Source organism: Schistocerca serialis, chromosome 1, assembly GCF_023864345.2.
Source record: "Schistocerca serialis cubense isolate TAMUIC-IGC-003099 chromosome 1, iqSchSeri2.2, whole genome shotgun sequence".
NCBI lineage: Eukaryota > Metazoa > Arthropoda > Insecta > Orthoptera > Acrididae > Schistocerca > Schistocerca serialis.
This window is the reverse complement of record NC_064638.1, coordinates 716,889,501-717,033,679: the sequence shown is the minus strand read 5'-3', so window position 1 is coordinate 717,033,679 and position 144,179 is coordinate 716,889,501. Positions and strand designations below refer to the sequence as shown.

The 144,179-nt window shown below is 40.8% G+C and overlaps 2 protein-coding genes across 3 annotated transcripts; one reads left to right on the top strand and one right to left on the bottom strand.

The window, feature by feature from the left end:
- Positions 1–28,882: 28,882 nt before the first annotated feature.
- LOC126481179 (uncharacterized) lies at positions 28,883–81,292 on the bottom strand. 2 transcript variants are annotated; one of them, XM_050104754.1, is made up of 3 exons: positions 81,044–81,290; positions 79,855–80,020; positions 28,883–29,338 (listed from the first exon to the last, which is right to left on the bottom strand). In XM_050104754.1, the coding sequence occupies exons 1-3, from the start codon at positions 81,169–81,171 to the stop codon at positions 29,303–29,305; spliced, it is 330 nt and encodes a 109-aa protein (XP_049960711.1). In that variant the 5' UTR covers positions 81,172–81,290; the 3' UTR covers positions 28,883–29,302. The 2 variants fall into 2 exon arrangements, with proteins under 2 accessions (XP_049960711.1, XP_049960722.1); XM_050104765.1 differs by lacking the exon at positions 28,883–29,338 and adding an exon at positions 68,653–68,685 and having other exon boundaries at positions 81,044–81,292.
- A 26,525-nt stretch (positions 81,293–107,817) lies between these two features.
- Positions 107,818–108,345, top strand: LOC126427023 (uncharacterized). The gene has a single exon (XM_050089227.1). It carries the CDS (start codon positions 107,818–107,820, stop codon positions 108,343–108,345), a length of 528 nt encoding a protein of 175 aa, XP_049945184.1.
- The last annotated feature ends 35,834 nt before the right edge of the window (positions 108,346–144,179 follow it).

The following is a 144,179-nucleotide window of genomic DNA, read 5'->3' as shown; positions in this document are numbered from 1 at the left end:
GTATTTTGCCCCTTTTATTTAGTTGTTGCACTGTATCACAATGAGTTTCCTGTATAGCAACCAAGTCAATGTTGTCATTTTTTAATAGTTTTGATAGAAATTGGCACTTAGCATAGCTTATGCCTTCTATGTTTATGTGACAAATTCGAACCATGGTCCGAGTTTCCTAGTCAGATGGACCTGAGAAGGGCCGTTTGGTCTGTCTGGTGACATAACTATTACTGAAAGTTTCTTATAGTCAGGAGATCCTCAGATTATCTGACTGCCAGTATGTGCCAGTTCATTTAGCATTACCCAGGGTGCACGTGTAGTGTTACACTACGGACGCGAACTAGCTTTACACCCCCCTACTCATAAAGGATAAGGGGGATGTACCTGGCATTTGCTAAGGATATAGGCCAGGTGTACCTACATAGAGATAGGACGACCTGTGGCCTGATGAATAGGGATGTTTTTATAAAGGGGCGTACCTACCAGAATGGAAGGAGGAAGTGCACTCATAGGGTCAACCCATATGTAAGGTATAGGTACTGATCCTAGGGGAAAAAGATAGTATCGTGGCAGAAGCCACTCATTTAATAGGAATTATTCTGGTTAGTTTGAATTCTATATACCACCAGCTTTATTATGTTTTATGTGAGTTTACAAGGGTCGAAAAGAACTCTTTCATTTGCCCAGAGTTCCTCCAGACTACAAACTACTATAAATAATGATACTAGTACATACTAAGGAAAAAATAGCACAAGGAATTAGAATAAAGTACTCAAGTGTCATGAAACCTGGAATTTACGATTGGATAAAGAGCAGGGGGGGAAAAAATGGTCCTCACGATTTTTTAGATACTGAAAGAGCTAACTCCAACATTGATTGAAATATTTACGTTTTATAATTAAAGTAAAATGAAAAAAGTAAGGAATAGCTAAATAATAAGAAAAAGGGTATTCACAGTTATTAAAAGAACAAGGTATACTGTTGAAATATGAATTGTTGTTATATGTGGTATAAATGTACGCAATGATGGTGTATAGTGCTTCGAGAATTTCCGTATAAATTCTAGAACCACTTGTTGGCCTTCCTCCATCTCGAACCCACTATATTTTAAATAGAAGTGTGAGAGAGTCTAATGTTTGACGACTTGGTTGACTCGCACGAGTTCGAATATTTATATGAGAATTGTTGAATTTGTTTTTTGTGGTAGTTGAAATATACAATGACTAAACTAAAAGTATTCTTCCAGTACCAAGTTGTTTCAAGATTAGAGAGAGAGTCTGATAAATTCCCTTAACCAGCATTATTCTTCGGAGAAGAAATTGTTGGAGATCGACATGGCCAGCTATCCAGAGAAGAAGATCGGCTGTGCATACCAAGTAAGTCAACCTGTGGGAGAGAGGTGGGAAGTTTGCAAACCAGCTCCACATAGCTTCTTGTCATCTAAAGCGTTAGAATGGTACCTAAGAACTGCTTGTGCTATTGAGCTTTAAATGTAATCATTTCATATACTCAATGTGCACTGTTGCAGGAGTAAATCGTGAGTAAATTGGAAACCCTGTATTGACTTTTCCCGGTAGTGTATATGCTTGCTAATAGCATCTATTATGGTGTAGGTTCCAGAGTTTCACAGCAATGTGGAATCCAATTAATGTTCCAAAGGTGAAATATAAAGAGCATTGTATGCAATCGAAATCATCTAATTCTCACGAAGACTTACTGTGGAAACATAAGCAGAAATTGTAAATAACTCATGATTCCATGAATTATTGTATGAATGATGATCATTGTGCCAGTAAGAATCCAGAACAAGAATACCTTCCTCCCCAAAGAAAACCTTCCAGTGACAGATTTCAGTGACAAAGAAAAGGCTGTGAACTTTAGTCTTAACAAATGAGGGAGAAACACTTGAAGTTAGTGTGAAAAACAAGTTTTGTTTCTTAAAATCTGGATGTGAATTGTGTAAATGGAAATCAGGCTTATGCAAAGTATGAAATACCCACCTAAATGAAATTTGCAAAAGTGTGAAAGGAAAACTGATTGAAAGATTTAGATTTGCTAGAGAGAGAATGCACCATTACCAATGGAGATCTATAAGACTGGGCCCCCTGAACTGCAAGCAGGATGAATTCTGCTGATTTTCATGCACCTTTTTAAGGACATTCAAGGAATGGTACAATTATGAAGTCACAAAAATACGAAATTTATTGAAAGAAAACATGTAAAGGAGATGTCATTAACAGGCAATATTATAGAGGAATTCATATCTGACATGAAGACTTAAAATGCTGTTACACCAGCATCGGCTGTGTATAAAGCAGATAAGTCAGGTTTCATGAAAGATCTGCATTCAAACAGCACTACAATTTTGGAGTGTAAAAAAGACCTGAATCATTGTGCATTCGATGAATGCTGTACATATTCGTATACAATAATGCCAGTGACATGTATGAGTAGATTACTGTTTCCACAGCCTTTTATCTGCTCCCAGGAACCTCATGACCAATTAGGACCAAACATTTAAAAAAAATTACTGTTTCATTTCAGAAATCTGGAAAAAATGGGGAAGATTAATATTCAAAATGTCTTCTTAAAAACTCCAGAAAATAATTCATTGCTTTAGTTGTACTCTTTGCCCTGGACATAACAAGACCCCTGTCTTTCAGGACAATGGAAAGACTTGATATGACATGACACATTACATATTGACCTACTAACATGATTCACCCTCACAATAAAACTTTTCTCTTTCCTGACGATGGAGAACATTTTTTTGGGGAAACCACTGCACAATATAACTTCCGATAGATCTTTGCCATTTCAGGTTTATCAGCAGAACTTGCATTACAACATAATATGATTAGGGTCAAGTATGCCTTGTACCCAGCACAATAAGCAGAACAGCTGGGGTTATTTCTTACACCATCCAAATACTGCCCAAATAAAACTATAGTCAAGACGGTGTAAGAAAATCCCTGACAGCTTGCAGCACTGTTGCCAGCTTTCAACTGCAGGCATTAACAGTAGCCCTCTACAGGGCTGTGACTACACTGAGATGTTGCCAAGGAGACATTTACAAAATCACATTGCATTATTGGTAGAGGTAGGCCTGCTAGGCTGCCAAACACAGCCCACTGCAACTGTCAAGGATCAACTTATGCTGACTCAACTATAGTGATTACTGTGAAGTGCTTGACTGCAATCATTGTTCTTTTATCAGGTATGTCAGTGTAAGGAAAATCAATGTTTTCACCATTCGACGGAAAGTTTGCTTGTGATCACTACAGGAAATAAACAAGGATCTGTTATATTGTTAGTGAAATACACATTACTCAAAAATTATCATAAGCATTGGGGTACAAGAATTGTTATAAAATTTTGTGTGTATAACAAATATTTAATTTCAACAAATTAAACTCGTGATCAGTAGAAGTAGTTTGCAGTGTAACACCAAGCAAATTAAAAAAAAAAGAAAAATAATAATAATGCATGTGTGTACCCAAGTTTTTGTATTAAGTGGCATTACACTCTTTGCAACTGCATCTTCTGACCGACGGATTTATAAGTAGGCAATTGGTTATAAACACGTCTTTGTGCATATTGCATGCACCTTCACACCTTGACAGTTAAAATTTTGTTCATTCCTTTTTTTTTACCTCTGTATTCTTTGTGTATAAGAAATTTCAGAGTACATTTTGACATATTTGAATAGACCATTTCCTTGTTAAATGAGCACAGAATTTAAGTTTTGTGCCAGAAAGACAGAACTTTATTTCCTGTATAGAATCAAGACCAAAAATCATTAAAAATATAAAATGAAGTAAAGAAATTTGGAACATTATCAGACATGAAGCCAATGACCTTGTTCCAGTGATGACACAAGTTCCTGTCAGATCACAGATGTTAAGTACTGTTGGACTCGGGTCTGCTGGGTGCTGTTGGCAAGCAGGGTGCATTCAGCCCTTGTGAGGCCAATTGAGGAGCTACTTTGTTAAGAAGTAGTGGTTCTGGTCATGAAAATTGACAATGGCTAGGAGAGCAGTAGAGCTGTGCAACTGCATGGCCTATCCATGTGGCCTGCACTTGCCTATGGTGTGTGACAGAGAGCTAATACGCTTTGCAAACACTGGTGGAAGTTGCTGAAGATCACTGTTGCTAATGACAGCCATGTGAGCACAAGACTTGGGTGGTATTTATATGAAACATTATTCATTTGTACAAATAAAAACACTTATTCGCCATCTGTAATAAAAATGTTAAGAATAATAGATAAATCTGAAATCCAATTGTATTTATAGCTTCAATTCTTTGTCATTTATTAAATGAATATCCTCTTCATTTCTCTTAAATTAGTTTTCAGAACAATGTTTTCTGAAACCTCTCGTAACAAACTTTGATTTACAGAGATTTACCATTGTTTACACTAAATAAAATGCATTCTACACATGTAATGCACCCCTGAATTTGTCATTAGTTAAGACTTCAATGTGCGACTTTCAGCTCATAATATTCTTCAGCAAAAATTGAGAAGTCATCACTTCTGCTTTAGTTTTTGGCAAATAATTCATTGTAATTCCACTTTAACTTCACTTCGCACCTCACATTCCAAATAAAGTCATCTTTTTACGTCATAATGTCATTCAAAACTTAAGATCCAATTTAACTAACATTTCTTTGGCAATTATATGTCTGAAGTTTGTTGTAAGTCACCATTGGTCATGGACAGTAATGGATGGGAACTACTTGATTTTAAATCATGTGTAGAACTTTGCTACAATAATTGTAGTTGGTATAGAAAGACGACACTTTCACAATACACAAGTCGCACATGTGCTGCAATATTACGAACTCATTTATATATTTGAACTATCTCTCTCCCAAAATTTTTAAACCTCAAAGCTGTACGTAATTGCATAGACAAAAGTGGAATCAAAAAATTTTTCCATATTCTAATGGTAAGCTCAAGCATTCCATAAGCAATTTAGGAGTCTTTGGATTAAAAGTCCAGTGATGTGAATCATTAGAAACCACTGAGTTCTTTCTTCGTTCACTCATTCTGTAGCACTGCAAACACAATTTGTGCAATTATATGAAGGAGACACATCTGTCCTATAGTGTCAGCAATCAAAGAAAGGCATTTGAAGATGAAAGTTTTTATCAGCTGCATTCTTAACGTTGGCTACTTATGTAAAGTTATTGCACCATGTTAGCAGTAGGAAGGGAAAGTTTTGGCAAGTGCACAGACAGATGAAGGGGTTCGAGTCACTAGTATAGTGGTGCTGTAAGGCACTAGGCAGCCCATCTGCGGCACCCAATAAAAAAATTTCGTGCATTGCAACCCTTGTACTGGGCCACTGTGACAGCCAGCTGGCTCCGCGCTGCCAGTTGTGAGCAGGCTGTCTGGTGGAGAATGTATGTGCCTGTCTTCAGAATACGTGCACGTGCAAAGACAGCCAGACCTACCTTGCATCCTGAAACATATTTCATGAGTTTTGATAACTTGTCGGAGTTGGGGAATTACCAGTTGTGGAGTGACTTACAATATGTCTTCAAATTTATAGCCATCTTTTTCTTTGTCAGCTCCTCCTTCCATAAGGATTCATTAAATTTTCAGATATACCAAATGCATCTCCAGCAATGACGCATGACATCAGCACTCCCTTGTATGATATGGGGCTTTTCTCCGATGTTCATAAATTTCTACTAATGAGATTTTCATGCAAAATTAATTGCATAAAAACAGATGAGTCAGTATATTTTCCATATGCTCCAATATCTAGGTAAGTGAACTTATAATATGCAGCGCATACAGCAAGTAAAATGATGGAAAAATAATTTTTATAGTTATAACAAAATGTGTTTGTTATGATAAAAAAGCATATCGTATTCCATGTCCATCTCGCTCAGCTGATTGGTCACGACTGACCATCAGCTAGCTGCCTAAATTGGCGGCTGAACATTGTGGCTGCCTAGTGTGTTATAGCCCAAACTGCTGAGGTCATCTGCCTACAAGCATTTTTTACTTTTCATTTGCAATCCTGTAAATGAAGCAAAACTGTGTTCAACTTGAAGGACGGTTTCAGCACAGCAATAATTTACTGGGCATGGTGGTGTGCCCTTGATTTCTTCCCATCTCTGAACAGACTTATACAGCCAGTTATAGGGGGATTTACGTTTCAACACACACTCTGAAATACAGTGCAACTTGACTTGGCACTATTGTCATTGTTACAGGTGAAAGAAGTGACAAGATCAGAGAGAATCATAGGACCAATCGAGGATTGAACCCTAAGGCTAAGTTTTGTAGGCTGGAACAAGCAACTGAGCTACATTTCTGGACAAACCATGAATAAGTTCTTTATAAAAGAAAAACTGCATTGGGCCAAGGGAACAAATCTTAATTCTGTAAAAAGAAGTAAACAAAGAAAATACAGTGGCATTATATGTTTATTTTACAGCTAACTTATTGGCAAATAAATCTGTTTGAATGATCCACTTATTTGAATAATTATCCAGATTGAAATCTATTTGAATAATACACACCTCTTCTCACCACTACATCTTATGCTTCCTTTCTGTTCATATTATCAAATATAGGAAGTTCTACACTAGTTCATTTGTTCGATATACTTGTGAAAGCTTATGATGTAGTTTAATTTTTTTGTTAATTATAAACGAAGTTGACAATTATGGTCTGTAATCACACTCTCAACATAAATCTCTTTAATCTGTTCTGTTCATAATACATCTAAATGTTAGTGCGATTTTAGCAGCTGATGGAAAGTGAACCGTAATTCATCAGATTTATTTGACGAAAATGTACAGTTTCACAACTGAAATGATGACCTTCAGTAACATTCATTATTCAATCATCACTTTAATCTTTGTTATACTGTGGTAACACTTGGTGAAACTCAGGTATACAGCACACACTTTCACCATAGAAAACATGAAAAATCAATTGCTAAAAAGAAATTCCAAATGCATTTGAATTCTTGCCGGGCCCATTAGTGCCGCTACATTGTGTCCAAGTTGTGTGCATGCGGGTGTTGCCATGACACTGCAAGAGAGCGCCGTTTGATACTGAGTGAGTGGAATGCCAGCTGCATGTGCGTTCGTAGTGAATGATGTAGATGAGCACTACTGACACAGATACAGTGCTCTAGAGTGGTGTGCTGACCATATGCCCTTCTATATCCACATCCAGTAATGCCTGTTGCCTGAGGATGACACGGCAGTTGGCTAATACTGTTGGGCCTTCTGAGGCCTGTTTGGATATTAAACTCCCTGATGGCAATAACTGGGATAAGTGGTACTGTATTCAGATCACTGCTCACAAAATTTGATTTCTTCCCAATAGCAGGAAAGTCTGCTACGAAACATGGGCCATCAAAAATGATAGGTCATTGGCAAGCAGTAACTTTCTTCACTAGGATGGTGTTTCAATCACAGTATTAAAATCTTGTAACTTAACAGTGCTGTCTACTATTCCCAGCTTATAACTATTGAACTAGCTTTTGGACAGCCATTTACAAAAAAAAAAAAAAAAAAAAAAATCATCCCTACATACAGCCTCTTAAATTACCAGGTTATCTATATCTTGATTCCATAGAGCATACCTTATCAGCCTATCCCATTTTATAGTCAGGTTTTACTATTAAGTTCTTTCGCCCCAATTTGATTCAGTACCTTTCCATTAATTTCTCAATGTAGCCAGCTAATTTTCAGCATTCTTCTGGAACACTGCTTTCCTAATGCTAATACCCATTTCTGATCTGTACTGTTTATCATTTCAAAAGTTCATCATTCACACTTCAGTTTGGTATAAGGTCCAGACAAATACCTTCCTCCTTTATCCAACATTCTTTCAGTGTCATACTTTGCATCCCTCTTCGCCCTTCTGTCCTTGATGACTTTGATACTGGTCTAATTCTGTCCTGGAAATTTAAAGCTGTCTGAATGGGAATCATGGAAATGTCTACTGTTATTTGGTGTATGAATATCACATTGTAAGTGAAAAGGGGGCAACATACACAGCAATATTTAAGAGAAAGCTTGTGAGTGACTATTTTGAGGGGTCATGTAAACCAGACAACAATTAGGAGAAAAATTTCCTGTGCACAGCTTAAAGGTACAACATATTTCTGTTTGCAGGTGGATTTTTGTTATGTTATGATTAATAATTTTCTTGCCATTTCAAATGCAAGATGCTTCCATTCAGCTTGCCGTTGTACCTATTGCGGTGTAGAAAATATGGGTGTAAACCATAACTTTTTTTGGTTACATCCTATGTCATTACTAATGAATACTCCTTTGTTTTTGTCAGTCATAAGTTTGTAAAACAATTGCGTTTTTTAACTGGAATACATGTGAGGTTGTGATGGAGCATAGTTGTCATACCAGCATGCTGTCACTGTTGTGATTTGCGATAAGTGCCTAGTGACAGACTATGTCCTGTTGTTGCGAGTAGAGGGAAATAAAATGGGAAATTGCATGTGAATGCTTTATACTAAAGCAGCTTTCAACAAATGCTCAGATTTAATAATGACTGGTGTTTGTTCTGTTTATATTATTATGTATGTGTGTATATGTATATTTGTATTTATATGTTATGTTATGTTATGTAAATTTACGATGTCAATACTGCACTTGCACTGGTAAAGCCATACGATAAATAATAGTAAAAAAAATGAACTGTTATATCTGTTACTTAAGTTCGCAATGGTACATTACTGTAAGTTGCCATCCTTTGTTATGATTTCATCCATGTCTTAATTTTTTGTGTGTATACAAACATGTAGAAGTGGAACAATGTTTGGTTTTTATGTCCTTGTATTACTGAACAATCCAGCACAAAACGTAACAACTGGCAATGAGAAATTAAAGAACAACACTATGTACGCACCTTTGTTTATAAATTTTCACTGAAATAGTGTGTGTGGGGAAAATTATTTGAATTAACTGCCAGCTGTTGCATGTTGGACAACAACAGTGAACATGAAGACAAATAAGCACAAGAAGATCAAAAGTGTTGTGGGTAATCCCAATGGCATTGCAGTGCCCAAGTTCTCAAAACAAGTGCAATGCGGTGTGTGTATTTCTATTATGAAAAATAAGTTCATTGTGCACAAGACTTTCGACAACTTGCAAATGAACTACCTATTGAGTCTCACATTCGAGTATGCAGCTCTTATCATGGACCTAGAATATCCTTAAAAGCCATAGAACATGACTTTTGATGAAATAGTGAAAGACCATATAGAGCCCGCACCTTCAGTGACTTGGGAGTGCCATAAGTTTCACACGAGAAACCAACATCCGGAAGAATCCATTCCACATTACATAACAGTTGAAATCTGTGGCACAATAATGTGAGTTTAAAGATAATCTGCAAGGACCACTACGAGACAGATTAGTGTGTGGTTTAAGAAGTGAAACAAATAGGGGGGGGGGGGGGGGGGACAGGCGGGGGGGACTGGAGAATGCAAACTGACATTCAATAAATGTCAAGATATTGCAGTGACTATGGAGATGATGCAATGGTTGGTCCTGTATATAATCAGGCTTGTGGGGCAGAAGATGAGGAAGTAGTATCAAAAATATGCTTAGAAAACTGGGTGCCAAAAAAGGTGATCTAAATGAAGAAAATGTCAGTAAGTGTGAGGACTGTTACAGTGTTGTTGTGTGTTCCAATGTATAAAAGTTGTGTCATTGAACAAATAGTTAATAATGATGCATGTGTTGTAGAGCTAGTTGTGACTGGAAATAAAATTCCTTTTGAATTAGACACAGGTACACATGCCGCTTGTATGACATGTCGGAAGTGGTGCAAATATTTCCCAAAGACAAGTTGCCCAAAGAGATAATAAAAAAAATTATTCAGTATTATAACACATGCATAAGGGCTCTGTATATTTAGTTAATGTTGCTGTCGAAGTTGATGAAGAAAGCTTTTCATTGCCTCCAGAAGTTGGGAAGCCATCACCCACTTCTACTGAACTGGGGCAATATTGTCAAAATACATCAAGTTAAACAATTAGTTTTCCACCCAGTAATAGATTGTACAGAAAAACTTGTGAAGACATATCCTGAGGTTTTCACAAAAAGGCCAGGGACCTTAAAAGATGCCAATGGTACCCAAGTGCTAATAGAAATGGCTCAAACTGTGCCCTTCATGCCAAGTCAATTCTCCTACTTCTTGTAGAAAATAAAATACAGATCATAGTTGATGAAAAAACTCTTTGTCAATTTGGCAGATGATGTGTTAGGGCACAATAGGTGTACCACCATTGGCTTTGGCTATCATTCAGCAGGCTAAAGGCCAAACACTTAAAGTAAGAATTTGTGGGGATTTTGAGGTAACTGTAAACCCAAACCTTGTCATTCCTCAATACCCTTACCAAATTTAGATGAGATTTTTGCTGAACTAGGAGGTAGGAGGAGGTGAGAAATTCACCAAAATTTACTTAAATATTGCCTGTTTCCATCCCAAGACCTGCAAATCATTCTTACTCCTTGGGAATTGTATAAGTTTAACTAGACTTGCTTTTGGAATTGCTTCTGCCCTAGCTATATGGCAAGAAAAAATGGGTAATATTCACCCTGGTCTTAAGAAAACATATTGCTGTCTTGATGTTACTGTCATCACAGGCTTCTCCCTGGGAGAGCATTGGTTCCATTTAGCTGTGTTAAAGGAATGGTATAAGAATGCAGGACTAACAGTGAATGTTGAGAAAAGTAAGTTTTTTTCAAAATGAGATGAAATATTGTGGTCAAATTATTGTTAAGATTGGATTTAATACTACTGATGTAAAAGTAGAAGCATGTAGAAAATCCCAAAGCCAACAACTCGCACTCAGATCTCGTCATTTTGTGGTATGGAGAACTATTATGGAAATTTTTTACCAAACTGGCAAAGAATTCTAAGTCCTCTGCATTCATGTGCCAAAGCATCTGAAGAAGCTAAATGAATGTTGCTGTCGCACAGTTTTGTGTTGTCATGACCCATCATTGCCACTAGATCTAGCTTGTGATGCTGTTGAGTCAGGCATGGTTGCATGTATTTCCTGATGGACCTCAAAGACCTCTAATGTTTGCTAGTTACCCCTGAAGCAAAGCAGAAGAAAATTATTGTATCTTGGATAAAGAAGCTAGATACATTGTATGGAGTGTAAAACAGTATGATTTAAGAGAATGTCACTTTACACTGATAACAGACCATAAACCACTTATCTATAGTTTGTCCCAAAGCTTCGCTATCTTGTATTTGTGACTGGAGATAGCAAAGATGGGCTGAATCTATATCTCTATATGATTATGACATTAAATATCATAAAACCAATGAAAACTGTAATGCTGACTGTTTATCAAGATTGCCATTACCTGGGCAGATTGAACCTGATGACAGTGCTGGTATGTAAATTTCCTCATGCTTGATAGTGCCCTTCTTACAGCCAAAGAAATTTCCAAAGAGGTAGCCAAAGATAAAATACTATCTGTTGTGTTGAATTGTGTCAAAAATAACCAATGGTCAGATAAGGTGCCAGACGTTGTTACAGACTATTCAAGGCATTGCAGTGAATACTCTGTTGATCATAACTGTGTTGTCAGAGGGAGAGAGTTGTAATCCCAAGTAGCCTAAAACATTGGATTTTGAAAGAAACTCAGCCCGCTGGGAATCCCAGCTGTTTATGATGGTCTGGATTGAATAAAGAAATAGAACAAATCACAGTTGTTTGCAGTGGATGTTCTAGTGTCAATAGGGATCCAGCCAAGGCCCCTTACCACCCATGGGAATGTGCTAGTATGCCATGGGAGAGGCTTCATATTGGTTTTGCGTAGTTTTTGAAGACCTTGTACCTAGTCGTAGTGGATGCCCACAGCAAGTGGCCAGAAGTGCTCAAGATGCCCTCTACCAACCTGTCTGCTCTAGTTGATGCATTAATCCCTTTTGTTTGCTCAGTTTGGCCAGCTTAAAGTGGTTGTGTCAGACAATGGGTCACAATTAATAAAGACTTTGCATCATGTAAAAAGTGAACCTAGGCATTTAACCATTGCACCTTACCATCCTACTTCATATGGTTTAATCTTATGTTGTCCAAAGTTTTAAGCATGCACTGAAAGCCAGTATGTTCGATGAAACATCAAACCTTGATAAATTGTATACACAGTTACTTGTGTACTGGAATGCAGAACACACATTCAGAGGCCCACCCTTGATTACTTTTGGGAGGTACCTAAGCACTCAATTAAGACTAACCAAATCATTTAATATCCAGGCAAAGGAAGATCTGAGATAATACTATGCATGCATGCATGCATCCATGAGAAACGGTATTAACTCTGATGCATAAATGACGAGTGGACATTTGTACACGGTACAAGATCTTAATGGTAACACTCGTAGGAAATATGGACCAACTCTTCTCATCCATTTCTAGTGATAAGAGTGCAATTTCTGAAACTACTGTAATGCCAGTAAGTGATTATGATGTAGCTGATCAACTCTGATTCTGAAACCAACAGCCTTCCTGACAGTGAACCATTACCAACCTCTGTTGTAATGGAACCATGCAGAATAATGAACCTGCTGTGACACCAGTTGTTCAGCAAGAAGTCTACAATATTAACAGTGTAACAACATAACTCACAGATTATTAAAAATCAAAGAGACTTAATCTTATGTTGTCCCTGCCTTAGATTGGTAGTTAGTGAAATAAAATGTTTGGTTTGTATATATTACTGAACAATCCAGTAACCTAACATGAATGTATTGTAAATTTTAACAGTAAAGGAAAAAATTCTATTAACTTGAATAAAATTTGCAGGAAAGAATGATGAATGAAATAAAACCTACCTTAATTGCTTTTAATGCCAACTGAGAGCTCGTGTAACAGTTTTCAAGTTTGTGCACATCACCAAATTCCTCCAGATACTTGGGGATGCTGTCTAGAGCAGAGTGACACAACTGTAAAGTATTATTTACCTTAAATTCTTGTTATCCTTTGCTATCTTGTTTGTGGCAAACACACAGATAAAGTAAAATATCATTTATCTTGTAATTCTTGTTCTCCTTTGCTGCCCTCTTCTTGGCCATGGATTAAATAAGCTCAGTGACACTGAATTTGCAGTGCTACACAGGCAACCACAGAAGTTCAATTTTATCATCAACTGATTGCAATATATAATCCAAAAGGCGTTCTTGTAACCTGAAGTGCAGTCGCGCGTGTTCCAGTAGTCCTGTTTTTGTAAATTCCTCTATTGACGTTACTGATGGAAGCTCTACGTTATTACTTTCCTTCCATTCAATAATAGACTCCTTTGTCCATTTCACAAATTGATTTTGTGATACTGGATTTATTATCGTATGGTATGGAGCCTGATGTATAACAATTGCAATTGCAGATCTGTTGGTAATTTTTCAAGATCACTCCTGGACTAGATTCTGGCATTAATCTGAGTGTTAATCTGTATCTTTTTGCCCAATAAAACATAAGCCTGTGTTCTGCACGAACCTCTATTTGTTCCGAATGTGTCACATTGTAAGCCTTTTTCCACACCCAGACAAAGTTTGAATTCTTCTTTCCAGTCATTACACTCTTCAACACTTCCTCTGTGATAGTTGTATGTGTTTCCTGGTGCAAGGCATTTTAGTTCCTACTATCTACATTTTCTGGAATAATTTGCACCATACCAGATCTCATAAGTGCTGTTTAACTTTTCCAGTACGGCTACTAGTCTACTACTGTTGGAAATTCCTTTTACATGCTGACATCTTGGATTTTCCTTCCAATGACTCTTTGTAAACTCACCCAATGCAAACTTCTGTCATCTGCCAGTACTCGTTTTTCGTGATATACAACATGAAATTTCTCTTTATTCTCTGAAAATTCGATTCACTACACGTTCACATGCACAATTGCCCACACCCTGTTCTTTTCTGGGCCCCAAATTATGCACATGGTCTGATCACCATGGAATTTTCACAATTCTGTAAATGACGCAAAGTTTCACACATATAAAATGCAGTCCTATCTTAGAAGATGTGACAAACCTACTAAAGAGACAGCCTACATTACACGTGTCTGTCCTCTGCTGGAATACTGCTGTGCAGTATGGGATCCTTACCAGGTAGGGTTGACGGAGGACATCGAAAAAGTGCAAAGAAGGGGAGCTCATTTCGTGTTATTGCACAATAGGGGCGAGAGTGTCACTGATATGATACGCAAGTTGGGGTGGCAGTTACTGAAACAAAGGTGGTTTTCTTTGCGGCGAGATCTATTTACGAAATTTCAATCACCAACTTTCTCTTCCAAATGTGTAAATATTTTCCAGAATGAGATTTTCACTCTGCAGCGGAGTGTGCGCTGATATGCAAGGTTCGCAGGAGAGCTTCTGTAAAGTTTGGAAGGTAGGAGACGAGGTACTGGCAGAAGTAAAGCTGTGAGTACCGGGCGTGAGTCGTGCTTCGGTAGCTCAGTTGGTAGAGCACATGCCCGCGAAAGGCAAAGGTCCCGAGTTCGAGTCTCGGTCGGGCACACAGTTTTAATCTGCCAGGAAGTTTCGTGTAAATATTTTGTTGACACCCACCTACGTAGCGAGAAATGATCATCATAATTAAATAACAGAAATCAGAGCTTGAACGGAAAGATTTAAGTGTTCCTTTTTCCCACGTGCCATTCGAGAGTGGAATGGTAGAGAAGTAGTATGAAAATGGTTTGATGAACCCTCTGCCAGGAACTTAAGTGTTAATTGCAGAGTAACCATGTAGATGTAGATGTATGTGAACACTGCAACAATGAACAACAAAATAGAAGTACTGTTCAGAAGTCTGGCAACATTTTATATGCAAGCATGTGACGAACAATCAAATAAATTAAACACATGATGATGGTGCTTTATGCATAAGTACTATAAACATAACCTGTGAAATGCAACAACACAGCTATCAATTTACACTTTTGTTCTTTGTTCTATGTATCATCATTAGGCAAATTGCGGCAGTCTACAAAAACAACTGGGAAGCAGTACCCCCTTGCAGGTATGGGGGTTAGAATACGCCCGAGGTATTCCTGCCTGTCGTACGAGGTGACTAAACGGAGTCGCCCACTTTTTGGCCTTATACATTATGGTCCCCTTTGACAGTTTGATCTCCACAGTGTCCGAATTTTTCCACAGTGCGGGCTATTTGGAAGAGGACGGCTTATGTAATGCACCATATATCCCTCAGGCATTATGATATTGTGCATCTATTATTGTCATGACACTGCTGTTCCACCCATATTCCAGCTATCTGGGCAAGAGCACCTTGCAGGATGCATAATCTCCATCGATTGTCCGCTGTCCTGTTTTGCCCCCATGACAATAGAAGATTTCCATGCATGCAGTATCCAGCACGGTAGCCAGTCTGTCATGTGAGGCCATTTTGTACCCTCTTGGTCATAGCCCCGTAACAGCACAGCGATCGCACTGCCGATGCCTGAGCTGCAACCTCCCCACGTATGCCAAGGAATGGATGCCTGTCTTCTTGGAGCATTGGGACTTCTGGCAACAGCCATCATGCCAGGTGTCCTTTGCTGTGGCTAGATGGCACCCATGGGGAGAGCCCCTGATCGGAGTGAGTGGGATCAGGGTGGATGCCCTGCAATGAAGTAGACTAAGTCCTATTTTGCTGGGGACCAAATGGGAGGAACATAGGGCTACACAAAGAAGGCAGCCATATTCGTCTCATTAATTAGTGTGCAGCAGAACTGATGGAGACTCCTTTCTGGCTGCCAAGCCACTCTTTTTTGTAGAACACCAGGAGGATAAGTTTGATGAAGTGGCTGCACCATCCAAAATGCACAATGGGTCAATCCTGATTCAGGCAGCATCTCCAGCTCAGTCATGAGTGTTACTCACATGTGACAATCTGGGTAATATTCTTGTTTCAGTCAACCCCCATAAAAGCCTCAACATAGTCCAGGGGGATTATTTTTCATCATGACCTCCTGTTGCAGTCTGATGATGAGCTACGTGCCAATTTAGAATGTAGGGTGGCATGTCTATAGGGGACCTAAAGACAACGGGGTTGCTACCAGTGCCTTCATCCTAGCCTTTGAGTGTGTTTTGTTACCTGAAAAGGTCAATGTGATGGTCTACTGATGTGATGTCAAACCATATATCTCTCACCCAATGCGGTGCTGTAAGTGCTGGAAATTTGAGCACGTCTTCCCAGTACCACTCTAGCACCACATGTCGAGACTGCAGACGTCCACTGCATCCGAATACTCCATGTGCCCCTCCTCCCACCTATGTCAACTGTGGAGAGCACAGTACTCCCAAAGGAGAGGAAAATTATGGAATACAAGATCCTAGACAGATAACTTACAGAGCAGCTACACTGAAATATGAAAGGTTGCACCCCATTCAATTACTCTCATCTTGTGCTGCTGCCATGATGTCGTGCCCCTCATGGCCATCCAGTTCCATCCCATCCCCTGCCCCCCTCCAACCTTAGTGGTTGGGGGCACTTCTTCCATTACTCCCAAAACTTCTACTTTGGGGGCAATGCCTTCCCAAACACTCGGGACATTAGTCCCCACACCCTAACCAGAGAAGCAACAGCCTCCTCCAGCTCCTCTTGCATGGAAGTGGTCTCTCAGGACTCTCTCTTCCAAGGTTTCTACAAGTGTCAAAGAGGACGCAGCCAGTGGCTGAAGGAGCCACATGCTACTGGTCAAAGGGCTTCATGCTTTTACTCTGTCCATGATGCTACTTCAGGGAAGCCCTCCCAGCAACCCCTAAAGAGCAGCAAGGGCAAACCGATGAAGAAGAAATCAGTTAAGAAATATGAGACTCTGGTTCTGTCTGAGGACAAGGTGGACAGTCTATTGTCCCCCGAGGACCTAGATCTTGCCGACATTTCAGACACAATGGCTGTGGATAACTGCATTAAACCGGTGGTGGCAGGTGACCCTGATGTGTAAACTGCCTCCTTGGTCCCTTCATGCCTTCCCAGACAACCAACAGTGTCATTCTCCATTGGAACTGCTGCATTTTTTTTCTCCCATCTGGCTGAGTTATAACAAATTTTAAGCATTACAGTTGCTTTTTGTGTTGCCTTTCAGGAAACCTGGTTTTCCGCAATGTGGACCCCTGCCCATCGTGGCTATCGGGGGTACTACAAAAACCATACTGACTGTAACAGAATGTCAGGTGGAGTCTGTATCTGTATCATTACCTTGGTCTGTAGTGAACACCCCCCCCCCCCCCCCCCCCCCAAAAAATCACCTTTAGAAGCTGTGGCTTTCAGCGTGAGGAGAACGCAGGAAATTACTATCTGTAACATCTACCTTCCTCCATATGGTGAACTGCTGCACTATGTATTGGCTGCACTAATTTCCCAACTCTCCCCATCTTTTCTACTTCTGGGTGATTTTAATGCCCAATACCCTTTGTGGGGTGGAACCAAGATTACTGGCCATCGTAAAAATATCGAGGATCTACTAAATCAACTCGACCTTCACCTCCTAAATACAGATGCCCCCACTCATTTCAGTGTGGCACATGTCACATACTTGGCCATTGATTTCTTTGTTTAGAATCCTACCCTTCTCCTGTCTATCCACTGGAGAGCTCACGACAACTTCTGTGGTCGGGAATCTCCGTTGCATGGCAGCATTGATGAGGTGATCCACACCATCACTACCACCATTGTTGCCGCAGCTGTATTGGCAGTCCCTTGTTCCTCAGGTTGCCTCTGCAAAGCCTTGGTGTTTGCCAGAAATCACTGCAGTCATCAGAAACAGTAGGCGGGCCCTCCAACATTACGCTGATTGTCCTGACACATCCCCTGCACCAGACTGCATCCATTCCCAAATAATTAAACATCTGTCAGCAAATTACCAGCGCCACCTCCTTGCCATCTTCAACAGCATCTGGAGTGATGGCAAATTTCCTTCACATCGTTCCAGTGCTAAAACCTGATAAAAACCCACTAGATGTGAATAGCTGTCGTCCTATCAGTCTCACCAAAGTTCTGTGCAAGCTGGTCAAACAAATGGTAAGCTGGCAGTTTTCACTGAGGTCACTCCACTACTGACAACTTTGTCTACCTGTAGTCTGCCATCCAAACAACCTTTTCCTGGCGTCAAGAGTGTTAGTGCCATCTTTTTTGACCTGACGAAAGCCTACAATACCACTTGGTGACATATCTTCATTACATGCATGAGTGGGGTCTCGAGTCCCGCTCCTGACTTTTATATGGAATTTTTTGTCACTCCATACTTTCAGAGTTCGAGTCAGTGCTTCACACAGTTTGCCCCACATCCAAGAGAATGGGGTCCCACAGGGCTCTATACTCAGCGCCCCCACCCTTCCCCCCTTTTAATTGCCATTAATAGTCTTGCAGCTGCAGTGGGGTCATCTGTATCCCCTTCTTATATGCTGATGATTTTTGCAGTTCCTTCGGCTCCTCTTCTATTGGTGTGGCTGTATTCCGACTGCATGGAGCCATATGAAAGGTGCAGTCATAGACCCTCGCTCACGACTTCCAGTTTTCAGCCGTCAAAACTTGCCGTCATGCACTTCTGCCATCATCGTACTGTCCATCCACATCCACAACTTTACCTTGATGAACAACTACTTAATGTGGTGGAGACTTACCAGTTTTTGGGACTGGTCTTCAATGCCCACTGAATTTGGCTTCCCCATCTTCGTCAGCTTAAGGACAAGCGCTGGCGGCATCTTAATATTATTCGATGCCTGAGTCACACCAACAGGGGTGCTGATTACCCTACACTGCTACAGCTGTACAAAGCCCTTGTGCAGTCCCGTCTTGACTAAGGGAGCCTGGTGTATGGTTCAGCAACGCCCTCAGCGTTGCAGCTGATGGAACCTATACACCACTGTGGAGTTTGACTTGCGATGGGAGCTTTCCGAATGATCCCAGTGAAAGCCGCCTTGTGGAAGCTGGGGTTCCTTCCCTGCAGATCAGGTGACAAAACTGCATGTGAATTATACCGCCCACGTTCATAGTTCGCCTCACCATCCAATTGACTGTCTCCTTTTCCCTAAATGGTGATCCATCTACCACAATGACGGCCCAGATCGGGGATTCCAATTGCAGTCTGTGTCCAGTTGTGCTTACTGAAATCGAGACTTAACTTCTACCAACTTTCCTGAGGGTCCACTCCTGTATACCTCCATAGTCCATGCCTCGGCCACAGCTTTGTCTGGATCTACTGCAAGGCCCAAAAGGCTCAGTTCCACCTGAGGCCCTCTGCCAGCGATTTTTCTGTATTCTTGATGAGATCCAGGGCTCAGAAATAGTCCACACTGATGGCTCAATGGTCATACTGGTTTGGCTTACGCTTATGTTGGACATAATGAACAGCTCTCCTTGCTGGATGACTGCAGTGTTTTCACTGCAGAATTGGTAGCTAGCTCTCACACTCTTTAGCATATCCACTCCTGCGCAGGTCAGTCCTTCGCCATCTGTAGTGACTCTGCAAGCAGCCTGCAAGCTCTTAACCAGTGCTTCCTTCACCATCCTTTGGTAATGACCATCCAGGAGTCTCCTTGAGATTTAGTGTCCTTCATTTGGACCCCAGGACATGTCAGGATCCCAAGCAATTAACTTGCTGTCAGACTGGCCAAACAGGCTACCAGGTAAACCAACTCTTGAGATCGGTCCACCAGAGTATGATCTCCGATCGGTCTTGCACTGTAAAGTTTTCGGGATATGGGATACTGAATGGTGCACACTCTGGAGACAATCCATGCAAGCCTCTTGCGGGGACTCCGTTGCCCTTTGCTGTCTCCGCATTGGCCATACTTGATTAACTCGTGGTCATCTCCGCTGTCGCGAGGTGTTGCTATGGTTCCCACTTGACTGTCATCCACATATTGTTGGACTGCCCAATTTTAGCTGCCCGTCACACTGCCAATAGTGTTTGGAGACAATGCCTCAATGGCTGATATAGTTTTACATATTATTTGTGAGAGAGGTTTTTATCACACAATCTAATGGTAGGCGTTTGACCTTCTCCCCCAGGCTTCCACCTTTAACTCCTCCTCACTCTGTCTTTGCTGTTTGTTTACCTTGGTGTTCGTCTTTTCTCTATCTATATTCCTCTAGCCTTGTCTTTTAGACTGGAGATTTTAGTGTGTTTCAGAATGGCTGGCTCATCCTTGTTTCTTCTTGTGATCAGCCACCCCACTTTATCTACTATATTCTTTTAATACCTTCTACCACTTTTTTCCTTTCAGTGCATTTTCTCCCCTTTTGTCTTGCCTCTTTCATTTTCTCTTTCAGTATGTTTCCCAGTTAGTTTTGCGCCTTTTTTACTTCCCAGACTCTTTTGGGAGATGGTTTTCTCCGTTACCTGTTTGAATGTGGAAAGACCCTGCAGTTTGGGCCCTTTCTCTCCGAACCAACCAATCTGAAAGTAGTGAAAATCCTCTTGTAGTACAAAATGGTTATATGTACATACTGTGCAGAGGCTATTGTTAACATAAATAGGTTTCATTTCGGTGACTCTTTGAAGCTGAGACCCTACAAAAAATATTAAATATTATCACGTATGTCACCTCTCTTCAACTACAATATTCATACACCAAATAAAAGTAGACACTTCTAAGATTCCAGCAAGGGACAAAACATCGATGTTTGTCTTAAGATGTAACTACAATGTAACCTCAAATTTAGGTGTCAGTCATTATGAAATGGATAATGCAAGCTATCTTTTTGTGTCATATAATGTATCTTCTTGGCAGATACCTGTGACTCTGCATTAGCTGCTTGTCTCTTGTTTGATTACACAGCTCTAACGATTCCAAAAATGTGACAATTTTGTAATTGAAAGCCGGATGTTCTACCATATTCCTTTTTTCTTGCATCTGTCCTACTCCACTCACTCACTCACTCCTAATGATCCTCGCTGTCTTTCTCTGACCACCTTATCAGGGACACAGTTGAAGAACAAAGGGGAGAGTGCCTCCATGGACTCCAGTTTTGATCTTCAAGCACTATGAAAGCCTACCTTAGATGTTGTGTTGCTGAAGGTCTGTTTCCTCCAAAATTTGAAAATTTTTGGTGTCCACTGAATCTGAGACTTTCGTCAAGTCTACAAAGGTGATGTGAAATTTTTGATATGTGATTACATTTCAGATTTAAAATTTGTTCCTCATATGATCTGCCCTTTCCGAGTCCTCCTCGGCACTCAACAATTTCTGCTCATTTTATGCTAATATGAAAAAGTGCACCATGAAGGAATTATCGGATTGGGACGAAAATCAGTAGATGAGATGTACATTGAGGTGATAAAAGTCATAGGATACCTCCTAATATTGTGTCGGACCTACTTTCGCCTGACTTAGTGCAGCAACTTGATGTGGCATGGACTCAAGTCGTTGGAAGTCCCCTGCAGAAATGTTGAGTCATGTTTCCTCTACAGCCATCCATAACTGCGAAAGTGTTGCCAGTGTAGGAGTTTGTGCACAAACTAACCTCTCAATTATATCCCATAAATATTCAATGACCTTCATTTCGGGCGATCTTGTGGCCAGATTATTCACTCAATTTGACCGGAAACCAACGTGAACAATTGTGGCCAGCTGACATGGTGCTTTGTCATTTACAAAAATTCCATCATTTTTTGGAATCACGAATGGCTGCAAATGGTCTCCAAGTAGCACAACATAATCATTTTCAGTCAATAATCAGGCCTGAGGACCTAGTCAGTTCCATGTAAACACATCCATCACCTGCTTGCATAGTGCCTCGTTGACAATTTGGGCCTACGGCTTCATGGGGTCTGTGCCACATTCGAAATCTACCATCAGCTCTTACCAAATGAAATTGGGACTCATCTGACCAGGCATGGTTTTCCAGTTGTCTAGGGTCCAACTGATACCGTCACATGCTCATGAGAGGTACTTCAGATGATGTGCTATCAGCAGGGCACTCTTGTCAGTCGTCGCTGGCTACCATAGGCCATTAATGCCAGATTTTGCCACACTGTCCCAATGGATACATCCATCACACGTCCCTCATTGGTTTCCATGGTTATTTCACACAATGTTGCTTGTCTTTTAGCACTGACAACTCTACGCAAATGCCACTGGTCTTAATTATTAAATGAAGGCTGTCGTCCAGTGCATAGTCTGTGGTGTGAGGTAATGCCTAGAATTTGGTATTCTCAGCACTCTTGACATATGGATCTCGAAATATTGAATTCCCTAACAATTTCTGAAATGGAATATCCCTTGCATCTAGCTCCAACTATCATTCCGAGTCCAGAGTCTGTCAATTCCTGCCATTTTATACTTTGTGTCTGCAATACTACTGCCATCTGTATTTACATGTTGTTATCTCATGACTTGTCACCTCAATGTACATGTGCAGACAAAAAATGATTGCAACTGAAGAAAAATTGGATGATTTATGCAAGAGAATGACCTTCACAAATTGAGCAAGTCAATAACGTGCTGGTTCACCCCTGACCATCACGCAACCAGTTACTTGGCTTGGCATTAATTGATAGAGTTGTCAGATGTCCTCCTGAGGAATGTAATGCCAAATTATGTTCAACTGGCGCATTAGATCATTGAAATTCTGAGCTGCTTGGTTGTATCCCAGTTGGGGAGAGATCTGATGAGCTTGCTGGCCAAGCAAGGCCATTATGGGCAGAGTTCTCCAAGCAGCATGGAATTTTGAAGATCTAACATGTCAGTTGGACAGAATTTAATATGACATACCTCAGGGGGAAATCCAGCAACTCTACCAGCTGAGTAACTGCTTGCATAAGGGCCAGAAGTGGACAACTGCATTATTGACTTGCTCAATTTGTGAAATTCTCTCTCTTTCATGAAATACATTTGCAGTTGTGAATGTTGGCAGCCATCAGCCATATAATGGAATGACAACAATGAATATTTATGCCATAGCAGGACTCGAATCCAGATTTACAGCTTATTACACGCATGCATGTCGGAAGGAACATTGCATCATACTTCTGAACAACACAGGTACTGCTGTATCATGTCTCTCTTTCTCTTGAATAAATCATCCAATTTTTATAAAGTTGTAATCTTTTTTTTTCTGTAGTTGTACATAACATCCACCAATTTCTGTCCCATTTGGATAATTCCTTCATGGCGCATCATTTTTAAGAATCTGTCAGTTCAATGATAACTTTCTCTTTTAACATACTTCAGGAGTTCTACAATGATCCCACCATCCCAAGGAGATTTACTGTTCTTAAATATATTTATAATGTTCCTTATGTCTTCTGCAATTTGGTAGTTCTGAAATGTAATTTAATGTTGAACGTCTCAGTTTAGCAGATCTTCAGAGTACTTTGCGACAGCTGGTATTTTTCCATGTCACCATGTACTAACTTTCAACACCAACTGACTCTCACTTACTGACACTCTGTTTCTCCTCCTGCAGTTGACCACATGTATCTCCTTTCCCCCCAGGTAAACTGTTTCCTTTGCAGGATACACGTACACTATGTGATCAAAAGTATCTGGACACCTGGCTGAAAATGACTTTCAAGTTTGTGGCACCCTCTATCAGTAATGCTGCAATTCAATATTGTTGGCCCACCCTTAGCCTAGATGACAGTTTTCACTCTCACGGGCATACGTTCAATCAGGTTCTAGAAGGGTTTCTTGGGAAATGGCAGCCCATTATTCATGGAGTGCTGCACTGAGGTGGTGTGTCGATGTTGGTTGGTGAGGCCTGGCATGAAGTCAGTTTTCCAAAACATGCCAAAGGTGTCCTATAGGATTCAGGTTAGGACTCTTTGCATGCCAGTCCATTACAGGGGTGTTATTGTCATGTAACCATTCCACCACAGGCAGTGCATTATGAACAAGTGCTTGATCATGTTGAAAGATGCAGTCACCATTCCCGAATTGCTCTTCAACAGTGAGAAGCAAGAAGGTGCTTAAAATATCAATGTAGGCCTGTGATGTGATACTGCCATGCAAAACAACAAAGGGTGCAAGCCCCCTCCATGAAAAACACGACCACACCGTAATACTACCGCATCTGAATTTTACTGTTGGCATTTCACACTCTGGTAGAAGATGTTCACCTGGCATTTGCCATACCCACACCCTGCCATCGGATCGCCACATTATGTATTGTGATTTGTCGCTACACACAATGTTTTTCCACTGTTAAATCGTCTAATGTTTACACTACTTACATCAAGCAAGGTGGTGTTTGGCATAAACTGGCATGATGTGTGGTTTATGAGCAGCCACTTGCCCATGAAATCCAAGTTTTCTCACCTCCTACCTAACTGTCATAGTACTTGCAGTGGATCCTAATGCAGTTTGGAATTACTGTGTGATGGTCTGGATAGATATCTGCCTATTACACATTACGACCCTCTTCAACTACTGGCGATCTCTATCAGTCAACAGACGAGGTCGGCCTGTACGCTTTCGTGCAGTATGTGTCCCTTCACGTTTACACTTCACTATCACATCTGAAACAGTGGGCCTAGGGATGTTCAGGAGTGTGGAAATCTCACGTACAGACATATGACACTAGTGACACCCAATCACCTGACCATGTTTGAAGTCCGAGAGTTCCACAGAGCACCCCATTCCGCTCTCTCCCAATGTCTAATGACTACTGAGGTCGCTGATATGGAGTAACTGGCAGCACAATGCACCTAATATGAAAAACATATGTTTCTGGGGATGTCTGGATACTTTTGATCACTTAGTGTATCTCAGAGCTGTCATTTTGAATGCCCTTCTCGGCATGTCTCTATCACCACACGATTACCCAAACAAACAATCCTAGAAGAGCATTGGGTGATATCCATGTTTTTGTTAAAGATGTTTAAATTGATAAGATATTTGTTGTTTTCTGAAAAGCTTTCCTTGCCATTGGCAGTCCGCATTTTATATCTTTAATTTCGCTGTTCACGTAGGGTCTCATTTACTGCATTTAGTGCCTCATTTCCTAACCTGATTCCCTAACATCCTCTGATTTTATTTGTCTGCACAAAATTACCACTGTTTTAATTTGCTGATGTTCACCTTATAATCTCTTTTCAAGATACTATGAATTCCATTCAACCTGCATCTGACTGTTACACTGCCAATGGAAGACCTTTCTCCTCACAGAACTTTAATCAACTTTTTGAATTGCTCTTTGGTGTTATTTACATATTGTACATAACATTCAAAAGGTTTTTCCCCTAAGCATACAAATGGTATCAATGTGGATCAGGCTTAACCAAATTTTAACAAAACTTGTCAAGATCAATGGGTACACAGCAAATTGTGTAATTCCTTGGCTTATGAAAAGGTAATAAACTGACCTGGTAACAGCACATCAATTAATGGAAAGTACAGTGTCCCATTCAAAAGAGGTCCCCACAAACATAGTAATTCCTCCGAAATTGCACCGTGTAACTTTTGACGTGGCAACACTGCAACATCATTTGATGCAACAGGGTGTTTCTGTACATCACGGGGGCTGGAGCTCAGTGTTTAGTGACAGTGTATTGCTATTCTCTTGAAGGAGTTTCTTGTGAGACAATATTGGAGTAATGGTTCCATCAAGGCATGTCAGTGAATTTTTATCGAACCCTTTGGTGACTAGCAAATACCATCTAAGTGCTGCATACAAAAGTTAGTGAGCAAGAGTGGTGGAACAGTGTCGAATCTTCAGAGTGGGGGATTGCTGCTCTTATTGGGAAAAAAGTGACTGATGTGAAACAATTGCTGACCTCTCCTGCAATTCTGGTCAACGTTTTATCTCAGGAATGTGGGACGTCATTTTGCTGTTTATTTCTGAAGTTTATTGCTCAAGCCAGGAATATTGTGGTACAAATGGTTCAGTGACGAGGTGGGGTTCCACACCTTTGGCTATGTAAACTCTCAGAATACATGTTTGTTGTGTAACGAAAATCCACATGCATTTGTCGAGAAATCCCTACATTTACAAAAGATTGGCGTGTTCTGTGTAATGTCACATCGCCGGCTCAATTTTTTTCGAGTCTACTGTGACAAGTGAAGTTTGGATCAAAATGTTTCGGGAATTTGTGAACTAGTTGGACGATGAAAAACTTGCCCTCTGCTGATACCAACAGGATGGCACAATACACTACATGTCTCGAGTGACAATGGCTGAGGTCTAATCATTTTTTCCCCCGCAGAGTGATTCCAAAAAGACTGTGGCCCCCAAGGTCACCTAATTTAAGACTACATGACTTCATAATCTGGGGTGGCCTAAAAGGCAAGGTCTACACGAATAAACCACACAACTTGGAAGATTTATGAGCGATCATGATACTTTAAATCTAGGCAGTAACTCCAGAGGTTCTAGCAGCAATTTTTGAGAACCCGCAGTGTTGTGTTCAACTGTGTTTACAAGTCACTTCTAGCACCTTTTGTGATTCACCTTTACTTTCCCATGAACAAGGTATGGCAGTATGGCATGTCGATTTTTATGCAAAGCCTTTAACAGATAACGAAAACAAGGTGAAACTACGTACAGATGACATGAGGTTGGGCGGCCACCCCTCAGTAGTAGATGCCAGATGTAGGTCGGGCAGACTGGTAAAACAGGAGAGACAGGAACCTGGGTGGAACTAACATCAGACTTTAATGCTGGTCAGAGTAAAAATGTGTGTGAACACACAGTACACTGAACACTCCTAACGATAGGTCTCCGCAGCTGACGACCCATGCATGTGCCAATGTTAATACCACGACAGCGGCAACTATGACAAATGGGCATGTGACCGTTGGCACAGTGGCAGAGTGCTGCATGGTCTGATGAATCACAATATCTTCTTCATCATGCCAATGGTAGGGTGCGAACCCGATGTCTTCCAGGGGAAAAGCTCCTTGACACCTACACTGTGAGGCATACATGAGTCCAGTGGAGCTAGCGAAATGCATGATGATGGCCAAGGAGCATCATACACTGGTTGCAGACAAAGTACACCCCTTCATGATGGTCATGTGGCATTTTTCACAAGGCCAGAAGTGAGATGGAATGGTTCGAGGAACACAGTGACGAGTTCCAACTGATGTGCCAGCCCGCAACTCGCCAGATCTGAAACTGATCAAACACACCTAGGATGTGATTGAACATGGCATCAGAGCTCACTGGATCCCCTCCCCGGCATTTATGGGAATTAGGTAACTTTCGTGTGCAGATGTGGTGCCATCCAGTGAAGTACAAAGACCTCATTGCTCCCTTGCCACAATGCGTCGTCGCTGTTATCAATGCCAACGGTGAACACACTGGCTATTAGGTAGGTGGTCAAAGTTCTGGCTGATCAGTACATAAGAAAAAAAATGTTCACATAAACCATCGCTTCCTATCCAGAATTCAGAGTGGAATCTTATTATGGTGCACAAGTCTACCACTTTGCCAGTAAAGATCAGGCATGTATCATTAAACCTCCACTAATCAGAAACAAAACATTTACCAAACACTTGAACTCTGGATTGTAAACCTAGTTAAGATTAATTTTCATATTTAATATGTTTTTAAATTCTGTAGTATACAGATGGGTGTTTTGAATCTGTAAAGGTCCATAAACAATTAGTACGCAGCTGCAAATAGAAGAAGTAGCTCTTTTTTAATAAGTAACTGCTTTCCTCCTCTAAAGCTGTCTATAATCCAAAGGTTTGAACACATCACTTTACTAACCATGGTCCTACACATTTTCAACATTAAAGATTAAATGGCAAATTGTAGGACCAACTGGGAGTTCATAAACCATAAAAGGTTACTGAGAAACGTGAGATAGGAAATTTGAATCCACCAATATTTAAGAAGAAAGTAAGAGTACCTTATTAGCAATTCTAATAATTTTTCAAAATGTTTGGACTCTTGAATACAATTTCTATTTAACACTGATGTTCTCTCTCTCTCTCTCTCTCTCTCTCTCTCTCTCTCTCTGTGTGTGTGTGTTTTTTTTAAAGCCGTCAACTTCTTGTTAGCATACTTTACAGAAGTTGCTTGCAAAGGTGACTGCTTCTTTTGATTAATAACTTAACTCATTCCACATCCCACAAGGTATTTACAGAGTACAATGTGTGAAAAAAACACCATCCGGCCACCAAAGGTCCCAAACAATGGAAGAAAAACAGTTACATCAAAGAAAGACAAGGCCAAAATTTACAACTCCTCTGAGGATACATCAATCCAAGGTGTTCAGTCATTTATTCATAACAATGTGAGGTCAGATAGTGCTGGACACTTACTATGAATGCAATTGGTGTGTCCTCCAGTCTTGCAACATTACACTTTTAATATCTTAAATTCAGACAAAGGCACAGTTCAAGTGACATTTCAGAACAATGATATAGGTTTTAGAGAGAGAGAGAGAGAGAGAGAGAGAGAGAGAGAGAGAGAGAGAGAGAGAGAGAGAGAGAGAGAGAGAGAGAGCTGGTTATGGTTAGCCATCCTCCATTTTAATGCAAGTATCAAGTATGAAGGCCTGTTCACACATGCAAACGCTACGGATTAAGTTACGAGAAACACTCATATCTCCAGATCTGGCCTTTTACAAAACTTTTGTGCTGGATGCAGACAATTTCTGCTTTAACTGAGGAATCCCTAAGGCATGACCCCATCGTTAGTTAACAGAAACAATGTTGTGTTGTTGCAAAGGCATCGTGGTCTACTGCTGGGAAGTAATGGTATTAAAAGAAGATTTACAGATGATATATAAATACTCATTATCTAGTTTCAAACTGTTTGAGTAATGGATGCTATGCATTGTTGCAAAATATGCATTTGAAGTCCTTAGTTTCAATTTTAGACAAATTATGAGGGTTTTAGATTCACTAAAAGTTATCTTTTTTGTACTAATGCAAACAAAGAATCTTATTTTTTCTTATCTGGTAGCAATATGTCATCTTAATAACCAGAGAGGAAGCCTTTAATAAAACTAATATTACAATTATTTTGAAATACAATTCAAATATCTCAGAATAAAATTACCAGTTCCATATGACACATACAAATAGTAACTAAAACTTTGTTACTTTCTATACAGTTACAGCTGTATTACAGAATCTATCTCTAAATAGTGACTTACTTCCTAACAGTTTATAGCATTTTTACACACACACGTTGGTAGAATTAATGTTTTTAAAAGTTTGTATGCCACATTTGTGAGGAAAAAAAAAGAAGAAATTAAGGAACACTGATGAGCAGCCCAATATAAATGTTGTAAACAAGTATCACATTATCAATTTAACACAAGTATCACATCAATTTAAATTCATGATATAAAACATGAATTTTATCACTCCAGATGTCAAGGCACTTTGTTTCTCACGCAGGCTTCATGCATAAAGGACAGACCCGTTTCTGGAAGAAGGAAAAAAAGAAATGATAATATAGTATTAATTTCAAGGTGGAAAAAGAAACCTGCAGACAAAAACGTGACCCATGAACTGTTAAACTGTCACTGCATTTGAACAGAACATAAAAATAGTAAGGGTCAGTAAAGCTGAAACAGTAAGAAGTACTTATCCAAACAGAGAACAAACAGCGGTTAAACATTGCATACCTCTTTTTTGCAATTCTGAAATCACAAACTGTACTTAACATAACTGAATCTGAAACTTCTGACTTGTGCCATAAGATGCAATTTCTACTATCAAGTCTCAGACCATCTTGTTTTGCAGAAGTGAGTAACAGTCACAAAAACTGAGATTAAACATGTGAAATGGCAATGTATAGCTTACTAAAGAAATTTATGTACAGAGCCCTAAGGAGGATTTTGACTGTAATTTTAAACTTCAAAGGAAATTGTCATTTTCACAGAAAGGGATTTGGTGAAACTCTCACTCCAGTATCAATATAAAATCAATTTGGTGTTACTGTCTGGGTCACATTTCTTAACCTTTTGTCAGTCAGAAAATAGTTCAGCATCATCATCTTTTCAACTATTAAAAGGCCTAGTTAAAGTTTTAATTATCACCTCAATGGAAAAAAAAAATGATTTGGTATGTATTTAATTTGTATGTACATGCCTACAGTTCAGGTACACATCAAAATTTGTGCAAAAGTATCTTAGTATGTCATTAATGGAGCTGAAACAATATGATGCATCACATTGACAAAGTGGATAATGAGCTGTGCTGTTTTACTTGGACTCCTCTGCTGGCATACTATGTTACTGTGGGTTTCAATGTGTACCAGGCCAGCAGACATGTATCTGCAAACAAATGAAAAAATTACAGAATTTTTTTTTAAGATGATGCTTAAAACTTAATGAATACCCCAATATTTATCTGCAAACTCAAGTTTGGATTCTTATCCAGACATTTCCAATATGTCTTTGGAAGGAAGAAACATTTCTCTGCTCTTCTTACAACACAATGAGCAATTTTTTTCTCTCCACGCGCAAGAATTATGATAGATGTTTTAACCTGTACAATATTTAGTTTGTCTGGCATTTACACCAGTCTCAATAAATGAATATTACTAATGCCTTTAAGATGTCGTCCCCCCCCCCCCCCCCCCCCAATTGCTTTGTATGGAACCCTCTTTGCCTGCAAATGTACATAATTGCAAGTGTTAGTTCACTATTTAAAAGTTGGTCACTGAGACAGAAAGTGAAATTTAAATGGACATAAACTTAAAAACTATTTTGATGATATTCATTTACAGCTCCTAGCAACTGATCACTAAACTTTAGAAAAAGGGGATGGGTTCTGAGGAATCTGATGGCCAGTAATTTTGCAAGCCACATATCATGTCATCAATGAAAGTGTTTCATACAACCATAAGAGAATTTAAAAATCTATAAACTGAATTAGAAGCAGATTACAATGCAAAATGGTTGTACTAAACATTGTGAATGCCCTGCAGATTGATGTGGTTGGTATCCTGAGAGGATTGTATTACATTTACATGCTGAGAAAACAGACATCTGTCAACCACAAAAATGTATAGGAACCAATTGTTCAGGTAAATTGATAATTTTGAGAAATATGGATGTACAACATACTGCTCAATGTTAAAGAAAAGTAGCATCCAGTTTTACCATTTAGTCATGCAATATTTTGATTCCAAGACAGCAAACCTCTTTTCCAGCTTTAGACACACATTTATTTTAAATAAAAAAATAATAAAAAACTATTCTGTATCAGTTAACAACCTGTAGTCACCACAACAGGCTTTACAGAACATGAACCTTCTGAAGGTAGAATGCTAAAGGTTGATACACCACAACAATCAGTTTCTTATAACAGTACGTGTTCAGAAAATAAAGCCTCCTAATTCTTTCTAATAATGGAATCTAAATTATAAGACATTGTTACCTGTTATGCAATGTTAATATTAGTGCTTCCTCAACATTTCTTCACCTCCATTTGCAAGAACGTGAAGTAATTGGGGAATATCTCAAGTGGAGGACTTAAAGGAAGCATATGGTCAGAGCTGAGGATACGCAAGTCCATGCTTGCATACAGTATGAACAGGAAACATCAGCACAAACAATTCACACCCTGATCCATACCAATTAAATACTGAAATGAAATGAATAAATAACTTTGCTGGACTGCTATTAATTAGGGTGTGTAAGTTGCCTTATTTCATAAATATACCTGGAACAGGTAAGAAGAGCCAGCCAACAAAACTTTTTGAACATTATGATCAATGGTCACCAACAATGGCCCAGTTCTCACTGCAATTCTGTGACTTCTGCCAACAATGTTTGCACCTCACTTTTGTTTCATTCCATCTCAAGACCAATAGAAAGCTGGATGTATGGAGTGAGCTTTGAGCGAGTCATGCTGAAACAGTTGCACTTAAGAGGGACAAGCCTTACATTAGTCTATTCTGAAACACAACACAGATGCTAAGTACACAGTCAGTCCAGTGGCTTATTGGTTACCCTCTTGTCTGGGTTGTTGATTTTGTTTGATATCTAAGATGGCTTTTGCTAACTGCCCATGCCACACAATTGCTGGATGTAGACTGGTCACGGAGGATTACATACAGTTCACTGTATCACCATGGGCCCATGCAGCAATCTGTACTAATATCATTAGCATCCACTGTGAAATGGATTTTCCTCTAGCAAGATGCAGCTGACTCTGCTACCACTGAATTTTTATGTCATACCAGCCCTCCACATCAACATCAAAGGCATTGCCAGACAAAGAGCACAACATATTAGAGAAGTCCCACTGCTGAGACTCAGATTACAGCCATTGGTTTTGCCATGAGGATACTGCACCTACTCAGTAGAGAGGAATGTTCCACATTCTCATTACATGGATAAGCATAACCAGTTCAGTTCAGGCTTCCACCATCAAGTGACCAATATCCACAATGTGCACACTGGGAAATTCGAGAACAAAGGGAACAAACACTGGAAGTTAAGTGGGCAACTATTTTCTTTTAGCTTAAAAGCTACTCCAGGCGGATCTGTGAGCAGAGCACAAATCAAGAGGAGGGGAGGGGAGGTGTTCATGGATGTGTCCTAACAAAAGCCTTCAGTAGGGCATGATGAACTTCGCAAGAGACTGAACGTGGACTGCTGTTGCGACTCTGTATCCAGGACTCCACTGAGTGGAGTCAAAGAGGATCTTGGCCAGGGAGGGGAGTCGGGAATCTCCAAACACAGCTTACAGTGGGAGATACCCCAACCCTCACCGCCCCACCCCAACACCAGAGTGAGATTAAACACCGCAAAACTGAGAATAAAAACCAATTTCCCAGAGGAAACTTGAGAACCAGTTCGACTATCTGGGAATCGTCAGCCAACATTAAAGGTAAAGTGCGGGGAAATCTGTACTTAGAACACAGAGCCAAAAGGAGGGGGCATTCCACCAAAATGTGGGCTACTGACTGGAAGGCTCCACAACCACAAAGTGGGGGCAGCTCATTACACAAAAGAAAACCATGCGTCAGCCTCGTATGGCCGATGCGGAAACGACACAGTGTGGTCGAGTCTTTTCAGGAGAGGCAGACGGAAGAACGCCACGGGCCTGGTGTCACCTTAATCACACGAAGTTTATTAGACAGGGAGGTAGCCTCCCAAGAGTTGGCCCATGATTGTGCGAAGTGGGATTTGATGCGAAGCCTCAAATCCGCTGCAGGAGGGGCTACAGAGAACGGGGTAAGTGACTGCTCCCCCAGCCAAACGATCAGCAAGCTCATTACCTGAGATACCCACATGGCCAGGGACTCAAAGAAAGTCAATGAAACAAGCAGCACGGTGAAGATCAGCGAGATGGTCATGGATGGCCGAGACCAATGGATGGTTGGAAAAACAGCGGTCAATAGCCAGAAGGCCACTCATTGAGTCCATACATAACAAAACGCGGTTGTGTTGGGACTGTTTAATAAAGGTAAGGGGCCTGGGAAATTGCCATCAATTCTGCAGTAAACACCCCACATGTAGGTGGCAGGAGATGATTTTCCATGCCAACAGAGGACATGAAGGCATATCCCCCACGATCAGCAGATTTACAGCCATCGGTGTAAAAAACAACAGCATCCCGAAACTTCGATAAAATTCGGCGGAAAAAGCAACGGAACACCATCGGGGGGATGGAATCTTTCGGACCTCGGCGGAGATCCATCCGAATTCTGGGCCGAAGAACTAAGCGGGGGGGGGGGGGGCATGGAAGACAGGACTAAGAAGGAATCCGAAAATCACAGCGAAGAGACGCAAGGCGGAGCCCAACTGGTAAACCCGCCTGAGGGCGGGAATCAGGTGGGCGACGTCCATGGTCTGGGAACAGGATAGAATAGGAAGGATGAGTGGGAGAGGAATGGACAGCGATTGCATAAGAACCAGAAGCTGGGACTGCTGAACAAAAAGGGGGGTGGGGGGTGGGATCCCAGCTTCAACCACGAGACTATCAACAGGGCTAGTAGGGAAGGCACCGGTGGCCAAACGGATACCACGATGGTGGACTGGATCCAGCAGGTGCAGTGTGGAAGGAGCAGCTGAACCATAAACTTGACAACCAACTCCAAGCGAGACAGCAGTAAAGCACGATAAAGGCGAAGAAGGATGGAGCGGTCTGTACCCCAAGAGGTGTGGGCAAGGAAGTGAAGGACATTGAGTTTACAGAAACATCCTACCTTCAGAAGTCTGATATGAGGCAGCCAAGTGAGCTCGTTGTCGAAAAGACCCAGGAAACAAAACTGTGGGACCACAAGTAATCGTCGTGCATCGAGATGGAGCTCCGGATCATAGTATGGCGACGGAAGTGGACCACCCACGATTTTAAAGGAGATAATTGAAACCCATGTGAAAGGGCCCATGCAGAGGCACGCCGAATAGCTCCCTGGAGCTGCCGCTCTGCAGAGGCCATCGAAGACGAACTAACCCAAATGCAGAAATCATCTACATACAGAGCAGGGGCCACCGAAGGAACAACGGAGGCCACAAGTCCATCAATAGCAATGAGGAAAAGAAGTACACTCAATACAGAACCCTGTGGGATGCCAGTCTCCCGGGTCCATGGACAACTAAAACCAGTACCAACCTGAACCCTGAACGACCGATGGAACAAGAACTGGCAGATAAAAATTGGGAGTGGGCCCCGAAGACCCCACTGATGAAGTGTAAGTAAGATGTGATGGCACCAAGCCATGTCATAGGCCTTGCAAAGGTCAAAAAATAATGCAACCAAATGGTGGCTCTGGGAAAAAGTCTGCCGAACTGTGGATTCCAAGCGAAGTAAATGACTGATCGGAGACCGGCCCTCTCGGAAGCCACACTGGTAAGGGGACAATACATCCCGAGATTTGAGGACCCAATTGAGCCAATGGGCTACCATCCATTCAAGTAACTTGCAAACAACATTTGTCAGACTAATTGGCCGATAGATTTCAACAAACAGGGGGTTCCGATCAGGCTTAAGCACAGGAACCACGATGCTATCCCTCCACTGAGAAGGGAAGTCAACCTGGAGCCAAATATGGTTAAACACCCACAGAAGATGTTGCCGTTGTTGAGCACTGAGATGTTGAAGCAGTTGGTTATGAATGGAGTCTGGGCCAGGGGCTGTATCATGAGAAGAAAGTGCGGAAAGAAATTCCCATTCAGTAAAAGGTTTGTTGTAAGATTCTGACTCACAAGGGGTAAAACATAAGGCGGAAGCTTCGCCCCGCTGTTTCTGGTGAAGGAAAGCAGCCAGATAGGAGGCTGATGCTGATCCCATTGCAAAATGGTTCGCAAGATGTTCCGTGAGAATCAGTGGGTCCGTACAAAGGCCATCCAGGAGGTGAAGGCCTGGGAGGGTGGACTGCCGATGGCAACCTTGGAGAGAGCGAAGTGTAGCCCATACCTGTGACGTAGGGACAGTAGAACCAGGGCGAGAAACAAAGTGCTCCCAACACATCTGTTTGCTCTGTTTGATTAAGTAACAGGCTTTAGCACGAAGGTGTTTAAAGGTAATAAGATTGGCAATGGATGGGTGCCTCTTAAGGTGTTGCAGAGCTCGACGGTGATCACAGATGGCAATGGCAATGGCCGTGCTCCACCACAGACTTGCGGGCAGCAAAATGGTCCAGATGAGTGCGGTACAGCAAAGCTAGCAGCGCGAACAATCACATCAGACACGTCACATAGATATCATCAATACAAACTGACAAAGAGAGAGAAAACACTACCTGTGCAGTGTATAGAGGCCACTCGGCGCGTTGGAAAGACCAACGAGGTAACTTGTCCATTGGGGAGTGGGAAGGGAGCAGAGAATCAACGGGAAATGGTCACTATCACAAAGGTCGTCATGTGGTGACCAGTGTAATGAAGGGAGGAGGGAGGGAGGAGAAAGACAAAGATCAATGGCAGAAAAGGTACTATGACTGGCACTGAAGTGAGTAGAGGAGCCATCTTTAAGAAGGCACAAGTCGTGGTCGGCAAGAAACTGGTCTATGAGAAGACCTCGTCTAGATAGAAATGCACTTCCCGACAAGGGATGATGAGCATTAAAATCCCCCAGAAGGGGGAAGTTGCTGAAGAAGGGCAGTTAAGGCAGCAGGTGTAAGAGTCCTGTCAGGAGGGAGATAAAGATTGCAAACCGTGACCTCAGAGTCCAGGTGGACCCTAACAGCAACCACTGCCAATGTAGTTTGAAGAGGAATCCATGTGCTAGCAACGTCTGTACGAACCAACATACAAATGCCACCAGAGTCCCGCAGGGGGTCGACCCAATTTCGACAGAAAACACAGAACCCACAGAGGGTCAGTGAGTGATCATCAGTAAAACGAGATTCCTGTAGAACCACACAAGCTGCAGAGTAAGACAAAATACGGGATTTCAACTCCAAAAGGTGATAGTAATATCCATTACAATTCCATTGGATAACCACAGAACGATGATTCAAATGGGGGTTGAACAGGCTAAAGGCAGTTATGCCGCCGGGTCACCACCCGTCACCGACAAGGAGAGGGTGACATCCATGAACAACAGGTCAGAATCAGGTTGCGAAGCCGGGGATGGGACCTCTGGTGACACCAGAGGCTCCTTTTCCTGGGACTTATGTTTCTTCTTCTTTTCTGTTTGAGATTCATGAGGGCTGTGTGGCATAAAGGAGCCAGCTGCAGCAAGATCGGGAACAGAAAGAGATCGGGCGGCCTGAGGGCCCACAGACCGTGATTCTCACAGTCATCACATGGCAGCAGACCTTTGGCCTGGAAGGGGTAACCCAGGAGGGGCACCCTTGACTGGCAGACGCCGAAGAAGTGGGACACTTCTCTGGCTGGGGAGGGGGAGCAGCACCTGGAGGAGAAGGTGTCGGAGCAGGGAAGGGGGGGAGGAAGGGGTGAAGATGTAACTAAAGCATAACCAGACGTCATGGACACAGGGTGAAGACTTGCATACTTCTTACAAGCCTCAGTGTAGGTTAAACGATCAAGGGACTTATACTCCTGTATCTTCTTTTCTTTATATACTGGGCAATCTGGTGAACATGGAGAATTATTGCCATGACAATTAACACACACAGGAGGGGGAACATAGCAACTCCCCTCATGGATGGATGTCCACAATCACCACAGAGAGGGGCCTGCGAACAGCGGAAAGACATGTCCAAAACGCAAGCACTTAAAACACCTCATAGGAGGTGGGATGTACGGCTTCACGTCAAATCGATAAACCATAATCTTTACTTACTCAGGGAGGGTATCCGCTTCAAAGGCCAGGATAAAGACACCAGTATCAATGTGATTGTCCTTCGGACCCTTCTGAACACGCTGAACAAAGTGAACACCCCGCTGTCCGAGATTGTCCCGAAGTTCCTCATCAGTTTGAAGGATGAGGTTCTGTGAAAAATCACACCTTGAACCATATTTAGAGACTGGTGGGGGGGTAATGAACACAGGAACTGTGCCATGATGGTAACAGGCACGAAGCGCTGCAAACTGGGCAGCTGAAGCTGCTTTGATCAACAATGAACCCGACTGCATCTTGCTCAGAGTGTCCACTTCGCCAAACTTGTCTTCAACGTGTTCCACAAAAAATGAAGGTTTGGTATTGGTGAAAGTATCCCCATCAGTCCTAGTGCAAACCAGATAGCGGGGGAAAGGTTTCGCTCGTAGCCGACGGGCCTGACCCTCCTCCCAGGGGGTAGCCATGGAAGGGGAGCCCGAAGGGGCAGTAGAAGCAGCACTAAAAGAATCAGTTCCACACGGAGGGACAGTCACAGAAGAACGGCCCGAGTTCTGGACCCATATGCATTTCATTTGCATAGCGTCTGCCCCAATACCACCCACTCCAATAAGGGGCTCTCCTCATGGGATCCCCCCAGGCACAGCAAGGGCCGTCTGGCATGGCAGCCATTGCCGTTAGTTCCAATGCTCCAGGGCGACAAGCAACCACTCCTAGGCTTACACGAGGTGGTCACAGCTCACAAATCAGAAGTGTAATCCCTGTGTTTTCAGGGGGCTCAACCAAAAGGGTACATAGCGACCCCACCACACAGGCTGACTACCGTGCTGGCTATGCACCCTAGCATCAGACAACGATGTGAAAGAAAAGGTGGAATGAACTAGGAGGGTACACGTCAGAGACACTAGGTAAGGTGCTCTTCCCCAAATGGCTCACACTACGGAACAGAAATTTAGTAATGGAGGTCAAACCCCAGAGGGGGACCAGGGAATGCCAAAAGGATGAGGTGATTAGGCAACAAAACCAAATTGCAAAACCCGCATAACCAGGAGGATAGTGGGGCCAACATAAGCAAGGACACCAAGAGAGGAAGAGGAGAGGGCGAAGGGGAAGGACCAAGGAGAGGAAGGGCAAGGAAATGCAGCTCTAGAAAGAAGGAAGGCTGCAATAGCTCGGGGCCCGTGCTTGCCACGCACGTTCTCACGAAAGAACCGCGTGACCCCTGGGGCGTGTCTGTGAAGAACTGCAATAGATGGCAAAATTGTCAACAAAATAGGAGCCGGAGATGCCCGGTGGGAAACAAGCCATTATAGGGTTAATGACGATACAGAGGATGACGCTCAGGATGGAGGCCTGAGGCACGCCGTTTTCCTGGATAAAGGTGTCCGAGAAGGCAGAACCCACACGTACTTTGAAAACTCTGTCTTTTAAAAATTCCTCCAGGAAATGGAGCAGGTGGCCCCCAAAAGCCCCACGTGTAGAGAGTACAGAGGGTACCAGTCCCTCGAGTCCCTCGGCAGGTGTTGTACACTTTCTCCTAATCGAAAAACACAACCAAAATCTGGGATTTCTGCAGAAAACAATTCATGACCTGAGTGGACAAAGTGATGAGATGATTAACTGCAAGGCGGTGCACTGAAAATCCACACTGTGTAGTGCTTAATAAATTATGAGACTCAAGCCACCATACTAGCCAGGCATGAATCACATGTTCCATCACTTTGCAAACACAGCTAGTGAGAGAGCTGGTGCAGTGGCCACAAGGAAAGTGTTTGTCCTTATCGGACTTAGGTATGGATATGGCAGTGGCTTCACACCAGCGTCTGGGAAATGTGGCCACCTGCTACTGTCAGGCTGGACACTGGGCAATGGATCTTGGTTTCAGAGAGCTGTCAAAGAGGAAGAGGGGATGGAACTGTTAAAAGGACAAGTGAACGAAATCCAGCTAGCTTTTTTGTTATCCTGAATAACATGACAGCACCGTGCATGCGCCTATTTATAATGAATGCAGTTTGCCATGGTAGGATGACAGTTAAAAACACAGACAGCAAACCTCTGCACGTGAATTGCATTCAGGCACTCATCAGTCCACCAAAGGGCTGGGACATGGTGTGGTAAAGATGAAGTGCAAGGAATGGAACGTTCTGCGGTGGTAAGGATAATATTTGTACAGCATTCCACCTGGTCATCACAACTGGGGAAATAGTGTTTGTCAAAGGTCATTAGGGAGGAGTAACGCCTGCAATTGGCCTTAGTAAGCTGTGATTTGGGTGTGCACAGAGGTAGGGTAGGAATCAGCAAATGGACAGCACATGGGAAACGGTCACTCAAGTAGGTATCAGGAAGAACGGACCACTCTAGATGATGGACAAGATGTGCAGTGCAGAAGGATAGGTCCAAATGGGAATAGGAGTGTGAGGAGTCTGAAAGGAACGTGGGTGCTCCTATGTTAAGGCAGGAAACATTAAGTTGATTAAGAAAGTCAGCCAAGAGGGCACCTTTCGGACAGGTTCTGGGACAACCCCAAATGGGATGGTGAGTATTAAAGTCACTGAGCAGCAGAAATGGGTGAGGTAGCTGTCCAATAAGCTGGAGGAAGTTGGCCCTGGTGACATTGAATGGCAGAGGGATGTAAACAGTTCAAAGGGAAAAGGCCAAGTGAGGAAAGAAAAGGCAAACTGCAACAGCTTGAAGACAGGTAGTCAGGGAGACGGGTTGACTATGAATGTCATCCTGTATGAGCAGCATGACTCCCCCATGAGATGGAATGCCGACCTCAGGTGGAAGGTCAAAACGGACCAGGGAGAAATGTGAAAGCTCAAAGCGGCCATGAGAACGCTATGTTGATTTCTGAAGGCAGAATACAAGTCGATGCTGCGATTCTCAATGCAGCCTTAAATCCTCTTTGTTGGATTGAAGGCCACGAATGTTCCATTGGAGCAGAGTCCTCATGAGGAAAAAATGAAGAGGTGTAATCTCAGCAGCTGCAGGATGCCAGTCTGCAAAGACACGCTGCGACAGGACACAGAGGCAGGAAGATACTGCTCTACGAGGTCCACAGAAGTGTCTGCTTTCTTCTGCTGTCAGCATGTGAAGTCCAACACAGAAAAACGATTGGTGGTGCGCACCGGCGACACAGGGCTGACCAGGCAAAGGTATCATGTGGCGGCACCAAAGAGGATCTTCGTGTCGGTGAAGGAGAAGACTGTTTGCCTTTGTTGGACTTCTTCGAGCCTTTCCGATTAGCAGAGGAAGACACAGGTTTTGGTTGGCTGGAGGGACATAGGAAGTCTTCACGGGAGTATTCCTTCTGTCCTTTCTGGCCTGCCACTTGTGTAGTTAGTGACTTTGCCCCACGAGGCGAGAGTCTGATGGCTTGTTGCACAGCTGGATGAGGGCACTGTGATGCTACCATAACACTGGGCGATTTCACAATCTCAGAGGTGAATTTGAGGTCGCATGTCTGCGTGGCCATGACCTTCATGGAGCAAGATGTAACAAGAACAGTACTTTATAAGTGCCAGATGGTAGAAAGCAAGGTTTGCGACTAGCCAAGAACTTGCAACCGACCTGGGAAGGAACTTTTTCCTTTACTCGGATCTCTCAGACAGCCCGCTCATTGAGATACTTAGGCCAATCTCGAGAGGAGGTGTCATGGTTGCCATTGCAGTTGATACAGCAGGGATGAGGCAGCACGCAATTGCTCTCATGCGCATACCTACCACAGGTTAACACATTTGGCTGGGTGTCAACAACACACCTGAGTGTGGTTGAAACGATGACATTGGCAGCAGTGCATTTGCTTCAGAATGTACAGTCAGACTTTGAGAAGCTCATAACCTGCTTTGACCTTGGACAGAAGCACCTCTCTATCAAAGATGAAAAAAAAAGTGCGTGTGGGCACTAAGTAGGCATATTCCTTTTTCATCACTCGACAGATGGCAATGACACCCTGATCTGAGAGGTATATTTGGATTTCGGCCTCAGTCAAACTGTTGAGTCACCTAGTGTAAATAATACCAAGGGAAGAATTCAGAGATCTATGGGTCTCAACACAAACAGGACAGCCATGGAGAAGTGAAGCGGCAAGCACTTCTTGTGCTTGAGAACCACTAGTAGTCAACCAAAGTGCCATTTCATAAACGAGAGCAGGATTTCACAGGGCTGGCAACTACATCAACACCTCTCTCAACAATAAATGGATTTACCGTTGCGAAGGACTGACCGTCTTTAGTATGTGAAACCACGAGGAATTGTGGAGCTGGGAAGGTCCTTGAATTGTTAGCCTCATTCAGTTTATATATTTTAGACATTGACTGTGAAGATGATTGGCTCATTGTGAGAAAATCTCCACAATTGTCAGCAACTCCAATTGCGCGCCCCTTCCGAATGGGGGCGCACCAGCCTTAGGTGATTGTTCACTCCTCATGAGCACCTGACAGAGGGACCAAATCGTCAATTTAGGAAGGTAGCAGCTCACGCAATGGCCCCTCCCTGGGCCTGGTCTTTACCAGGGAGTGCATGCGAACCCCATCTGTCAACTCGAGGCTGGGAATTACGCGTTACCCTAATCACCTGTTACATGTCGGACGATCGGACTGGCCTTTAGGGGCGTTGAGGGAGGATGAAGAAAAAAAGAGGAGCCTCAAACACCGAAGTAGAGGAAGGATAGGAGAAGGCAAACAAAGAAAAGAAACAGTTGCAATTCCTGAAATCCATCGTCTGTGGCAGGAGCACCGCAGTCCCGAGTCCTTTGACAAACCACAAAAATCCGCTGCATTGTGCCACACACAAACAGACCCAGACTGCAGGCAGATCGATGAAACTAGATCCGATGGGCTGGGCTTGCACATTAGTGGGAAATGATGGGCTTCAGATTGGCAGGCCCGATCCGTTACACACACACACAGAAATGGCCTGTGGTTTCGGCCCATTGTGGAAGTCCACTTGTGTGGCCAATAGGCTATTCACGTGTCACAGACACCACATTGTTGAAATGAGACCATGCTGATCAATCCATGCAACAGATAACTTGCACAAATACTCTGAGAATCAGTACAAATGTGGACAGGTATCAACTCACCATAAAGATGATCACCAAGCCGCAGACAGGCACATAGAAAAGAATCACACTCTCGGAACTAAATTTTCAGCCATAGCCTTTGTCAGAAAACAAGAGCACACACACAATCACAGTGTCACTCAGACACAACTCACGCATGCAAGACCGCCAACTCTAGCCACTGTGTCAACAATCTGAGAATCAGATCCAAACAAACCACTCCTCCTGCCTACCTGCCTCTCGTCGGCAGCTGCTAGGCTAATGGCAAGAAGTGGTGGCAGCACTGACTGCAAGCTGAGGAGAGTGGTAGGATGGGGAGAAGCAGTAAGAATGAGGGTGTAGGGAAGTAGCGCACATACTCAGCTGCGCCCAGCCAGTAACAATGCATGGGACATCTCAGTAAACAAACCATTTCATCTACTGAGACAAAAACGAGCTTTTTCCTGTGTTTTTTTTTCCAAATTTCCCTGAAATGTTTGAAATTCACTGATATTCCTTGATTTCCAGAACTTGTGGCAACCCTGCAATTACAATGTCATTGGCTAACCTTGAAGATTTTATTTCTTCGAAATGGATTTTAATTCCTACTCCAAATTTTTCTTTTGTTTCCTTTACTGCTTGCTCAATATACAGATTGAATAACATCGGAGATAGGCTACAAACCCGTCTCACTTTCTTCTCAACCACTGCTTCCCTTTCATGCCCCTCGACTCGTAATGGCCATCTGGTTACTGTAAATAGCCTTTTGCTCCCTGTATTTTACCCCTGCCACCTTCAGAATTTGAAAGAGAGTATTCCAGTCAACATTGTCAAAAGCTTTTTTCAAGTCTACAAATGCTGGAAACTTAGGTTTGCCTTTCCTTAACCTGTCTTCTAAAGTAAGTCGTAGAGTCAGTATTCAGTATTGCCTCGGGTGTTCCAAAATTTTTATAAAATTCAAACTGATCTTCCCCAAGGTCGGCTTCTACCAATTTTTCCATTTGTTTGTAAAGAATTTGTGTTAGTATTTTGCAACCATGACTTGTTAAACTGATAGTTCGGTAATTTTCACACCTGTCAACACCTGCTTTCTTTGGGATTGGAATTATTATATTATTCTTGAAGTCTGAAGGTATTTCGCCTGTCTCACACATCTTGCTCGCCAGATGAAAAAGTTTTGTCACGGCTGGCTCTCCCAAGGCTATCAATGGAACGTTGTCTATTTCCGGGGCCTTGTTTGAATTTAGGCTGTCAGTGCTCTGTCAAATTCTTCACACAGTATCATATCTCCCATTTCGTCTTCATCCTCTTTCATTTCTATTATATTGCCCTTAAGTGCATCACCTGGTAGAGACCTTCTATGCACTCCTTCCACCTTTCTCTTCTTTTCTTAGGACAGGTTTCCCATCTGAGCTTTTGATACTCATACAGGTGGTTCTCTTTTCTCCAAAGGTCTCTCTAACTTTGCTGTAGCCAGTATCTATCTTACCCCTAGTGATATATGCTTCTACATCCTTACATTTGTCCTCTAGCCGTCCCTACTTAGCCATTTTGCATCTTCTGTTGATCTCATTTTTGAGACATTTGTATTCCTTTTCACCTGCTTCATTTACTGCATTTTCATGTTTTCTCCTTTCATCAATTAACTTCAGTATCTTCTGTTACCCAAGGGTTTCTACTAGTCATCTTTTTATCTCCTTGATCCTTTGCAGCCTTCACTATTTCATCTCTCAAAGCTACCTACTCTTCTCCTTCTATATTTCTTTCTCCTGTTCTTGTCAACTGTTCCCTAATGCTCTCAGTGAAACACTCTACAACTTCTGGTTCTTTCAGTTTATCCAGGTCCCATCTCCTTAAATTTGTACCTTTTTGCAGTTTCTTCAGTTTTAATCTGCAATTCCTAACCAATAAATTGTGGTCAAAGTCCACATCTGCCTCTGGAAATGTCTTACAATTTACAACCCGGTTCCTAAATCTCTGTCTTACCATAACATAATCTATGTGAACCTTCCAATGTCTCCAGGCCTCTTCCACATATACAACCTTCTTTTATGATTCTTAAACCAAGTAAGTTAGGCTCTGTGCAAAATTCTACCAGATGGCTTCCTCTTTCATATCTTACCCCCAGTCCATATTCACCTACTACTTTTCCTTCTCTTCCTTTTCCTACAATCTAATTCCAGTTGCCCATGACCATTAAATTTTCGTCTTCCTTAACTATCTGACTAACTTCTTTTATCACATCATACATTTCTTCAACTACTTCATCTGTGGAGCTAGTTGGCATATAAAGTTGTACTACTGTGGTAGGCGTGGGCTTCGTGTCTATCTTGGCTACAATAATCAGTAATAATCTTTTAGTAATAGCTTATTCTCATTCCTATTTTTTTATTCATTACTAAACCTACTCCTGCATTAACATTATTTGATTTTGTATTCATAAACCTGTATTCACCTGACCAGAAGTCTTGTTCCTCCTGCCACTAAACTTCACTAATTCCCACTATATCTAACTTTAACCTATCCATTTCGCCCTTTAAATTTTCTAACCTACCTGCCAAACTGTAATATAATTTGCATTTAGCAAGGTGATGTACAATTCTCATTTGATAAAAATTTCTTCCCAGCAAGAAAAAGTTTCAAGATAGGGAACAGGAAGAAGTCACTTGGGGCTAAGCCTGGTGAATAGGATGAACGAGGAATCAATTCTAAGCCCAGTTCATGCACTTTCATCAGTGAATTATCCTGGTGAAAGAGCAGTATTTTGCATGCTAAGCTTGGTCTTCTTTAGCCAATGCAAGTTTCAGACAATCCTACAATGAAGCATAATAGTGTCCAGTTATTGTTCTGCCTTTTTCCAAGTAATCTTTGAGCTTTTTTTCTTTAGGAATCCCAAAAACAGTAGCCATCACCTTACCAGCTCACAAAAAGTCTTTGCCTTCTTTGTTGAACTTTCACCAGCCTCTGTCCATTGTTTTTACTGTCATTTTGATTCTGGATTGTAATGATGGCTCCATGTTTCAGTAACAGGCACAAATTGGTGCAAAAGTCATGTTGACTACATTGCTGCACACTATATTGAAATTTTGTGCCAAATGTGCTTTTGGTCAACTTTGGGCAACTGCAGCACCCATCTCCCACACAGCTTCTTCATAGCCAATTCTCTGAGCAGGATATTATGCACTCAGCTGAGAGGCCTAGCCTCAGTACCCCACGAATTTTTATTCGGCAGTCTTTCATTTACATATCCCGGATTTACCAATTGTTTCTTTTGTGATGGCTTCAATTGGATGACCAGAGCATGCTTCATCTTCAGTGCTTGTCTAACAACGTTTAAATTCATTACTCCCAAAGTAAATTGTCTTCAATGATGGTGCGAAGTCCCTGTGAACAACATCCTATTGTTCCGATTTGTGCAGAAGTCCAGCCCTTCAAATGAAAATGTTTAATAACAGCACAAAACTCTGTTCTCTCCATTTTCAATTGCAGTCAACAAACTGACAAATTCATAACAGCCACCATTCTGCATTGTTTAAATGCTTTATACAATCCTTAGAATAATGAAGCTTGCCAACCATGAAGATGCAACAAAAATGTTCCATTCTTTTTCATGGGAATTTACCATACTTACCAAACCACCATCGTAACTGTCTCTCAGAAAAATGCAAACTACGTGTTTACATTTCATTAATAATATTGGTAGCTCAAGCAGCGTTATCTTCATAAAAAAAATTTTTGTTCATCAAGTATTTGCAAACAGAGCTCTTTATTTTCAAGCTTTCTTGCACGAATTTAAATACTTTGATTTCCAGATTATTACATAATTTAGAGTGCATTCAAGAGACTGTTGTACATTACATTTCAGTCCTTAAATTCTGAGAAAGTTATCTTGGCTCCAAGGGTATCTTAAGCCTGGTTAACACAAAGTAAATGAATATCAGCACAAACTGCATTCCTTTATGTGCAAACGGTAGGCAGTTGCGAGCAAACGACCTTCAGTCATGTTTGGTTCATGGTTCACTCACTATCCACAGAGCCTCTGATGTTTTTGAAAACGTTCAGGAATACTTAATTTCTAATCTCTTCTCTTATGTGACATTATTTGCTTCATAAGTTAAACAAATCCTGTCAATAATGTTGTTTTCCCTTTAGTGCTTAGGTTTTTCACACCAAGAAACAACTTACTAGCGAATGTATAATCTCAATGTTCGCAAGTATTTGTGCGATGAAATTCTCGTTCTGTCATGTTCTCTTCCATTCACTATCATGTAAATGCTTGAGAAACTGACATCAAGTAAAAGAATAGAATGGTAGAGAGCTTTAACAAATTGCTGACTTGAGCCTCGTTTCCATCAGTGAGGTGTAAACGGTGGTCAAGCATGGTAAAACATTTGGTCATGTTCATTATGCATTCACTGGTGTTTTCTCACATTCAGCTAGTTGTCAGTACTTCAGCAAAGCATTGAAGCAAATTCGCATATCCTCCACTTTAGTGCTAGCATCTTCCCGTTTTGTGTGCAATCAGCTTTGTCAGTGATCACTGGCAATTAATGCTTTGGTTTTAAATTTCCTCATAAGTATAATGAGAAACCAGAGAAATGAGAACTGACGTGGATGCAAAGTTCTGGAATAATGTTAAAGAAGGCTGGAACTGACATTCAGGTTTAAGTGTGTTACCTCAATGCAATTCATGACTGCAAAAATACTTGTTTTCCTACTCCTTTTTTGCTTCCTTTGTCAAAAGCAGCAGGCAAAACAATCTTATCTCAATATCAAAGATTTACATTATAGCTATATCTAGCATTGTTATTGTATGAAACCTGTGTGTTGTTGTTGTGGTCTTCAGTTCTGAGACTGGTTTGATGCAGCTCTCCATGCTACTCTATCCTGTGCAAGCTGCTTCATCTCCCAGTACCTACTGTAACCTACATCCTTCTGAATCTGTTTAGTGTATTCATCTCTTGGTCTCCCTCTACGATTATTAAAAATGTGGAATGCTTCACGATTTTGAGGTGAATGTTATTAAAAAAGAGAGACAAAAGTGTTTGCAGAGCTGGTAAGCTGTGCTTGTCCTCTCCTGTGCAACCGCTTGTTTACAGGTACAAACAAATGGTAGTGAATGCTGGCGAACTATCCAAATGCTCATTCACTTTTGTTAGCTTCCATTCGGTGCAGTGTAAATGAGGCTTCACACTATGTCACTTCCATTCGCTGTAGTATGCACCAGGCTTTAGAACACGGAAATGATATCATATGACAATTTTCCCTTGGCTGGGAACCAGTCATAACATACTTTTTACATGAAATCACTGCCACAATTAGACTAAGTTTCAATTGTTCATTTATTTCACTATCACGATTGCAGATGTGGAGCTATTTTCATGTGCAAGGACAAAAATAAGTACTGCTTCTTAAATTGTGTTGTATATCAACTGTTATTAAATTATGCTTTGCACTTTGTTATCCAAATTTTATAGGTTTCAATTTGAAAATAACTCTACAGCCAAAATCACGATAGCTAAATAAATACATAAATAAATGCCAAATGGCAGCAATGATTTCATTTGACAGCAATGATTTCATTTGAAAGTCCCATATGGCTTCTGTGCAGGAAGAGCAGTTGCTGCATTATATCATCATACAAGTTCGATAAAATTTTGGCAGTAGCGAGTGCTCAGGGTTCTTTATTAGTTCTTATCAATAACTAACATACAGAGGTTAGGCCAAATAATGTGAACAGTGGTAGTAATGGGATGTTGTGTTTGATAGTCAACAACAGAGGTAAGGTACACGTCACGCTGGACTGTGCGTGTTTTGTACAGACTAGGCATCAGTGCAGGTTGTTTATGAGTAGTGTACACTTCATATTTGCATTCAGAGGCCGAGGTAAACGTGCAATGAAAGACCTAACAAGGTCCAAAGAGGGCAGATTGTGGGGGCCCAATTAGCTGGAGCATCAGTAACCAAAACAGCCAACTTTTTGAATGTTTCAAGAGCAACTGTCATCAGTCATGACAGCCTACACAAAACATGGCAAGACAACATCGTGTAAACATAATAGTGGGCACAAATCAAAACTAAACGACAGATCATTGTACGCTAACACAAATGCCAAAAGAAGCCTACAATCCTGGTTGCTTCATTCCAACAGTTAAGCATGGTGTGGGCAGCCATATCATGGTATTCTGCTGGCCCCATCATTACTCTCTTAGGCTGTGTTACAGCCAATGATTATGTAAACATTTTAGGTGATCAAGTGCACCCTTTTAACACAGTCAGGACAGTACAATTGTGGTAGGAGCATGCAACTGAACTGTAGCTTCTTCTCTGGTCAGCAAAGTCCCCAGACTTTAACATTAATGAACCCTTGTGAACAGTATTGGATAGCAGACTCTGGAGCTTAACAAACCATTCCCCAGTAAGTACAGGTGTTCACATTATTTTGTTTATCCGCTGTATTCATTCATTTGGATTCAAAATCCACATCTGTAATCTTTCTTCATCTTTGATAAAATCTGAACATTTTTAGTTCAGGTCTTGTTCATCTGTTCCTTTCAAAACTCAGACATCAGGCAAGTTGACTTTGTGCCCTAGCAACAATACCACAGAAACAGCTGTCCTTCACAGCTGCCAGCCAGTGGAAATGATTTGGGGCTGTTTACAATTGGGTAACGTTGCTACAGATTTCACCAAATGGAGTGCCATCTAGTGGTTGATGATAAGTATGAGTGTGGTGATGTCGCTGCCTGGTGGCTGTTCCCTGACAAGGATTGCGTGCCAGAGAAAGTGCTTGTTCAATCTGTTTTTTATGTGATCTGGGGTGGCACTGTCATCAGTAGCATTGTCATCACTATCACGGCAAGAAGGTATTAACTCTTTCTTGCTGTGGGAATTCCAGAAAGCCATTTTTAATAACTCTGCTTTTGTAGCACCGTGATCTGTAACATTACCATGACAAGATTCCGAGCTTCTATGAAACTTTGCCAATTCTGTGGATATTGTGTTCTTTTAAATTTGCCATGCTTTTTTTTTTTTGTAGATTCTGCAACAGTATTCTGACCTGTTTTGTGTACTATGAAGTATCAGTTCCATCTCTTATTAATTATTTGGTATAAACCTCTCAATCACTGTCAATACTATTGCTTTGAATTTAAGCCACATATGGTCTACTTACATGGTTGGTTTGTAAGGAATGAAGATGGTCTTTTAGGAACATGTCAAACAATTTTTACTGCTTTTTTTTAAATAATGTATTTTGTGATTATTTTTGGTGGGTTTGGATGTTATGGTACTCAGTCTCACAATGAAGATCTTGTATGTCAGTAATCCCCATATGCATCATAATGCTCCCTATTTGCTCAGCATTATTTGTTGCTAAGAGGTCAAGTATGTTTTTTCAGCCATTTACACTTCAAATGGTCTTCTGGACTAAATGTTCAAAACAATTTTTGGAGAAAGCCTTTACTACAATTTTGGATGATGTTTTGCTCAGCTTTGAACATGTATTTTTGCCAATATATTGAAAGTAGATTGAAGTAACAACAAAGTATAATTGTATGAGTGGGGTACTTATATGAAAATGTGACTCAAGGCTTCTTTGAACTGTTCCACAGCTATATCGTCTTAAGAGATTGGTAAAAGAAACCAATTACCTTATTCCAGTTGTCAAGCATAAACCTGTACCTACACTAACTCATAGCAACTATCTATGCCAATTCCGCTACAAGATAAATTAATTCTAACAGCAGAAGACAGGCTGCCACCAACTTAATGTAGTCTACCCTTTTTATGTACCACTCAGTCACTTGCAAAAATTTTGGCTGTACTTATCTCTGTCTTTAGCCAGTTTCACTACTTTTTATTAGCTCTGGTATGGTCCTTTCCCAACACAGATATGAAGATTTATTACTATACTACCTATCGTTAAGTGCACAAATCAAAAATTGGGTTGCACTAGTCAAGTGTTGTTTCATTATTGCAACCCTATGCATATTCATTAATTATTGCATTGTCATATGTTCAAGTGAGCAGCAGTAACACAAAGTAAATAGCAAGCTACATGAGAAATTTTTTTTAATACTAACTGAAGAGTAACACACAAACAAAGTTTATGGAGAAAATATTTCAACACAAATTTGATTTCTGAAATTCCGAGGAAACAAACGTCCTTCACCACTGAAACCTGGCTGATCACCTTGTGTTTTACCATGATGAGCATGATTTCTGTTTATCACAATTTCTTTGGAAATTTTACACATTTTGCTAGTCCTGTTAATGCTTATTCTCCATTTCAAAGTTCTGAGAGATTAAGTTCTAAAACCTCCGAGCTATTTCTTCAATTAACCAGATTTACATTTGTACGCACTTTCAGGCATTTTCACACTGACTAGTCTTATGATCTCAATTGTATGATGCAACAAAGAAAACTTGCCTAATATGACAAATTCGTAAGTTAATGTATAGACAATGCCAACAATAACTTCTCACTCCACTAGCAGACTATTTTAGAAAATTATTTCTGTATCCACTGTCACAATGTTGCTGTGTTCATTAGCTCACATTTTTGCAGCATTCATGAATGTTTGTTCATAAAAGAACCACTCAAGGAAAGGTGGTCAAATTTGTGTACATTCTACCAAGAATTTGCAATGTTTTATTTATGTATCTACAAATAGGTAAATATACTAGATTGACTTTTGTCACTGCTTTAGTTGTCACTGTGAAGGGACAATGCACAACATACGGAAGACCAAGACAAGGTGTTTTATACCATTCACTTGAATAAAAGCTTTCGCTTACTAAAAGTTTAAAAAATCAGTACTCCAGAAAATGATTATTATCGAGATAGGTTAAGAACTTTTCAACATTAAATATAGTAACTAAAATAAGAGAATTTCCACCACTAATGAATAGGTCTTTACCATAATTTTTATTTTTTTTTTTGATTTTCAGACAATTTCACCCTATCTGACTTAATGTTCGTCTGTCCAACTTCTGTAATTGCCCTTTTCATTGTTATTCATTCCTCTTCAACTGAAAAGTCTGATGTAATCATTATTACTGTACATACAGCCTTAGAAAACTTCCAAGGCATTTCGTTACTCTTCAGTACTCCATTTCTTTCCTCACTGATTCTTCCAGATGATTCTCTTAAACTTATATTTACTCTTCATTACTAAATTGTGACCCGAGTCCATCTTCTTCTGGGTGCGCCTTAGAATCCAAGATCCGATTTTGGAATGTCTGTCCAACGATTATGTAACAGCTGGAACCTTCCCATGTCTCCGTGTATTTTCCTAGTATACTCTCCTTTTGTGATTTTTGAATAGTGTATTTGCTATTACCAACTGAAATTATTGCAGAGCTCAATCTTTCTTCCTTCTCATTCATACTACCATGCCAATATTCTCTTAACTATGTCTTCTGTTCCCTCCCTTACTACTGCATTCTTCATAGTTATCAGATGGTCGTATCCCTTTACATATTGATTTACCTGTTCAATATCCTCAATACTTTATCTCCATCAACTGCTTGTGACATCAGCATATATATCTGAACTACTGTGGTTGGCAGTGGTTTGCTGTTGATTCTGATGACAACACTATCACTGAGTTGTTCACAGTAACCCACTCTCTACCCTACCTTCCTATCCGTAACAGATCCTACTCCTGTTATGAAATTTTATGGTGCTGTTAATATTACCTTATATGTGCCCGACTGGAAATATTTCCATTTCACCTCACCTCACTGATCCCACCCACAATATCCATTTTGAACCTTTCCATCTTCCCTAACTCACTGAAACTTCTAACATTCCATGCTCACACTCTCGCAATGTTACCTTTTTGTTGGTTATTCAATTTTTCTCTCGTGGTTCCTCCCTTAGACAGTCTTCTTACGGGGATCCAAATGGGGCACTATTATGGAATCTTTTGCCAATGGGGAGATGATGAAGACACTTTTTCAATTTCAGGCCACAAGCTCTTTGGATACACATAGCATGTATTTAATGCAGTGGTTTCGATGCTTCTGCCTCTTAGGAGCAGTTTGCCACTCCAAGGGCAAGATTTTACCCTGAAATACTGTCTACAACTCTGCCTTCTTCGACAAGACCACTGACAGAATGAGGTGGACTCACTGTACTTTAAGCCCTCAGCTGCCATTGCTGTCGATTTTCATTCTAAATTTAAGCAGTGACGGGGTTCAAACCCAGATGTCAAGACATTTGTTTCCTAGTCCAAGACACTACACCTAGACAATGGTTGTGAGGTGCAGTTAAAAAGTGATAAAATTTGGTGTATGCCTTTCACTGCTAAATATTACAACATTTGATTAAGGCTTTATTAGAACCTGGGGCCAAGATGCAGCACAATTTCAAGTTGATTAGGTGGAGAAACAGTATGTTTCTAGTTGGTGTTTGGCAATGGTCAGGGTGATCATTCTCATCAGCCTCTGAAGTAGATGGAAGGCTACAGCAGGGATTCCCAAACTCTTCCTCTGACAGAACACTTTGTGAATCCTGGTACTTTGATGGAACACCTTGCTTATTTTGAAGGTTAGTAAAATTCTAAAAGAGAGAGAGAGAGAGTGAGAGAGAGAGAGAGAGAGAGAGAGAGACTTGTTTTATTTAGTGATTATGTCAATTTTAAATAATAACTAACACAGAGATTATAATAAAATTTTAAAGAAATAATTAGAAGCATCAAAACATTAAGGAAAATGCAATTTTGATTAATACCAGTACTTTTTCGTGGAGTACTTATCTGCTTCCCAAGGAACACCAATGTTCCATCAAACCCAGTTCTGGAAATGCTGGGATAGAGGACAGTCATCTGGCATCCAGTGATCTACATACCTTTGCCAGTACCTAGGAACAGGAAACTTAGGTCCGCTTGGTAACTACCTATTTTTCCACAAATTCTTTCTGACAATTAGTGAGTCTTGGCAGTCAGTATTCTAAAAGCAATTTTGTGATTTCTCCATGGAACTGGTTTTCGACATGTAAAAATCCTTAGGAAATCGTGATGTCTTTTTTGCTGTGAGTAAAACTGCAATAGTTGTACCCTGTACAGTGGTACCAGTATCTTTAGCAGGTACAGTATCAGAAGTTACGGCGAAGATTTTTTTCTTTTTTTTTTTTTGGTTTTTTTGGGCGCAAAACTGCTATGGTCATTAGCGCCCGGTCCGTGACTTAGGAAACAGTAAAAAACCGAAAATGGAAACCAGCAGCAATGGGAACGAAAGTCATAAAATTGGAGAAACTAAAAGCAGAGGGAAGGCTTAAAAATCCACTACGGAAAGGGGTTGGTTGTCCCCAAAAAAAGCTTCAAATGACCGACTTCATTTCACTGGCAATAATAAACTCGAGAACGCAATCGGCTGAGCACGTGTCATCTGGTAAAATCGACAATATATCAAGCGACAGCTGTAGACGGGAGCGTGACGGATTAAAATAGGGGCACTCAATTAAAAGGTGTCTTACCGTCCACAGCTGAGAGCAGTGGGGACAGAGTGGGGGAGGATCGCTGCTTAAAAGATGTCGATGGCTAAAAAGACATTGCCCTATCCAGAGTCTAGTTAAAATTACCTCCTCCCGACGACGCGTTCGGGAGGAAGAGGTCCAAGCACAAGCAAGAGTTTTCACGTCCAGCAATTTATTATGGGGAAGTGTCGACCAACGTGTGTGCCATAAAAGAACAACACGACGACATAAAACACTCCGTAGATCGGCGAAGGGAATCGATTGAATAGCTGGCTGAAGAAGAGAGACTGCAGTCTTGGCTGCTATATCGGCCGCCTCATTTCCACAGATACCAACGTGTCCCGGGAGCCAGAGGAACGCCACCGAGACGCCTCCCAGGTGGAGCAAGCGCAGACAGTCTTGAATCCGGTGGACCAGAGGGTGCACATGGTAAAGAGCTTTGAGACTGAGGAGAAAGCTGAGAGAATCTGAGCAGATAACGTACTGTATCCGCTGGCGGCAGAGGATGTAGTGCACACCCAGGAAAACAGCGTAAAGCTCCACAGTATAAACTGAACACTCGTCGGGAAGCCGAAAGTGATTTGGGGTGTTGCCAACAATATAGGCACTCCCTACACCTAATGATGTTTTCGAGCCATCAGTGTAAATAAATGTGGCTTCCTTCATTTGTGCACATAGAGCAGCAAATGCCCGACGATAAACAAGTGAAGGGGTACCATCCTTGGGAAATTGACAAAGGTCACGGAGCAGGCAGATCCGGGGACGGAGCCAAGGCGGTGCTGTACCCCAAGTTGCCAAGAAGGTTTTAGGAAAGCGGAAGGAAAGAGAATGGAGCAGTTAACAGAAGCAGACTCCCGGTGGTAGTAGGGAGGAGGGGTGGCCTGCATACCCTACATCAAAGGAGGCGTTGAAAAAAATGTCATGGGCTGGATTAGCAGGCATGGAAGACAGATGGCTAGCATAACGACTAAGAAGGACTGCTCGCCGATTGGACAGCAAAGGTTCAGCAGTCTCAGCATAAAGGCTTTCCACAGGGCTGGTGTAAAAAGCTCCAGACACTAAACGTAATCCACGGTGGTGGACAGAGTCGAGACGCCGAAGAATAGACGGGTGAGCAGAGGAGTAGACTATGCTTCCATAGTCCAATTTCGAGCGCACTAAGGCGCGATAGAGGCGGAGAAGGACCACTCGGTCCGCTCCCCAGGAGGTACCATTCAGGACACGGAGGGTGTTGAGGGATCGCAGACAGCGAGGCGAAAGATAGAAAACGTGTGAGGACCAGCACAGTTTTCTGTCAAATATAAGACCCAAGAATTTAGCGACGTCTGAAACCGGAAGGTTGACAGGTCCTAGATGTAAGGAGGGTGGAAGAAACTCCTTATGTCGCCAAAAATTAACACAAACGGTCTTACTGGGAGAAAAACTGAAGCCGGTTTCGATGCTCCAAGAGTGGAGGCGATCGAGACATCCTTGAAGACGTCGTTCAAGAAGGCTGGTCCGTTGAGAGCTGTAGTAGATCGCAAAATCGTTCACAAAGAGGAAGCCCAAGACATCAGGAAGGAGACAATCCACAATTGGATTTACGGCAATGGTAAACAGTACAACACTCAGCACGGAGCCCTGGGGTACCCCGTTTTCTTGGGAGAAAGTACGGGAGAGAGTAGTGTTCACCCGCACCCTAAACGTGCGCTCTGCCATAAATTCGCAAAGAAATAGGGGCAGCCGACCTTGAAAGCCCCAAGAGAACAGTGTGCAGAGGATGCCTGTCCTCCAACAGGTATCGTATGCTCTCTCCAGATCAAAAATATTGCTACTGTTTGGCGTTTCCGGAGAAAATTGTTCATGATATAAGTGGAGAGAGCTACAAGATGGTCAACTGCAGAACGATGCTTTCGGAATCCGCATTGGGCAGGTGTTAAAAGACTGCGGGATTCCGGCCACCAAGCTAAATGGTAATTCACCATACGCTCCAAAACCTTACAGACACTACTCGTGAGAGAAATGGGGCGATAGCTAGAGGGGAGGTGTTTGTCCTTTACAGATTTCGGAACAGGAACGATGATAGCTTCCTGCCATCGTCTGGGAAAAGTACTGCCGGTCCAAATTCGATTATAAAGGCGAAGGAGGTAATGCAGACAATGGGTTGATAAATACAGCAACATTTGGACGTGGATACCATCCGGTCCTGGGGTGGAGGAGCGAGAAGAAGAGAGTGCATGTTGGAGTTCCCACACGGAGAAAACAGTATTGTAGCTTTCGCAATTTTGAGAGGAGAAAGCAAAATGTCTCACTTCCGCTGCACGTTTCTTCGGGAGAAATGCTGGCGGGTAATTTGAAGAGCTCGAAATCTCAGCAAAGTGCTGACCCAATGAGTTAGAAATTGCGACGGGGTCCACTAATGTATCATGCCCGACAGTGAGCCCAGAGACCGGGGAGAAACTAGGCGCGCCTGAGAACCGTCGAAGCCGACTCCAAACTTCCGAGGAGGGAGTGAAGGTATTAAATGAGCTAATAAAGAATTTCCAGCTTGCCTTCTTGCTATCGCGGATGACATGATGGCATCGCGCACGGAACTGCTTATAGTGGATATAGTTGGCGAAAGTAGGATGGTGGCGGAAAACGCGAAGAGCACGTCGCCGCTCACGTATTGCGTCACGGCATGCCTCGTTCCACCAAGGAACTGGGGGGGGGCGCCAGGGCAATTCGGAGGTGCGTGGTATTGAACATTCCGCAGCTGTAAGAATAACGTCGGTAATATGTGTGACCTCATCGTCGATGCTGGGAAAGTGACGGTCATCGAATGTCGCTAGAGACGTAAAAAGTGTCCAATCGGCTTGGGCAAACTTCCAGCGTCGCGGGCGCATATATGGCAGTTGAGGCTGCAGTGTAAGGACACATGGAAAGTGGTGACTCGAGTGTGTATCATCAAGGGAGAACCATTCGAAGTGCCGAGCTAGCGGAACAGTACCGACCGCAAGGTCCAAATGAGATAAATTTGTCGTGGAGGCAGACAAAAATGTAGGGACCCCAGTGTTGAGGCAAACTAGATCCGCTTGGTGGAAGACGTCTAGCAATAGTGAGCCACGTGGACAAGGATGTGGAGATCCCCAAAGCGGGTGGTGGGCATTAAAGTCCCCAACCAGCAAATAGGGGGGTGGAAGCTGACCAAGAAGATGAAGGAGATCAGCTCGTGCCATTGGTGTGGACGATGGAATGTATACAGCACAAAGAGAACGTGTATCCAGAAAGGGAAAGACGGACGGCGACAGCTTGGAAGGAAGTGTTTAAGCGGATTGGGTGATAATGGAGAGTATCATGGAGAAGAATCATGAGTCATCCATGGGCTGGAGTGCCTTCAACAGAGGCGAGATCATATCGGATGGACTGAAAATGAGGGAGAACAAAGCGGTCATGGAGACGCAGCTTTGTTTCCTGAAGACAGAAGATGACCGGCGAGTAGGATCGTAAGAGGATCGACAATTCATCCCGATTGGCTCGAATGCCGCAGATATTACAGTGGATAATGGACATAGGGTGAACAGAAAATGGAGGAATGTGACCAAGGTTGCTGTCAACTCAACGACTGCTCAGAGCTTGCGACCGACAGCATGGAATGGCATTCAGCCGAAGGCAGAAGATCCTGATCAATAGGTTGTTCAGGAGCAGCTCCTGCCACCAGCGATCGGCCGGTTGATCGGCCGCCAGCAGTGCGCCTCGACGACACAGAAGACGGCCGAGGGCGATTTCCGCCAGGTGGTGCTGTAGATGGGACACGCCTTGGCGGAGAAGGAGATGAACTGGGTTTCTTTGTACTTCTTGGAAAAATGATGTTTAGATGAAGGAGGAACCGATGATTGTGAAGTTTGGGTACGTAAAAAATCTTCACGAGTATGCTCTTTTTTCGAAGTCTTGGTGTCTGACTTTTGGGCTCGAGATTTAGCAGAACCCAATGAAGGATGAGCCATACAGTGGGCAGGCGAAAGTGGTGAGGTTGAACAGGCGATCTTTGCGCTGGCCGATCTGACGAACGTGGCACTAAAGGTGAGGTCGCAAGTCTGCGTGGCCGCCTCCCTTGTTGGCCAAGGAGAAGCAAGGACAGTGCTGTATTTTCCTGTCTGAGGCACGGTGGGCTGTCGACTGGCGAATAATTTTCGAGCAGCAAAGGTCGACACCTTTTCCTTCACTCTGATTTCCTGGATGAAATTTTCGTCCTTAAAAATGGGGCAATCTCGAGAGGAAGCAGCGTGGTCACCCATACAGTTGATGCAGCGTGGGGATGGAGGTGGACAAGCACCCTCACCCTCATGGGCATCCTTGCCACACGTAACACATTTGGCCGGATTGGAACAGGACTGGCTGCTGTGATTGAACCGCTGACACCGATAGCAACGCGAAGGGTTTGGGACGTAAGGGGGAACGGAAATTATCTCATAGCCTGCTTTGATTTTCGATGGGAGTTGAACTTTGTCAGATGTCTAGAAGACAGTGCGGGTTGGAATGATGTTCGTGTCAACCCTTTTCATAACTCGATGAACAGCAGTTACGCCCTGGTCAGACAGGTAGTGCTGAATTTCTTCGTCAGACAATCCATCGAGGGAGCGTGTATAAATGACTCCACGCGAGGAATTTAAAGTGCGGTGCGCTTCAACCCGGACAGGGAAGGTGTGGAGCAGTGAAGTACGCAGCAATTTTTGTGCCTGGAGGGCACTGACTGTTTCTAACAACAAGGTGCCATTCCGTAATCTGGAACAAGACTTTACAGGACCTGCAATTGCGTTGACACCTTTCTGAATAATGAAAGGGTTGACCGTGGAGAATTCGTGACCTTCGTCAGACCGAGAAACAACAAGGAACTGTGGCAACGATGGAAGAACTGTCTGTGGCTGAGACTCAGTGAACTTACGCTTGTGAGCAGACATAGTGGAAGGTGAGGAAACCATTGCGGAAAAATCCCCCATGATTACCAGCGTCTCTGATGGCGCGCTCCTCCCTTGTGGGGGCCCTCTCTGAGGGCACTCCCGCCTTAGGTGATTGCTCACACCTCAGGTCACACCTCCCGACAAACGGACGGAGGGACCAATCGGAACTTTTGGAAGGTATCAGCTCGGGTAATCACCCCTCCCTGGGCCTGGCCGTTACCAGGGGGTATGTATGTGTCCTACCTGTCTACCTGGGGCGGGGAATTACTCATTACGCCGTCACCGGCTACGCACAAAAATGCGTGGGTCGGCCTTCAGACACGCACAGGGAGGAAGAAAGAGAAAGCGAAAAACAAAGAAAGGGAAAGGAAAGAGGAGAGGTCTCAAACGCCGCAGCGGAGAAAAGGGTAAAGAGAAGACGTAAGGTAAAGAGAAGGACAAAGGAAAGATGAAGACATACAAGCAGAGAAGGCGAAGAATGCGGTACATTTACGAGCGTCCGTCTCCGGACGTAGGCACAAACCATACTCCCAGAGGGGGAGAAAGGGAAGGAAAGAGCCAGAGGTGAGGGGAGGAGGGGCGAAGATGGGGGAGAGGGAAGGATGGGGGAGAGGGAAGGATGTGGAAAATGAAGGTATGCAGCCCGGAAAGGAAGGAGGGCCACATTAGCTCGGGGTCCCGTGCTCGCTACGCACGTATCCACAAAAGAGTTGTGGACCCCCTGGGGGTTCGGTGAAGATTTTCAGTCAGCTTTCTTAATGGTCCATATAGTTCGGCATCACGTTGGGTGGCAGAGAGGTACAGACAAGATGAGTGGCACATATGTTCACTATTGAACAAATTATCAAACTCCCCACTGGATGGAGGAAAGGGGGTCCGGTACACCAGACGAAAAGGCCTTTACCCAAGTGCGTTCCATATGATGCACTGAAATGTGTGGGAGAATTGTTATTAAAAATACATGTCATGGTCGGAGTTCTTCAACTAAAATGCCTCAACCTATTTTCGTTTCACCCAACAAGAGTCTATGTGTACTGAAATCAACAAAAAAAGTATAGGTTGGGGCAGTCAGTGATCGGAGAAGGTCTTTGTCTGTTACAGCCCTATATGGTAGTAGGTAAATGTTACAAATAGTAAGCTTTGTCACGTTTGTAATAGTACAGCTACACCTTCCTATGAAATACAAACATTTCCACTCCTGATGTACTTTCAGAGCCAGTTCATTTATTAAAATATGCTCTATACTTATGCAAGACCTGGGTGAAAGCTGCTGGAAAATGCATTTCCTGCGTTACAATATACAGCACTAAACAATTTCTGCTGCTTGGTGGCAGTCATTTCACTGGAAAATTTCTGGTGGTAGCATGAGTATATTGTATAGCCGAGGAAGGGAAGGGACAGCCAGCATGAGAATAGTAGGAAATGAAAACTTGCTCATGATCATGTGCTTGTCATGCACGTGAAAACAAAAGAGTTGTGAGCCCCCTGGAAGACTACTGTGATGATCATGATGATCGAAGAAAATTTACTTTTAGCAAATGTACACATTGCCTGCAAGGGACACAATAACTGTTTTAATTAATATACAGATAAACCACCATAGTGCATGTATATATAATTTATTTCTATTTTCACTCATTAGGTGCAAGCAACTTCAAATATTTATTAAAAAGTTTAAAGATCTGCTCAGCAGCATCTTCAATACGAAAGTGGTGAGAGTGGGATCTAAATTCCACATCCTCTGAGGCGTGACTGAGGCCGTGGTGAGTAATGAGCTTCAAACTGAACTTTTTAAGCTGTTGAATATGTGGCAACCACATCAAAAGGGCATAAAATCAAAGTTCCCAAAAGAGGGAAGTACTACTTTGGACAGTTCACTAAGAATGTATAGTTTTGGATGTAGATGAACAGGTCTACGTCAACAGAAGTGCATAACCAATGTTTCGGCAATGGAAAACTGAAATCCACGGGTGAGAGCACTTTCCTTACTGCACCCTGCAGCCGCTGTTCAGCAACACTAATGGTTGGAGGGTGCTCCATGAGTAGCTACCTGTGATCTTTGATTGCTTCAGCGATTTCCTGTGTATCTTGTTTCTGATGCAGTATTCTCACAGAAATGGGAATAATAAAGTGTGCTGCTATTACTGATGCAGTAGTTGTATCCTAGAGTTCACTGTCAATAATCCCCCGAGGAATAGCATCAGGTGACAGAGCAACATTGAAAACAATACAATCAACTTCCTTTACTGTCCACTGTGGTGGGTGGTCAGTCAGTAACTGTTTGGGAGGGACACGGGTACTGGGAATCTACCACTGTAACACAAATCGTCATGTACCTTCCACTGGATTGAAGTACAAGTCTAAGAGACTGATGGCTGAGTATGTTCAATGTGCTACAGAAACACAAATCTATGTTTACTTTTTCTAATACACTGCTTCAGCTGGATGGTGTACCACCACCCCACAACGGGTACTGAAATCACCAGAAGAAAGATGGAGCTAGCTGACAGGCCAGGTTAACTATGTAGGAACTTCAGAAAGAAAGTTACACATTGTCTCTCACTAAGGTCACTGAGCAACAAGGATGGTACACTGCTGGAGAGAGTACATGTTCCAGGCTCCTGCAAACAGAGTACTGTCACAGTACAGATAACAGCTGCGTGGAATCATGTGCCAACTAGAAACATACTCCAAAGCTGAAGTATGCAACAGCACAATTCATGTGGGCAAAACATCTACATTCCACAACGATTCCCTGTGAAATTTTCACAGTATATGGAATAAATGCGATGTCATGTCCAGTCTTAGGGAAATGGTGTAAACAACTTGACAAGACATCACACATGTGGGTGACACTTATCAGGAAGTCTAGCAAGCTGAAACAACATTTTGTAGGGTGGCAGGAAGAGGAGGAAGAGGAAGAGGAGGAGGGAGATAGATTTGTCAATATGAGGACTTTCACTCAAAGGTTCTTGAATGGCTCCATGATGAATGAGAGGATTTCCATATCTGAGTAATTAAATGACTGGTAGAACATTCTGCCCATTGCTTACAGAGATTTTGCAACTATGCTGAAAAAGTGTCATGGGTCTGTGTCACAGAAGTGTAGTGCGGCATTCAATAAAGTTACTTGACCTGCTATAATAATTTGTATCTCTAGATGTCTTAGTTCCCTTTCAGTTAGGGATCATGTACAGCTGAAGTTGCCTGATGGGCAATTTCATCTCAAATCGTACAGGTCAAGAGTGAATGTGTCACAAAATATATGTTGAAGTTCCACATGATACCTCTCCAAAACTACAATATTTTGATTTATGACTATTTGTTAAAATGTTACAGACCTCTCTAAACGAGAGAATTTGTGAAAATGTCATAACAAATGGGAAAATTGAAAAATTGTAATAAACAAACCAAATGTGATAAAGATCTGAATTTATTTTGAATAAATACTTTGTTCCCAATATTATGAGGCAGAATTCACACACACACACACACACACACACACACACACACACACACACACACACACTTCTGGCTTTTTTTTAAAAAAATAAAATACGAAAATTTATAACTTTTTGCGAATTTCAAAATTATGTTTTGAAAAGATGAATAGTCGTAGGATGTTAACTGTCTTGAGAAATGATGAAGTGGAAGGACTGCTAACTGTCAGCTATGACATCAATGCATGAAATTCCTAAACAGTCAAAATATTTATATGTAAAGAAAAGAAAAGAAAAGGAAAGAAAAGAAAAGGAAAGGAAAGGAAAAAAATATGAAATTTTTTGGTTATTTAGAAATTATTTTTGCAAATACCCCATCCAAATTGTTCTAAAAATTTCATGCTATGTTAGTTGGTCACTGTACTTAGGGAACGTGCAATCAGAGTGGGCAATACTTGTCTGTGCAAAGTGCGAGAAACTTTTTTTGGTGAACCCACGGACACTGACTAAGTAAATTTCATGCAAAACTGGAATTTCTGAATCACTTGGGAATAAGCTAATATTGTTAACAAGAAATGACAGTAAGGAATATATATATTGAGAGGCCAATGTCAAAATACCTAGACTCATGAACAGGGGTCGGTAAGAGGTTTGTGAACTTTCACCACTTATTGCCCGATCCACCCATTTCTGAGCCAAAAATATCCTTTTAGAATGGGGAGACTTACCCCAAAATATAATACCATATGACATAAGCGAATGAAAATAAGCAAAGTAGACTAATTTTCATGTCTAATGATAACTTACTTCAGATACTATTCGAATAGTTAAAATGGCAGCATTAAGTCTTTAAACAAGATCCTGAACATAGGCTTTCCATGACAATTCACTACCTATCTGGACACCTCGAAATATGAAGAGTTCAGTCTCACTAATCATATGCCTATTCTGTGAAATTAAAACCTCAGGCTTTATTGAATTATGTTAGAAATTGTAAAAAATGAGTCTTACTGTGATTTAGCATTAGTTTGTTTTCCACAAGCGATGAACTTGTGTCATGAACTGCACTATTTGAAACTGAGCCACTGTTGCACACAACATCCTTTACTACCAAGCTTACATCAGCAAACAGAAATACTGGAGGGTATATCATTTATATAAATAAAGAACAGGAGTGGCCCCAACACTGATCCCTGGGGCACCCCTACTCAACCGTACCCCACTCAGATCCTACATCACAGCTATTCTCAAGACTATGAATAATGACCTTTTGCTGTTTGTTGCAGAAGTAAGAGGTGAACCAATTGTGAGCTACTCCCCGGATTCCGTAATGGTCCAACTTCTGGAGCAATATTTTGTGATCAACACAATCAAACGACTTAGTTAAATCAAGAAATATGCCTACCGTTCAAAACGTTTAGTTTCACCTATCCAGTACCTCACAGAGGAAAAAGAATATAGCATTTTCAGTAGTTAGATGACTTCTAAAGCCGAACTGTACATTTGATAGCAAATTATATGATATAAAATGATCAATTATCCTTACATAGTCATTTCAATAACTTTAGCAAAAACTGATGGCATTGAAATAGGTCTGAAATTTTCTACATTATCCCTTTCTCCCTTTTTATAAAGTGTCTGTGCTACTGAGTGCTTTAATCATTCAGGAAACTAACCATTCTTAAAGGAAAAATTACAAATATGGCTAAGTACAGGGCTGACATGTGCAGCACCTGCATACCGTGGTCTCTGTGTTTCACACAAAGTAACAGGCCACATTTCATGGAGAACTGTTCTTGCAATGATTACTTGATTGAATTCCTACCACAGGCTTCACAGCAGACCACTATTCTCTGATTTTTAAATGGAATTCCCTAATGTACTTTCACTTAGAATTAAGAGTTTCATGTTTGTTAGTAATGGTAATATGGTGTGTACAAATCCAGTAGCATCTCTTATAGCATCAACATCTTCAGGTTGGAGATTAAATATTGTTGCAAGATGTTTACAGATACCTCCTACTCCATCACAAGCACTTTTTCCGTGATATGTTACTGAAAAAATCCATTATTTTGTCTTAAATCCTGTACTACAGTCTTGACAAAGCTCAAAGCTGAAAGGTTTTTAAAATGAGATGCTGCACCATCAGTAACATACACATGTTTAGGAAATGCATTGTTTTTACATGCTATGTTATCAATTATCATGCTGACAGCATAGCATGCATGTGCACCGTCATGAATGAGATCAGTGACAATAGCAAAACAATGTGATGTTCCAAGGAACTGAGCAACACATGTGAATATTGATACCTGTGATGTGTGCATTGATAACTTTGAATTTTGTTCTGCAAAGCAACAGACCAGTCCTTAGCAAAGTCGAAATGAAGAACTAATGTGTCAGTATTCTGGGATGTGGCTGATTTTACTTCTGCTATGTCCTGTCTCTGAATCCTCCGGATACGATGGTGGGCTATTCCTTTAATGACTCAATGCCTAACCTCTGTAACAAACTTCTCTGGCTCTACTGTCTTCATCAACTCTCCTCCCTCCCACAATGCATAGGTTATGTCATTGTCAGCATACTGAAGAAATAATGCTTCAACAGTCATCACTTCAGCACCAGGACACATTGTACACTCCTGCAACCAACATTTATCTTGTGGCTCTTGACACATACACAAAAACATTAGGTCCATCTCTGTGTACCGCCTTCCTATGACACTGCTTATGCGAAACAAACAAGATTCAAATTAGTGCAGTAGATACATGTGCATACTTACTTCACTGGCTGACATTTTATCCATTTTGGGAGTAGAATTTTATGAGACCAATAATTCGGGTTCCCCTTTTTCATTAGGAGATACACTTCTATTATTGATCTTGTCATATATCTTTTTACCTTTTTAACAATGTTCATTAACAGAGATAAATTCAGCCTGGTTAGGACGTTGCCTGCTGCAATCTTTGTCACACTTAGGAAATATTCCAAAGCAACAGTAAGTGTATCATCTTGCAACGGATGCCCACAATAAGAATCTGGGTGTGCCCAAATACCTCTCTCATTATTTTATGAACTTTTGAAATCAAATAATGTGAGGAAATGTGTATGCTACCTGCTGCTTAGAATACCTATCTGGTATAAGTGTCAGTAACTGTACCTTCTCAGTATAGGTGGCTGCTGAGATAGCAGTATTCAGGTTTTGAAACCACGTCAATTTATCTACATTATACACTTCACAGTTTTGTAGATGTTGCTTGTGTAAAACTTGTTTCAATTTCTTCCACTTTTCTTTTTACATGCTGTTTTCTTCTTGTGCTTCTCACCTTTCTTGGACATTAAAGGGGGGGATGTAGAAGGTCTACAACAGATATTCTAACACTCAACACATCAACTTCACAGTCAGGAATACAAACATCTGCACTATAAACATCTGCACTATCTTCTTTAGGTGACTGATTGTTCAGGTGGACTGTCGCTAAATTTCTTCTTGTAGCGAGTGTAGCAATACCTGCAAAATGGATGTCATGCTAATAACATTACTTGAGGACTAAGATATTTCTGCAATACCTCTGACAAATTTCCAATGGCTGTGAAGTGTCTTTCAGTTTTCTTAACCACCACCTTCTTGTGCTATTTTTCATAGTCCACATACCTCACTCTTTCACTATTGTATTTCCCCACTGACATTGTATCTAAAAAAAGTTCAAACCAAACACAAAACTCATTGCAAAATGGTTTATGTGGAAGTTCTCACTTGTTTGTTATAAACAGAAGAGCGCTGGAAACTATTGCCAACATGGATATTTTACACTAGAAATTCTGTGATGCAAAATGAGCAGAATGTTGAAAAATTTTTAACACTTTACACAGAAGAATACTGCCCACTGTGTTTGCACCGACTACTAACATATTAACCGAACAATATTTTGTGTAATTTTCAAAAGTTTTCAGGGGGGAAGGGGGTTTCAAGTAAATAATTCATAAAACTTGTAAAGATGCAATTTTTTACATTTTTAGTAACAAATATTTACATAATATAGATAGCTGAAGTAGAGAAGATAATGTTTGCAATTACATCTGTAGTATCTCGTAATACAACAGAAAAGATAGCGTTCTGTGACTTTCCAAATTGGGGAGGGGGAGGGGGTGGGGGGGTGGGGGGGGGGGAGGTGGAAAAATTAACCTAAATTTCGTATTTTCGTCCTACATTTATAAGTTAAAGGAAGCCCATAAGTGTGCGAGTGTCAACTATATAGGGGACAAAGAAAGAGCCTTCAAGAGGAGTGAGAAATATCCACTTGGGAGTCCCCTGGGCAACGGCACTTTACTAGCTAATCTTGCTACGTAGCGACTACAACCCTCATGAGAGTGCGGAAAATGAGAGATCACAAAAGGCTTCTTTCAGAGCCAACACTGACAATTATCTCATTCAACACAGAAGGACTGTCACATGCAAAACAAGATCTTATTTCAAACATGTGCAAGGATTATAGGTGCGATGTGCTGTGCCTCCAGGAGACGCACAGAGGGCCAGACTCCACAAGGCCAAGAATACCTGGCATGCAGCTAATCAAAGAGATTCCCCATAACCAATACGGAAGTGCAATTTTTGTCAAGAATGATCTCAAAATCACTGAAGGTAGAACTAATGATCAGAATAGTGTAGAAATAGTATCTCCAAGTCAGGGTAACAAACATCTGTAGATAAGCCACCCAACATAGGCCTACTGTATCAGTTCAGTACACCCCTGGGGAAAAAAAAGGATATACCAGATGTAATAATTGGAGACTTCAACAGTCACAATGTGATCTGGGGATATACACAAACTAACAAAGATGGGAAACTAGGGGACAGTGTGCTGAAAATAGCAAAACATCCTACATCATTCAACAGCGGCAGATGGAAAAGAGGCTATAATCCAGATCTATGTTTCACTAGCAATACTCTTGCAAACGTAAGTCAAAAGCTCGTATTGAATCCCATCCGAAAGTCCCAGCACCAGCCAATACTCTGCAAAATCAACCCAGTGATACAACCAACAGAGTTTCCCCGTTTGAAACAGATTTAATTTTCAAAAAGCTAACTGGGAAGCTTTCTCAAAAGGAGTGGACAACAAACTTTCATTTCTTCAACCCCTGCCAGAAAACTACAGTGAGTTTGTTAAAGCTTTAAAATACTGTGCACGGTAGAGTATACTGAAAGGATGTAGAAAATCGTACATTCCAGACTACAGCGAAGAGACAAAAGAGAAATATGAAACGTATTGTGATCACTATGACGCCAACCCATTCTCCCCAGAAACAATGGAAGTGGGCAAAGAAATAGAAGACAGAAGTAGCAACACACTGTAGAAAGCATTAAAATGACCCACAGTGGTCAGAAAGCATGGAGACTGCTCAAAAAGCTCAATGGTATATCTGCAGGTACACCAGGCTCTGTTGGTGTTACAGCAAACCAAATAGCCTCCCAGTTGCTAAAAAAATGGTAAAGCGGAACACAGACTGAAGAAAGGACATATGAGAAAACTAAATGCGTCCCCAAAACAAAGTAATGAAACACTATCACACATTTACATTAACAGAACTGAATGAAGCAATCCGAAGTTTAAAGATTGGGAAGGCCGCAGGCATAGATGATATTAAAAATGAACAGCTGATACATCTTGGTGTTTGCTCTGGTTGGAGTTTATGAACTGCTGTTGGACAACTGGATGAATCCCTAAAATCTGGAGGCAGGCAAAAATAATTGCAATTCTTAAGCCTGGTAAGGACCCAGAAGATCCTAAGAGTTATTGGCCGATCTCTGTTGTGTACAACTTACAAACTGTTTGTAAGATTGATATTAAACAGATTCAAAGGGCTGATTGAGGGCATCCTAAAAAAGGAGCAAGCAGGATTTCGGCCTGGCAAATCCTGTACTAGTCAAGCTCTCAGCCTAACCCAGTATGTGGAAGACGGGTTTGAGAAAAGACTAGCTACAAGGATGGTGTTTATAGATTTGACAGCAGCATATGATACCATCAACCTCAGAAATCTCAATGTGAAAGTGCAAAAAACAACAACTATATTTCAACACACTAGGAGGGATCTTTAATGCAAAAGATCAGTCAGATCTCCAGTACTTTTGGTTTATTAGTTATATTTTTTATTCTCTATTGTTTTAAAGAGTCATTTACACAGGGCCGTGCCATTTATAAAAATTCAGGTAAAACGAAAACACTTTATTCCTTAACACTTATGATACAGAGGTCCAACATATTTTTTTCTGAGAAATTCATTCAAGTTGACATGGCCTATATGATTTGAGATGAAATCACTCTGATCTACTTTCACTTTTCATTTCACCTCATCTTATTTCTACTTTTATCTTTATTCTACATAAGGAGTTTTATCTCTGGTTGGGGAATATGTAGTATCTTGAATGGGGGACAAATGAACTGTTGTGCAGCAGTCTATAAGACTGTGTTTCCATCAATCTGGCTGATATCGAGCTGCTACGCAGTGTTGTCTGCCAGGCCAGAAAAAGGTAACTGTCTTCTGGGTGCATGCTGGTTCAGGACACACTACTGGTTGGGTGTGGGTAGCCGAAGTCCCTAATGTGGATGTCGAGAGGGAACAGATGTATTTGAACAGCTACCAAGGCCACACTTGCTATAAACAGGGGCTTAGTCACCAGGATCGAGAGGCCTGAAACAAACATTTACAACACTACACAAGTGATGGAATGTACAGCTTTACAAGGTGCAATCCGAAATTCTCAGGACTGGTGTTGTCATCTGGAAAATAGGAGCAGTAGATCTTTGCACCGCTAGGTAGCAAGAGCTGCATATCTGATGAGTCAGTGTGTGGAGTGGCATTCAGCTAGGAGGCCATGTTGCATGTCCACAGTGATTTCCATAATACTCTGAGTTTGGTGTGTAGCGATTTTATGACGGATCCGCAAACAGAACAGCGGACATTCGTCAGACCGCAGCTGATGACCCAACCTTCTTGTCATGGCTTATCACTGGCGACGAGAGCTGGATTTACGGTCATGACCCAAAGACAAAGCAACAATCGTCGCAGTGGAAGAGCCTGGGCTCTCCAAGACTCAAAAAAATCGAGACAGGTGAAGAACGTGATCATCATTTTCTTTGATACCAAGGGAATTGTGCACAAAGAATTTGTCCCACCCAACCAAACAGTGAATTCCGCATACTATGACATTTTGCGACGGCTCCATGAAAACATGTGGTGATGATGGCCTGAACTTAGACATCAAGGAAACAGGCTGCTGCATCATGACAACGCGCCCTGTCACACGTTCTTGCTCATCAGAACCTTTTTGGCAAAAAACAACATGGCGGTTGTACCCCACCCACCGTACTCGCTAGATGTGGCACCTTGCGACATTCCCAAAACTGAAACTCAAGTTGAAAGGCCGTTGGTTCGACACACTAAAGAGGATTCAAGAAGCATCGCTGGCGGTGATAAACACCCTCAAAGAACAGGACTTCCAGAAAACATTTGACCAGTGGCAGAAGCTCTGGGACTGGTGTATATGTGTGGATGGGAACTACTTCAAGGGTGATTGTGACCATTAGTCCAATGGTAAGGTTTTCAACAGATGGCAGCACCAGTACCGAAAATTTTCGATAGCACCTCGTACATCACAATAGTAACCATTACATTCACGTTGTCAGGTAATCTGATCTTTTTGAAAGGTAAAATAAAAGTTATTTTCTCCTCTTATCTTATAGCCCCTTCCGAATACAGTGAAAGAGACACCTCATTGTTCCAAGTTTGCATGCAGTTCTCCATTTGTTTGCAATGTGCGGTTGTGATAGAAAATTACACCCTTGAGCATGTTGGGACACTTCTGAGGGGTTATGGTGATGGGAATATCACTGAACGTCTCAAAGGAGATAAATGCCTGTAAATGAGTAGAGATCGCAGTTTTAATCCAAATGGAGCCACTCTGCATTTTGCTGATCAGTTTAATTTCCTTGAATTTTTCCTCAATATATTCACCAAAGAAGAACAGTTTTGTGGCCAAAATGGACTTGCTATCCATTTGGGTACAAATTTGGTACTAAAGGAACATTTCTCAAATTTTGTTTTCAATCTGATTTCCTCCCATATTGTGGCAGGGAAAGTGGGTTCTAAGTCATACCTTTCTGCACTGATGCGGAGTCATTCCATGCCAAGTGGTCTAGCAGATCCCACATAACCTTAACGGATTTTGATGAAATTTTGTATGAACTTTCACATATGTTCCCAGTAAACACTGGCAAAGTTTCATAATCACTAATTCAATACTTTCAGAGATACAGTCACTTGTCTGACCATAGTGCAGTTACCAACAGTGCACATATGAATTTTCAACAAATTTGAGGTATAATATCTCAGGCAATATTTTCTTTAAAGAAATAAAACTTTGTAACTTTTATGATTTTTTGTCCCCTTTTAAGTGAAATAACAAGAAAAGAGTTCCTGAGCAGTTTCCATACGGATAATTTGAAGCAAAGTTAGCTGAAAACATTTACACTCGGAAAAAATGTGAAGTTCATTTTTTACATCTCCAGAAGTAATTGCAGGATAAGTATGAAACTTTGCACATAACAACCTACCCGTACGAGATCTTAAAATATAAAATTTCATTCTCCTGTTGCTTTGCAATACTTCACAAATTGAAGGCAAAGTTGACAATTTTTCCAAAAATTCTAAAAATGACCATTTTTTGCCCACTTTTACAAAAAGGCGTCTTCTGCAAACCCTTTCACCATTTCACTAGAATGACTATGTTCTAAGCCGCCTAAAAACTAGAGGGGGTTTGCAATGTGAGCATATAAGACCCTGGAAAGCAACGACCATGAGGATGCGCATTGAAAACTGGTCCATTTTCCACTGTTATACAAATCTGACATTTTTTATTACATTATAAAATTGTTTAGCACACTCTGGGGACGGCAGTATCAAGTCTTGATGACTAGGAAGTGAGAAAGTCCAAATAACTCTAAAAAATTCAAAAACAAAGTTTCTTGTCATGACTCATTGTGACATTTCAGTCTGTTTTTCTGATATAATTACAATATCACACTTGTGATGAACTTCACAATTTAACTGTGCATCACCAAGGTGTGAAGATCACAGTAATAAAACTGTCGCACAACAGGTGCAGTGCACATAATATAAATAGCCTTTACATTTTACATCACAGTCATATTGTGTATACTTTGGTGAAGTTCATAGCAGTCTGCCTGACATTTTCTTTTTTGGAATAAATTTACACTGTAGAAAATTATTAGTATGCCTTTTTATTCATGTGCTAGTTTAATTCTGGTTTTAGATATAGCATATCTTGTGTCAGCATAGTCTGGGGTTTATGTGAAACATTAGTTTACTGATGAAAAATTGTATGAAAGTGTTGCTACAGTCCATGGTGGTTTAACCACTGCTGGTTCCTTTGAAAATGAGAAAACCACTATAGGGGCCACACCCAATAGCTGTGCAACAGCAGCCATTGGTGGGTTCCTCTATCACAAGTTCCCAAACCTGATAAGGGTTTCTTTACACAGGATCCCAACTCTGATGATACCTTTCTGTAAGCTAGAAGAGGCCTCTTTTAGGATTCTAAGCTTATCTTTACTTCAAGCTATTTGAATTTCTTTTTACAGGTTTCATTAATTTACTGTAGAATATCATGAGGAAAACATATATGTCAGCTGCATGATGCCACTGATGGGATTGCTTAGAAAGGAATTTTGATAAGACAGGCTAAAAAAATTAAACAATTCAAATGTGATTGCCTCAAACTGTTAGGGGGAAAAAAAAAAAAAAAAACTTTAATTCTTTTTATCGGGTTCCTTGTTCCGTATCAGAGAAAAAAAGCTACTTCTTTGCAGTCTTTCGGACTCAGACAATATTAAACAATTGTAGATCATCATAAAAGATGATAGATTTAAGTTGCGTACCAGCAGAATATGGGCCTATTTTCAGTGCACCTACATTTTTTAAAATTTTTGTTTTTGTTTCTTTACGGCCTTACATGCTCGCACTGCAAAACTACAGCTAGCTTTTAGGTGATTCAAAACATGGTCTCTCTAATGAAAATGGTTTAAAAGAGTTTGTGAAAGACTTTTGCAAAACTGGGCCAAAAATTGAAATTTTTGAAGTTTTTAGAAAAATCAGCAACTTTCCCCTACTGGGAAGCAATAGGAGAATGAAATTTTATGAATATGAAGATGGTATCTGTTCCCAAAAGAACAGATACCATTGATGACCATCCAGCTTCTCTATAATGAAGTAATAATTAAATCTAAACCCTTAGCTGATGACAGGTGTTGTTGCTATATATCAATGAGAACAGCTAAAAATGTGTGCCCCAATTGGGACTCGAACTGGGGGATCTCCTCCTTACATGGCAGACGTTCTATCCATATGAGCCACCGAGAACACAGAGGATAGTGCGACTAAAGGGTCTTATCTCTTGCACGCTTCCTGTGAGTCCCACATGATACCATCTTCATCTAGTTAAAGGCTACCTGGCCACTGACCTCCTTCTGTGCGAATGTGCATGGCACGCTTTGCCTGAACTCTTACGGGACTTTTCAGCTTAGTCTGGCATGAGTAATGAGTGAACGGGCAAATATCTACTAGGAACACTATGAATGTAGGTTGTGGACAGTTGGGAATCTGGGTTTCACGGGAAGTCGTGCAAGGGACTAGTCCCTGCAGTCGCACTATCCTCTGTGCCCTTGGTGGCTCAGATGGATAGAGCGTATGCCATGTAAGCAGTAGATCCCAGGTTCGAGTCCTGGTTGGGGCATACATTCTCAGCTGTCCCCATTGATATATATCAACAACGCCTGTCAGCAGCTAAGGGTTTTGATTTAATTATCATTTCGTGAAATTTTATATTCTAAGACTTTGTATTGGTAAATTATTACACGCTAAGCTTCAGGTATATCCCGCCACTTCTTCTGGGCATATAAAAAGCTTAACTTCACATTTTTTCTGAGCATAAAATTTTTCGTCCGACTTTGCTTTAATCATCCATATTGAAATTGCTTATGAATTTTTTAAATTATTATTTTACTAAAGAGAGCACCAAATGTTGTGCAAGATGGCCGAGTTCTGTTTCTTTCAGGAAACTTTGCTGGGGGGGACGAAATAGCGAGGTCATTGGCCTCATAATATGGGATGGTAGAAATCAATGGAAGAACAACACAAGCACAGTTCGGCCAAGGTCAAGGGATTATGTGCAAAGCAAAGAGGGGAAAAGGGGCGTCAGGGCAGCAGAAAGTGGAAAAAACAGGAGGGGGATGGGTCGAAACGGGGAGAGCAGGGGTGCCCCAGAAACAATAGGCACAGTGGAGCACCGCCACCTGCGCCATACCACTATCCGAATACAACAGGGGCAACACCAGGAGAAGGAAGATACAAAAAAAAAAAATGGAGAAACAAAACAGCAAACAGGTCACATAAATGTGGGGAAACGGCAGGGAAAAACTGGCCGGTGTGGAGGCTAGGTCAAGGCCTCAACGATCGACACGTACGCTAACTGAGGGACTCAAATTCCAGAGGAAAATTCATGGATGTAACCTGAGAGCACCAACCACTTTTGTGACGAAAACCTAGGACAGATGTACGTAAACATGTGAGGTTCATCTGCTAACGCCCGCGACACAGCAGGTGGGTGGGCATACCTAGTGTGAAGGACCAAAAGGCAGGGGCAGTCCAGCAAAATATGGATCACTGTGAGCGGAGCCCTGCAACTCCAGATCAGGAGGGACCATAGTACGGCGACAGAAATGCACCACCCTCGACTTAATCGGAAAGAATTAAGAACCATGCGAGTGTGTCCAGTTGGAAACATGCCACATGGCACCCTACTGGTATCATTCTGCAAAGGTCACCGAGTGGGAACTAGCCTAAATAAAGAAATCATCCAATACAGAGCAGAGGCGACCAACGATCCAGCAGGTGCCCTAAGGCCATTACCAGCAATGAGAAAAAGATGGACACTTAACGTGGAGCCCTGGAGAGCACCATTCTCCTGGGTGTGCGGAGAGCTGAGAATAGTGACAACATGGACTGTCAATGACTGGTGGGACAAGAACTGGTGAATAACAGTCATGGGATCGTCCCCACTCACGAAGTGTGAGGAGGATGTGATAGCACCAAGCTGTGTAGTAGGGCTTACAAAGATCAAAGAAAAGTGCAACAAGATGACGGCACTGAGAAAAGGCATGCTGAACTCCAGTTTCCATTTGAAGAAAATGATCGGAGACCATCCGTCCTGAAAGCTGCACTAGTACAGAGATTGAAGGTGCGTAGATTCATGGACCAAATTGAGACAATCCATCATCCATTCTAGAAACTTGCAGGGATCACTGGTCATGTTGATTGGCTAGTAACTATCAATGGATGACAGATCCTTGCCAGGCTTAAGGACAGGAACCACAACACAATCTTTCCAATGGGAGGCAAAAAAGCCTTGTAGCCAAATACGGTTTAATACCTGGAGGAGATACTGTTGTGGAAGACTGAGGTGCTGAAGCAATTGGTTATGCGTAGAATACAGGACGAGGAACTGAATCATGGGAAGAAGACAGGACCACAAGAAACTTCCACAAAATATAAGATTCACTGCGTAGAATTCTGCTTGATAAGGGGTGAAATATAAGTGGGAAGCTTCAGCCTGCTGTTTCAGGAGGAGGAAGGCAGCTAGATAGGAGGCTGACACCACCGCTGTCGCAAAATGGATCATTAGGAGTTCCACGAGAACTGATGGATCTGTACAAAGGCCACCTGGAATGCCAAGGCCCAGAATGGAAGACTGCAGCTGACAACCTTGGAGGGTGTAGACTGCAGCCCACATGTGTAACAAGGGACAGAAGAACCTAGAGAGGAGACAGAGTTCAAAACACACCCATTCGCTCTGTCTGACTCGGTAATGGGCTTTGGCACAAAGATGTTTAAATGTAAGAAGACAAGTGGAGGACAGATGCCGCTTAAGACGTTGCAAGGCATGACATCAATCACGGATAGAGGTGGCAACAGCTGTGCTCCACCACGGCACTGCCCAGTGGTGAACTGGTCGTGTCAAGTGGGGAATGGCATTGGCAGCAGTGTGAATTATCTTATTGGACAAATCATGGGCGACTTCATCAATACAACGAGACAAAGAAGGTGAAAACAAGACCTGGGAGGTATATAGCGGCCAATCAGCATGATGAAAAACACAGTAGGGCAACCTTGTCATTGGGAGGCAGGAAGGGAAGAAGAGAATCAATGGGAAGTGGCCAGTGTAAGGAAGGAAGAGGAGGAGGGGAAGAGAGCGAAAGATCAATGGCAGAGAAAGTGCCATATGTGGCACTAAAATGAATAGGGGAACCATCAATTAGGCACAGGTCATGATCCGCAAGAAATGGGGCACTCAAATGTTTGTCCCATGGCCAAATTGTGGTAGCAGTCCTCTGGCCTGAGACACACCTGGGGGAGGGGTCGCGGGAGTGAGCCCCATCACTGGCAGATGCTCAAGGAAGGGGGCACTTCTTCAGTCAGGGAGAGGGAGTGGCACCCGGAGGGGAGCACGTGGGAATCACAGGGAAGAGGAGGAGAGAGGGGGACAGGACTGGATTTAGAAAGAGGGGGGAAGGGGAAAGGATGTAACAGAGACAAAAGTATAAGTCATTGACAAAGGATGAAGTTTGTCAAATTTCTGATGTGCCTCAGTGTAAGATAAACAATTCAGGGACTTATACTCTTGTATACCTTTTACTTTCTTATACGCTGGGCAATCTGGTGAGCATGGAGAGCGACAATCGTGATAATTAACACCTGTGGCAGAACACAGAGGCTCCCCTCATGGAGTGGGTGTCCACAGTCACCACACATCGGGAAGACACATGGCTGAAACGCAAGTATCATGGGTGGCGGGACGTATGGCTTCACGCCACATCAATAACGCACAAGCCTGACCACCTCTGGGAGGGTATCTCCGTCAAAAGCCAGAATAAAGGCGTCGGTATCAGTGCGATTGTCCTTATGACCTTTCTGCACACACTAAACAAAATAAACACTCTGGCATTCCAGATTGGCCCAGACTTTTAGTTTGAAGGGTGAGGCCCTATGAAAAATGACACTCTGTACCATATTCAACAACTGGTGATGTGTAATGCACATTGGAATGTCGCCAAGATGATCACAAGCAAAACGAGCTGCAGACTGGACAGCAGAAATCTTTTTGATCAACAGGGAACACAACCACATATTACTGAGAGATTCCACTTCACCGAACTTCAATATTTTCCGCAACAAATAACAGCCTGGTGATGGTGAATATACCCCATCTGTCCTAGTACAGATGAGGTAGTAGGGAAAGTTTTTAACCGCAGCCAGTGAGCCTGGTCACCCTCCTCCCAAAGTGTAGCCAGCAAAGGGAAGGCCATAGGTCATAAGAAGCAGCATTCAACCATTCACTATCGACAAAGGAAACGGCTGTATAAAAACAGCTCGATTTTTCTAGCTTGACCCGTTTCATACACAAATCATCTACCCTGATACCACCCACTCCGGTCAAAGGTTCTCCCTATGGACACCACCCAGCCAAAGCAAGGGTCATCTCAAATGGCTTCCATCACCGGGAGTTCTGATGCTCTGGAACGACAAGCAACCACTCCTAGACATACATGGGGAGGCAATAGCTCATGTACCAGAAATGTGAGCTCTGTCATTAGGGGCTCAGCCTGATGGGTACATACAGCCACACCACACAGACTGGCTACACGTGCTGGTGACCTATCAGGGCGGAAAGGGATTATGGCGGGGAAGGAAGGGAGGAAGGAATCCATGCCGTAGATCCTAGGGAGGGAGTTTTTCCCAAACTGCTCACACGACGGAGAGAAAATTTAGAGGCGGAGATCACAACTCATAGGGAGACCAAAAATGCCAAAAAGGAAGGACAAAAAAGGAAAGGCAAGGGGAACAAAATCAGAAGGAATACAGAAAAGGTGGCTAACCAGGTCATCATAAGTAAGAATACAGAGAGCGGAAGGAGGGGGCTAAGTGGGAGAGGCAAGGACAGGGGGGGGAGGGGCATGGGAAAAGAAATGCAGCCCAGGAAGGAAGATTGGTTGGTAGGTTTGTGGGACTGAAGGGGCCAGATTACTCAGGAAGGAAGAATGTCCCACAATAGCTCAGGGTCCCATGTGCACTGAGCAATCAAGCACACACTCACTGAAGAACTGTGAGTCCCCAGCGTAAAGAAGATTAGTGGAAACTAGATTTTTATTAGACAGCATTGTCATGAATTCTGGACTTTTTGTATTACTTAAAATTTGAAACCAGTTTATGATCACAATAGCCTCTTACTGAAGATGAATAATTCTTTATATCAAAATAATCTCTTTTTAAAGAGTATTTTACATTCAGATAATTTAATGTTTTGTGGACAAATCAGATTCACATAACAACATTCCAAGTAAAAAACCTATGCACCCTGACAACAATCTTGGGTCACTGTGCAACTACTACTTAATACTGATAAATCTTGCTGGCATCCAACCAAATAGTAATAAGAGGGTATATAGCGAGTCTTCTAATTTTTTGATAATGAATTAAGGATGGGTTAGTCTTTTTGCCAGTATACTATTGTTCTGTACTCTGAGTTTTTATGTTATTTTCCTCTTATCTTACATTGCCTATGTCTTATAGCTGTGATCCAAAATCAGTCACTGGTCTAAATTGACAACAATATAGGAAAAGATAGGTTGCTACATACCGTAAAGAGCACATGTCAAGTTGCCGTAAAGAAGACATGTAAAGTTGCAAACAGACACCATTAAAAAACACTCTCATACAGCTTTCAGCCACAGCCTACATCAGCACACACACACACACACACACACACACACACACACACAAGAAGAAGAAGAAGAAGAAGAAGAAGAAGAAGGCAAGCACGCTCCACGCATATACGACCTCTAACTCCAGTGTCTCGGGCCAAGACGCTGGAGTTGGCAGTCGTGTGGGTGAGGTGTGTGTGTGTGTGTGTGTGTGTGTGTGTGTGTGTGTGTGTGTGTGTGTGTGTGCGCGCGCCTGTTTTTGTTTCTTTACTTGCAAAGTCTGTGGCCGGAAGCTATATGTGAGTGTCTTAATTGTGCCTGTCTGCAACTTTATGTTTCTTCTTTATGGTAAGTAGCACTATCTTTTCCTACATTGTTGATATTCCTACTAAAAGTTTCCATTGTTTGATTTTTGCTGTGCAGGTCTAAATTAGCACATCACGTCATCATTGTGTTGTTTTTGGCTAATCCTGAGCTGTGACAATGTTTTTTTTTTTTCCATAGCATACATGTTTCTGTGTAGCTGAGCTGTAGGTTTTCTCCTGCTTGTTTGTAAATACGGCGTCTTGCTATGTTCCTGTAACTTGGACATGTTTCATAAAAACAAATATGTATATAACAACATTTTTTTGTTTCAACTCCCTCAGCAGGTAATGATAATCAACACAGTATCAGCATTGTTGTTAATCACTAATTTGCAGTATAATGTATCTGTCTTAAGCATATCAGATATTGTGATCTGACTACAAATTTTATTTTCTACTTGCCAAATCTTGCACTTTAAATTTCACAAGGCTAAATATTTTCAAACTGACATTTAGGAGGATGACAAACCTGAAATGACCATTACTGCAATTTCAATTTGTTCATCACCATCAGCATCTGTGACCTTTGAGAAAGGCGACAGTACAGAAAGTTTCTTGTGAAATCTCATTCTGGCATACTGGGCACACTTTCTGTGAGCTTTCAGCTATCAAGCCCCTTTCAAATGCATGATCTGTTTTTGCTAAAGGATTAGCGATCACAGCAGATTACAAAAACTGCTCCTAGGCATAACTGGAGTGTAGCTGCAGAAGTCTCGTTTGATAATGTTGGAATTCACTCAGACTACAGTCTTTCTTAAAATTACCAAAAAAGTCCTGATAGCATTCCCTTTAGTCAAACAACAAACTGAGCTATTTGGAATATAAGCACCAGCATTTATATCACCTATCCTAAACTAATCTTAATTAGCCACCCTTTTACAACAATGCTTTGAAGCTGTCTTGGGGAACAAAACAGTTTCATTTTTATTGAAGACTTTACTATAAAGGTGGCAATAAACTGCTATGACCCACACATACGTTTCCCAACACAGTGACTTAATATACTCATACACTAACAAGCGCATTCACTGCCTCAAAAATGGCTAATTACTTGGTTGTGATTCAAAAAGGAGCTCAAGCTATCACTTGTCTATACTAGATTTATACAAATTTACTGAAAAAAAGTACTACTTATCCAAGCAGTCATTCTCAGACACACTGTTTCTAGAATACTCAGAAACAACTGCTATATTTTGGTAGAATTGCTAACAAGTAACTTCTCACAAAGAACAATTAAAGGGTACTATTTATACCTTGTTTGTTTAAAAACTAAAGCAGTCACAAAGTTGTTACCAAATCTGGGCTCACATAGCACTAAAACAGTGAAAGATATGGCCTCAAACTGTTAAAAAATACAAAAAGTTGTGAGACCAACCCAAATATTTCACATTAACAGTACTACTACTTTCAATTTCAAGCCATCTTGAAGTTTGGCCAAAAATGTCATGTAACTCTTATGGCATTTTGCAGCCCTATACTAAAATCTACCTAAAATGTTGATTTAATTTTTTTACTTTATCTTCGTCTCGACATTCGTTTAAAATTTCATTTACATTAGATACGGTTGGATGGTAATGATTCCTAAAATTTATCTATTTGCTGTCAAATTTAAGCAAATACTGATTGAAACTGGACTGAATGCTCTCCATTTATGATCTCACCTCCTTGAACCATCTCATTGCACATTCATTATGGAGCCAATGATCACATTGTAAATCCTTTACTTTGGAGCCTGGTACAATTTCGTCTAAACATATTGGACAGAATGGATTTTTCTTCTTTTTCTTGCGCTGCTGTGCACAGCCAGTTGATTCCCTCTGGGTTGTCCTACATGAATATTGAAAGAACATAATGAAATATTTGTTCAACTGGTAGAATGAGCAGCGTAAGCATAGTAAAATATAGCACATTACCACCCCCCCCTCTCCACACACACACACACACACACACACACACACACACACAAGCGAGAGAGAGAGAGAGAGAGAGAGAGAGAGAGAGAGCGCAGGGTGAGTTGCACAGAAAAAAAGAACTACTTTCATTTAGTCACTGGGACAACAGTACTTAAGGCAGTATGTTTATTTCATCATTACTGAACAGGCAGCGTGTGAGAATAAATTTTAATTCGGTACGACACTTGTAATGGCTGTTAAGTCAAATATACGTTAAAGGTGGATGCATCTGATTAAGTTTTAATGTATTGACTGAGTAGGTAAAATCATATTACATAAAAAAAGTTAACAGTGAATGGATTGTCAGAGGCCAAACTAATAGAAAACTTAGAGCATACTTAAATTCCCGTAACCAAAGCGTAAATTTGAGGCAGCCATACTTTGACCTTTGGCAATTTTAATTCAGAAACTTCGCAGCTAACGATTTCTACGAATCAAATTACTCAATAAGCCGTCAACTGTAAAGCAAATAAATCAGGAACTAAATTTGCGTCAAGTCACAATCAATCATTCGCATACTACTCAACCTCTTAGATTACTTACCATCCTAGTTCGAAATTTCCAATAGTTTCAAAAAACCCAAACTTATGGACGTACTAATGAAGGAGATTACAATATCACTCGTTTCATTCAACAAAAGAAACAAAAAATAAGACTAAGTAAGGGAAACTGTCCTGTCTGAAATCTGGCAAAGCAACTGCTATACATACAACACAGATTCTAACGTTTTACAAAATTTATTTCTATGGTTGAAACCAGGCAAACGATACATTTCGCATGATTCACACCGCAGTCTAACTTGGTAATACAATTACAATGAAACTAAGCACACGAATGACAGTTGTTCACTCCAAAACACACAGTTGTAATTCATGACAACGAAAAAGGAATTACTAACCACGAATTTCTTGGTTCATAATCACTGGAGTCAGCTGGACCGTGAGTCAAAGGACGCTGTACTGATGCAAAATACGCAACTGCTGCTAGGCCAATGGCCACAATTACAGCAAACGCTATTCCCTGCATGTTAACTCTTAGTATTGTCCTATCACTCCTTTTCCCATTCGTGTCACATTGCTTCACATACCGGGGATTGTCAAATTTTCAAAGCATTCCAAAACATAAACTCTTCACTGAATGTATTCAAACAAAGTGCTCTGGAGATATCTCTACTCAACTGTACGGAACTTTTTTTTGACAGCCACAGAACTGTAAATTGTCAAATAGAAAATTCAAGAATTTGCTCAAACCACGAAAATGAAACTGAGCCTAGTATCAAAGCCTTTATCAAACAACGATGTGAGAAAATAAATAAAATAATTAAGGCCTATTCACACTTGACGCAACGGAAGGGGACGAAACGTCTAAACCTTCCACGACGCATTTCCAATGACAGATTCAAGGAGGTTATTTTTTATAGGACCTAAAGGGGTGCTCAAACGTTCCACAATACTATCAAACTGTAAATATATTGACCGTTTGATGGTGGGTATTGACGCATTGTCAATACTAGAAATACTGATGAGGTATATTGATGAACCACAAAATATTCTGTGTTGTCAGTATATACTGAATGTGTGAGGTGAAATATGGATGGTTTGACAATATTCTACAGTCAGATGTTGACAGCTCTTCAGGAACGTTAGTGTGAGCTGTTCATTTTTTAAAATTCGCCTTTGTGTATTTCATACGACAGATTCCACTTTTAAGGAGCCTTAACAGACAAGAATTGTAATAGGCTTATGCAAGGATAATCATTGCATATGCTAATATATGATGGTTAACGGAGGATTCTCTACCGCATTGTTTATTTCATTAACTGGAATGTACAGAATTTTGAAAAATGTTCGAAATTCGAAAAATACGTCGTATTCCTGTAATGATTAGTAAGAGGTCTGCGAAATGCATGTCAGTTTCACAAAATTAACGTAAAGCGTTAAAAAAAATGTACGCTAATTGCCTGAAAAGCTCCATGCCAAGTAGATATAATTGCTTCACAAGTTTCTATAAAATTTTACTAATTGTGCTTCCTGATATTACAGAACTAAACTGCGAGCATTAGTATGGCCAATCTGTCGCCAGACATCTCGAAGTTTTACTCCCACTTACTCCTGATCTCTTGTTAAGACCACCTACAATAAATCAGACCTTACGGCAGATATCGATAGTTGACAATATGGCGGCAATCGTGGGGGAAACAAACAAGCCGTGCATGTGTTTCCGGTGTGGTGTGTGTGTGTGTGTGTGTGTGTGTGTGTGTGTGTAACATGGTATACGTGACGTTCGAAAGATTATTAGCGAAAGCATTTATTACTACCAATTATTTATGCTATATGCTGTGAATGTCGTCACAAGTGCTACGCTAGTATTTATTTTCTAGATTCTCTGGTAAGATCGGAATAAATTAAAGTGTAAACTCGTCTTGCGATTGGTCGTAGCTGTTGTGTACCAGGATGTAAATCCAATTACGGCATAACATGCGATAATTCAACATTTAAGTTTCCAAAAGAAACAGCATTGAGGAAAAGTACACCACTGTCCATTAAAATTGCTAGACCAAGAAGAAATGCAGATGATAAACCGGTATTCATTGGACAAATATATTATACTAGAACTGACATGTGATTACATTTTCACGCAATGTGGGTGCATAGATCGTGAGGAATCAGTACCCAGTACAACCACCTCTGACCGTAATAACGGCCTTGATACGCCTGGGCATTGAGTCAAACAGAGCTTGGGAGGTGTGTACAGGTACAGCTACCATGCAGCTTCAACATGATACCACAGTTCATCAAGAGTAGTGACTGTCGTATTGTAACGAACCAGTTGCTTGGCCACCATTGACCAGACGTTTTGAGTTGGTAAGAGATGTGGAGAATGTGCTGGTCAGGGCAGCAGTCGAATATTTTCTGTATCCAGAAAGGCCCATACAGGACCTGCAATATGCGGTCATGCATGATCCTGCTGAAATGTAGGGTTTTACAGGGATCGAACGAAGGGTAGAGCCACGGGTCGTAACAAATCTGAAATGTAACGTCCACTGCTCAAAGTGCTGTCAATGCGAACAAGAGGTGACCGAGACGTGTAACCAATGGCACCCCTTACCATCACGCCGGGTGATACGCCAGTATGACGATGACGAATACACGCTTCCAATGTGCGTTCACCGCGATGTCGCCAAACATGGATGCGACCATCATGATGCTGTAAACAGAACACGGATTCATCCGAAAAAATGATGTTTTGCCATTCGTGCACCCAGGTTCGTTGTTGAGTACACCATCGCAGGCAATCCTGTCTGTGATGCAGCGTCAAGGGTAACCGCAGCCGTGGTCTCCGAGCTGACAGTCCATGCTGCTCCAAACGTCGTCGAACTGTTCGTGCAGATGGTTGTTGTCTTGCAAACGCCCCCATCTGTTGACTCAGGGATCGAGACGTGGCTGCACGATCCCTTACAGCCATGCAGATCAGAGGCATGTCATCTCGACTGCTAGTGATACAAGGATGTTGGTATCCAGCAATGCGTTCCGTATTACCCTCCTGAACCGACCGAATCCATATTCTGCTAACAGTCATTCATTGGATCTCGACCAACGCGAGCAGCAATGTCGCGATACGATAAACCGCAATCGCGAAAGGCTACAATCCAACCTTTATCAAAGTCGGAAACGTGATGGTACATATTTCACCTCCTTACACGAGGCACCACAACAACGTTTCACCAGGCATCGCCGGTCAACTGCTGTTTGTGTATGAGAAATCGGTTGGAAACTTCCCAGCACGTTGTAGGTGTCGCCACCGGCGCCAACCTTGTATGAATGCTCTGAAAAGCTAATCATTTGCATATCACTACATCTTCTTCCTGTTGGTTAAATTTCGTGTTTGTAGCACGTCATCTTCGTTGTGTAGCAATTTTAATGGCCAGTAGTATAGATTAAACTAATTCATAGAGATAATTTTGAAATGAATGATAAAACTGTGGTATGCATTACGTATTTTGAACCTAAGTTTGTGGTTAGGGAAGACATTTTTCCTGTGGAAAATAGTGAACCCATACATGTGCCACGAAAAATACCAAAAATAACAAATGATGCAATTTCAACTATATTTTCTAATCAACCTTCGGGTCTAGTGAAGCAGGGATATTACCCGTCAGCTTTGACCAATGACGTCAGTATTGGCCAGAGAGCATTTATTACTCAGATGAAAGATCTGAGAAGAATGTTCAGAAAAAAAGGAATGCGAGAGACGAAAACTATAGTTGACATTTATAAAGGCCAGTAGTATTTTCATGTTAACGATTTCGCGTGTTTGTATCTTATTATTTTTCTGGAAAATAAAATGAAAAAATTAATGAAACATATTAGTAGCAAAGAATACATCACGTCACCTATATATGAGCTGTATCTCGAAGCTCATTCAAACTCTATTGCTTAAGTGCAGTGCAGGATACAAGTTTAGCATTCATCGATTTATTCTTTTTCACTAGCATTACTGTCCTGTTGTCTATTTGAACGATGTATCCTCTGCTTCAGTAAACCCTAACTGGAACACATGATACAAATTGTAGATGTGTTGTTTATTTCATCTCCACTATAAAAAAAAGGCTCTAGGCACTATGGGACTAAACATCTGAGGTCAGCAGTCCCCTAGACTTAGAACTACTTAAACCTAACCTACCTAAGGACATCACACACATCCATGCCTGAAGTAGGATTCGAACCTGCGACTGTAGCAGCAGCACGGTTCTGGGCTGAAGCGCCTATAACCACTCGGTCACAGCGGCTGGCCTCTCGCTATCACTAACAGTCTATTCTTGCATACATATCAGTACTATTCATGACAGAAGGAGCTACATACGTAATATTTTTATACCATACTTCCGTTGATCTCTATATATGTACACTGCTAACAAAAAGGTGGAAACAGATGCACGTTACATTTGTAACCTGTACCTCAGTTGAACTACACGAAGAGGCAATAAGACGACACATATACAATTTGTATCCCGTACTTCACTATGGGGTAAATTTTTTTTGTCGCCTTAGACGCTAATAGTATCCCATCCTGAACTTAAGCTATATAGCTATGTGCAACATTTGTTTCTTGCTCTCCAACTGACATATATTTCGTCAGTGCAAAGGTGAAGTGAAGGATGGGATACAAATTTTAGTTGTGTGGGGGATTTCGCCTTTAATATAGCAAGTACAGATTCATAAATATTGTACTGATACTAGATATGGGAAACAAAAGAAGATCGTCAACTGAGAAATTTCTATAACGTACTTCACCACACAAAATACACATATTGGAGTAATAAAACAATGAAATACGTCAAAATAGTGAAATACAGTAAAAGAAGCAAATGGAAAAGTGAACTTACCAGACGGAAATATCGTGGAACAACCGAAGTTTGCCTAGAAAGACATTAACGAAAATCACGTACCTACATTCACAACAAACACAACATCACGAAAACTCTCTCTCTATCTCTCTCTCTCTCACACACACATTCATACCTCCCCCATGCTCTCCCCCCTCCCCCCAAATTGTGAAATTAGCTGAGATATTTGGGATGGTACATTTTGCCAACATGTTTAATAAAACATTTAAATGGGCAATATGTCCGCAGAATACTGTGTCTCCACAAATACTCGTTTAAGTGGCTTTGAAGTGTCGAAATCTGATGTTTCCCTTTCCCTACAAGAGATTTCACTGCTGACCAATAACCCTCTGTACTATTTGTGCAAGCCTCTGTGGATATTGATCTAAACTTAGTGTTGTGATTTACAACAAAATGTTGATAACCCCTATCCCCTAAATCACTATATGAAGAAAATCCATCTGAAATAACAATAGAAACCTCTTCAACGTGATCGTCAATTAAGCTAACCTAAACTTCCTTACTTCTATTCAGTACTACTTTGAACATTACATTGTCACAATGCTGACCTGAAACGACTGCCCCCCAAGCTCATAATCCCACCTGAGGTTCCCCCATGTTGTACTTACTTTTGCCAAAATGTGATTCGTCAGTTTCGACCATAACACCCGGCCCCCCAAACGGCCCCCTATATTTCATGTATTCCCCACAAACTTCCCTACAAAAAGAGTACCAGTCTACTACCATAGTCACACGACATTCATGCACCCAGAGTCACATAGGATACCTTAAACACTAACAGCAAGTGATTTTCATAATGTCTCTCAGGGTGAGCTTAGATTTCCCGAACCATATTCCCCTCCTAATGGATCGCCACAACCTATCTCTGCTGCACCTCTATACAAATAAGTCGTGAAGTATGGCGACGAGATACACTGGTGAGGCGCATATGTTCGCCGCACTCACGACATCGAACGTATTCATCAATAAGAAAATACATTTGCAAGAAACTAGTTGTGGTCAACATGTCTTCACCCACAGCTTGTCGTAAATCATCAAGGTTCATTGCAACAGACAAATCCATTCCTACAAACGAAAATAAGACACCAAAATTGCTCTACAATAAGAAACTAATAGTCCAAATTACCTCAATATCACTCCAAAAGAAATTAGGTACCGAACGAATAAGAAACAACCAATTAATTTAGTTCAATCACATGAAGAATATTTTCAGCAAATCGAAACGATCACTTTTAGAATCACATTCAATTATTTTAATGTACAATGATACCGCTTATCTGGAACACAGAACTGTTTTATTATCTATGCCTCGAACTGAAGACATTACTATCTATGACTAATGTATGACATCATTGGTCAAAACCGACGGTTTGTATCCCCTGCTTCACTAGACTCCAACCTTCTTAGCACACAGTACCAGTTCCTAAGGAAAGGAAGAATCCTGAAGATCGTGTTCAACAGCTACTGGAATGTGATGACTGTAGTTTCAGTAATTGGTGCGAAAATGACAACCTACCTGACTTCCAGCATTTTAAAAGAAAAGTGCAGAAAAGGAATGTTTATCCATTTACATTGTTAGTAAAGGATTACTATGTATGTAATATTAAATTAAAGGATGATTCAGTCAGTGATGTGCCATTAGTTTCTCTGTGTTTCAAGATATCAAGTTCCTTGGAAGTAAAAGAGTTTCACAAAAATCTGTGTTTGCCTACAGAAACCTTGACAGGATATTACAGTCTGGGGAGCAAGAGAACTTGAAATGTGACAAATGGACGAAATTTGACAATCTGGGGAGTCACCTAAATGGTTTCAGAATAGCTGTATTGGTACCATTGACAAGATTATAATTTTAGTCAATGTTCTCAAACAAGCAATAAAAGCTGGTAGTGATTTTGATGAAGAAATAGCCCCTAAAATAGAATTTTTTTGGAGCAATTACAACTTACAATAACAAAGCAAAGTAGATATTCTCCTGAGCTTTTGACATGGGCAGCGACCATTTGCTTTTCATTTCCTGGTGCCTACCATCACTTAAGAAAAATAAATGTGTTAACATTACCTCATCCTGTCTATTTAAGGCAGTTCCTATGCAAAATGGGTCCAAACAAACCTTGTATTGGTCCATCACAGATAGCTTTTTTGAGGGAAAAAAATAAATTTCTTCAAGAAAATGACATGGTAATTTCAGTGATGCTATATGAAGTTTATGCTAACTCAAAATTCTCTTATAAGGCAGGAAAGACACTTGGTGTTGCTGAGAATACTTCGGAAAGTACAACAGCAGATACAATGCAGGTTTTCATGGCATCATCTTTACATTCTAATTATAAAGAAGTAATAGCTCTCTTTCCTATAAAAAATGTGAATTCTGATACACTACTGAAAATGACAATTGACATATTAAAGATCATGTATGAGCTTGGAAATGAAGTAATATGCCTGGTAACAGATAACCATAGCAGTAATAGGAAAATGTATCAGCTTATGTGTGGTGGAACTTTACAGCCCTATATTAAAAATCCAATTACTCCATCCAAATTTCTCTTTCTTCTGTTTGGCAGTGTGCACTTGCATAAGTGTATCAGAAATAACTAGTTGAATGGAAAAAATGAATCATTCATAATGCCAAACATTGAGGATACATTTGCTTTCCTTAATGCCTTTCTACACAGTAAAGAAGGGAATGCTACATGTGAATATAATATCAATGAAGCAAAATTTTCAGATTTGAAGAACCTGTTTCATTCTGAGAAAAATAAACTGTTCAAACTTGCTCCAAAGTTAGTGAGAAGGGCAGTATATCCAACTTCTGTTTTTTATTCTAAAACCGTGGCAGCACTAGAAATTTTGAAAAGCCTGGGGATTGAGATTTCTGATGACACTACTCAGTTTTTAAAATTAATCGCTAAATGGTGGTTAGTTTCTAATGTGCAGCATCCCATGAAAGGCAAATACACATCAGATGATAATGCTAGCCCAATCACTGGACCTACTGACTCCAAACTTCAGTTTCTTAAATATTTGAAAACATATATTGACATCTGTCATGCATTGCCTACTCATGGAAAACTAACCAATGAAACATATACTGCTTTCTCCCACATACTTGCAATGACAGTTCAGTTATGCAGATATATTTTTAACACATACAACAGGTCCCACATTCTTACAGTAAAATTACACACTGATGCCTTAGAAACAAGATTTGGAGCTTATAGAAGGTTAAGTGGCTGCACATATAATGTTTCACTTGTGCAAATCTTAGAACCTGAGAGGAAACTCAAAGTAGCAAGTCTACTAAAGCTCAGATCTATTAAACATGGCGAATTTACTTTAAATGATTTTGCAGTAAAAGTAAATTAACACCAAATGCATGAAAATTTAGATAAATTAGAATTTTCTCTAGAGGAACTAGCAAAAATTCCCATGAAGGATGTAGATTTGAAAGTCAAGGTTGCATTGATAGCTACACTAGCAAAACAGTGCTTGAAAAGCTGCAAAAATGTGGAGACTGTTCAAATTGTGAAGAAATGTTACAGACAGAGGATGAAATTTTGTTGCAGTGTGAAACCAAAGAACTCCTTTCCTAATTTAACCAACTGAATCATGGGGGATTAAAGTATCCTTGTTCTATAATGATTTCCTTATATATAAACGTTTTCAAGTTCTGATTAGCAGCACATACGAATCAGAATTTGTCAAACTTGAAAATCAAAGAAATGCAATACTTGCCTTAGCAACTGAATTGTATGAAAATGCCATTAGTAACCTATTGATGTGTGCAAATGTGGCATTCCTTTAAACACAATAATCAAGAAAAGTATTAAAGTGATTTCAAATATTTTTGTTAATAATTATACAAAAATCTTGAATCAAAAGTGTGTTTCAAAGGAAATTGGTCGAACACTAGTAAAACGATAAAGAGGAACTCATGGTGACATTGCAGCAAAAATAACAAAATGCAAAGTGGCGAAACTGAGCAGCAAATAAATTCAACAGGTACTCAAAATCAAACCACTTCTAGCATATTACATAATGACAGTGACTAGAACTAACTGCATGTTGTTTAATACAAGTTTCAGCTTTAGCTGCACCCTTCACTTAATATTTCTATGTAGCTTCTATTTTGAAAATTATTATTAGTGTCCAAATATGTCATTTGCATATGTTGTGTAGTAGTCTGTTTGGATTTGATTTTGAGTTGCATATCGAAATTTTACTTTGTCATAGTGCTTATTACACAATTTGTGACTTTAGCACAGCTTTTTATTTCAGTTTCAATATAGAAAAATACAAAACAATATGACATTTATTACGCAATTTAGAATCTACTTTCCATTTATGAAGTTTGTAAGTAATTCGTATTAGGGTACCACTGAAATACACACATCAAAAAGAGTTTTGCATCACCTCAGTTCTCAGAAATCCTGAAGATAGACATTGACTATGGATATTATATCACAGACGCAGTCCATGTGACTGTTCAGAGATGTCACTAAACCCACCCAAATATGTAAACAACCATACATGAGCAGCGCTTATTAGATGGAGGGGGTCCGACAGCCAATCAGTTCCAATCATTCCCCCAGGAAGAAGGTACACGGCTCTTATTGTCTGTAGTTCAACCATGCCTAGACGGTCAATACCGCGGTTCGATCGCGTCCGCATTGTTACTTTGTGCCAGGAAGGGCTCTCAAGATAGGAAATGTCCAGGCGTCTTGGTGTGAACCAAAGCGATGTCGTTCGGACATGGAGGGAATACAGAGAGACAGGAACTGTCGATGACATGCTTCGCTCAAGCCGCCCAAGGGCTACTACTGCATTTGATGATCGCTGCCTATGGATTATGGTTGAGAGGAACCCTGAGAGCAACACCACCATGTTGAATAATGCTTTTCGTGCAGCCACAGGACGTCGTGTTACGACTCAAACTGTACACAATAGGCTGCATGATGCGCAACTTCACTCCAGACGTTCATGGCGAAGTCCATCTTTGCAAACAACACCATACAGCGCGGTACAGATGGGCCCAACATGCCAATGGACCGCTCAGGATTGGCAGCATGTTCTCTTCACTGGTGAGTCTCGAAAATGCCTTCAACCAGACAATCGTGGAAGACGTGTTTGGAGGCGACCCGGTCAGGCTGAACGTCTTAGATACATTGTCCAGCGAGTGCAGCAAGGTGGAGGTTCCCTGCTGTTTTGGGGTGGCATTATGTAGGGCCGACATACGCCGCTGGTGGTCATGGAAGGCGCCATAACGGCTGAACGATACGTGAATGCCATAATCCGACCGATAGTGCAACCATATCAGCAGCATATTGGCGAGGCATTCGTCTTCACGGACGACAATTCGCGCCCCCATGGTGCACATCTTGTGAATGACTTCCTTCAGGATAACGACATCGCTCGACTAGAGTGGCCAGCATGTTTTCCAGACATGCACCCTATCCAATAGTCCTGGGATAGGTTTAAAAGTGCTGTTTATGGACGATGTCACCCACCAACCACTATGAGGGATCTACACCAAATCGCTCTTGAGGTGTGGGGCAATCTGGACCAACAATGCCTTGATGAACTTGTGGACAGTATGCCATGACGAATACATGCATGCATCAATGCAAGAGGATGTGCTACTGGGTATTAGAGGTACCGGTCTGTACAGCAATCTGGACCACTACCTCTGAAGGTCTCGCAGTATGGTGGTACAACATGCAATGTGAGGTTTTCATGAGCAATAAAGAGGGCGTAAATAATGTTTGTTGATTTGTATTCCAATTTTCTATACAGGTTCTGGAACTCACGGAACCGAAGTGATGCAAAACTTTTTTTGATGTCTGTACTTGGCCTAAGACTCCCATCATCTTGGTGTCTGTGTTGTGGTCTGATATATTGTAGGTAGTCTTGTCTCTTGTCCAATGCGACTGCCTCTGTCATTAACGTATTTTGCTTCTGTGTTTTATCTCATGTCAACACAAATAACTTGTTGAATAATGCAGATCTCATTGGAATATAATTTCTGGAAATTTTTCGGATCGGTGGTTCCGATTTCAGTCAGTAAATCAGCATGTGGCCAGTCACTCCTTTTTTCAACCAATCTCGGACCCATTTCGTCATTTTCGTTGTTCTTCGTTGCTTGCTAATATGACTGCAGCACACAATTTCTTTTGAGTCTTCGATATCTTAACCTTGTAAAATCGCATTGTCAACTGACAGCTGTTTTCAGTGTTATTGATAGTGTGAGGTCTCATTAATATCTTGAAGATCTGACAAACTAATAATGTCAACAAACACTGAACGTGTACAGGCCTCTTAAAAGTGACTTGCATACGTTCAATGTTTAGTGACAATATTAGTTTCTCAAAGCTTAAATATGATGAAGCAACTCACACACCACCAAGATTATTGTCAGTTGGCAACCAGATTTTAACAATTAGAAAGAGGAAATTGGTTAGAAAATGCCTGAAAAAGGGGAGTGAATTGTCACATATTAATTTACTGACTGAATTCAGAACCACATGACCGAAAGTTTTCATAAACCATTTTTAAATTAGTCCTGCATCATAGCAAATTATTAACATCGCTATGTAATAACAGTTTCTTACAGTTTTGTTATAATTTGGTGAAATTGACATGCTTTCTGTAGACCTGTTACATTTCATTGCAGATACATTATGCATTAAAAGAATTCCAACCTGCTATGTTAAGGAAGTTTGAGTAAAAGCGCTTTCAGTCACAAATTTTTTCGTGTTTTATTAAATACATGATGCATTTCGGACCCTGTGAGTACATCTTCAGATGTAAATAGTCTAATGTACAATTTACATTTGCACTTGAGTGACATGAAATGCATTTTATGAATGCACAAGGAATAACATTTTTGGCCTTTTGTGATCGGTATGTGTTGGTTTATTAATTCTGTTGTCGCACACCATGTCACTCAAGGCACACATTTATTTCCAAATGTGTAACTCTCTCTTCCTTTCCTTTTACTCTCTGTGATTGTGTAGCAGCAGGCACAGTCCCCTAATGTGGACAGCGGAAGATCCTGGGAAAGCATAGTAGTCACGATGAAGATAAGCTATCTAAGGGGTAGGGCCCTGAAATGCAATTGGTGTAAACAAATGTGCGCCTTGAGTGACTTGATGTGCGATGTCAGAATGAATAAACCGACATATACTGATATTAAAAGATAAAAAAATGTTCGTCCTTGTCTGTTTGGAAAATGCATTTCACGACACTCAAGAACATATATAAATTATGCATTAGACGTTTTGCACCTGAGGATAGACCTACTAATTCTGAGATGCATCATGTAATTTTATAAAACATAAAAATTTTTGTGACTGAAGGCTTATTTTTAGATTAGATTAGATTAGATTTACTTTCATTCCAATTGATCCATAGTGAGGAGGACCTCCAGGATGTGGAACATGTCAGAAAAACAACAATACATGACAAGTATTTACAACTAAAACAAGTAAGCTAATGTACCATTTCACAGGTCCCAGGTGGAATGATCGTCATTTTTTAATGAACACTAAGAGTCATTTTACAAATACTAATGCACTGAATTTAAAATAAAAAGTTTTTTGTTTATTTATAGGGTAATAAACATGTTATACAACTACTGTAATACATATTTACAATGAACACATTACTGCACTGAAATGGTGCAGAAGTTAGATTATACTTACATACACACACACACACACACACACACACACACACACACACACACTCACACACAAATTTTCAAAGAACACATTACTGCACTGAAATTGTGCAGAAGTTATGTTGTACTTATATACAAATCAGTTGGTATTACTAAGAAATTCATCAATGGAGTAGAAGGAGCTGGCCACCAATAAATCCTTTAGGCTTCTCTTAAACTGAATTTCATTGGTTGTTAAGTTTTTTATGGCTGCTGGCAAGTTATTGAAAATGTGTGTTCCTGAATAATGCGCACCTTTTTGTACAAGACTAAGTGATTTTAAATCCTTGTGAAGATTATTCTTATTTCTAGTATAGATTCCATGAATTGAGCTGTTGGTTTGAAAAAGTGATATATTTTTAATGACAAATTTCATTAAGGAATAAATATATTGGGAAGCAGTAGTTAGTATCCCTAGTTCCCTAAAGAGGCTTCTGCAGGATGTTCTTGAGTTCACAACACATATAACTCTTATTGCACATATAACTCTTATTGCACTTTAGCTTGGCTTGATGAATTACCCCAAAAAATAATCCCATATGACATTATGGAATGAAAGTAAGCATAGTATGCCAGCTTTTTCATTTTTATATCCCCTATATCTGACAAAATTCGCATTGCAAACAGAGATTTGTTAAGACGCTTCAGCAGTTCTGTGGTGTGCTCCTCCCAGTTGAATTTATTATCAAGCTGTAATCCCAAGAATTTAACACTGTCCACTTCTTCTATCTTCTTGTCATCATATGTTAGACATATACTCTTGGGACACTCCTTACAAGTTCTGAACTGCATGTAGTGTGTTTTTTCAAAGTTTAGGGACAAAGAATTGGCTAGGAACCAGTGATTAATGTCCACAAATATTTTATTGGCTGATCTTTCTAAGACTACACTTGATTTGCTATTTATTGCAATGTTTGTATCATCGGCAAACAAAACAAACTTGGCATCTGGTAATGTTACTGATGAAAGGTCATTGATATACACAAGAAAAAGTAAGGGCCCCAAAATGGAGCCTTGTGGGACCCCACATGTAATTAGTTCCCAGTTGGGTGATGCCTGATAGCTTGATACATGTCTCTTTCCTAATAACACCATTTGTTTCATGCCAGAGATATAAGATTTGAACCATTTTGCAGCATTTCCCGTTACACTATAATATTCTAGTTTACTTAAAAGGATATTGTGATTTACACAGTCAAATGCCTTTGACAGATCACAAAATATACCAGTTGCCTGCAATTTTTTGTCTAATGAATTAAGCACATTTTCACTGTAAGTGTAGATAGCCTTCTCAATATCAGAACCTTTTAGAAATCCAAACTGTGACTTTGACAGTATGTTATTTGAGATAAGATGGTTATAAAGACGACTGTACATTACTTTTTTGAAAATTTTTGAGAATGCTGGCAACAGTGAAATTGGACGGAAATTTGATGCTATTTCTTTATCTCCCTTCTTAAACAGTGGCTTAACTTCAGCATATATCAGCCACTCAGGAAATATTCCACTGATAAACGGCTGGTTACATAGATAGCTTAATATGTTACTTAGCTCAGAATCACATTCTTTAATTAACTTTGTTGATATTTCAGCATACCCACTAGATGTTTTTGAATTTAAAGATTTTATTATGGACATTATTTCTGTTGGGGTAGTGAGGGTCAAATTCATATTATGGAAGTTACTTGAAATGTCTGGTCTAAGGTAATCCATAGCAGCATCTACCGAACCTGACAATCCCATCTTTTCAGTAACAGTTATAAAACGTTTGTTAAAAAGTTCTGCAACACTATACACATCTGTCACCAATGTATCATTTACTCTTAATGCTATTTGTTCCTCTTCATGTCTGGTTCTACTGGTCTCCTCCTTCACTATATCCTATATTATTTTGTTATCTGATATGACTATCTTTTCCTTGTAATATATTTGCTTTGACATCCGTATTACAGTCTTAAATAATTTGCAGTATTTCTTATAATGTGCTGTAGCATCAACATTGGAAATGTTTCGGATTGACAGATACAGTTTTCTTTTAGTTTTAGAAGACACCCCTATTCCTCGAGTAATCCATGGCTTCTTTGTAGACTTTGCTCTAACCTTGGTAAGTTTTGGGGGAAAGCAGTGTTCGAATAAGGTAAGCACTTTATCAGCAAAAATATTATATTTTTCATTCATGCCATGAGCACTGTAAACATCAGTCCAGTGAATGTCTCTGAGGAGTGTCCGAAAATAATCAATTTTTGGCTTACTGATTACCCTCTTGAGCTCAGATTTAACAGATTTTATATCCTGTTTAGTATTAACATTTAACAGAAGGAACTGCATGTCATGGTCTGAGAGGCCATTGACTATTGGTTTTGTAATATAATTTTGTTCATTGGACTTTTCTATAAAGATATTATCAATGGCTGTTTGTGAGCAAGTGGCTATCCTAGTGGGGAACTTTACAGTGGGAATTAAGTTGGATGATAGTGTTACTAACTCAAATAAGTTCTTATTGGGAGAGTCTTTAAGGAAATCTACATTGAAATCACCAGCAACCACTATTTCTTTGTTTTTGGTTGTTAAATGGGCCAGTACAGTTTCAAGGTGGTTTACAAACAGATTAAAGTTACCTGCAGGTGCTCGATATACACTTAACATTATGAAGGATTTTTTGTGAAATTCTAATTCTGTTGCACATGCTTCCATATGCTGTTCTAGGCAAAATTTATGAATGTCTATGTTCTTAAATTTATGACAGTTCCTGATGAATGTGGCAACTCCTCCTTTCTCCGTTTCTGATCTACAAAAGTGAGATGCTAACCTAAACCCTGTAACACTTAAAAGTTCTATACTAGTGGTCACATGATGTTCAGAGAGGCAGATTATGTCACCTGGGTTTGAAGACTCTAATTCATCTATGCAGATAGTTGATTCATTAATTTTATTTTTCAGTCCGCGAATATTTTGATGCAATAAAGATAGTTGACATTTCACATTGACTGAGTTAAAATTGGGTGGAGTTAAAATATCTTCTGACAGTTGAAAATTCTTAACCAATGGCTGTTTATGCTGATGTAATAAACTGGAATTATGTTTTTTGATTTCTTTCTCAAACTGAAGGTTTGTCTCAGTTCTAACCTCTCTTAAAATTTGCTTTCTTTCTGTCCTCCCTACCCTAAAAAAGGGTCTTTTCTGAATCCTATAACCACTGGTATTTTACCACTCGTGACAGTGCCTCCCCCTTTAACTTTCCTGCTATTTCCCCAGCCAATTTACCCTTCCCTTCCTGTTGAGGTGAAGGCCATGCCTAGTATAATCCCACCTACTGAGAGAATCAACATGAACCACACCAATGTGTGACCCCGCACCCGACATGAGCAGCCGTTCCAGCTCCGAATTAACTCTCTTGACAGAAGAGTTCAAATGAGGTCGGTCATGGCGCCCAAGAACAGATACAAACTCAACACTAGTATGCTTCGATGCTGATGCAATCTTCGCCAGGTCACGCTCTATACTGTACCCAGGATCTCTGGCAATACTGTTACCTGCCCCACCCACTATAACCACGGTGTCTTCCTTAGTGAAATCTTTACAAAGTGATCCTAAATCCTCCGTCACCTGCTCCAGACCAGCACTAGGTTTAAAAAAATTGGTGACCTGGTATTCTGATCCTAGTTCATCCTGCAAAAGTTGGCCAACACCCCTTCCATGGGAACTATCTAACAACAACACTTTCTTTCTCTTCACTGATTTCCCTACATTCTTACTTTTCAATTTGCTGCTGAAAGTTTGTTGTGCCCTGTCTACACGTGTAACTGCTTGAGGCTCACCAGGTTCTAACTGAAGCAACAGATCAAATCTATTTTCCACATTCACCATAAAGCTGTCAGACAAAGTTCTAGGCCTGTTCCTCCTGTTGCCTGTTGCCACTTCCCACCTCTCTTTACCCTTCTCCCTCCTTAACCTGTCAAGATCTCCCCTGCCCTTGTCTAACTCAGCCTGAAGGGCGGCAATTTTCCCCTCCTGTTCTAGTATCTTCCTATCTCTACTACAAATCCTACAAAACCATTGATGAGTCTCATTTACTTCCCCTATTCCCACGCCACTAAAGTCACCCACATGGAAAGAACTACAGCACCCATCACACCAAAGCCCCGACCTAACAATTCTACGGCAAGTCAAGCACTTTTCACTCATGATAAACGTAATAGTTTATTAAGAATAAGTCAGTTCAATTACAGATAGACACGAAAATATGGTTACACAAATTTGGCCTATACGCAACTGTGTGTAAACAAAAACAAAAGTGCAAAGTTTCTGAAACAACAACTTAAACTTTACGCTACTTTCTGGAAATGCTAGTTAAATAATGAAGAGGTACGCTAAGTTAAATTACTGGAGAGAGCAAGGAACAACTAAACGAAATTCTATAGATTTGCTGCAGCAGAACGTAAACAGAAAATACGACTGTATGGTCTTTTCGCGTTTTCTGCTATATTACGTATAGAAAAATGAAACCCTTAATGGTACACTTTACTTTTTATTACTGACAGTATTACTAAATTTGCATTATTGCTAGGATTGTATCACCATAAATGGACAGATTGTACTAAGATTGCATCCATAAATATGAATTATGGATATAAAAGATTATAGCCAAGATAGACACAAATCCCATTCCTACCATGGTAGTACAATTTTATATGCCAACTAGCTCCGCAGATGACGACGAGATTGAAGAAATGTATGATGAGATAAAATAAATTATTCAGATAGTGAAGGGAGACGAAAACTTAATAATCATGGGGGACTGGAATTCGACTGTAGGAAAAGGAAGAGAAGGAAAAGTAGTAGGTGAATATGAAATGGGGGTAAGGTATGAAAGAGGAAGCCAGGAAGCCACCTGGTAGAATTTTGTACAGAGCCTAACTTAAAGATTTGGTTTAAGAATCATAAAAGAAGGTTATATATGTGGAAGAGGCCTGGAGACACTGGAAGTTTCAGATAGATTATATTATGGTAAGACAGAGATTTAGGAACCTTGTTGTAAATTGTAAGACATTTCCAGAGGCAGAAGTGGACTCTGACCACAGCCTATCCGTTATGAATTGTAGATTAAAACTGAAGAAGCTGCAAAAAGATGGGAATTTAATGAGATGGGACCTGGATAAACTGAAAGAACCAGAAGTTGTAGAGAGTTTCAGAGAGAGCATTAGGGAACGATTGACAAGAATGGGGGAAAGAAATACAGTAGAAGAAGAATGGATCTATTTGAGAGATGAAATAGTGAAGGGAGCAGAGGAGCAAGGAGGTAAAAATACGAGGGCTAGTAGAAATCCTTGGACAACAGAAGAGTTATTGAATTTAATTGATGAAAGGAGAAAATATAAAAATGCAGTACATGAAGCAGGCAGAAAGGAATACAAACATCTCAAAGATGAGATTGACAGGAAGTGCAAAATGGTTAAGCAAGGATGGCTAGAAGACAAATGTAAGGATGTAGAGGCATATATCATTAGAGTTAAGATAGATACTGCCTACAGGAAAATTAAAGAAAAGAGAGCCGCTTGTATGAATGAGGGCTCAGATGGACAACCAGTTCTAAGAAAGAAGGGAAGGCAGAAAGGTGGAAGGAGTATGTAGAGGGTCTATACGAGAGCGATGTACTTGATGGCAATATTATGGAGATGAAAGAGGACGTAAATGAAGATGAAATGGGAGAATGGTACTGTGTGAAGTATTTGACAGAGCACTGAAAGACCTAAGTCGAAACAAGGCCCCAGAGTATACAACATTCCATTACAACTACTGATAGCCTTGGGAGAGCCAGCCCTGACAAAACTCTACCATCTGGTGAGCAAGATATATGAGACAGACGAAATACCCTCAGCCTTCAAGTAGAATATAATGATTCAAATCCAAAAGCAATCGGGTGTTGACAGCTGTGAAAATTACCGAACTATCAGTTTAATAATTCATGGCTGCAAAATACTAACGCGAATTCTTTACAGGTGAATGGAAAAACTAGAAGAGGTTGACCTCAGGGAAGAGCAGTTTGGATTTGGTAAAAATGTTATAACACGTGAGGCAGTACTGACCCTATGACTTATCTTCAAAGATAGATTAAGGAAAGGCAAATCTACATTGCTAGCGTTTGTAGACTTACAGAAAGTTTTGGACCATATTGACTGGAATACCCTCTTTCAAATTCTGAAGGTGGCAGGGGTCAAATGCAGGGAGCAAAAGGCTATTTACGATTTGTACAGAAACCATATGGTAGTTACAAGAGTCGAGGGTTATGAAAGGGAAGCAGTGGTTAGGAAGGGAATGAGGCAGGGTTGTAGACTATCCCAGATGTTATTCAATCTATATATTGAGTAATCTGTAAAGGTAACAAAAGAAAAAAATAGTAGGAATTAAAATCCATGGAGAAGAAATAAAAACTTTGAGGTTCGCCGATGACATTGTCATTCTGTCAGAGACAGCAAAGGACCTGGAAGAGCAGCTGAACGGAATGGAAAGTGTCTAGAAAGGAGTATGTAAGATGAACATCAACAAAAGCAAAACGAGGATAATGGAATGTAGTAGAATTAAATCAAGTGACGCTGAGGGAATTAGATTAGGAAATGAAACACTTAAAGTAGTAAATGAGTTTTGCTATTTGGGGACAAAATAACTGATGATGGTCGAAGTAGAGAGGATATAAAATGTAGACTGGCCATGGCAAGGAAAGCATTTCTGAGGAAGAGAAGTTTGTTAACATTGAGCATAGATTTAAGTGTCAGGAAGTCTTTTATAGAAGTATTTCTATGGAGTGTAGCCATGTATGGAAGTTAAACATGGACAATAAATAGTTTAGACAAGAAGAGAGGAGAAGCTTTCGAAATGTGGTGCTACAGAAGAATGCTAAAGATTAGAAGGGTACATCACATAACTAATGAGGAGGTACTCAATAGAACTGGGGAGAAAAGGAATTTGTGCCACAACTTGACTGGAAGAAGTGATTGGTTGGTAGAACATGTTCTGATGCATCAAGGGATCACCAGTTTATTATTGGAGGGCAGAATGGAGGGTATAAATTGTAGAGGGAGACTAAGAGATGAATACACTAAGCAGATTCAGAAGGCTGTAGGTTACAGTAGGTACTTGGAGATGAAGAAACTTGTACAGGATAGAGTGGCATGGAGAGGTGTATCAAACCAGTCTCTGGACTGAAGACCATAACAGCAATATAAAAGATGAAATACTATTATTTTTCCCATTCACTTTGGCCACTACTGTAGAATTATCCAATAGAGATTCTTTCAGGACCTGTGCAGTTTTCCTTTTGAAAAGTCCTGATACCAGGGATTACACATCTCAGGGCAATGAGCTGACAACCTTTGGAAAACTAACACGTGTTCCTGATAGCCAACAGCTGAGTATATCAGTGTTCCTCTTATTGTGGGTGTCATGATTAAGTATGCCTTGTCTCATGCTGAGAACCCCTTGAATTTTTTTTACGCTGGGGAAGCATAATACTGACTGACGATTGCCATTATCACATACTGGGTGAATAGGGGTTTGCAGTGCTACAGTCTTTTGCTTGATGCAGTAATTATAACTGCTTTCTTTTGTAACATTAGTACATCCTTGAAACCTGCAGAGTGTCCAATAATAGTAGACCATAATTTATGTGGCTATTAAGTAGTGCATAACACACTGTTATAAGGTATGGGTCAGTTAATACATCTTTTAGTCTCCTCAGGTGGTGTATTACATGGGAAAACATGGAGCACACATATACTGTGTGCTCATTCATTGATAGTTTGCTTTCAATCAAGAATCCCAACATTTTGACAGCCTCCATATTATTGTGGTATCCAACATTGCTAAGGCTGCATGTCAGACTTTCTGCTTCCAGTTATTCAATCTTCGTTTCCAATATGCATTTGAATTACACAATGTCACTTGCTGTTCTTCAGGATGGACCATCCAGACCTTTTCTAAAAATCAAAGACATTTCAGGATATCATGAAACAGCATGTGAATAATGATGAAACCTCTATTATTTTTCTTGCTATTACAACTAACAGGTTCCCCAAAGTTTCTTTCAGAACCACTGTGATCTCTAAATAATTCCCTCACCAGTAACAAAGTTATGAGTTAATATCTGTGTTGAAAACCATTTCTTACCAAAAGTCAACACAATATTAAAACAAAACAAATATAAACCACAATAGAATGACGAGAGTGTGATACAACATGATTAAAAGAAACTTTTTACAGTGTCCATTGTGACAGTTCATTAATTCTCCACAGAGGCAACTTACTTCAAGAAACGATGCAGAAACCTTATAGGCCTTCCTGACTTTGATACTCTGATATTTGGAGGCGATTTCTCTTGGGAATGTTGTGGTTGAATGTCCATGGAAAAATTTGAAAAATCCTTTCCTGATTCCTTTTTCCCTGCAAGATACAGGCTGCTTTAAGTCTGTTTGCTGACACTTTTATGTGTTTGCATTTCCTGTCGATGGTGAAATACTTTTCACACCTTGCTATGACAGGGAGAGAACTGTCCTATGTAGATTCTAATGGTTTTCTATCACTATCACATCTCAGGAAGACATGGGAATATGTCTGCAAGTCTGTTGGGACAAATACTGATCTTGATGCGGTATATGTAGGTCGACTAGGTTTCAGACATAAAATTTGCTTTTGCAAATGAATCAGAGTCAATCTTTGTTGTTCGTTCTTCAAAAACGTAGCAGGAAGTCTTCTAGTCTTTCCATATACTGGCTGTTCAATGGAGTGGTTTCATGTTTTGTATTTTGGCATATAACCCCAGTAGAACAGTAGGTGGAGTTTCTGTCTCTTAGAAAATTTATAGGCTGTAAAGGCAACAGTGATGAATCTAAATGGAATTTTTGTATTTTATGAAGATGCCAAGACCGTTAATAGTTATAGTTTATTACTGATAACATGATGTATTATCTTTAAAATTTTGTTTGTTTGTTTATTCTTTGGTAGCAAAGATGTGATGATTCTGAGATGGCTGCTAAGCAGAAGTCAATAAAGAAGTCTTAAGCAGGCAAAGTGGCGTGTGTTCTTGGTGATTTAAAATGAGACTAAATATCGCCAAGTAACATCTTTTGGGAACTGCCGCAAATATTACGTTACGGCAGTTATATTTGGTGACCTCGACGTGATAATAAGAAGATATGACGACAAACGGGAGCGTTTACGAAGATCGCCTGGAAGCAAACAAGGTTAGCATCAAAATTCCGCCTTTTTGGAGTGAGAAACCCGAAATTTTTTTCCATCAAGTCGAAGCACGGTTCAGCATTTGCAAAATTGTCACAGAGGAAACTAAATTTAACCACCTACTGTCACAATTAGAACCAAAATACATCGAGAATATTTGGGACATTATTTGCGGCACAGATGCGAATAAATATTCGTTGGCTAAGGAAAGTCTACTGTATATTTTCAAAGAAAGTAAAGATAAGCGTATTAAGAGATTAGTTATTGGAATTGATTTGGGAGACCAAAAATCTAGTCAGTTACTACGCAAAATGCAAGCTTTGGCAGGTGTAGATGTGTCAGAAAAAGTCCTAAAGACACTTTGGCTAGAAAAACTTCCGGATTCTATGAGGAACGTTCTAATTGTCAGTGACGAGGGACTCGAAAAAGTGGCTATACTGGCTGATAGAATAACCGAAATAAATTCCCGTAACGAATTGTTCGTCACAAAAAGTGGTGCTTGTAGCAACAGGATGTTTCGATAAAAACGAGTGACTCGATGACAAGAATTTCGGGGCTATAGCAACAAATGGCCGCGCTGTCAACTGGTTATCGATGTAGGTCTCGTAACAGAAGCTGTGAACGTCAGTGTAAAAGAAGTCGTATTAAGTCTCGAAATAAATACAACCCCAAGGGCAAGTACTGTTATTACCACTTTCGCTTTGATGAGAACTGCAAGCCTGAAAAATGCACACCTCCATGTAGCTGGACTGAAAAGGGAAACGCGACCCAGCAGCTGAATTAGCGGCGAGTTCTGCTGCCGAATTCCATTGCCGCAAAACCCGCTAATTTGTAACCGACAAAAAAAAACGGGATTGCAATTTTTAGTCGACAGTGGCGCGGATGATTCTTTAATTCCCGCTCACGCAAATGTTAATGGTGATTCACCATATAAATTGTGTGCTGCAAATAGTACCGAAATTCCTACATACGGAATCGAACTTCGTACTATTGATCTGGGACTGCGACGTCAATTTCAATGGCCATTTATAGTTGCGAAGATCAATAAAGCTATATTGGGTGCCGATTTTTGAATAAACTGCAGTTATTAGTAGATGTCCATAATAAAAGATTAATACGTGATGTAATCAAGCTTAATGCTGAGGGTAAAGTTATGTCAATCTCAGAGGAAAACGTCCTGAGCACCATGAGCCAAAACACAAAATTTACAGATCTACTGTTACAGTATCCAAACATAGCTAAACCTAATTTGGTACCTAGCGAAATTAAACATGATGTCAAACACTATATTACCCCTGAAGGCCCGCCTGTGTTTTCTAGGGCAAGACAATTAGATCCAAAGCGCATGGCGATGGCAAAACAAGAATTTAAATTCATGTTAGACGATGGCATCATTAGACCATCTAAATCTGCATGGGCAAGTCCTCTCCATATTGTACCTAAGAAGGATGGCTCAATACGTCCGTGTGGAGATTATAGACAGTTAAATGAAAGAACAATTCCAGACCGCTATCCTGTGCCTAGAATAGAAGATTTCCATTGTATCCTTCAAGGCAAAAACATATTTTCTAAAATCGATCTCTTGAAGGCCTATTATCAAATACCTATTGCTGAAGAAGATAAGCACAAAACAGCTGTAATCACACCATTTGGACTGTATGAATTTATTGTCATGAGCTTTGGCCTGCGGAATGCACCTTCAACATTGGCTCTGAGCACTATGGGACCCAACATCTGTGGTCACCAGTCCCCTAGACTTGGAACTACTTAAACCTAAGGACATCACACACATCCACGCCCGAGGCAGGACTCGAACCTACGACCGCAGCGGTCGCGCGGCTCCGGACCGCTCGGCCACCACGGCCGGCGCACCTTCAACATTCCAGCGATTCATTAATGAAGTTATGTTTGGGCTAGATTTTGTGTTTCCTTACCTCGATGACATTTTAATCGCCTCAGCCAGTATTGAAGAACACCGAACACACCTCAAACTAGTCCTGGAGCGATTGTCTAATTATGGACTTCGAATCAACTTATCAAAATCAACCTTTGGAGTAAATGAAATTGAATTCCTGGGGTACTGAATAACATCAGAGGGATCCCGTCCACTACCTGAGAAAGTGCAAGCAATTTTAGAGTATAAATTACCTGACAAACTGCATGAGTTCTGCAGATTTCTTGCCATTGTCAACTACTACCGTCGCTACCTTAAAGATGCGGCACAGACTCAAGCTGTCTTGCATGACTATCTTAAGGGAGCAAGAAAGAAGGATAAAAGACAAATTCAGTGGACTGAAAAAGCAAAGAAAATTTTTGAGAAATCTAAACAAGATATAGCAAATGCTGCATTATTGGTTCTTCCTAACTCAGAGTTACCCCAAGCATTATGTACAGATGCATCAGATATTGCTGTTGGTTCTGTGCTCCAGCAGCCGGCAGCCGGCGACCGCTACGGTCGCAGGTTCGAATCCTGCCTCGGGCATGGATGTGTGTGATGTCCTTAGGTTAGTTAGGTTTAAGTAGTTCCAAGTTCTAGGGGACTGATGACCTCAGAAGTTAAGTCCCATAGCGCTCAGAGCCATTTGAACCATTTTTCGTGCTCCAGCCACTGTAAAATGGAATTGGAGACCTGTTGCATTCTTTTCACAGAAACTGAGTAAATCACAGAAGGGTTACAGTACCTATGACCGAGAATTATTGGGAATTTACCTTTCTGTAAAAAAGTTTAAGCATTTACTGGAAGGAAGAGACTTCATAATCTTCACTGATCCTAAGCCACTCACATTTGCTTTCAAGCAAAACAATGATAAGGCATCTTCTCGACAGATGAGACAGTTGCACTACATTTCACAATTTTCGACCGATATTCGTCATGTCAGTGGCCATGACAATATTGTTGCAGATTCCCTATCCAGAGTTGATGAAGTAGTAATACTGGACTATGATGAAATTGCCAAAAACCAGCAACAAGATCAAGAACTACAGCAACTCCGAACAGGGAACAACTCCTTAAGCTTCAAGTCGTATCAACATCCATCAGGGAAATCATTGTGATGTGACACATCCACTGCAAATATCAGACCTTATATTCCTCAACCTTTTCGTTATCAAATGAGCTGCTCGCGGGAACACAATGGTAAGCGCCATCTCTGTGTATTTTGCGGTAGATGTCTAATGACACCACCCATGGGATGCACAATGCAGCAAACTTACTAGTAGTTCCAAATTCACTCAACAGACGTCAGAGCCGAGCTTAATGGTAAGCGCCACTGTCCGTATGTTGCGGAAACATAATGGCAAGTGACAGAGAGAATGGCGTTAAGTAAAAACATCTCCGAGATTATGGCAACAGTGAACATGGCAGAAGACGAGAAATATACTTCCAATGATAATAATATCTTCGAGAGGGATCCAGAATACATTCCTAACGATTCAGATGACTCAGAGGTATGTTATTTTGTAAATATACTGTCTTTAGCACATTTCACGAACATAATGGTAAGTGCATGTACATACCATTATGTTCCTGAACTACGTTAATTTTGAGGTTATTTTAGAATGGCTACATTTTTTTGGCTAAGTGGTGTGTGAAAGCTCATTTTTCATTTATATTGTTACATGTAATAATAATAATGGTAGCAGTAATAGTAGTTTTCCTTGTTATACAGGTTAATAGCGAATCAGATCATATTGCCCAAAACAACAAACAGTGTATTGCTCCTGCAGAAACCATTCAGGAACAGACAAAGACGTCGTCTCGGTAAAGGTGCTGCTGTGGCCAAAATAAGAACTCGAACATGGTACTGTTTTGGAAATATCTAATTTCAACTGGTAGATTTCGTGTGATTGAACACCACTTCCCCGTGAGCGGGCACAAAATTTTGCCGTCCAATAGACATTTCGCGACAATTGAAATTACATTCGCCAACAAGTACAAGATGTGTACAGTCCAGATCAGTGGTGCGAGATCATCAAGAAGTTGGCTAAGAAGAATCCATTGCTTGTATATAATATGAAAAGAGAGGATTTCTATCAAATACAATACTCTAAAGAAGCGTTTGTCTTCAGAATGAAGATAGTTGATAGTCGAGATATCAACCTAAGGAAAGTATGTAGGTGGAAGGTGACCTCCGAATATCCATCATCTTTATTCATCAGCGAGACAGTTTGTCATGACATTTGGCATGAAATAAGCTTCAAGAAACGTGGAAGACAAGGACCAGTTCCTATGCTTCGACTTAAATACAATGGGCAAAGGCTTATTGAAAGAAGAAAGTCGCTGACGTCCTGTCGCTCCTAAATTACATACCTCCTGTCCACCATGGATTTATCCTGTCACTAAAGCCAACAGTTTTGGATGAAAAAGACATTAGTAATGAGAGTGATGAATGATTTTGCAGTTTCAGTAAAGTGTTGAAGACTTACTGTAAAATTTAATATGTAGTGTTCTATCACTATGTGTTGTTAATGGTGTATGGTTATGTAATAATTTTTGTATGTTTCATTTGTTTTGATCAGTTCTGAGTTTCATTTATGTCTGTATAGTAGAATATAGATGTTAGAATCACTACAGAATAAAAGTACTGTTCAAAAAAATTATTCAGATTTGCAGATCAACTGAAACTTTAGATGCGCTGTATCCCGAAACTGTGATTTTGGCGCTTACCATTTTGTTCCCCTGAGCAGCTCAAATATTTCTTCATTTTCATGGTGTAGCTCATCCTGGCATAAAGACAACAGTGAAACTGTTGATTAGCAGAGCCATTTGGTCAAACATGAAAAGTGATATGCGACAGTGGACTAAATCCTGTGTCAGTTGTCAGAAAACCAAGGTCACTCGCCACACAAAATCATCACTAGAGAAGTTTGAAAAATCTGATGAACGTTTCAGTGTTGTACACATTGACCTAATCGGACCTTTTCCTCCTTCTAATGGCATGACGTATTGTTTAACTTGTATTGACCGTTTCACATCCTGGATGGAAGTCATACCACTTCAAGATATTTCAGCTGAAAAAGTGGCAACAGCCTTCTACCAGCACTGGATTGCAAGATTTGATGTACCATTACAGGTAATCACTGACCAAAGAACACAGTTTAGATCGCAGTTCTTTAATAATTTGGGCATAGTATGTGGAATGAAAATTCAGTACACAATGCCATGTCATCCTCAATGCAATGGTAAAATGAGCGACTACATAGAACTCTGAAGTCTGCAATCAAGGCCCATAACAGTTGTAATTGGACAGAAACTCTGCCTACTGTTCTATTAGTGTTGCGCACTGCAGTGCGAGAAACATCAAACCATTCCATTGCAAAGATGGTATATGGAAAAACTATAAGACTTCCTGGTGAATTTGTTGAAGAGCCCACTACAGAGATTGACCTTGATTCATTTGCATCTAATTTGCTAAAGCAAATGCTTCATCTGAAACCTAGTAGGCCTGCACAAAGCAAAGCAAGATTAGTATTTGTTCCAAAAGATCTGCAAACCTGTTCCCATGTCTTCCTGAGATGTGACGGGGTTAGAAAACCATTAGAACCTACATATGATGGTCCCTTTCCTGTCATTTCAAGACATGAAAAATATTTCACTATTAAAAGGAAGTGCAAACACATAAAAGTGTCAGTGGACAGACTTAAACCAGCTTCTCTTCTGCAAGAAAAATGGGAATCAGAGAAGGAACTTCCAAACTTCTCCAAGGACACTGGACCACAACATCCCACAGAGGAACCATCTCCAAATATCAGACTGTCTAAGTCAGGACGGATTATAAGGTTCCCACTTCGATTCTTAGAGCAGTTGTCTCTATGGAAAATTAATCAAATATCATACCAGACAATGTAAAAAGTTTTTGTAATTATTTTACATCATATCTTTTTTCATTCCAATATGTTTTTTTATTGTTTTATGTTAAGGATGTGCTGATTATTTTTAAGAAAATTCCTTCATCACCATGTATTAATTCGTAACCATGTTACTGGTGGGGGAGTAGAGTAAAGGCAACAGTGATGAATCTAAGTGGAATTTTTATATTTTATGAAGTTGCCAAGACCGTTAATAGTTATAGTTCATTGCTGATAACATGATGTAATATCTTTAAAATTTTATATTTTTTGTTTATTCTGTGGTAGCAAAGATGTGATGATTTTGAGGTGGCTGCTAAGCAGAAGTCAATAAAGAAGTCTTAAGCAGGCAAAGTGGCGTGTGTTCTTGGTGATTTAAAATTAGACTAAATATCGACAAGCATCTTTTGGGAACTGCCGCAAATATTACGTTATGGCAGTTATAAGGCCATGATTATAAACTTCAAAGTTGTCTATAGTCATTCAGCCTTGCCATTTCACTGAGACTGTGTTGAATTTTCATTCTACATACTGCTCCCATATTATCAAACAATAGCGATCTAAACTGTGTGCCTTGGTCAGTGATAATCCATGACGGAATGCTGAATCTCACAGTGTAGTGCTGGTAGAAGGCCTTTGCTACTTTTTCAGCTGTTATATCTTTGAGTGGTATGACTTCCATCCAGGATATAAAATGGTCAGTACAAGTCAAGCAACACAGCATACCATTAGAAGGAGGCAAAGATCTCATGAGGTCAATGTGTACAACACTGAAATGGTTGTAAGATTCTACAAATTTTTCGAACTGCAATTTTGTGTGACGAATACACAGGGTTTAGACCAATGTCACACATTATTTTTTATGTTTGTTCAAATAACTGTACTAATTAGCAGTTTCACTGTAATCCTCATGCCAGGGCGAGCTAAAAAATGAAAATGGAGAAATATTTGACAACGAAAAGCTTGAGCAATATAAAGTCTGATATTTGCAGTTGACATGTCACAGGACAATGTTTTTCCTAATGGAAGTTGGTATGACTTGAAGTTTAAGGAGTTGTTCCCTGTTTAGGGTTGCTACGATTTTTGATCATGCAGCTAGCTCTTGGTGATTTCATCATAGTCCATTATTGTTACTTTATAAGCTGACGTGAGGAAAATCAGAAGAAAACTCTGAAATGCATTGCAGTTATCTCACTGCTTTTCTTAATAGAATATGTGAGATGCTGTTCCAGTATAGTTGGAGAGCCTTTGCAAGTTTTTCATGTCCAGGAAGAATGCCAAGTGAACCGAAGCACGAATGGGAATTTGGATTGAAGAGAGAGGTATGCTAGGGTAGTTCCTGCAGTTGTGCACAGCCGCTGTACCAAGGTGATTTAGTGGTTGGCGCATCTGCCTAATGAGCAGGAGACCTGGGATCCCCAGGGGGCCCACAGTCCCTTTTGTGGACACGTGTGTGGCGCGCACAGGGCCCCAAGCTATTGCAGTATCCTTCCTTTTACCAGACTGCATTACCGTTCCTGTTCATCTCCTTCCCTGTCCTTGCTCCTTTCTCTCTGCCCCCCCCCCTTCCCTCTTGGTGGACTTCTTTATATCGACCTGGCTATCCTCCCAGCTTTGTTTTTGGTATGTGCTATTGTTTAGTTTGCTGTTTCCATCTCATTTTCTGCGTTTTTGGTCCCCTTGATGTTTGACTTCCATTTCCAACGTTTTCCGTTCAGTGTGAGCCATTTGGAGACGAACTCCCACTCTAGTTTCCATTTTGGAGGCTACTCTTCCCCTCCCCTCCCTTTTCCCCATGCACCCTGGACCCCTTCCTGCTACATCACCAGCACATTAGCCAGTCCGTGTGGTGGGGCTGTTAAGTACCCACTTGGCTGAGTCCCATGAAAACACAAGGATCACACTGCTAGTACCTGAGCTGTTAACGTCTCGTGTATGCCTAGGAGTCGATGCTCATCACTTTGGGGCATCAGATCTCCAAGCAATGGCCGCCGTGCTGAACCACTCTTGCTGTGGCTGGTTGGAGCCCACAGAGCGAGCCCATCATGGGTGGTACTAGGGTGGACACCTTGCACATGAAGCGACAACAGGTCAACATCCTGGCCATTCTGTGGCCATCTCGAAGAGTGATAGAAGTCTTGACACTCCTTCTTCTGATCCTTCGGCCTTCCCCTCCCTTGCCACCCACTGGGAAGAGGTTCAAATGGCTCTGAGCACTATGGGACTTAACATCTGAGGTTATCAGTCCCCTAGAACTTAGCACGACTTAAACCTAACTAACCTAAGGACATCACACACATCCATGCCCGAGGCAAGATTCGAACCTGCGACTGGAGCGGTCGCGCGGTTCCAAACTGAAGCGCCTAGAAACGCTTGGCCACACACTGGGAAGAGGGTCAAGCTCGCCGGGTAAGGGGAAACCTTTCCCTTGGTTCCTGGTTTGTACCAGGACAGATGGCGAAAGTTTTACCATGACCAAGCCTTTGTTTTTCGTGGAGACGATTGAAGATAAGTATGTCGAAGTGGAATCCTTGAGTAAAATGTGGTCCGGTTCTTTGCTCATAAAGACATCTTCCGCTGCCCAATCTGAAGTCCTGCATGCTTGTGACTATCTCGGTGACATCCCAGTCTACATCGCACCCCACAAATCTTTGAAGTCTGTACAGGGCATCATTCTCCACCGGGATCTTCATTTCCAAACTGACAAGGAGCTCCGTGCAAACCTCAAGCGGCGAGCATTTCTATTTATCCACTGTGTGCAACGAGGCCCTAAAAACAATCGCACCAATACAGGCGCCTTTATCCTGGCCTTCTAGGGGGATACCCTCCCAGAGAAGGTCAAGGTGATGGTGTATCAGTGTGATGAAAAATCTTACATTCCATCACCAATGAGATGCTTTAAATGCTTACGGTTTGGACCCATGTCTTCCCACTGTATCAATGATCCCCTCTGCGGTGACTCTGGGCGCCCCCTCTATGAGGGGAGTGCCTGTACTCCCCTGCCAGTGTGCATAAATTGTAATATGCAGCATCCTTCACGCTTGTCAGCATGCCTGATGCATGTAAAAGAGTGACAGATTCAAGTGTACAACACCTTAGATCGACTTACCTATACCGAGGCTTGTTGAAAGTATGACTGGCTCCATCCCATGCTTATAACTTTTACTTTTGCTTCAGTTACATCCATTCCCCCTTCTACCCCCTCCCCTTCCCAGCCCCACCCCACACCTTCCTCCTTACCCTCGCTCTCTCACTTCCCGTCCTACCCCCCAACAGTACCCATACCCCCACCCCCCTCGGCTTCTACTCCCCCTCCCGCTCCAGAGAAACGCTCCCCTTCTTTGGCAGCTGCCAGTGCTGCAGCTCCCTCCTGGGACTCCTCTTCCCAGCACCCCTCTGAAAGAAGATCTTCAGCTCCACATTGGCCACGTGATCTGTGGCTGGTGGGCACCACGATTGCCAGATGTAATTCTGTGTTTGACCTCGCTGCAGTCTTCCCTTCTCTTCTTTTACAAGAGAAGAAGCAGAAACACAAGAACAAGTGCAAGGACCCTCCGGTACCCCCTGGGATGCCGCCTTCCCCTCCTCAAGCCACTAAACCAACATAGTCTGAACCCCACATACACTGCTGGCCATTAAAATTGCTACAACACGAAGACGAAGTGCTGCAGACGCGAATTTTAACCGACAGGAAGAAGGTGCTGTGATATGTAAATGATTAGCTTTTCAGAGCATTCGCACAAGTTTGGCGCCTGTGGCGACACCTACAACGTGCTGACACGAGGAAAGTTCCCAACTGATTTCTCATACACAAACAGCAGTTGACCGGCGTTGCCTGGTTAAACGTTGTTGTGATGCCTCGTGTGAGGAGGAGCAATGCATACCATCACGTTTCCGACTTTGATAAAGGTCGGATTGTAGCCTATCGCGATTGCGGATTATCGTATCGCGTCATTGCTGCTCGCGTTTGTCAAGATCCAATGATTGTTAGCAGAATATGGAACTGGTGAGTTCAGGAGGGTAATACAGAACGCCGTGCTGGATTCCAACGGCCTCATATCACTAGCACTCGAGATGACAGGCATCTTATCCGCATGGCTGTGACAGATAGTGCAGCCACGTCTCGATCCCTGAGTCAAGAGACGTGGGCGTTTGCAAGACAACAACCATCTGTACGAACAGTTCGACGACGTTTGCAGCAGCATGGACTATCAGCTCGGAGACCATGGCTGCAGTTACCCTTGACACTGCATCATAGACAGGAGTGCCTGAGATGGTGTACTCAATGACGAATCTGGGTGCACGAATGGAAAAACACCATTTTTTTGGATGAATCCAGGTTATGTTTACAGCATCATGATGGTCGCATCCGTGTTTGGCGACATCGCGGTGAACGCACATTGGAAGCGTGTATTTGTCACCGAGATACTGGCGTGTCACTTGGCATGATAGTATGGGGTGCCATTGGTTACACGTCTTGGTCACCTCTTGTTTGCATTGACAGCACTTTGAACAGTGGACGTTACATTTCAGATGTGTTACGACCCGTGGCTCTACTCTTCATTCGATCCCTGCGAAACCCTACATTTCAGCAGGATAATGCACGACCGCATTTTGCAGGTCCTGTACGGGCCTTTCTGGATACAGAAAATATTCGACTGCTGCCCTGGCCAGCACATTCTCCAGATCTCTCACCAACTGAAAACGTATGGTCAATGGTGGCCGAGCAACTGGCTCGTCACAATATGCCAGTCACTACTCTTGATGAACTGTAGTATCGTGTTGAAGCTGGACGGGCAGCTGTACCTGTACACGCCATCCAATCTCTGTTTGACTCAATGCCCAGGCGCATCAACGTCATTATTACAGCCAGATGTGGTTGTTCTGGGTACTGATTTCTCAGGATCTATGCACCCAAATTGAGTGAAAATGTAATCACTTGTCAGTTCTAGTATCATATATTTGTCCAATGAATACCCGTTTATCATCTGCATTTCTGCTTGGTGTAGCAATTTTAATGGCCAGTAGTGTATATGGACATTACCCCATCCTTATCGGTGTCAGATGGCGACTCAGTCCGTTCACTTCCCATTTGGACTCCAGCTTGAGAATACTCCAGTGGAATTGTAATTGATATTTGTGTCACCTCCCGGAGTTTCAGCCCCTTCTTTCCTCCTACTCTACTGCTTGCATTGCTCTCCAGGAGACCCATTTTGTCAATTCTTACTCACCCACCCTTTGTGGGTTCCACACTTTCTGTCATAACCGACTTGGCCCCTTGTGGGCTTCTGGTGGTGCCTGCATCATGGTCTGCAAGGACATTGTTAGTAAATGGGTTCCCCTCCATACCACTTTGGAAGCAATTGCTGTCAGGGTCCATCTGGCCACTCCAATCACAATTTGTAATGTCTACCTCCCGCTTGACAGGCCGCCAACATCCCTTGCCCTAACCACCTTTCTTGAACAACTCCCTTCTCCCTTCCAGCTTCTAGGGGACTTTAATGCCCACAACCCTCTTTAGGATAGTTACACGACTACTGCCCTGGGCAGGACAGTTGAAGTTGTTCTGCAGTGCTTGACCTCTGTCTACTAAACACCATTATTCCCACACAATTTAGTGTGGCACATGGCACTTTCTCTGCCATTGACCTCTCGATCTGCAGTCCCAGCCTTCTTCCCTCCATTCAGTGGGGTGTCTATGATGACGTATGTGACAGCGATCATTACCCAATTGTTTTGACCTTCCTTCAGTGTATCTCACTCTGTCATCTTCCCAGGTGGGCCTTCTCTAAAGCTGATTGGGGTGCTTAAGTTTAGAGTTGGTGTGGCTGCGCTGGGGCCTCTCGGTGGGCCGCGGCTCGTCGGCAGCCACAAGGTGCCAGACATTAGCGGGGTCCAGTGACAGCGTGGCTGGGTTTTCCATGGTGATGCTGTGTTGATGAAGGAGACATGCCGGGAGTGCTAAAGATGGCGGACTTTGTGAAAACATCATGGCAGACATTTCACAGTTCGTATAGAAATTAATAGTAGCCAGATGAACGATTCTACCTCAAAAAGGAATATGTACATTACCATTATTTGCATTATTTGCATTATTAGTTTAAAGTTTAGTAAGTGACTAAATTATACAAATAACACCCAGCAACGAATTTCCAAAATCTAAATGGTTCATCATATTTCGTCAGTCTAGGTGTCTTTAGAAAGCTATTAGTGTAAAGCTGAATTGGTATGAATTACAGGCATGTAACTTGAATAGTACATGAGTTATTGGAGGTCAAAGTGGCTGATTACTACTAATCGCGTCAGGCCATAAGTACTTCACAGTGACACGAAAAAACGGTAGCAGCATGCTTATAAATATATTTATTCATCTATGTCTTTGTTTATATCCGATATATCTATTGATTCTATTCATGAAGAAATTGGTTAAATATTTACTGTGTTTTAGAAATCACAGACATTAGGCTACTGGCCTACCTTTTATTCTATTCCTTTGATATATTTTTATTTAATTTGTTTATTCATCTAATAATGTGTGTTAGTGCGTGATTATGGTCCAGCCATAAGAATATTTATTTAATTTCAAGTTATTTAAATATAAATCCAGTATTTAGAATGTGTTTCAAAATGTTTGGGAGTGTGCGTTGGCTTGGAGACATGACAGGAGCGCTATCGCCAATCACAGCGCTCGTTACTAAAGGAGGCGACTACCAAAGTGAATGGAGGTAAGTTCTGGGCAGTGTGGTATGAGGTATGGCACAGCATATAGGGAGTAAGGCAAAAGACATGGAGGTTGTGGGACAGGACGCGATGGACACACAGTCGTGGACGAGGGACTTGGATAGTGTGGAGCGGTTTGCGCGTGGCTGTGGCGGATAGAAATATTTCGTGGTGCTGATTTGTGTACTAGTGAGATTTCCGTGGCTTCTACAGTGAAGATGTAGTGTGCGTTTAGAAGTGAATATCTCACGAGCTATGTTGTTGTTCATAACTAATTATGTGTAGTAGGAATCTATTGTTTCCCTGTTATTCAACTTATATTTTATTGAATTGCTGGACCATCGACATCAATAAGTGTTTTGCAGAAATATACCACATTGTCAAGAGTACTATCGTACTCATCATTTAAAGTCATTAAGATAGTACCTGCAGATTTTATTTAATTGCAATCTTTCATTTATAAATTTCTACGTTACATTCGCAATTGCCAGGTGATGGGAATCTTTGACCATTCGATCCATGTGTATACGAGGGCTATCCACAAAGTACATTACGTTTTCGTTTGTGTCCGTTAGGGGCGGGGCTAGCGCGGCCATCTTGATGTCATGGCATTCCGCCACTCAGTCGGCATCCTGCCGTGCTGGTGAGAGGTTCGTGCTGTGCTCCGTTGAGTTACTGTGACAGTTTGAAATGTCAGCGTTAATTGGAAATGCCGCGAAGTGTGAAGTGCGTGCTGTAATAAGGTTTCTGATTGCAAAAAACTGTACACCGATAGAAATCTATCGGCAGCTTTGTGAAGTGTATGGGGACAACATAATCACTGAAGGTGGAGTGCGTCAATGGGTCATAAAATTTAAAAATGGCCGAACTAACGTTCACGACGAAGAGCGAAGTGGAAGACCCAGCATAGTGACTGCCGAACTTGTCGAAAAAGTCGATGCCGCAGTCCGTGAAAACCGTAATTTCACAATAACGGAACTCTCTATGAGTTTTCCACAAATTTCACGAAGTTTGTTGCACGAAATCATTACCGAAAAGCTTGGTTACCACAAGTTTTGTGCAAGATGGATACCAAAAATCTTGACAGAGATTCACAAAAATAAGCGAATGGCTGCAGCATTAACGTTTTTGTACGCTTACGAGAAAGATGGCGAGTCATTACTCGATCGCATCGTTAATGGTGACGAAACATGGGTTAAGCATGTGAACAGCGAAACAAAATTGCAGTCAATGCAGTGGGGGCACACAAATTCCCCCCAAAAACCCAAGAAATGCATGCAGACAATGTCGGCAAGGAAGGTCATGGCGACTGTCTTTTGGGACAAAAAAGGTGTGATTTTTGTGGATTTACGGGAAAGAGGCACTACAATAAACTCTCAAAGGTATTGCCAAACTCTGCACAACCTCAGAAGAGCAATACAAAAGAAGCGCAGGGGAAAGTCGGGCTCAAAAATCTTGCTGATTCATGACAACGCCCGGGCACACACGGCAAATGCCACTCGTGAAGTTCTCGAATCTTTTAAGGGGAGTTGTTTCCCCATCCGCCGTACAGTCCCGACCTGGCACCGAGTGACTTCCACTTATTCCCAGCAATGAAGAAGTGGTTGGCTATGCAGCATTTTGATGACGACGCACAGCTTCAAGAAGAGGTAACCAAGTGGTTGAAGGCGCAGGCGGCCGAGTTTTACGACGAAAGAATTTCCAAGCTCGTCCATCGCTACGATAAGTGCCTTAATTTAAATGGCCACTATGTAGAAAAGTAGTATTTAGGTGTGGCTTTCATCTGTATATAATAAAAAAATTCCAATACTTTATTTATTTTTAGTTCCAAAATGTAATGAACTTTGTGGATAGCCCTCGTATTAATATTGTAAACTGAGGTCTCAGCAGTATTTGGCTTGTAGTGCAGCAACTACGTATCCCAGCCCCTAGACAACGAAACCCGCAAAAACTTTTAAAATTTCAACTCTCAGTCTGAGGGTACATGGTTGAGGGCCACCTCACCAACATCATTTCACATATTATATTTGAAATCCTGTATACCACACAGCAGTATTTATGAGTATACACAGACTTTGACTGCCACCATTTTTTCCACAGCTGTTTCAGCCGTCCCTTCTTCCTCGAGTCCCCAGAAATTGCTGAGCCCATAAAAGACCGCCGCCGTGCTTCAAGCTGCACCCTTCTAATGCTTTCCTGGAATTTAAACGATTCCGCGCCCAGTCCCATTACCTAATCAAATTTCAGAAATGGATTTGCTGGGAACGATATGTGGCTGCCATAGGACTGCACACCCCCTCTTCACAAATTTGGGCGAAACTCAGGTGAATTTTTGGCCATCGTCCTCCCACTGGCGCTGCAGGAATTTCTGTGCGTGGTGTTGTCCTTACCCATCCGGACATTGTTGCAGAGCATTTCGCTCAACATTTTGCCCAAGCTTCTTCATCGTCTCAGTATCTTCCCACATTCTTCCTCGTGAAAGAGCGCTCGGAACTGCTGCCTTTGTCTTTCGTTTCTTGCTGCTTGGAGCTTTATAATTCTCCATTTAGCGAGTAGGAATTCGCCAGCGCCCTCGTCCTTTGTCCCGACACGGCTCCTGGACCAGATCGGATACATAACCAAACACTCCAACAGTTATCGGTGGCTGGCCACTATTGTATACTGCCCCTTTTCAACTGTCTGTGGAGTGAGGGGTTATTTCCTACCCAGTGGCAGGAAAGCATTGTTATTCTGGTGTTGAAGCCTGGGAATGAACCTCTTCAGTTGGATAGCTACCGTCCAATTAGCCTTACCAACACTCTCTGCAAGTTCCTTGAATGCCTGATGAGTCGGCAGCTGGTTTGGATCCTTGAATCACGCGACCTTTCATCATCAACTCAAGGTGGTTTTTGCTGTGACCACTCTATGGTGGATAACTTGGCCCACCTGGAGTCTGCTATTCTGTCGGCTTTTGCCCACCAACAATACCTCATTGCAGTCTTCTTTGACCTGCATAAAGCCTACTACAGCACCTGGCGCCACCACACCCTCACCATACTTCACAAATGGGGCCTTCGTGGCCCTCTGCCCGTTTCGTTCTTGTCGCTTTTTCTGGGTCCAAGTTGGCTCCTCCTACAGCACTTCCCATCGGTAAGAAAATGGGGTTCCACAGGGTTCCGTGCTGAGCGTCCCTCTCTTTCTAGTAGCCATTAATGGACTGGTGGCGGCAGCTGGGGTCCCTCTCTTTGCATGCTGACGATTTTTTTATCTAAATTGATTCCTCTGTCATGGGCGCTTCAGAACGCCGTCTACAGGGGACAATCTACCAGGCGCAATCTTGGGCTCTCTCCCATGGTCTTCAGTTTTCAGTGGCCAAGTCGTGTATCATCCATTTCTGCCGTCACCCTACGGTCCATCCCCATCTTTACCTGTTCCTCGATGGCCAATCCCTCGAGATGGTGGACATCCTATCGCTTCTTGGGTCTGGTCTTCGATGTTCAGTTGACATGGCTCCCTCATCTTCGCCAGCTGTAGAAGATATGGTGGTTACATCTCAATGTTCTTAGATGTCTGTGCAGTACCACCTGGGATGCAGATCGCTCTGTTCTACCGAAATTGTACAAAGTGCTGATCCAGTCTCGTTTAGACTACATGACTTCTGTCTATGGTTCGGCGTCACCTTCGACATTGCAGATACTAGACCCCATCCACCATTGTGGGGTACAACCTGCGACTGGTGCCTTCCAGAGTAGCCCCATGATTAGCCTTCTTGGTTCGTCTCTTGGCCACAGCTCTATCTTAATCTCTCCAACAATTCAAAGGATTCTGTCCCTCTGGAGGCCCTTCACCACCAATTCTAATGTCTCCTCGGTACATTCCAGGGTTCAGAAGTGATTTATACTGATGGCTCCATGGTTGCTGGTCACACTTGTTATGCTTACACCTAAGCAAGATGCATGGAACTTCATTCCCTGCCAGATGACTGTAGTGTTTTTACTGCAGAATTTGTGCCCTCTTGTGCACACTGGAACATGTCTGCTTCTGCTCAGGACTGTCCTTCACTATCTGTAGTGACTCCTTGATCAGTTTGCAAGCTATCAGCCAGTCCTTCCCTCAGTGTGGATGCTCAGTGGTTTTCATTTGGATCCCACGCCCTGTTGGGATCCCTGGCAATGAACTTGCCAATCGACTGGCTAAACTGGCTACTAACAGGCCATCTCTTGTTATAGGCATTCCGGAAATAGACCTTCGCTCGGCATTATGTCGTCAGGTTTTGGGAATTTGGAATGCAGAATGGCATACTCTTTCTTCGCTGAATAAGCTCAGGGCGATAAAGGATTCTACAACTATGTGGAGGTCCTCCCTATGGGCCTCCTGTAAGGCCTCTGTCGTACTTTGCCAGCTCCGCATCGGCCGTACTTGGCTGACTCACAGTTATCTCCTCTGTCGTGAGGACCCCCCCCCCCCCCACCCGCTATCATTGTGGATCAATGTTGACTGTGGTTCACCTCTAACTGGACTGTGCCAACTTAACCACCCTGTGATAAACTCTTAGATTTCCTGATTTGCTACCCCTGGTGTTAGCTGACAATGCCTCTGTGGCTGATCTCGTTTTAAGGTTTTTTCATGATGGGGGTTTTTATCGCTTTATTTAAGGGTGGGACCTTCAACCTTATCGGTGGACAGAGGGGATGGCAGGCTGTCTTGCTCCCACCTTCGCCCCAATTGGACTGACTTCAACTGGGCTTGGTGGTTCACCCCCCACCCTCTGACTTCTCACTCCTTTCCTTATAGGTTTTATTTTATCTTCAGTGTCTATCTTGTCTACCTGTGGTTCTTCCTTCATGCTCCTGTTATTCATCACTTTCTTTCCCTCCTCTCTTCTTCTATCTTCTTCCTTCCTTCTCTGTCAATCGTTTGTAATTTTATGGTAATTATAGTTCCCTCTTATAGTGTGAGGTTTTATTGGTTTTAGTTATTCCAAGGTCAGAGGGACAGATGACCTTGTATTTTGGCCCCTTCTCCAATCCAACCAACCAAGGAGACCTGGGTTCGAATTGTGGCTTTGGAACAAACTTTCATTCGTCATTTCAGTCTGCCTATATACATCATAGATATTTGAGACTTGAAAATGTCTCTGGAATCATATAGTTTCATTTGGTGAATGGCTTATAGTCAATGAAAATTATGAAGTCCCTCCCTTACAGTAAATATTTAAACATTTTTAATCGAAAGGTATATTCCGAACAGTTCTAGGTGGTAGATATTGTAAACCTTCTGCGAATGACTCAGTTTCTGTCAAAAGAATGCAGCTAATTTCCAGTTTTCCTTTTCTAGTTGTTGCAATACAGAACCAATAACAACATCTGATGCATCTGTGCATAGCAATATGTGTAACTCCGAGTTCGGAAAAGCCAATAATGCAACATTTTTCAATATCATGTTTACATTTCTCTGATTTTTCCTCAGTTCCTCAATGCACTGAATTTGTATGTTATCATTCCTTTTTGATCCATTAAGGTAGTCATGCAGTAAAGTTTGAGTTTATGCTGCATCTTTAAGATACTGATGATAGTAGTTGACAATACCAAGAAACTTATAGGGCTCATGAAGTCTGTCAGGTAACTTGTACTCCAAAATTGCTTGCACTTTCTCGGTATCTGACATGGCCTTCTGCTGTTACACAGTAACCCAGGAATTCTGTTTCATTTACTCCCAATGTTGAGTTTGAGAAGTTGATTCCAAGTCTGTAATTACACAACCACTCTAGGATTAGTTTGTGGTATGCTCAGTGTTCTTCATTACTGGACGAGGCATTTAAAATGTCGTCAGGATAAGGAAACACAAAATCCAATCCAAACAGAACCTTATTAATGACTCGCTGGAATATTGAAAGTGTATTCTGCAGGTCAAAACCCATTACATTAAATTCATACAGTCCAAATGGGGTGATTATACCTGGCTTATTCTCACCTTTTTCAGCAATGGGTATTTGATAATAGGTCTTACACAGGTCAGTTTTAGAAAATACGTTTTTGTCTTGCAGAATACAGCAGAAATCTTCTATTAGAGTTACAGGATAATGGTGAGGAACTGTTCTTTCATTTCACTATCTGTAATTTCCACACAGAAATTTGAAGATGACTAGCTCATAGTGATTTAGGTGGCATAATAATGTCATTGTCTAATGTGAATTCTGATTCTTGTTTGGCCATTCCCTTGTGCTGTGGGTCTAAGTGTCTTGTCGTAGAAAACAGGTGTGGCTTCTGTGGTAACATAGCATTTGACATCAGGTTAAATTTTGGCCAGTGCCAAATTAGGTTTAGCTATATCTTGATACTACAGCAATAGGTCTGAAAATTTTGTGTTTTTGACTCATGGTACTTACAACATTTTTCTCTAAGACTGACATAACTTTGCCATCAGAACTGAGCTTGGTTAATCTCTTATTATGCACATCTACTAATAATTCCACTTTATTCAAACGATCTGCTCCCATTATAGCTTTACTGATTTTTGCAACAATACATGGCCACTGAAGCTGACATTGCAGTCCCAGATCGATGTTATGATGCTCAATTCTGAATGTAGGAATTCTGGTACCATTATCAGCATACAATATATGTGGTGATTTTACACTAACCTTTGAGTTAGATGGAATTACAGAAACATCAGCCCCCTGTCAACTAAAAATTGCAGTCCTGTTTTTTATCAATTACAAGTAGAAGGGTTTTGAATCAGTTGCCTTGGGCAGCAGAACTTTCCGCTAATTCAGCTGCTAGGTCGCGTTTCTCTGGAGAAACTTCTTGGAGGAGTGGATTTTTCACGTTTACAGTGCCGTCCAAAGCAAAAGTCGTAATAACAGTGCTTACTCTTGTATTTGTTTCAAGACTATCTGTGGCTATTATTCCATGGGTGGTCGAAGCTTGTATGACGAGAACTATCTTGATAACAAGTTGACAGTGCAGCAATTTCTTGCTCTAGCCACAGAGTTCGTGTTATTACGTAACTCACTGTTACTAGACCATCTTTTGTAACAATTCTGCAAATGCTGAATGGTGCCTCTATGTGATAGAACCAAATTTCGGGTTTTAAGGATAAATAGGTTCTAAATATATCTTATAAATACTTTTGATATGTTTGTATACATATACCATAGTTAACACATAAACGTTGATGTTCTGAAACGTTTGGACTAAACATTTCCCACTGCTTCGATTCTTAGTAGTTTACTAAACAAACATTGTCAAGAACATCAATTATGGATATTGCTTTGGCCATTGATAAACTGTATCAATACTAGTTTCTTAATTCTGATACTGCTATCCAATTGTTTGTATCATGAATGGTGTCTCATTACCTTAAGTGTCCTCAGACATTAAGTATTTATTGCACAATAATATTGTGTTAAAATACTGTGCAAAAATGTGAACTCAGAAGTGGCACAATATTACTGCGCAATATTTATGCCTAGAGCACATCAGTTAGAACTTTGTCTTTGTAGCGAACATATTAGCAATTACATGCATTATGACTGTAATTGCTACATGCTACAAAAAGAAAAACAACAGGAAGCAGTGAGAATAGAATGGTGGCTTGGAAAGCATTCCACACAATGCCATACTAACATGCTAAAAGAAACTTATGGTAGAGCCAGATAACTGTCAGAATTTCTTAAAGATGAACGAGGCATCTTTCAACAAACTGAACATTGTTACACTTCAAATAAACAGAAAGGATACTATTCATATACTCGTCAGAGTTCACTTTCCACAGTGCTGGAAGAGAGTAATATATATGATTGTAAAGGATAGATAGGTAGTGCTATCACGTATTTCTGCAATAAATATTTCAAGCTTCTGAAATGCACAAATAAGCAGTTGCAGCGTTATTTCCCTGCACTTAAACAGTTTTGTTGAATGTTTCTGTATCTAATTACTGAACAAGTATGAATATGTAATCAAGTTACCCACCTGAATATGCTTCAATGGCATGATTCCTTTCATCTCTTTTTTTCCTGATGTATTCATATGGTATAACTGCATGAGTTGTTTGCACCTCCAAAAATCACTAAATCTTGGCAGGAACTGCGGTTTATTGCGTAATATCACCCTTACATGGAAGAATATGTTGCACAAAATATTGAGTGAGTGTCTATATTTTTGAAGCTCTGCAGTCTCCTTCAGTATATTGCACAAATCCTCAATAGCACTCTCAAATGGTAAATATTATTGCGGGATTCTCAATATTGCCCCTTTTTACTTTAACTGTTGGCCATATAACTTAGCAAAGTGATGTACATACTTCCTTCTGATGTAAACACACTATTTGATAGTGATGTCACCAGACGTTTTGTTCTGTTTCGTGGAACTCTAAAGTAAATTGGCCTTCATGCATGACAGAAAAGAATGTTAAAATATTTTACAATGTATTTCTAATGGTAGCTTTCATACAGGCCACCAATGTAACAGAATAGAATGGAATGGTATGATAAGATCAAAGTTTCTTGGGAAGAAAGTTTTGATGTTATTGCTGGTCATGGAAATGGTGCTGTTATCTGCTAACATTGGAAGTTAATCAGTTTTCTGTGCACTAATTCATCTTGTGCTAACGGATTTTATGCTTTTGTATGTTCTTAGTCTTTATTTTATTATTCCGTTTTGTTTTCTCGATAAAGTACAAGTGTTCCACAGAGACTTTGATTTTTGCTCCCTGGAATATTCTGCTATAGACCAAATATCTGAAAAAAGACTTATCTTTTACAAAAACTTGGCAGAAAGAGCCTTCACAGCGTATAAATGAGAACATCAGTGACAAAGCAATTTTCTTTTAATAATCTTTTTTAAAGTGGAAAAATCAGCTCTGTTGAAAGAGGAAAATACAATTGTTTTTTACATTATTTGTTACTTAGAAAAATAAAACACTATGGAAAGGAAATAGGATCTTTACATTGCCTTACCATTATTGTCTGAGGTGTTTGTATGCATATATTTTCGCTAGCAAATAAATTTTAACACATTGAAATTTTGATTCACTTCTTAGCAATTTACTATATTAAAACTATTAAAAAAAAGTTTTATTTGGCCATTAATAAACTTTATCATTTATAATTCCTTAAATGTTATATTAGTTTCTTTTTTGTAGCTCTGACAGTATCTCATAACCTCACTTTCACTGTTAGGTAGTGGGCTACACAAATTAATATTTGGTTCACATTCCATCTACTGTGAACACTCCTCCATCTGATAGTGACAGTGCCTGATGTTTTGTTGACATCTAGAGTGAATCGGCTTTAATAATGGCATGACAGTCCAGAGCAGCAGCTAGATCAGTAGTGGAAGTTAAGTGGACTTTAATTAAGCAAATGTATGTATATACTTATTTATCATTGGGAAATGTGACTAGATAGGGTTTTTTATTTATTATTCACATGATATTATTTCATTTATATAATTTTTATTTATTATATTATACCACTTATTTATCTTACAAGGAGGACACAGCATTCTACTGTATATTGGATGGAGAATTGTAAGCAGAAGTAGCTGTAACTTCAGGTATGTTCCAAGAAAGTGCCTTGGGACAATTGTTATTTATGTTGGATAGCATATTACTGGCCTGGCAGAGAACACTGAAAGATGTTTCTGTTAACTGTAATGATATAGGACCTATTGTCTAAAAAAACTGCATAAAAGTTCAGCCAGATCCTCACTAGACTTCAAAGTGATGCAGAGAATGGTAACTTACTTTAAAGGGGGTATAGCATCAAACTGGCTTTCTGGGAGCAGGAGAAGCACTACAGGACATTTTGGTCTCCACTGTCAGAACTTGTCGAAACAAATTCACAAAACATTTCAGCATGACCAGGAAGGATTCAGGACTCACACTCATAGTAATGGAAGTTCTACAACTTAATAAAAAATTTTTTTTTCACATAAAAAACTCTTCATTTTTTCATGAACTTATGGATGCACCTATTGCTGTAGGTACACTTTTCTTCATGAGTGAGAGAGATTCTTCAATGAATACTGCATAGTGTACGAAGAATACTTGCAGGTGTCTCAAACTCTAGAATTTATGTAACTGATGAAAAAATGAATGAGCACTTAAATTTTGAATTTTATATTTAGAAAAGTCTCAAAATTTGTTGTTAACTATCTCAATTTCTACCACATTTTTAATAGATTTCGAAAATTTTGGAGTTTTGCATTAAGGGGGATGAATTTTAAAAGCACTCCAAGTGTTTTATGTACCTATGTACACAAATTTCTGTTTTGCATAAAATGCCTGTTAAGGTTTCTGCTTTTATTTGGCACTATTTTAGAACTGTTCAGCACCCTAAGAAGGTTCTTTTTCACTTCTTTTTCCTTCCTTTTTACATTCCTATGGTGCACTCTTCTTGATTTTGCCACCTCCAAAAATGATTTACCTGTTTTCACTACATGCTCTCTGTCCATCGCATAGAAAGCTTTCACACAGTCCATCCCAGGCTTAGCTCTATTTTCTTTTAAACATATTTCCTGCTTTTTACACCATCATTAAAACATGAAACTACATCATAAACGCCAAGTACATTTCTTTCCACAAATATGGTTTTTGGCAATCTTTCCCAATATGCATTGGTTAAAACTCTCATTTGTGTTTTGGGTACTGCCATGAAGACATTTCTTCAATAAATTGTCATTTGAAAGATCCCTACCGGCCGAAGTGGCCGTGCAGTTCTAGGCGCTGCAGTCTGGAACCGCGAGACCGCTACGGTCGCAAGTTCGAATCCTGCCTCAGGCATGGATGTGTGTGATGTCCTTAGGTTAGTTAGGTTTAACTAGTTCTAAGTTCTAGGGGACTAATGACCTCAGAACTTGAGTCCCATAGAGCTCAGAGCCATTTGAACCATTTGAAAGATCCCTGAACATAGGTTTAATGGCTTCCATTACAGTAGTTGGCAGAGAATTCCTGGAATGATACTCCTTACCATCAGCGATTGACCTTTGGTAACCACATCATGATTCACTTCCCATTGGGCACAAATTGTGGATAGGGTTATTGTGTGTGGACATTTTGTAGAAGTGCTTGCTTCATGTTTTTCAAGTTCCTCTATTCCTTCACGTTACGAAGGCTTAATATTTCTGTAGCTTGTCAATATCTGCATCAGTCAGTTGTGCTCTCCCTTTCATTCCCTTCCTATGTGATAATTGTTTTCCTGACAAATCTTACTTCAGCTTCCCATGTCTAGTGCCAAGTCTTTTCTGTACATGCCCCACACATTCTAACTTCTGCACAGTAACATTAGTTACATACGGACCACATTTTTGAACCTCAAGGAGAGCTTTACTGCCGCCATCACTGAGGTACTTTACATATCTCTGGGCGTGGGAGGAAACTGATCTGGTAAACAAGCTGACAACTCTCTGCACTTCTATAGCTTCACTTGAACCTTTGTACTTCATACTACATTTACTTCATATTACATTTATGGTCTGGAATCCCTTTCACTCAATTATGGCAGAATTAGCCCAAAATTTCAACATATAGTACTTTGCCACTGTCGACAGATGTTCCTGTAAGAAATCCATTCAATGAAGTGTGTCCTCTTGTTTGCAAGGTATCTTCAAAAGTGGTCAGTTTTGGCAACAGATTCTTCAGCAGCACTTTTCATTGATCGTTCTGCAACTTCTTTTACTCCATTAACCAGTAAGCCATAATATGTAACTTTTTTCCTGGAGGAAGTGGAAGATTCATCGCAGCAGAAAACGTTCTTGCTGCTTTTTGTCCCCTACCAATACAGCACATTCAGTATATTCGCTTCACATGCACATCATATCCTTTCCTCATGTTTGTAGATGTCAGGCAGGGCGCACCAAGGCTACATTCACCGCGGGGTACAGATGAGTATGTAGCAATGTCTTTCCAGACATTCTCACCTTCCACCACAGAAATACGTTGCATACCAAAGCAAAGCTTGCACTTAATATTGTTCAATATTAACTGTCACACTGTATTAATATCAACAATAATATGGCATGAACCCTCGGATTCAGACCCTCCGTTTTCATTAGCGCTAAAAATAAGTTTATTTCTTGAAGTAGTAGGCAGTGGTTCGTTTATCAACACTGAAAGGTTGCAGTCTTCTGCCACTGGTCTAACATTCATCGAATCATGCTTTACTGTGTATCTGTTGCTCTGGTGACGTTGTTTACAGTTGGAGCAACAAATACCTGACATACATTCTGTGCAATAATATGCCAGAAACGAACACAAGATAACGCAGCCAATTGAAAATCTTTTCGAAATTCACAAAATCACAATGCAAGACTTTCAAAACAGAGAATAAAAGAAATCAGTGGAGAAAACCGGGCATGTCGATACACGCGGAAAAAAGTATTGATACCGATAGTCCTTTTTTTAGTGATGACAGTCCCTGGCAAAAATATATACATTTGAATTCTCCAGAGCGATATTCAGTGACATATGACAGAAGAATGCTGTACAAAGAGGTGTTGCATTGCGCTTTGGTACACTTAAGACCAAATAACATGTTTTATATTTCCTTAATCATTTATTTTCTACGTATCAAACTTGTTAGGAAAATGTGTGCTGCAAAATGAATTTCAAAATTATATTGATGTCCTACTTCCTTAAGGGGAGTCGTACTGCCCTGTCTCGACAATGTCAAATTGGCTATATAAATGCCCCATTTTCTCAGTAACTGTTGAGTATATAAGTGTGGTGTTTTTATCACATGTTCTCCCATGTTTTGTGACTGTACTGCTCTACAATCACTTTAAAATAACAACTGAAAAAAGTTATGATTTTTTTCCCTAAACATATAAGTTTTTGGTGTCAATTTTCACAATTTTAATTTCTTGAATTTTAACTATTACAGTAAATACTACTAAAGTAGAGCTACAACATCATTGTACTATCTACATTATGTGATAAATAATTCATTGGTGTAGATTGAGAAGTTTCTGAGAAAAAGGGGCTTTTATACTGAAAAATGTCATGTTGAGAAAATTGTGTTTAAAGAAAAAATTTTAATATACTGCCAACTGATTCATAAAAAATATGTTGGAATCCTCCTGGATAGTAGTACTCATCTCCTCCTTCATCTTCCTCACCCACTACTGCCCTCCTTCTCTTGGATCTGGCTTCTTTTGACATATTGTTTGTTGCAATCTCTGCATTCATGATCCGCAGTTGGTCCAAGTCCATCACACTTTTAGTGGTGTTGTAACCTTTATGAATGCCAAGATATTCCAAAACCTGTAGTCTTCCAGAATGGCCATCATTAAATGTAAGAACAGCATCTAAAACACCAAGTTCAAAGACTGACCTCCAAACAAACACATTTTTCGGTATCCTTGACCATACAACATTGTTAAATGATTCATTCGCATTTTGTGTTTTGCCCTTGAGGCATTTCTTCAACAGCTCTGGTTGGGCAAGACCCTGAAACACAGGTTTCATGGCAAGCATAACAGCATTTGGTATAGTAATTTTGTGTGAGGAAATGTCTACTTTACCCCCCTCTTTTGCCTTCAAGTATTTACACCATTGAGTGGAACACAGGTTGTGTATTGGTTCAGCATCTGTAGACAGCTTGTGAAAATAAATTGCCCAAACAGCTCTCTTCATACCATCTAAATTATCTTTGTTACTTCTAATATCCATACCATAATATTGTGTAATCTGATCAATTTGTTTATCAGTGAGTCGACGTCTTATACTTAGGCCATCAGATAACTTGGTACTTCCCAGTTGCTGTTTGAGTCTATGTTGTCTCGTGCCCATCCTCTTTTGCACATGATTAATGCACTCTCGTTTTGTAATTGACAAATAACCGTAGGGTTTACTCTCCACTACCGCCTTATACCATCATGAGTCTCCATCCCCAAAACTCATGAAGTGAACAACACGGTCATGCTGGGAATGTTGGAACATTTTCACTGCAGAAGCAATCTCCAACCCTCCTCTAGTTCCTTCATAGTTTCTCTGACAATTCATTTCATGTTTAGTTTGTTTTTCAGTACTCTTGCCTGCTTGCTTACAACCTTGACAGTACATGGTCAACACATCAACATCCAACACTTTCCCATTGTCGATGCTGATAATAGATGTACATGAATTCTTTGACTGGAAACCTCTTTTTTGTCAGGATCCGTCGAATGATATTGCTATGACAGAACTACCGTTTTCTGCTACAGCCTACTCTGCTGGTGTTGTCATTGACTCCATAGCACACGCCTTGACTCTGCTTCTTACTATGGAGTTCTATGTGATAGATTTTGTAGGGGGACTAGGGAGGTCCAGCAAGCCACAAAGAACCATACCAGTGTAATGGCCTTTTCCTATGCATGTAGATTAGTGTCAAAAAGTCCATTATTTACTCTTACTTCTGAAGTCTTGAAAGTCTTTTCGCTTCTACAGTTCAAACACATTATTTGTAAAGTGCACATCAGATCACTGTGTTGAGATAGCTTTTCAGAAATTTCAATTTCCCCTCCACATATACGACAAAACACTGTTTCACACAAAGCTGAAATAAATATATGGAGATTAATAATGATATTGCAGTTTGTTTCACTGTCTGAAGCTGCGTTGTATTTTACATCATTACCCAGCAGTTTTTTCTTGGAAGCACTCAGAGGAGTAGAAGGACTGTCACTAATTACAACCAAATTATCACGCCATTAGGCGCTAACCACTCTTTTTACTGCTGCTGTATTTGTTCTGCAGTATCTGTTTCCTTTGTTTCGTATTTTTTAAACACTCCTTTTGTTTTAGTCATGACGAAAACTATCAAAGGAAACACAGAAACTAAAACGTGGCTGGTGGATAACTGTTGTTATCAAAAACAAACAAATGTACAGTTCAAAAAGTTTAATGCAAAGTACCGCCAGTGTAGGCAACTTATGAAACGGGCAGTTCTCTACAAAGCAAAAGAAACCACAGCCTTCCAGACTACATGGTTCCAGAGAAAAATGCCAATATGCGAAATAATGGAAAACAAAATTCTCAGAAATGTCATTGCATGATTATTTTCAAATACTTATTTAAAGACGTTAATAATCGAATATTTCAATAAAACCAACACCAAATCAAGCATATATATCCATATTTTCATAATTTGCATAAAAGTAAATGTGTCAAATTTTGTCATTTTTGGCGGTGCGACTCCCCTTAAATGTTCAGAAATATCAAATACTGCATATCACCAAACTCAGAACGGTAATAACCCTGTGTCAGCAACATCAATGAGTCACAGTTGGAATCAACTGACTCATACAAATACGTGGGTGAAACAGTTTGTATGGATATAAACTGGAATGAGTCTGTAGACTCAATTGTAAGTAATACAGATGATAGACCTCAGTTATTTGACAGGATAGTAGGAAAACACAATGAGTCTGGAAAGCAGATTACTTACAAAACCATCTCATGATCCATCTGTAATAGTGCTCATAAGAGAAAAAGGTATATCAAATGCAACTAAGAAGGAACACTGAATGTACGCAAAGCAGGCTAATGCCCATCTTCAAGTGTGTGCAAGTTCTGCATGTTCTCCATCTCAGCAACAAAGGAGAGTGTTACTGAAAAGAAGAACATGCAGAATTTGCAGATACTTGAAGATGGGTACCAATGTGAAAGCCTACTTACATAGTATCAAGAAACAGTATTAACTGAGAAATATAGTAATAATGTACAACTCCCAATGGGAGTTGTTCTCAGCGGGACCATGAATGCAAGATCAGACTAATAACAGAATGCACAGGAGCAATGATCGCTTAAATGGCTCTCACAATATGCGAATGGAACAAGAAGCATTACAATGAAACGCACCTTTTGCCCTGCACTTCATATTAGTTGTAGATTGTAGGTATAAACGTAGAGAACAGTTTAGTACTGCTATTCCTTATGTCAGAGCATGCGCACTCTCTCACAGCAGGTATGGTTACCAAAAAGCACACATATTCACATATTTTTAACTGCAACAAATGTTGGCTTTTTCATACTTTTGGAGCATTATGATCAGCCTTAGGTTAGCAGCTCTGTGAGATGAGTCAAGTGGGACTGACTGCTATTGCATCAAATGCTAGCTTTGTTTATAGGAAATGGCATTTTCAAAGTCATGGACTCTATCTCAGTACTAAAGAGAACTAAAAATTGGCTTGATAGAACAATCTTTAAGCCAGTGCCCTATCACTCCAGAAAGCTCACAGCAGTCAGAGATGTGAACACAGTACCTTATTATATGGATAAGCTAAGATTCTGGACTGTTAGTACATATAAAAATGTCACTGTAACAGGCATTTATGTGTCAGAAAGTTGTGAAGTTGAAAGCAACGTTTAAAAGTGAACAAATCCATTACCAGCAACAGGGTGCTTACATCCACCATCGGATAATAGTTTCCAGTGCCATGTGAGTATAAAGAATATTTTGTTTGTTAAAATGAAATTACTTTAATACTATGTTGTGTTAAATATGTTTAGATTTTGATAGATATAAGTGCATTACCTACTTTTCCAGTCACGTAAAGCAAATATTATTAATTTCATATGAACTGTGATAAATATCATGGTTAATGCAGAACTTGTCAGTAGGGGCTGCTTCCAATTGTATACAATTTGAAACTAGAGTAAAAGCATGGAATAAACCCCAGTTACTGCAAAAATGAGTAAGCTGCATAAAATGTGTATAAAACCTTTGTTACTTACATATTAAAACAATAGACAGAATTAAAAGCTGGAAGTGTTGTGATTGCTTTCTTTTTTATAATTACAAATACTTGATTCATTTTGACCTTCATTCAGTCAGCATCATCAAAAGTATCTAGATAAATTGCTGTTACAGCTACATTTAAGGTTGATACTCTATATTATTAAGTACCTGACAGTAACAAGAAGTGGTTAGCACACTAGAATCGCATTTGGGAGGATGACAGTTCAATCCTGCGTCTGGCCATCCTGATTTAGGTTTTCCGTGATTTCCCGAAATCGCTTCAGGCAAATGCCAGGATGGTTCCTTTGAAAGGACATGGCTGACTTCCTTCTCCATCCTTCCCTAATCCGATGAGACCAATGACCTCGCTGTTTGGTCTCTTCCCCCAAACAAGCCCAACACAACCCCATAATTAGGTGAATGACAAATACAATAAATAAATGATGGTAAGTGTGAGAAAATAATAAAACAGATACATAGCATAACTTATGGTTATATAATAAACATGAGCTGTCACACCAATGTTTTCCAACCTAGTGCATGCAGGTGAGAAGATGATGTATTGTAATTAATTTATACCATACTGGTTGATTGAAAAGCTGTTTATACTCTTTTTTAATTTATTGTGATTGTATTTTACATTAATGTTCGTTTTCTTTTGTTATATGCTGAGATCCAAGGTGATGCAACATGCCATTGGTACTATCTTCACTACAGTAGCCAGAGATGTTCTACTGACAATTGCCACAACCAAGGAGGTTGGAGCACAATGGAAGCAAAGACCTGTGTTTGCAATAAGATCCTATATGAAGCTATTGCTAATATCAGAATATTGTCAAGATTTAATTGAAGTCGTTGTAATTAAATAAAAAAAGAACATAGATAGGTTTGTAGTAATGTACTGGTATATTAAGTCAATCTGTATTCTAACATCTATCTGTTAATTTCTGTCTACTGATGTCTGCATTTTGTTACATAATTCTTAGAAAATTGTTGTGAAGTGAAAGTTACTTGTCAGCATGCTTACTCAAGAAGTAGGTGTTAATCATTTACCAAGAGAAAGCATAAAGAGAGTTTATCTGCTGAGACACATGAATTTTATGGTAATAGCAAGAGAATTATTTCAGTTCCTGAGTTAATTTGAGACCAATAACAGATCTTAAGGCTCCTAAATATAAAACAAACTTCAGTGATGTACATCATCTTCAACAACTTATCATCAAAAATAGCAATTTGAGAAGAACAAGTTAAAGATACCTTTCCAATGCATTTTTTAATATTTCGAATCTGCTATTTGAATGAAGAATGAGTGTAACAAGTTTATTTCAAGATTTAGTTGTGGCTTATGCCCTGATTGAAAGAAATCTGAGCATGGTCAATCTGATTAATACAAAACTGGAATATTTTACAAATTCAGAGCATCTTTGTAGCACCACATCTTGACTAGAGTAAAATACTTTTCATCCAGTTTACAATGCTGTATTAAAATTTATTTAACTGACACTGTTTAGACACTGTCAAACATTTTGTTGAAGTAGACAAGCACAAGATATTTCTAGCTGTTATGGATCTTTGCCAGCCCAGCATGCAGTGTTGTAATCATACACTCACTTCTGTTATCCAAGCCAGAAAATCTCAATTAAGATGGCTGAGACTAAACCACTGAAAAATGAAGAAATTACAGTTTACTACGTGTGAAATGCCTGCAAAATAGCTATGCTGTGCTGATAAGAAACTAGAATGTGGTTAAGGACAAGGAACTTTTTTCAAACAGCTAAAATGAAGAACATTTCTGCAAAGAACTTGCTATTAATATAAGTATTTATAATGGTTTTCTGACATCAAAGGAAGAAATTATTAAGATTTTGTAACAAGAGAAAAACCCTTCACACACAGGAATAAGTGAATTAGGAAAACAACTAAGCAAGAAAACTGCAAGTGAAATGTGGTGTCAAGTGTAAGGTGCAACAAACAAACCTATAAAATCTCCAGTCTACATGCAGGAATACGTGACTGAGAGCAACAACTAAGTACAGAGCTAGTGAAACGTGGTGTCAAGTGAAAGGTATGACAAAAAAGGTAATAATATTCTAATCACATACAAACTTCAGTCCATACAATAGGTTCGATTTACAGATACCAGACATCAACACAACCAGGAGGAGTATTTAATGCCAAAGATATTGCAGCCAATTTTTTAGCCCCTTCTTCCATGAAAAAGAATTTCAAACTGAAAAGTTTAGTGTAAGAAACAAAATTTCTGATGCTAAGTGACAGTTGCAGCGCTTACTGCAGAAACATACTGTTTAGGAAACTTGGGTCAACATATTATATTAAAGCTTTCTTAAGCCAAACGACTCAGAATGGAAACAGTAAAAGGGATTGATAAACTAGTAGATGGATTAAGGCAAAGTTGATAGTGAAATAGTAATAGCTGATATTTATGACTGCAGTCTTTCTAGATATATTCCAATGATAAAATCTTCTCAGGTGATCAATCGAATGGTGGCATAGTCTTGTCACAATGTTTCAGTGAGCTTCATACTGTACATTTTTAGGCGAATTGTGTGTGATCTGTGCAGCTAGATGACTGCTGGACTGCTGACCTCTTCTTTGGGTAGTCCAGTCATGCTTCCTCAGAAGAGTGTGCCACACAATTGGTGGGGGAACACAGCATGGTCCTGGTGCAAGTGTTGAATCACAGTGTTTATTCATTCTGTCTGTGGACGCTGCTATCTTCAGACAGATGTCCCTGTCGTATTTTAGTAGCTGTGGAATCCCAGACTATCCTGAGTTGACATTTATTAGCCCTGTTTATTAGATATTGCACAGATGAACTTCTAATGTCTCTACAAGAATCAATTTCCAGAACCCACTGGCACTACATAGCTTCTTTGTTTGTTCATCATTGAAGATGTGTTCCTCATTGATGCCATGCTATGCCAACAGACTTGTCTGTCTGTCCTAGTTGAACGTTCCTGACAGATGAGTCAAATGACATGGAAGCCATATATTTCAAAAGTTGTGAAAACGTTTGTTATGCCTTGCCAACTGTTCTCCAACTTATTAATACAACAAATATAATTCTGCATCCAACACTTGAAATATTTGATGAGTAAGGTACAGGCATAGAAAAATGTATGGTAAATTCCTACTTAATACAGTCATTGCAACAGGAAGAATGAAGCATGATAAATTTATATGTTGTGGTTTACACTTGAACAGAAAAGGCAAGGAGGGAGTGTGCAGCATGCTCGTTAGATTCTCAGGTGTAAATCAAAGTAACTTGTGTGCAAATCAACAAGCTTGCATAGGGAAATCTGTATTTACTGGGAACAGCAACAGTGTAAATGGCCGTTAAACACAAGGAAAGCAAACATTGTTGGGTAAATGGGTTATGAGTGGAAACATTTCAACGAAAGAACTGTGGAATCTCATATGCAGTGAATCAACAATCCAGAAGTCAGTTACCAAGATTCACATTCCTCAAAAAATTGTGATTTGTTTTTTTCACTGGAGATGTTAGTGAAAAAGGTTAAGTAAGTGATAAAGCAAGAAAAACAAAGTTTGACTTATCTACTGATCGCATTCCCCTCAAGACCTTAATGCTTCATGGTATCCATTGTCCGAGAGCGGCAACGTGGATATCGCTACAAGAGCAGTATGAAGTTCTTCCCAAGTAGAGGGACGACCACGAAAAACAAAGCGTGGTTTATCCGCCACTCGCATTCCCCGCAGGACAATTGAAACTAACTCCCATTCTGGCAATTCAACTAAAAAGGCGAAGCTGACCATCTTAACTCTTTCTACATGTTGACGTAACTCCTCTTTATCTTGCTGCGTCTGCCAAATATAGCGACATTCGAGTTGTTTGCGAACTCCCGTGGTCAATCTTTCGCTAATCACAAGTTCCCTCAACTGCTGCAAGGACAACTCTTCTGCCATGGCCCTGGATACCAGGGTCCTCAATTCGCCTCTAGTTAAAGGATACAATACAGACAAAATTACTTGATGGGAAACAATAAATGCATCAGCATGTTGTTCAAAACGAACCAACAACCTTTACAAACTTTCAGTTCCCTCGAATCGGTCTATGACTAATTCTGTGATGACTCAAAACAGATGCAACAGGGGATTAGGTAACTTAGCAAACACCCAGTCTAACACCTCGGAAGACATAAGGGCGTTATGCCCGGGCTCGCTAATGCACCGCCCAGAATGTAACAAATCCTGATCCCTGGTTCCCTTCCCATCAAGCTCTAAATATGTGACCTTAACCTGCAGTTTATTAACCAAGAGCCGCAATTCAGCGGTTGATTACTTATCACGATCCTCTAATTTTCATGCCCTTAAGTCAGCTATCCTGTTGGCTAAATGTACCAGCTGCGCCCACACCCTGTCTAACTGACTGCCACTAGGTTGAGTTCCTTCTAAAAAGTCCATATTGTACTCGAGACTCTTAACAGTTTTAAACAAAAACTCAGTGGCTGCCTTTGTCTAACCCACAACATCTGGTGTGACGTGAACTGGCTGAAGAACAGTAGCATGCAAGTGGGCTGCTAAGTCGAGAACACTGCCCTCAATAGCCTGGCGTCTTATCGCCAGTTCATACATGACCAACAGTAACTGAAATGGCGATATTACAATCGTAACCAAGCTCTGGTACCAGATAAACTTGGTGATTAAGGAAGGCAGGATGGGTTACGATTGTGGACGGGACCCGAATCAATTACCATTGGTTTGCTTTGCAATTTCACTCATTTATTTTACTGAATAATTTTTGAAAACAAGCCAATAAGGTCGCAATCAGACTTTTAAGGCACGTAACCACAATCATGGCTGAAGGCCTTTAACGCGAAAAATGGCAATTGTTTAAAATTTAACAAATACATAAAAAACAGACAGCCAATAATTTTGAAGACAAGCTAATGTGGGAACCAATGATAGTCTTGGTGAGGCTACCTGACATCCAACAAAACAAATGGAAGATGTAAAATTGCGCCAAAGCCAGAACCGGCGGTCTGTGCTCCGCCCGCAGAATACTATGCTTAGAGTGCCCGGAGCAAGAGGGAATGACTACCACTAGGGTAGAAGAACGCCACCCAACCTACAATCAAGAAGCTGTCAAACTTACATTCCTCACCGGACAGCAGCGGCAAGGTGAGGAAATGTACACTGCCATTACATACACGAATGGCACACAGGGCAGGTAACTGGGGCGTTAGCGGCCACAAGACAGAAAAATACTGCTGGTTGAACTTAACAATGTAAGAAGCTGAAAATAGCAAATAGTAATTAGAAGCTCAGGAAGACAAATCCGATCCGCCTCCCCCAGGTACTCTACTCGTTGCTTTTCGCCTTGATGACACTATGAGGAGCAACACAAACCCGAATCTCTGGAGAATCGCGAGATTTCACGATGGTGGGGGTTTCTTTACGTGCGGGCCATAGTATGATGCTTCGACAACCAATCCACCTGTCATGAAATATCCTATTCAATACCGCTTCAACCGCACGCAAGATATGTGCCGGACATCCATCATGTTGGAAGTACATCGCCATTCCGTCATGCAGTGAATCGTCTTGTAGTAACAGTGGTAGAACATTACGTAGGAAATCAGCATACATTGCACCATTTAGATTGCCATCGATAAAATGGGGACCAATTATCCTTCCTCCCATAATGCCGCACCATACATTAACCCACCAAGGTCGCTTATGTTCCACTTGTCGCAGCCGTTGCCCAATAGTGCATATTATGCCGGTTTACGTTACTGCTATTAGTGAAAGACGCTTCGTCGCTAAATAGAACGCGTGCAAAAAATCTGTCATCGTCCCGTAATTTCTCTTGAGCGCGGTGGCAGACCTGTACACGACGTTCAAAGTCGTCGCCATGCAATTCCTGGTGCATAGAAATATGGTACGGGTGCAATCGATGTTGACGTAGGATTCTCAACACCGACGTTTTTGAGATTCCCGATTCTCACGCAATTTGTCTGCTACTGATGTGCGGATTAGCCGCGACAGCAGCTAAAACACCTACTTGGGCATTATCATTTGTTGCATATCGTGGTTGACGTTTCACATGTGGCTGAACACTTTCTGTTTCCTTAAATAGCGTAACTATCCGGCGAACGGTCCGGACACTTGGATGATGTCGTCCAGGATACTTAGCAGCATACATAGCACACGCCCGTTGGGCATTTTGATCACAATAGCCATACATCAGCACGATATCGACCTTTTCCGCAACTGATAAACGGTACATTTTAACACGGGTAATGTATCACGAAGCAAATACCGTCCGCGCTGGCGGAATGTTACGTGATACCACGTACTTATACGTTTGTGACTATTACAGCGCCATCTGCCACAAAGCGAAAAAAGTGGTCCAACTAAAATTTTCATATTTCTTTACATACTAGAGGAATATGTAATGAATATGGGGGTTACTATTTAAAAAAACCGCAGTTGATATCCGTTTGAACTATGGCAGCGCCATTTAGCGGGCCAACTATAGCGCCATCTGGTTTAGATTAGATTAGTTTTTCGTTCCGTAGATCCGTGCTGAGGAGATCCTCGTGGATGTGGAACATGTCTTTTTTTTTTTTTTCTCCCTTCAAGCTAGACGAGTTTCGTTCTTTGTAGGTTTTTCGTTCGATGCTTATTTCGTGAGATATCAATGGACCACACGGTATATCTGCAATATGTTTCTTGTTCTTGATGCTACTTAATGCCTCTTCAGTTAACTGAGCAGCTACTTGTTGTAGATTTCAGGTATTAATTTTGATATTCACACATTAGATTTTGGTTGTGGAGAAAATTTATAATTTTATTATACATGGCATTTTCAACTATTCTGGAAAAGATGGTAAGTACTGAGGTTGGTCTGTAATTTTCAGTTATGTATTTGCCACTTTTTTAAAGCTCAATTATTAATGTTGAGGTCATCATGGCGTGCAGAATTGGAAGATGTTAGAGATCTAATGATGTTCATTGTTTCTTTACAATTTATGGCGGCTAGATGTATGTATGCTGATTGCCTTTAAAACGATACTACAGGTTTTTATGTTTGTCATTCATGGCTTGCTGTAGCAAAAAAAGTATTCATTGAATATGTTGGCAAGTTGGTATTTTATGTGCATCCCATTGTGGTCAATAATAAAGTCCATTCAGGATTTGACTCTTCACATTCTAAAACTGTTTAATACTACCGAGAGAAACAGTAACACTGTGAGAAGCCTGAAGCTTGTTTGCTACATAGTTGCTCCAATAACTTTTTATACTATTCTTGAAAAAATGTTGAAGGGTTCTCTTTGCTCGAGATTTTTATCACTCAACATTGCCCTGTGGGATTATTTTAACTTTCCCCTTGCTTCAGTGACATAATCATTTACCCAGATTCTTGCGTATATATTATTTGCATATTTAACTTTTGTGGCTGCAGCTGGATGTTGTATCAGAACAGTAATAAAGTCAACAACAAACCTGTAATAGGAGAAGCTATCACTGTCAGTTCATGGTATGTGTACTAACACAGTTCAGTCAGTTAATATTATTGTTAGACATCATTCTTTTGGTTAAATAGTGTTTCTTTTTAACGACAAAGAGCGTTTCAAAGGACTCCAATTGAAAAACTGTTCTGTATGGTTCTTAGAGATGGATAATGTTAGAACTGATGTACTGTAGGAACGATGGGTTATGTTTGTTATTATGTTATTCAGACACCTTTTGTTGCTGCCAATTTCTATAATTATCTCATGACTGAGTGGAGCCAAATTAATTTCATCTTGTAGAAGAAATAGCTTTTTGGAGTTTCCATCATTGGTTAAAAACTCTATATTGATGTCCTCTGTTATGATATTTACATAGCCATTTAACACACAAAATGTCATTATACAATCAAGTCAGACAGATTTTTGAAAATGGTGTCCATATTTGTCACAGGTGGTCTGTAGACACGCATAATTGCTATACTCTCTCCACCCCATTTTAGATTTATTATATAAAATTAATCCTTCCAAGCATGAAGCAGGTACATCGGTAACATTGAAATTAATTTCTTTTACAATGAAGACTGCTGCACCACCTCCAGTATTGTGTTTTCTACTACAGGCTGAGCAAAATGTCATGGAGAGTGGCTGACTAATGCTAATGAGGCTTTCAGTGTTTAGTTCTAACTAATATATCTGGTCTATCAACCATGTAACTGTATCCAAATCATTGTGTCTGTTTTTAGGACTATGAAAATTCTGCTGTACGGTTTTAAGGATTCTCCTGCTGGACTTAGCAGTCTCATTTAGGTCTACCAAGCTGTGGTATTGTCCAGAGATCACAGTGCCACACGAAAGCCGGTTACCCGCAATGATATCAACAGATGTAACATCTCGCTGCAATTCACAACAATGAGTGGGAGGCGCTCTTGAAGACCACACCCTTACTCTAAGCACAGCAGCACCCTCGCATGGGGGCCAGTATAGAGCTGGGTATAGAAGTCCTCTGCCACAGTTCGTGACCTCAGCTAAAGTGGTTAACATCATCGAGTAGGGATAAAGAGTTATTTAAGTGTCAGATGGAAATTTACTTTTATAACTGTATAAAGTTGTACTTCAAGAGAACAGTTTGTTAATTAGGGCACCGATTGATCCTTTAATAATCAAGACACTTGTAAATTATCAAGCGCTCCTGCAGCAAAGGACTGTATAAAACTAAGAAAGTCTTTTTATCATTCCTGCAATAATGTGCACTAATATTTCATATGTTGTAGTTCCGATGAGCCATCGCCCAGAGCAATCAAAGAACCCACAGCTATGGCCAAAAGGCTGTAGTTTCGAGTGGCCAGCAGGACTTCTTAGTTTTCCTGGCTTGTCCGCAATTGCTGTTCGTGTAGCAGATCCTCTTTGGGTTGGTTGCGCCAGTCCATGGCAATGAACTGATTTATACCACTTGGTGGAAAATTTTATCTAATTTCCTCGCTAATTAATTTATGGACAATCTTTTTACCGCTTTTATTCATGGCAGGAAATGTGTTGAGTGCAGGTCTCTTCCTAGATTGCTGATATTCATCAGAGACGCATTGTCAGATTTATTACATATGGTTTTAAACTTATCATTTGTGTTACAAACTTCCAAGTTCATAATAGCATGTTCTGTTAGATCACGTCTCTGTGTAACGTTATCGACGGTTATTTACTTTAGTAAACACTTACCGTGTGTTACTTTCATGTGCCTGATAGCATCATTTGCCTGATTTTTAGCTACATCTTTTCAAGCCCCCACGATAAAGAAAAATCATTAGATGAGAAAGATACACTATCTTGCACACATCATGGCAGCAGAGAGAGGCGCTTCTAGTTGAATGTGATCCACAGCCATAAATTTGCCTTGTATATTCGCATAGTTTTGCTCTGTTCCATGGCCCCAAATGTCTCCATATATCTGAAAATGATCCTTCTTGTATTTCTGGTTCTCCTCGCTTCTTCTATCGTTCTGTTGGACCAGTTGCTTGCATACACTTTCAATTACCGGTATTTCACTGTTGTTACCTTGAACAATTCATGTAGGCTACATTAGTTTACTAGGTTAGCGCATGAGACTAGTAGAACTTGGTGTTTTTTGCCGTTTGAAAGGTTTTAAACGCTACATCTTCCAGTATTTCATAAAGAATCTGATGCCTGTTTTCAGTACTAAAAGGCTGAGTGCTTTTCTTGGATTTTGAATTAAGCCTACAGGTGCTTAGCAGGCACTCTTGACCAGTTCTTTTCACCTTGTTATTTAGTTAAGCAACATCAGCCTTTAGACACTGAATTTCACTTTTTAAGGCACAAGTAATGCTGATAAATCTAAGGAGGTTTTGATACATGTAGCATGTTACTCCTATGTGTGAAGGTAGGTATGGACAATATACTGGCGAGGTGCACTACTCGAACATAATGTACAACGCTGAACATTTTATTCTTATTTTAAGTGACATCAAAGCATTGCAAATACGAACACTTGACTAATAATCACCAAAATGGCTGAGGCAGGCTTCATTTCCTTTTCATTCTTTCTTATTTTTGTGTAAGAACGTCTCCCATATCGTAACGTCCTTGGATATTTCACTCCATCGTTATTAATGTTTGCTATTGGACCTAAAGCCCCTATTACACAATGCACATAAATCGTACAGCTATGCACCAGCGCCTCAAGTGTGCATATCTGTAATTACAAGCAGGTTCACGTAGACCTATTACACCATCCACGCAGGATATACCTGGCGCACATGCGCCATAGACGGCAATAACGCTCGAAACGCAAATAGAACCGTCTGTAAAGTCGTTCATTCTACTGTGCAAAACACAAGTGGACCATGTGATATATTGGAACGTCATTTGTTCAAATTATTTATGTGAGATCAAGGTTCCTATTTAATAAGACATTGTTTTTTATTATTATTTATTAAGTAATTGTTAGTAGTAGGGCAACAAGAACGCCATCCCATGTAGCATTGTTGCCAAACGTATTCAAGATGGCAGATCCAAGATGGTGGCGATAGATAGGGCAATGTCACAATGACATCATGGCCGGAAGTTTAAATTTTGATGGGAAGATAGGTCAATTGGGATATACCTCCATTAATCTAACCACCTCCCCTCCCCACTCCCCTCTTCTCCCCCAGAAAATGGCGAGAAGTTAAAATTTTGCTGTGAAGAAAAGGTCACTCAGGCTACCTCCACTAACCTAAGAAAATGGCAGGAAAATTGGTCACTTGGGCTACCTCCACTAACATAAGTCATCCGACTGCCACATCTTCCTAGGAACTAACGGGAAAGGACAGCCTGTCCTGGGCTGCTGGATAGGATGGATATAAGTATTTATTCAAACAGTCTTTATTTAAACAATTTGATGCAGTAGGTCCATCCAGTGTGTTCAGCATGAGTCCAACTGACCTAGTACACAGTACTGCTACCAGAGGGTGCTGTCATCTAATGGTGGTCTGGGGGGGGGGGGAGGGATGGCCGGAAAAGGACTCAGCCTGTTCTAGGCTGCTAGAGAGAGGAAGGAGTGTACTTTATTTATTTCGGAACAATTTATTTAACGGTGGGTTTCATGTAGTTTATTTATTACACTGATACAAAACACTCACTGATGTGCTTGGGGTCACAATACACAGCATACAGACCTGCAAACTACTCGTAAATCGCCGAAATAATGCAGATATACTGCTCTGCCAACACCCTCACAATGGTTAAACAGCCGAAAATAATGTAGTGCACAAACAGTCAGTGCACATAAAAAACGCTTTCGAACTATCGTCAACCACAACGTATCAGAGGCTCGAACGCCCGCACAAGCCGACGCCGCTGCGAGCCTGCACGAGACAGACGAGTGCAGGGGCGCAAACCATTGCTCTCAGGCCGCTATCGCCTACAGCCAGCAGGTGAAAGTCACGTCTATTTTCGGGTATACAGTTAGAATTTTTCGAGTGTTCTGCTGCTGTCACATGTCTATGTTAATGAGAGCCAAGTCACCCTTTGGGCCATGCACGGTTTTACCATTGCTGTGGATACTGACATCACAGGTCGTGTTATAGAAATCTGTTCCAATACTTGCCAGAATAGCACAGGGTGCATTGTTCCTAACAATCGTAATGGGACCTGGGAGCTGCATCTAGCTGTGCGCACGTGTTTACCTGCCCAGTGTGGCTGACGCATTACTGCAAAATGTTAGTGTAGCTAATCACCATCGCGGATGAATCTAAAAGGTTCTCAGTGTTATACCGACGTCACATGGCTATGTAAATAAGAGCCAAGTCGACCTCTCGGAATTGTGAAGTGCTGCAGAAATAGTTAACGATCACTTTCGTAAGAGCTTTAGTGATGTCTGAGCTTGTCTGCTTGGAAATTCTGGTCATAACAGGACCTTTTAACGAAAATAGCCCAGAAGAACACCGATTGCTTTCTACCTCGCGACCCTGACAGGACAGCTCGTCCAATCCTTATAAGTCCCTTCTAGGACTTGGTAAAGTGCTGCAGAAACAGTTAACCGTCGCTTTTGTTGTAGCTTTCATGACCTCTCAGCTTGTCTGACTGGAAATTCTGTTCCTAACCGGACCTGTTCACGAAAATAGCCAAGAATAATACTGATTGCATTCTCCCTGGTGGTCGTAATGAGACATCTCGTAAATTATAATATTCTGCTTTCAACATAGTCTCAGAAAGAGTAAACTTCTCACTGCTAAAAGCCTTCGTCATGTATGTGCACGCTTGTGAAAACACTGTTTATTATAAAAGCATCCTTGTTACTTGGAGAGAGAGAGTGAGAGAGACGATGGTCACATCAGCCCTTCCAGAAATAGTGACATTCTTTAAAAGCTTCTCATTGGCTGTCCATTCAAATGAAAGTGGTTCAAATGGCTCCAAGCACTATGGGAC

Bases quoted from the DNA above. Each gene is read 5' to 3' on its own strand.
- LOC126427023 (XM_050089227.1), top strand. From the start codon at position 107,818: ATGGTATATGGAAAAACTATAAGACTTCCTGGTGAATTTGTTGAAGAG.
- LOC126481179 (XM_050104754.1), bottom strand. From the start codon at position 81,171: ATGCAGGGAATAGCGTTTGCTGTAATTGTGGCCATTGGCCTAGCAGCA. The intron at 80,021-81,043 runs GTTAGTAATTCC...ATATTCATGTAG, and splicing joins TATGAACCAAGAAATTCGTG to GACAACCCAGAGGGAATCAA. The intron at 29,339-79,854 runs GTGAGATCATAA...TCCTTCTTCCAG, and splicing joins CAATGAGATGGTTCAAGGAG to AAACGGGTCTGTCCTTTATG.